The 125,378-nt window shown below is 41.2% G+C and overlaps 2 protein-coding genes across 4 annotated transcripts; one reads left to right on the top strand and one right to left on the bottom strand.

Annotated features, from left to right (window-relative positions):
* Nucleotides 1–6,530: 6,530 nt before the first annotated feature.
* Nucleotides 6,531–22,865, bottom strand: ACTR6 (actin related protein 6). Of its 2 annotated transcripts, none has more exons than XM_080935193.1 (11): nucleotides 22,728–22,865; nucleotides 20,853–20,970; nucleotides 20,234–20,302; nucleotides 18,484–18,607; nucleotides 17,189–17,324; nucleotides 17,024–17,080; nucleotides 16,258–16,356; nucleotides 16,103–16,193; nucleotides 10,878–11,049; nucleotides 8,670–8,808; nucleotides 6,531–7,101 (listed from the first exon to the last, which is right to left on the bottom strand). In XM_080935193.1, exons 1-11 carry the CDS (start codon nucleotides 22,793–22,795, stop codon nucleotides 6,972–6,974), a joined length of 1,203 nt encoding a protein of 400 aa, XP_080791319.1. In that variant the 5' UTR covers nucleotides 22,796–22,865; the 3' UTR covers nucleotides 6,531–6,971. The 2 variants fall into 2 exon arrangements, with proteins under 2 accessions (XP_080791319.1, XP_080791320.1); XM_080935194.1 differs by having other exon boundaries at nucleotides 16,103–16,181.
* Nucleotides 22,866–34,686: 11,821 nt separating this feature from the next.
* On the top strand, nucleotides 34,687–106,043 carry BLTP3B (bridge-like lipid transfer protein family member 3B). 2 transcript variants are annotated; one of them, XM_080935912.1, is made up of 22 exons: nucleotides 34,687–34,820; nucleotides 58,036–58,198; nucleotides 59,302–59,340; nucleotides 62,160–62,251; nucleotides 65,300–65,489; nucleotides 66,548–66,688; nucleotides 67,972–68,142; nucleotides 70,809–70,989; nucleotides 73,348–73,431; nucleotides 75,192–75,374; nucleotides 75,988–76,109; nucleotides 76,709–76,850; nucleotides 80,326–80,519; nucleotides 82,593–84,079; nucleotides 84,662–84,834; nucleotides 86,663–86,805; nucleotides 87,591–87,741; nucleotides 89,210–89,463; nucleotides 89,769–89,877; nucleotides 92,837–93,030; nucleotides 94,254–94,418; nucleotides 106,003–106,043. In XM_080935912.1, the coding sequence occupies exons 1-21, from the start codon at nucleotides 34,777–34,779 to the stop codon at nucleotides 94,371–94,373; spliced, it is 4,377 nt and encodes a 1,458-aa protein (XP_080792038.1). In that variant the 5' UTR covers nucleotides 34,687–34,776; the 3' UTR covers nucleotides 94,374–94,418; nucleotides 106,003–106,043. The 2 variants fall into 2 exon arrangements, with proteins under 2 accessions (XP_080792038.1, XP_080792037.1); XM_080935911.1 differs by lacking the exon at nucleotides 106,003–106,043 and having other exon boundaries at nucleotides 94,254–96,121.
* The last annotated feature ends 19,335 nt before the right edge of the window (nucleotides 106,044–125,378 follow it).

Raw genomic sequence — 125,378 nt, 5'->3', positions numbered from 1 at the left:
TTCATCTATTAGCTGCTTTCAGCAAATGATTACAACACGCACACCACTATTCTGGGTCAACACATGGAAAAATAAATACATAGTATAAATTAAATTAAAATTAAAGCTAAGTGTTTAGGTTGTAAAAGCTGGCTTAGGCTCCAAAGGTTGGTTGCATTGTTTTCTGAAACGCCAGTTAAAGTAAACACACAGTGGAAAACAAAGCAAGTACATAGTTTCAAATGGTCTCAAACTTATCCTTAACTTAGTTGCAAGGTCTGGCAAAGTTCAGTTTGGGGGTGGGGGAGTTGCATTGCTCTAATCCTAACACTTGGGAGGCAAAGGCAGGGAGATCTCTGAGTTTGAGGCAAGCCTGGTCCACAGAACAAGTTCCAAAGCTGCCAAAGGTACAGAGAAATCCTATCTTGAAAAACCAAAAAGAAAAAAAAAGTTCAAGTTCAGTTTCTGAAGGCAAGAGTTTTTCTCAGGAAAAAAAAAATCAGTATATTTTGTGAAAGACTATGTATATATCTATATGTATACATCTTTCCAGTGAAAGATTCATACTATCACAAAGATTATCAAAGTAGATTGAGACTGGGTGAGAGAAATGACATGGTGCTCTTTTCAGAGATACAGCAAACGTCTGCACTGACACACATGCATTTAGTTTTCAAGCTTTGCTTTTACTTTGTAGATAGACTATTAATCAAGTATTCAGATGTTCTATTACAATAGAACATTAAGCTATAGGATTTCTGTGTTTCTTCCAACTTGAAAAAGAAGCAGAAAACACAGTAGAGTAAGACTTTTCTATTCAAAGATTAGTTTTCTCTGGGAGAGCTGCCCACTCCCAAACCTGGTCAGCCTGGAAAAGATGGTCCTGCCCCTCCCTGGCTACAGCACTCCAGCAGACGGTGCTAGAGCGTTTGCCCCAATGGCATGAGCACTGGAAAGCTGGTAGACTGAGCAACTCAGCTACCACCCAGGCCCAGATTCAGCTGGCCACCCCAACATCTACACCATCTGTCTTAGTCAGGGTTTCTATTTCTGCACAAACATCATGACCAAGAAGCAAGTTGGGGAGGAAAGGGTTTATTCAGCTTAATCTTCCACATTGCTGTTTATCACCAAAGGAAGTCAGGACTGGAACCCAAGCAGGGCAGGAAGCAGGAGCTGATGCAGAGGCCATGGAGGGATGTCATTTACTGGCCTGCTTCCCCTGGCTTGCTCAGCCTGCTTTCTTATAGAACCCAGGTCTACCAACCCAGGGATGGCACCACCCACAATGGGCTGGGCCCTCCCCCCTTGATCACTAGTTGAGAAAATGCCTCAGTGGTGGGGTACAGGACTGCTTCAGTGTGTCCACAGCCTTTAGCTATGATTTTTCTCATGCTGGGTGAGGGGTGGTGGTGACTTTTGCCAGCTGCAAATAGTTTAAGTCTGAGGATTTTGGGGAGGGTATAAATGCAAAAGCCTGTATCAGGTCCTGCTGCCCCCTGCTGCTGCTTCATTTGCTATTGCTGGCCTGCTGAATACCCTGACCCTGAAAATTAGACTCGCCTCAAAAACAAAACAAAACAAACAAAGAAACAAACAAAAAAAAAACCCCAAAAAACCCAAAAAACAAAACCCTAATCAACAGGAAGTAGTCTATAGAGGTTTACAACCCCTATCTCCTCCAACCTTCTTTCTCTCCTACCTAGTGTTGAGGAATTGGAAGGGATCAGGGTGGAGTACAGGTTGGAAGCAAGGTAGATATAAAGACCAATAAAATATATGCCAACACTGATGCGTATAAATCCCAGCACTCAGGAAGTCAGGGATTGCCATGAGTTTGGCGCACCCTCCACTACAGGGTTAGCTCTCATCACTTCAGGCTAGAGTGAGACCTAGCTCAGAAAAAGAAAAAAAGGTAGTGAGTGTTCACGTATGTGTGTTTGTGTGTATGTGTGTGTGTATACCTGCATATAGATTCGTATTTACGTTTAAGATTGGAGCAGATGATAACAAGGGTACAATCCTGGATTGACTCTGAGGTGTGTTCTGTGTGTTGATGCTCCGAACACGGTTTTCCTGATAGTGGTGCTGTCTGGAGAAGCTGTGGAACCTGAGGAAGTGGGGCTCGCTGGGCGAAGTGGGCCGTGCTTTGTATAAAAGAAATATTATTTACCGGGGCTGGAGAGATGGCTCAGCGGTTAAGAGCACTGACTGCTTTTCCAGAGGTCCTGAGTTCAATTCCCAGCAACCACATGGTGGCTCACAACTATCTGGAATGGGATCTGATGCCCTCTTCTGGTGTGTCTGAGGACAGCAACAGTGTACTCATACATAAAATAAATAAAGTATCTTTAAAAAAAGAAATATTATTTAAACTGAATGATGTTCTGTGAAATATTCAGTAATGTATATATATATATATATATATATATATGAAATACACACACACACACACACACACACACACACACACACACACATATATACATATACAAACTTTTTTATAGAGAAAACGTACTTTTCCTAAATGGTTCTTTTGTGTTCTTGGCCATGATTTCAAAGCAGAAATGCCTGTACCAGCAACTCCCTGCCACCTAGTGACAGTATATAGTACCATTATTAGGCTTAAAGGGAATTTAAAGCCTAAGGATGATGTCATTCTTTTTAGTCTGAAAACTTTGGAGCAGGATGCTTATATGCAAAGTTTTGGTGGGAGGGGTGTTAAATAAATAAATAAACGCTTATTTTCTAGTAAAAATGCTCAGTAAATTTCCACAAGAATTTATTCTGATTTGTAATGCTTGTGCAATATTTAACCTATGATTTACAGATTGAGGTATGACAAAGATTCTTTGCTTGATTAGATTTTAAGACTTCCGACCTCTTTCCCAGGCCCATCTGTGTCCTTCCTTACCAATTCCCATTTTAACAGATAATTCTACTAAGTAGGTTTAGCAAGAAGTTCCTCACTCTGTTTGGTTAAGATTCTCATCTACCATCATACCTCAGGTGTTATCTGATCACCCTGGCCTATCTGCCGAAATTTAGACAATTTATAATCCTCTTTACTCCTGAACAAGTCTATCCACTGACCCAGACTTACTCTGTTTTACGCTGCTACAATAGAATGCCTGAATAAGTGCAAACAATAGAAGTGCGTTACTTGGAGTTCTGAGGCTGTGAGATTTGAGGTTCAAAGACCTGTATCTAGGAAGGGTCTCTGTATTAGTTAGGGTTTTACTGCTATGAACAGACACCATGACCAAGTTAAGTCTTATAAAGGGCAGCATGTATTCGGGGCTGGCTTACAGGTTCAAAGGATCATTAAGGTAGCATCTAGGCAGGCATGGTGCAAACAGAGCTGAGAGTTCTACATCTTCATCTGAAGGCTGCTAGTGGAAGACTGACTTCCAGGCAGCTAGAATGAGGATCTTAAGCCCACATCCACAGTGACACACCTACTCCAACAAGGCCACACGTCTGATTTATTTATTTATTTTAAGTACACAGTAGCTGTCGTCAGACACACTAGAAGAGGCATCAGATCTCATTATAGATAGTTGTGGCCACCATGTGATTGGTAGGATTTGAACTCAGGACTTCTGGAAGAGCAGCCAGTGCTCTTAACCGCTGAGCCATCTCTCCAGCCCACCTCTTAATAGGGCCACTCCCTAGGCCAAGCAAGTACAAACCATCACAGTCTCCTTGCTGCATCATAAGTGGTACACAAGAGGGAGGAGCCAAATTCTTTTATATCTGAGATACACTCTTAATGATAACCAACCTCCTCAGCAAAAACATTAATTTTATGAGGGCAGACCCCACCCTCATCCCCCATAAAATAAGCTTCAAGAACACACTCAGTCCCTGCCTTTCTTCTCTACAGTAAACTCCCTCGTGTCTGTACCATACTCAGGGTTAAGCTCAGCATCTTTCCCCCATTGCAAACGTCATAGCAGTCATGCCTACACCTACCATCATGGTCCTGGCAAGAAATCACCTTTAACGATTTGCCAGGTAAAACCGTGTAAAGAAATTATTTTCTAATTCAAAGAAATGAATCTAGAGGTGAAACTTTATTCCTTTCATATACTTTAAATCGCACAAAAGACACCACCATTCTTGGATTTTTTTTTTTCCCTAACCGATGGGGGTGCTAACCCAGCTTTGTTGACTTAACCTTGTTTGGTTTCACACCCCAGGGCTGTTGGCATTTCTTCTAGGCTCTGCCCCACAGTTACCTGGCAACAGCCAGGTGTGCCTGACTCACTATAAAAGGGGCTACTTGCCCCCTCCTCCCTTCCCAAGGCGATTTCCCTTGCCTCCTTCCTTGGGACCAGTGAACATGCCCGCTCAAAAGCAGCTTCCCAGTAAATGTGCATTTAATGTAATCTACTCTGCCTTGAATTAGCTCATTTCACTGGCAGAGAAATAACTTATCAAACCTGATGACCAATCATGCTACCAAGTTAATCAATTGTGGGTATGATTAGCATTTCTCTACAGTAGGAATGATGCTGGGGATATAAAATGGATGAGTCATGGTCCTATTCGTAGAACAGTAAATCCAGCAGAAGAACCATAAACGTGAAGCTGTGGTTGCAACTCTGACAACAACTGATTATTTCTTAAGATATCTGAAAGACTTCAGAGGGGTAACAATATTTGATCCTGGGTTTAACGTCTAAACTGGAAACTGAAAAGCATTTATGAGAGTTCTTCTAGAAGTAGAACTTTTAGAAGTAGTAACTATGCTGAGAGACATGTTTTAAGAGAGGAAGAATTTATTTAAAAGTATGCAGCCCACTGTGATGGGTTTCAAGGTAGTAGAGAGATGCAGCTAGGACTCTTCGCATCTCTGTAGGTCAGAAGTGGAAAGAACCTATAACCTTCAGCTCTCTCTGTAGACAGTATACCAAGAGCCTGTCTAAAAGGACAAAGCAGAGGCACACACTGTCTTCCATGAGGTAGGCTATTTTAATAAGCTCCTCTTTGTAGGCAAGTATGGTAAGAATCTATGTGCACCCGAGTTATCTAGAATGCTAGTTATCTAGGGAAGCTCTTCTAGACATAAGGAATCTTTATTGTGATGAAGCTGGAAAATCTGAAACCAAACGTTGTCTCTCGAGTTGTGAAGCGCATAGGTTAGAAAAGCTGTGTGCACTGACTTGAGTCTCTGTATGCATTTTCTCTTGCACTAATGATTTGAAAAATCGGGGTTTTGTTTTCAGAAAGAACATAGCACTTGCAAAGCAGTAATAGACATAATTCTTTTTGGTTGTTTGCTTGAGACTGGGTTTCTTTGTGCAGCCTTGCCTGTCCTGGAACAAGCTCAGTAGACCAGGTTGGCGTTGAACTCACAGAGATTCATCTGCCTCTGCCTCCAGGGTGCTGGAGTTAAAGGTGTATGCCTTTAGGGATGTTAAACACTAACCCTCCATCAGACATAGGTTTATTTTCCCCTTTCTTTTAGGTTGCCTCTTCACCAAATGATGGTGGCCTATGCTATACAAAAGTTTAACTTCACATGGTCCCATTTGTCAGTGGTTGGTCCTAAAGTCTGTGCTGCTGGGTCACTGTTCACAAAGTTCTTTCCCGTGCCTCTACGTTGAAACCATTTCTTACTTTCTCCTATAACAGATTCCAGGATCAGGTATTACATGGAGGTCCTTGATCCATTGGGAGTCACAGGGTAAGAGACAAGATGTAGTTTTACCCTTCCTACAGCTGTCTAGCCTTGTGGTAGGCCACGCTTCTTCTGGTTCTGACAGTTCCGACCTCTACAGATACAGAACTCCCATGTGATCGTCTGTCACTCATGCAGTCCCAGCACTCTCTCTGACCCATTTGAATGTTGTGTGACACTATTCAGGGGAAGACATAATTAAATATCTATTCATCCCACATAGGGAATGGACAACAGATCAAAGTAATAGTATAGCCCAAGTACAACTTGGTGAACCAAAAAGTTTATTAGGGTTACTTACAGGAATATGGGTGAGGGATTACACAGAGCAGCACAGTTGTCTCAAAGGCAGCTGTGTCACTGAAAGCCCAGCATGGGTAACAACTCAGAAAAAGCTGAAACTCTGAAGTGCTCTGTATGACTTGCAGGTCTGAAAGTATGTGCTCAGAAGGCCTCACTGTTAACAGATGGCAGAAAGGAAGAGGCCTTGTACCTCTTCTGCTAAGCTTTAGGGACTTTTTGAGACTTCTGAGATGTTTGGTTTTTGACTCTTAATGAGCTTCTCTTTAGTTCTTCTTGAGTTGCCCACAAGATGCCATGTTTTAACTCAAGGAAATTACTAACTCATTCCTTAAACTGGAAAGCTATTGCTTTGGAAATGCAAAGTTCAGACACAGGACTTTGAGCATGCTTGGGAAGAGTACAGTCACTAAGCATCTGATCTTAATATGCTGACTATAGGTTGAATAAGAACTTCTAAAACAAAGTAGTACATTTCTACAAAACAGTGGTGACCACAAACTCTAAAGACATCTGTACTCTTTCAAACTTACACTAAGTAAACAATAAACATTACACAGACATATTGATCTTTCAAATTTTATTATGTACAAATAAGAATAACAAACTTTAAATAAAATAGTTCTAAGACAGCAGAATCTTAACAGTCTGTAAATACTTTAGCTAAGCACAGTCAAAACTCACAAAGTATCTTCTAAGGAAAACTGATGGGTGAGATATTTCAATTTGGGTCTTCAAGTATGAAGAATTTCACTTTCTCATGAAAAATAATCTATTCTCAGGAACAGTTTAAGTATTGTTTAGTAGTCTAACTACTTAATGAAACATAGCTGAATTACAGTTTGCTGTAATAACCCATTTAAGAAGCCTGTGCACATCAGCCATGACTCAAAATATTTACATAAGTTCGAGACGTTATCTTATGATAAAAAGTAACATAGTTGTTAACTCCCTTTACAAGGAACTTTGAAATATACTTTCTAAGACTTTCATTCAGAAATGCTTCTTAAATATCAAATTTCTCTTCACAGACACTATGCCCATTTTCTTCATAATCTTCTCTTGTAACCACCATATCTTCAAAGTCATCGTTTTCAGATATCAACTTCCCACCTTCCCAGGAGTAAGTGATAGGGCTGAAACAGAGACCACACAAATGAGCCCAGCCACCATGTGACTACAGAGCAAATGCCGATTACGAACTAAAGAGCTGAACTTCAGCTCAACCAAACGGAATCTCATTCATGGTGTAGAGATAAGCTCTTCCTCTCCAGTACAAACAGTGGATTGGTTCTTCCCCTGTGTGCCCTGTCAACGGGCCCTCTACTTTCAGTGAAAACCCCAGAACATAAACAGAAGCTGTCGATGAGTAAAGGCAGAACGTGTTCCAACTCTAGACCTAAACCAACTCAGTGTTTCTCACTGAAGCCATGGACCAGCTGGCTAAGTCCCTAACTAGAGACGGGAACGGGAGGTTCTGTGTTACCTAGCAGCTGTCTCAGCGCCACTTTCTGCCTGTCCTGTGGCTGCTATAAAACAATGCTGATAATCCTAAGTAGGCCAGACAGTAGGTAAAACCAACCAAGCGAAGTTGGGGTTGCTGCCCATGGCCACGCCTGTTTTGTGCTGACTCAGCTCTACCACTTCCCCCAGCTGAGAGCAGGACAGACAGACGAAGGGAACTGTCCTTGCGCACTGCATTTGCGACCTTTTACTAACAGGCGTATTTAGATCTTTATGTTTGTACCTGTATGCCATTTTTTTCTGGAAGGCAAAATGTACATTATGATGGCTCGAATTAGAGAACAACAGCTAATTTTGTTAGTCCCTCAACCTCAGGCATGCGTGCATAAGATAAAAACCCAACGTCAGGAAGTGTATGAATATTGTTGCTGACAAAAATTATTCCAGCATTTAACAATTCCTTAAGCCTTTCAAGGATTTACATAAAAGTTTAAAGATTAATTTAAACAATTTTAAGATTTACTAGCTACAAATGGAAGTTTTATAGGTGGTTCATATCTGTGATCCCAGCACTCGGAACATGGGCACAATGAATGCCAGTTTGGGTCTGTTGGGACTACGTAACAAGCAACACCCAAAAAAAGGGCGTAGGAGACACTAAAATGGTTTTCTCTCAGTCTTTCTCAGTCTCACATAAAACAGGCTATCTTCTGAGTGCTCTGCAGCCGAGCTTGGCATTGAACTCCTGCTTTTCCCATCTCTAAATTCCCAAAGCCGAGATCACAGGCAAGCATCACCATACCTGACTTCACAACAATTTTAATTAAAAAAAAAAAAAAAAAAAACAAGCTTTTTTATTAAAAATTTATAATTCGGTTAACAATAAAGGGGCCCCAAAAGCATTTAATGAACTTAAACAAATTCTAAAAGTTACAAACTGACAGTGTTTCTCTTAATAATCGACTCTTGCGAGACTTATCTCCAGGTGGTACATGAAAAATAAATCTGGGAACAGCTTGGCTTCTTTGTGAGGACTGAGTGTCACATGGAAAGAGCCCCTGTCACTGAGCCCCAGCCTGTGTCAGTGCTGTGCCTGGTGTGTTTCACTTTTGGAAGAGAACACGGATCCCGCTGGGGAATAAATCTGCCGGTGTCTATTCGAGCCCAGCTTTAAAGTCCCAGCTTCCACAAGCCCCCTTCCTGCAAGCTGACTTTTGCTTCCTTATAAACCAACACTTACTTTTCAGGCAACACGACAGACACGTCATAGTCTGTTGGCGTCAAACACCGAACTTCTGAGTAAACCCGCTCTCTGAACCCAGGGAACAGGGAATTTCCTCCCGTCAAAACGATGTTCTTAAAAAAATGTGGCTGCATTTCTTTAAAAGAAAAAAAAAGGAAGGGAGGAAAAAAGAAGAAAAAGAGTGTTATAAAATCTACTTGTCTCTGGAAAGACTCAGCTGAGCATGCGGGCATAGCTGAGAAACCAAACAACCTGGGGGTCCACTGTTAAGATTTTAATTTTTTTCTTGTGCTCACTATTAAGACTTTGTTGCTGCTGGTTAGGATAACACCCCACTATATAGGACAGGACAGGATTGTATTGAACTGTAATCCTCCTGCTCTATTTCCTACAGCACCAGGATTACAGACCTGCCCCACCACATGAGGCTACCTTTTAAGATTTACCACAAGGCAATAGTTTACATGGGTGGAAACACTAAAAACAGTGGTGAAATGTGACCTCACAGGTCTTTAAAACGAAACATTAAGGTGGGTAGACTACCGACTGCCAATTATATTTGCATGGAAGCCATATATAAATAACTTTCTGCAGCAGACACTGAATCATACTTATCATTCTTCTTTCCTAAAACGAAGGGTATCTTTTTTAGTGATGAAATTATAAACTTTGTAATGAAAAGGCCTTCCTTGGTGTTTTTAACTCGATAGTCCATATTTCTATGTTCTCACACTAAAACAGATATATCCATAAGGTGCACCACTGTTGAAAACCCACTAAGGAATCATGGGCACTGGCCAGCCCACGCCAGTGCTTACTCATCAAGAGCAGGTTGCCTACATTAGCCCTGTAACAATATATGTCATGACGGCAACTACATTAAACCATGAACCAGGAAAGCAGACATGTGATGGCACAGCATGACTTTCCTTTCCTTTGTGCTTAGACAGGGGAAAGTACACTGTGCAATACATTTCTGCTGGTGCCACGACTGTTCCTCATAGAGAAGGAAGAGTGGGATGTAGATGGCTCTGTGGCCAAGAGAATTTACAGCTCTTCCAAACATCCTGAGTTCAGTTCCCACCTCCAGCAGTTTGAAACTGCCTGGAGCCCCTGCTCCAGGGCATCTTCTGGCTTCTGAGGACACCTGCATGCATGTGGCACACATAAACTCAGACAGACACACAAATATGCCTTTAAAGTAGGAAGGCAGCATATGAAGGTACTCTAAAACTCGAGGACCCTTAACTTACACTTAAAAAAAAATCCAGACGTTACCATGAAACAGTGTACTATAGTCATCTTGGTTTTGTTTTATTATTACTGTGTGCATGCCTACACACACACACACACACACACACACACACACACACACACACACACACACGATCACACCATAGGGGACGGACTCTCATGCCAGAGACCAAGTGTAGAGGTCAGAGGACATTCTGTGACAGTGTTCTCAGGTTGTCAGGCTCATACACAAAAGCCTGGGCCACCCTCCTGTCTGTCTTATTAAAAGTAATCCAGATTGCTGGGTGCTGATGCATGCCTTGGAGGCAGAGGCAGGTGGACCTGTGAATTTGAGGCCACCTTATTCTACAGTCAGGACACCAGTGCTACACAGAGAAAAAGAAACCCTGTCTCAAAAAACCAACCAACCAACCAAACAAACAAACAAACAAGAGAGAGAGGAAGAAAAAAGTAATCCTGTCATTCTAAATATCACACAATGAATAAGTCTGTCTTACAAATTCCTGAAAAAGCAACCTATTAATAACCTTTCAATTTCAATTCTATGTAAATTTAGGTTAAAACTTTCAGTCACTCCTTCTAGTTCACACCCAGAGTTCTAACATTCACGAGCCTGAAGCAGGGAGATCCTCAGTTCTGGCGGGTCTGAGCTGCGTAGTAAGATTGTGCCTCAAAAAATAAACAAATATGCAAATAAAGATTTTTCTAAAATGAATAGAGCAATTTAATACTTAAGGAAAGATATATTCATGCTTAAACAGACCATAATGACTTTTTAAAAAATACAATTTATGATCCAGAACGATCGACTAAGAATTATTTAAATGCATTATAGGATCTCAAAATTTCTACCAATAACACAGATGTTATTTTTTTTAATTACTTATGAAATGTGATTGTGACTTTTCAAAACCATCTCTCTTTAACATTTTCCTCTCATCATTGACATACCTTCAGGTAGGTTTTGAATTGAATACACAATGGCTTCTGGGATCCCCATCTCCTGAATGCCAATGTCAGAGGGGTTAAAGAGTATTTCTGGGACAGCGAACCTCTCGTTAGCAAGGCGAAGAATCTGTTCCCCAGATTTATACTTTCCACTCAGCACCATCTCTTCTCTGGGCTTAAAGCAAAGATAAAGAGTTTGAGCTACATTACTATGTTCATATGACAAGTAATAATTGGAAATATGTAATACTAGTGGAGTCACCACGTTCTTATTAGAAGTCTTATAATTCTGAAAAGTTAAAAAGTGTTTTCTCTTCTGTTGCCATAGTATATGAATAAAAATTCGCTTGAGGCAGAAGCAGGAGGATCTCTGTGAATCTGAGGCAGCCTGGGCTACAAAATAAGTTCCAGGACAGGTGTTAGGTGGGAGCGAGAGCTGTCTCAAATTAAAAAAGAAAAAACAAACAAACAAACAAACCAATGTCCTATGGGAATCTCATCTGCAGACAGTCTACCAGCTCTACTCCGAGTGTTTTAAAGGAAGGAAAGGAGAACAGGAAGAGGAGACGTCAGAGTTGACCTGTAACTGTACAGTGATCCCATGGCTAAATAACGGTGATGCAGTAATAGTGCCCATTCTTCTGTGTCCCCGCCCCTATCTTGGTCAGTCCCTACTTCAGAGGTGGACATGCGGCTGTCACACCTCAGTTGATTGTCCTACACCCATGAATATGTGGGTAGCACTAAGTAGACTCAGTTAAAAAAATACAGCACGGGCTGGAGAGATGGCTCAGCAGTTATGAACACCGACTGCCAAAAAGAAGGAAGACCAAAATGTGGAAGCCTCAGTCCTTCTTAGAAAAAAAAAAAAAAAAGTGTATAGCACCCTCTCAGAATATGATACATCTAGACCTTAAATCATTAATAATACAAGAACTAAGAATGCAGCCTTGTGGCAACCCTTGGTATTTAAAGTTCATTATGTTTAATCTTTATACAGCAAGAAAACTTTGATTATTTCCATGTTACTTTTTGTTCTATATGTACTTTATGCTTCTGGTAACTAGTAAGATTTCAGTGCATGCTATCAAACCTTTAAAAAAAATCAAGTACTGACAAAAATACATTCATATAGTTTTATGCAAAAATGTTTTTAAAATCTGTACATTTATCTCTGTCTTTAAAATAAAGTTGTTAAAAAATTTTTAAAAGAACACTGACTGCTTAAAATAAACAAATCTTTTTTTTTTAATATGGAAGTTTTATTAATGCAAATTTAACTTCATTTTCTCTAAGCTTCCCACAAAATTCTCATCAGCAGAAAGAAAATTTTCATCCCTTGGTAGGACCTGTTTGGATAATGTACCTACAACTAAATGTCTTGCTTCAACTTTAGGATATGTAAATCCTTCATTCCCACCATGGGAGCACCACTGAAGTCACTAAAAACGAAAATAAGATGTGCAGTCACTTGCTTAAAAAAACCTGCTAGTCTTTTTAACAAAGTATAATTTCAGACAAATCTATATGTGAAGTTTCACAATATTATACAAACTGTATATTTTTTTCTTACCACCTTATTTAAAAAAGAGAGATACATGTACAGGTTTTTTCAAGCATTTTGGCAAGTTCTACATCTTGGTCCAAAGGCAGCTAGAAGGGCACCGTCTTCCACAGGCAGCCAGGAGATAAGTCTGGATCACACTGGCCAGTCTTGAGCATATATATATGAGACCTCAAAGCACTGTCCCACAGTGACACACTTCCTCTAGCAAGGCCACAACCCGAACAGTGTCACTTCCCATGAGCCAAGTGTATTTAAACTACCACAGCCTGGTATAGTCTATACACCTGTAATCCCAACACGGGGGAGGTGAGGCAGGAGGATTGTGCAAGTCTGAGGCTAGCCTAGGCTACCATATGAGGAAAAAAAAAAAAAGAAAACACACACACACTAAATTTAGTTTAAGGATAACTCATTTTTTTTCAATACTGAAAAACTACCTGAGGCCAATACGGACTGAAGAACATTAAAGGTTTATTGCTGTTTTAAAGCCCTGATTGACAGATGATAATCAGGCTGACTAACCAAATATCTAACCAGGGAAAAGAGCCAGCACTCGGTGTCCTTGCTGAATGTCAGCACGAATGCCATTAGTCACTAATATGTCATCTGGAAGTACAAGAGTTTCTGTTTTCAAGAGAACAATTCCAAAACCTTTTTTTAGACATAGGCAAGTGACGGGATTGAGAAGGATGTGAGAAGCTGGCCAGTGAAGTCTGTGACTTACTGAACTGAATGGCCTCATACATGTATTTCCAGTACCATTAAAGAAACTGTCAGTTTGTGTTATAATGGTTCTGCAGAAAGTGCTTATCACTAAAGATGAAGGAATAGTCTCAATTCAGGCCTGACAATTTATACTTTAGCAGGCATCCTCTTTCTGAGAAGTAAAATTAGAATTTCTGCTTGTCCAATGATACTATAGATCTTGTTTCTCTATTTGTTGTTATTGTTCCTTCTATCAGCAGGAGAAAAAGCAAAGCTTCCTATTTCCCAAGCATTAATCACTAATGTATCCCAGTTCAAATCAACATATCTTAAGTGTGGTGGCTTAAATAGGACGGGCCCTCAGGCTCATAGATTGAATGCTTTGTCACCAGTGAGGCACTGGAGGAAGTATGTCACTTGGGGTGGACTTTGGTGACTCAGATGCTCAAGCCAGGCCCAGTGTCTCTCTCTTCCTGCTGCCTTCTGATCCAGATGTAGAACTCTCAGCTCCTTCTCCAGCACCATGTCTGCTGTGTGACACCATGCTTTCTGCTATGACAGTACAGACTGTAAGCCAGCACCAACTAAAAGTTTTCCTTTTTGGGCTGGAGAGATGGCTCAGTGGTTAAGAGCACTGACTGCTTTTCCAAAGGTCCTGAGTTCAAATCCCAGCAACCACATGGTGGCTCACAACCATCTGTAATAAGATCAGATGCCCTCTTCTGGTGTGTCTGAAGACAGCTACAGTGTACTTATATATAATAAATAAATAAATACATACATACATAAAAAAGTTTTCCTTTATAAGAGTTGCAGTGGTCTCTTCACAGCAATAGAAAACCTAACTAAGATATGAAGTATAAAGGTTCACAAACATTTTTGTCACTTTATGCAAAAGTGTTTTTCTAATGATATAAATATGTCTTTGTTTTGCTATCAGAAAGCAACAAAATAAAGTATTACAAAAACTCAAAAAAAAATTAAAATTAAGCTTACTACGTATACAATATAACTTTCATATAAATGACTAAACATGATTGTATGTAAGGCAAAAATTTCAACATTTATCAGTGTTAAGGGTAAAATATTGTTCTCACTTGACAGCGTATGCATTACATGAAAGCCACTAACATTTAGTGTGAGGCACCTAAGAAGCGCAAGTGACTGCAGCAGATGGAGCCCTGAGTGAATGCTAAGGACACACGCTGCCATGGAAAGGACAGGTGCCACAACACATAGGGAACTGGCAAAGGGTCAGGCTTACAACCGCAAAGCTTCTCTCTGACCCCAGTGTGAGTGTTGCCTAATGATTGGTCAGTGTGCACAAAAACGGGCAACAATGGCTTCCGCCTCTCAGGTGTTTCCAGCCTGAGACTGCTCTATGATCCTCCTGCTGAAACTCCCGAACTCTTCCCCGCTGTGCTGAGCTTCCAGATTGCTTCACTCCCTAGCCAGGCCCACTCAGGTCAAGGCACCAAGCCATCAGGTCAAAGCCAAGAGGTCTGTACGGAAAGAAGTCCAAACTCCAACTCAACTCTGTTCACTAGGTCACAGATCAAAGAAAACCTCCCGCCAACCTTAATGCCACTTGCTTCTTGTGCTGTGTCTGATCATCTGTCAGTGTGTCACCTCCTTCCTCCAGGCCCCCAGCACCGAGAACAAATACTGGTCGGCTGGGAGGACAACCTCACCAATGCTGGCTATCGAGCAGGTGCTGATCCGAGAAAACCAGGAAGGGACGGACAGACACTTAAAAGAGCGTGTCTGATAATCTAATGGCATGCCACTCACACAGAAGGGGAAATGTTCTGAAAGAGAGAAGGATTAGCCGTCCATTATGCAGGAAGGAAAATTAAGTTCTGACTCGGGAACTAAAAACCCCTGAAAGAAGAACAGAAACCACACAGGTTTTAATGGCTTCTTGACTTGGGAGAGACTAGAAATCACTGTGACGGATGCGGGCACATCTCTGCAGACCTGACACCTTTACCACTGTGTCAGGTTCTCCACTGCACCTCTCATCACTCGGCCGTGACGACAACTGGATACAGAACGTGCAGATGCTCAAGTGTCTAACGACACAGCTCTGCAGTCCAAATGTTTGGGCAATTTTCCTTCCTGAGTTTGATCTGTATTTCACCTCTACCATATGGAATAAACAAAAGATCTCAGGAATGCTAAGTACAAATACATAAAATACAATGCCCATTAAACAGCTTGATGCAAACTGACAATAAATTATCATGTCATTTAAAATCAAATGTTCATCACTCACATGATCTTTTGAAACTATATAAACTAAGCTATTGTTGCTGTATTCTACATAAAGCAATCTATATGCTCTGCATACCTTTCTATAAATTGTTTCTTACTAAACAGTACATTTTGGGATGGAGCCAGGCTAATTATGTAGCTCTGTGTTGTTTTCATTCCTGTTCATTATATGAATACATTATTAGATACTTAGGCTGCTGCCAATTTCCCCACAGTTCTAAATGAATACTATGTTTCCTTACATTTCTTCCTTCCTTTCTTCAATGTATATGAGTACACTGTAGCTGTCTTCAGACACACTAGAAGAGGGCATCACACCCAATTTACAGTTGGCTGAGAGCCACCATGTGGTTGCTGGGATCCGAACTCAGGACCTCTGGAAGAGCAGTCAGTGCTCTTAACCACTGAGCCATCTCTCCAGCCTAAGCATTTTGTTTTAATCCCTTTACAGGGGCTGGAGCACTGGGCTTAGAAATTAAGAGCACTGGCTGATCATCTAGAGGACCCAGGTTCGAGTCCCAGCACTTACACAGTAGCTCACAACTGTTGGTAACTCCAGTTCCAGGGAGTTAGACACCCTCTTCTGGCCTTAGTGGGCACTGCACATGCGTAGTGCACAGACATACATGCAAGCAAAATAACCGTACACATCAAACAGAAATATAAAAGAAATGTAAGTTACCTTACAAAAGCCCTTTTTAATTGTACTGAAGTCAGGCAGAACATAGTCAATCATCACGGTATTGTCTTCTCCTTTTAGCCTTAAAAACAAACTTTATAAATGTTAACATCACTTGTAAATCAATTTCCCAGATAACAGATTACCATTGTACATACTTGGCAATGTCCATGTCTCTGTAAAAATCCTGAGACACATAGCATACGTCTTCTTTTACTTGATTAATCACATGAGTTTCATCCATAACATGCAGCTGCCTAACAGAACAGAAATATATGATGTGAGGCTGGCAAGATGTTTCAACACTTTATGACACTTGTCCCCAAGCCTGACATTCTGAGCTCAGTCCCTAGAACCTACAAGTTGAAAGGAGAAAAATCAAGTTGTGACACAGTTGTCCTGACCTTCACGGAGGGGCACACATGCACAGATACCAAATACACACACAGACACAGACAGACAGACAGACACACACACACACACACACACACACACACACACTCACTAAATGAAGTTTATAAATGGATAAAATTTGAAATGAGCAGCAACTGAACATAACTTTAAAGTATCATTTAAATTAACTTTATTTAATAATATTAATAATGATATTTAAATTATATTTATTTTAATTTTATGTATATGTATTATTGCCTGCATACATGTCTGTTCAGTTATGTTCAATCTCCACAGAGAACAGAGAAGGGGGCTGCAACTACAGTCATGAACAGTTGTTAGCCTATATGTAGATGCTTGGAATCAAACCAGGGTCCTCTGGAAGAGCAGCCAGAGCTCTTAACCACTGAGCCATCTCTCCAGCCCCATTTTTCTTTTTCTTTTTCTTTTTTTTTTTTTTTTTTAATTTAGCCAACCTCCAGCTGAGTGTGGTGATACCTCATCCTCCCCAAGTTCAAAGCCCAGCATTACCTGTAGGATATGATTTCCTTCAGATGGTTCGTTAAGAGCTTTCCGCCCACATTTATCCTAAAAGCAGAGAAATCAACTTTGGTTCCGTCATCACATGTTACATATAAGAAATAACATGAGAGTGACAGAAGAAGAGAGAGAAAACAACAATTAAGCAGAGCTCACCGAATAATCGCTTCTTTTTTCTTTTTGCTTCTACAGTACGGAACAATGTGTGTGAAGGAGTAGCCACTGTCGACAATGATGCAGCAGAGTTCAGAGGGGTTATCCCGGAAATACCTGTGTGCGCTGAGAGCGCCAGCTGTGGACAGGAGCATATCAGAGTGAGCTAGTGCTTTCAACTAGTAAGAAAAGGAGCCAGCTAGGCAACACCACCACACACCACCATCACCACCACCACCAACACCACCACACACCACCAACACCACCACCACACACCACCAACACCACCACCACAACAACAAGCCGCCTTTAAGCTAAGTGTGGTAGCACACGCCTTTAATCCCAGCACTCAGGAAAACAGATGGGTGGATCTCTGTGAGTTCCAGGTAGGTAGGAAGAGCTATATAGAGAGCCCCTGTCTCAAACAAAACACCCAACAACAAAGTCACACAAATCACAACAAAAAAAAAGCCTTTAATTAAAAAAAATTAACTCTAAATTGTATGTAGAATTGTCTGGTGTTTTAAGACTCTCTTTTTAATTATGTGTCTGTGCACGTGAGTGCAGGCACCTGCAGAGGCCAGAGCACTGTGGTGGTGCCTCACATAGGTGCTGGGAAGCAGCTGGGTCTTCTGGAAGAGAGAAGGTGGTAGGGGCTGGAGAAGTGGCTCAGCGGTTAGGAGCACTGACTGCTCTTCCAGAGGTCCTGAGTTCAATTCCCAGCAACCACATGGTGGCTCACAACCATCTGTAGTAGGATCAGATACCCTCTTCTGGTGTGTCTGAAGACACTGTACTCACATACATTAAATAAATAAATCTTAAAAAGAAGGTGGTCCAAACCACTGAGCATCTCTTCAGATCTCAAAGCTTCCATTTGTAAAAGGCACGCTTATGTGGTAGGTAGAAAAAGATAATACAATCTTTTTCTTGTCACTGCTGGCGTTATTCTGGAAACGGACTGGAAACAGAAGCTAACTCTACAGTCTGGGTAGACCTGGAACTCACGACTCAGACTCCTTTTACTGTATGGCAAGCAATCACCAAGTTTCTTAATTGGCCTTGTACTCAATCTGCAGTCCAGGCAAACTGAATTCTCAATCCTCCTGCCTCAGCCTCCCAAGCTGCCAGAATTACATTCCTGTGCCACTAGGCCAAACTTCTATGCTTAAAATAACAACTCTGTGTTTCACTTCCTTCAGACCTAACAGCTGCCACCTAGTTCTCAGGACCTTGAGTTTCTTTACTCCACGTATAACCTTACTCATAATTTAATTTCAATAAAGCTTTTAACTTACCATTTACTCTTAATACTGCTTGGAACTGATATTCCTCAAATAGGATTTCATTCATTGATTCTTGGATTGAAGTGAAGTTGAAATATGGTTCTGTTATAATAATGTTAGTATCTAAAAAATCAACCTATGGGAGAAAAAAAGATCCCAAAAGTTTTATAATCTATAGTAATTATCACCAAAAATTGTGTGTGTGTGTGTGTGTGTGTGTATGTGTGTGTGTGTGTGATAAACAAAATTATCTAATCCTCACAATAATAACACTGACTGTAACCCTCAGCTAATAAATATATAAACGGAGTGAGAGAAAAACTGAATATGCTACCCAGGTTCATAGTCACTTAGGGCCATACCTAGGATTTGAACGTAGAAAATCTGGTTACAATCTTACCTCAATAAAATGGACATTAACAAGGGACTGCCCAACTGCCAAACTGTTAAGGACAAAACAAGGCTGAAGCAACCCGAGTAGTGGAGCCACTATTGCTGTTAGAAGGCAAGACGTCTCCAGAGATCTTTCTGGAGAGCTGTTACCTGCAGAAAACTCAGCAGTACACCTGGAGCCTTGTCTGGTCTCTCTCATGCTTTGCCCTTCCTGCACTGGCAGTTCAAAGTTGAGGCTCTGGACCTGAGGACACCACTCGCCCAGCCCCGCCAGTGAGGGCTGTTCTTACGAGTGAGTTCTGATAATGTCTATAGGCTTTGCCCAGAGTGCCTGAGTGAAGGTGCCAAATTTAACCATCCTCTCAGCTAGTTACAGCATAGTAATATAGAATGTAACATTTGGGGCCAGCGAGATGGTCCAGAGGTCAAAAGCACTGGGTGCTCTTCCAGAGAACCCAGGTTCAAATCCCAGCAAGGGGATCTCTCACCCTCTTTAGCCTCTATGGTACTACACGCCTGTGGTATATAGTCGTGGGTAGGGGAAATACCCATACACACAAAAATAAATCAGTCCAAGGAAAATAATCACAGCATTCTCAGGGATTGCAGAGCGGGATCAAATGGTTAAGAGCGCTTGCTGCTCTTCCAGAGGACTGGAATTCAATTCTCAGCATCCACACCAAACAGCTCACAACCATCTTCTGTAGCTCTAGCTCCTAAGGATCCAACACTTTCCATGGCTTCTGTAGGCACCTAGACACACGTGGCATACACTCACCCAGACACACAAACACACATAAATAATTTTTTTTAAATCTTAAAAACAGTAAGTAAATAAAACTAACCAAAATTCTTGTACCAGCCATATATTCAGATGTGTAAGCAAACATATCTTTTGGGGGAAATGTCTGGTAATAGTGGAAGTATTGGGGCTGAGTGGCGGAGAGGCACCCAGCACACTGTCATGAGTTTCATTCCCTAGCATATCCAGAGGAACAGTAGAAGCAGGAAGTAAAAATGTAATACTGAGCTTCACAAAGATTATCTGCATTGGACTTAGTTTTCAACCTGGAGATTTTATTTACTTCCATTTTCTAAATATTCAGAAGGTCATACTCAGTGTGGTGGTGTGTACCGTTAAGACCAGCACTCAGAAGGCAGAGTTCCAGGGTGCTCAGTTCTACATCCCAAGTTCCAGCCTAACCTGGACTTCTCAGTAAGACTTTCTCTTCAAAAGTAAATACATAAAATCTAGGGAAATCTATATCCAAGTGCCTGATGTGCATATAAAAGTTTATAAATGTAAGTCCCATTGTTCATTTGAATTAAGACACAGAAATAGATTTTAATACATACTCTAACTTGTTACCTGATACATTTCTTTTCCAAAAAGATAATCCCAAACTTGTCGTTGAACATCCCAATTCACCAAGTAGCCCTAAAATAAAATAAGCAAAACAAAATAAAAACTTAATTACCAAGAATCTTTTAGTAATTTTTAAACATGAGATTAAAGGAAAGATGGTCCAGGGAGTAAAGAAGCTCTCCTCACAAGCCTGATAACCTGAGTCACATCCCCAGAACTGACAAAGAGAAAAGTCAGCTCTACAAGGCTGTCCCCTGGAGGCCACAAGCAAGCCCTGGGGTGGCATGCTCGTATCACACACAATGGCTCATCAGCTAGAGGTGCCAGCCACAAAAATTTGGCCATACAATTTGATCCCTAGAAACTGTTGCAGCTCAGACTGTTAACCCTAGCATCCCTACTGGCGACATGGGAGGGAGAGACAGGAGAGTCCTCTTGAAGTTGGAGAGGCAGCTGGCCTTCAGTACATATCCTGGTGGTAGAAAACAAGACCCTGCTTCAACAAGGCAGAAAGAGAACTCTGGAAAGTTGGAAAGTTGTATGATAACCCTATCCTCGCCCCACACACAAACACACAATTACAGGTTTATAATTAATTAGAAATGAAACATAGTTAGATTACCTTTTGAAAAGGAAGGATGTAAAAGAGTCCCGAAGGGTCTTTTATTTCATCAATCTGGTTAGCAGTAAATGTTTTAAGTCGGGCAGTTTTTGATCTGAACTGACAATTGGGAATAACCCTAGATGCAAAGAAATAACAAGTTACCTTCCAAATATTTAGTTCCTAAAAAGTACTTTAGCGATAAAAGTGCCCTGTATTCACAAACTAGCATTTCTCATTATCTCTGAGTAACTACAACAGCACCTGTGGGCTGCTACATTCAAGGTGCTAGTCAGTGTTCAACAGGTTCTGCCCTGAATCTCTGTCTTTCTCAGAGGAAGCTAAAGAACCCTTAGGGTGGGAGTATTTCTGCTGTTACATAGGCAAGAGGTTTATTTCCATTTTGCCTTTTTATTTTACTTATTTGGCGTAAGCAAACAAAAGCTTTTTTTTTTATTGAGAATTAAAGAATCTGCTCCCTGCAACAGGGAGGGAGTTAAAACGTATAGACTAGAAAACCACTATAAATACTTTACTAGTTACGTTATAACCAAAAGTTAGTGCAGAGGCTGCATTGTAAAAAAAAAAAAGCAATGAAGATTCAAACACAAATGTTCCCTTAGCAAGATTGAAGATTATGGTTTCTGTCAGTCCACATTTCTAGATATTTTTCCCCTCAAACTTTAAGACGGACATCTTTAATGACAAGTTAAAAATTTTGACAACCTATGCCACAGAAGACAAAGTTAAGAACTACTTACACTACCTTGGAAGATGGATGCCGACCTTCGAGAGCTCCCAATTTAAATAGGAAGACAGACCACGCCATACCCGTCATAGACACACACTCAAATACACATACACACACGATACTGAGGTAGTAACAATTGCACCCACTTTCACTTACTATACACTAGCGACGTTTAAATATCCTTGGAAGGTATGATTTTAACATTAGCCTGGGCTGGGCTCAGTGTTATATTGCCTGTAATCCCAGTTATTTGGGCACCTGAGGAAGGACCAGCACTTGAATAAGGAGCTGGCAACTGGGCTGTGTGATACTGAGATAGTGCCTCTTAGAAGAAACTGGTGTGCTCAGTGGTAAAGCACACGCTTAAGGACCTAGGCTTGATCCTAACCCCACAGTTAAAAGAAGCTGCCCTGCCGTGGCTCACACGGATGCACTCTAATAAACTTGGCCAGTTTGCTATCGTATCCAAGTACATGAACATACCGTGCTGCTGAAATAATGGTGACATGTTCTCAGGAAGAAGGTAACAATTTAGAGTCATGTTCTTCTCCATTTCCTTTTTATTGTATTTTTATTATTAAAACAATTTTTAATTTTAAATATATGTTGATAATTCTTCCCTTTCCCCAAGTCCTTACAGATCTTCTGGCCCTCCCTCCCCACCCAACTTTAAGTTCTTTATCAAAAAAAAAAAAAAAAAAAAAAAAAAAAACCAACAAGATAACTCCTCCCCCGCACCCCCAAACTATGACCAAATAGTGGTCAGCTTTTCATTCATTCACTATTCATTCATTCATTTTTAAAAGGAATATAACAAATTAAAATATAATAAGCTATACCAAAAACTATCACATTGAAGCCGGACAAGACAAAAAAAAAGGAGAAGAGCCCAAGAGAAGCCTCTTTTCTGTTACCAAACGAAACATATATTCCACTTCCGGAGACCCGCGGCCAAAACCAAAAATCAAAATCAACTTCAGGTCGAAGCATCAAACCAACTAACCAAGCAACCAAGCTCCAAACTGAGCATCCCTCGACTAAGGCTGGAGCCACGATGGCGTCGATGGATCACTCAAGTAGGAAAGCACAGCCTGTTGAACCACAAGGCGTACGTGCCCTTCCCTTCGGGGACGATGACCACTTACGAGACACTGTCATGGCTGTAACCGATTTTGGCGTTGTAAGCTCCGTTATCCAGAACCAAGGTCGTCATTTCGGCACCCACCGCGCCGCAGCCGAGCGGCTTTTCCACTGTTTGGGTCTCCTCTGCTCACACTTTTTCCGGTACTCTATGGTTTTTATGGGGGCGTGGCCCTCTCGTAAGCTTCCGGTTACCCTGACAACGGAGTACGCCGGAAGTCAAGCAGCAGAGCCGCCTTTCCTGTCCTTGCATTCAGTTTTTAAACTCATCTTCTTTTCGACACTCCATCGTAGAAACTGCTAAGTACTTTCTCCCTCTTATTTTTCTTTACCGCGCACATTGGCGACTGAAAGCTTATTGGGAGCCCTTTGGTGGGCTGCGTGTGCGTGCATCCGATTAGAGTTGTTAAGACACTCCTAACCTTGAAGAATTGAGTACAAAACCATACGCATCATGGAACTGGATACGAGGTCTCTTCAGCCTCATTTCTTGGCACTCGTCATTAGGTTGTAGAATTTGGTCACAATAAATTACGTATGTGCTGTGTTGATATCTGCGTTGTGCTTTAACCTATTCGCACCCCCAAACGTATCCCGTCTACTTGTTCTCCAGTACTTATGTATCCTATCTACAAAGGATTTAGTGACATCTGACATGTTCCTTGTCCTGATTCCTGGAATTAGATATTCTTCCTGGGCGTTTCTCTACAATGGAGAGCTTGTGTTTCACAAGGAAAAACATTTTGGAGCCGAGCGTAGTGGCAACACGCCTTTAATCCCAGTACCCAGGAGACAGAGGCAGGTGGATCTCTGGGAGTTCAAAACCAGCCTGGTTTACGTAGGACAGCCAGAGATGCATGCCACAACACAGAGATCCTGTCTCATTTTTGTATTGGAATCTAGATTCTGCTACAAAGTAGTCTTGGGTAACGAATCTGATAAAAATGAATGCACAGCTACGCTCAGTGGTGGAGCGTTTTCTTAACATATTCAAGGGGTCTGGGTTCTGATCTCTAGCACTGTAAATAAAAGGAAAACCTTTCTAAATGTCTAATGTTAATTCTGACCAGCATCATTGTTCTATTTTATCCGACTCAATTACTAAAATGATAGGAACTCAGGCTGAGACAGGATAATCACCTGTTCATATCATGGATACATATCAAGACCAGGGATGGTACTACTTGTAGAATTCCAATCTCAAAACCAGCAAAATAAAAACTTGCTCCAAAGAAAAAAGTGGGAAGCCCTTTTCCTGCAGTCGCGTGACACCGTTCTTTTAAATCTTCTGTCACTCAGCAATCATCATTTCTATTTGCCTCTCATGCTCAAACTATGTCCTTTCAATCCCGTTTCTCCCTCTGTGCGTCAGCCCTTTATTATTCAAACACTGTTTTGGCTTTCCTCACCTTTTACTCGCTTTTTGATCAAGATTATTCTTGTTCTTGACTTTAGTTATTATTTAATAAGATACTTTCTAAATCAGAAATTCCTAACTTGTTTCTTACCCCCAAATCCTGAGAAAACCTCACAAAAAATGTAACACTGCATATTACCTTCCCGTAATTATTTGTTCCACCTGCTATACTACCACAGCGATTGCCATTCCTCCAAGCTCCACCCCGTGCTCCAAGCTCCACCCAGTCCTCCAAGCTCCACCCCGTGCTCAAAGCTCCACCCAGTCCTCCAAGCTCCACCCCGTGCTCCAAGCTCCACCCAGTTCCCCAAGCTCCACCCCGTGCTCCAAGCTCCACCCAGTCCTCCAAGCTCCACCCCGTGCTCCAAGCTCCACCCAGTCCTCCAAGCTCCACCCTGTGCTCCAAGCTCCACCCCTTGCCCCAAGCTAGAAATTTTCTATGGACACTTTAATCTCCGATATCTGATTAATCTTACTTCTTCATCTCTTGTCTGTAACAATACCATCACCTTCTCAGTGCCCTTCCTGCCTCTCTCTGTTCTCTATTCTCTTCTGAAACGAAAGCATAATTATTAGTAAATATTTCTTAAACATTTATTTATTTTATTTATGAGTACACTGTAGCTGTCTTCAGACACACCAGAAGAGGGCATCAGATCTCATTACAGATGGTTGTGAGCCACCATGTAGTTGCTGGGATTTGAACTCAGGACCTTTGGAAGAGCAGTCAGTGCTCTTAACTACTGAGCCATCTCTCCAGCACTTTTGTTTTGTTTTATAATATTTTTTATTTATAAATCAGAAATATGGTTAGCCTCCTGTGATGGTTTATATTGACTACCAACTTGACAAGATATAGAATCATGCAGGAGACAGTCCATGCATGTATGTGAGGGATTATTCTAGTATGGCTAATTGTGTTATGAAGACCCAGACTAACTTCAAGACTGAAATGATTGATCGCTTTCTGATTCTTGACTGTGGAGTCCATGTGGACACTTGCCTCTATCACCTGTCACGGTGACTTCCCCGTCATGACTACACCCTCCAACTGTGAGCCAAATATGAACACTTCTTCTCCTTAAGAGAATGTTGTCAGGCATTACATATAGCAATGCTAAAGGTAAGTAATACAGGATATGGGTAACAAGAAGTGGGACTGTTCCTGTGATAATCCTAACCATGTATTTCTAGGGCTTTGGAACTGCTTTGCAAGAGGAGTGAAAGGCAGCAAGAAAAGCAAGAGAAGGTGTTTCTGGAGTTGTGGGTTTTAAGGGAAAAAGTGGGGAGGGGGAGAGTCTGTGTGTGTTGGTAAATCTTGATTGGACATATTAGTCAAATAATGAATTTTGATTGTTGGAACTTGGGGTTTTTATCTCAGGAGTGAGTCAGTGGCCAAATAATGGAATAGACCTTGGGGGATGATAGCCTTAGGAATGTAGCAGGGTTGGGCAAGGGAGAGGAAAGGGGTAGAAGAGCAGTACCTGTCTGCAGGGTTTGCCATGCTCCGGCCCGATAGAGCCCCTTCTCTGGGGACTGTTAAAAAAATAATGGAGTGGATACACTGTGCATGGTGAGATGGCCATGAGCCTTGGGGACAAGGGGTCGAAGGTTAAGATTTAAAGGTGGCGGCCATGTTACGGAAGGTAGTTTATATTAATTGCTAACACAATTGGATCTAGACTCCCCTTTGAGACAAATCTCTTGGCACGCGTGGAAAGGATTTTCTGCAGTAGATTGACAGAGGTCTGAAGACCCACGCTAACTGCCAGACTGAATAAGAAACAAGAAGAGAAAGCAAGCTGATTATTAGCATTCATTACTCTCTCCTTCCTGCCTAGAGATACTATGTGACCCCTGCCTGAAGATGCTGAGACTTACTCAACCTGCCAGACTGTCTTCTTTTTCCTTCCAAACAGGGTCTCTCGTGATAGCTTTGGCTGTCTTGGAGCTCACTGTGCAGACCAAGGTGGCCTAGAACTCAGAGATTGGCCTCTGCCTCCTGAGTACTGCCTTCAATGGCCTGAGCTATACCAGTGTGTGGCTTGATGAACTGTAATTTCAAGCTGGGATCGGAAATAAAGTCTTTCTCAAGTTGCTTTTATTTTGTTTTATTGTTGGGTTGGGGAGGAAGCTGAGAAAACACACTTCAGAGACAGAACCTTAAAAATAAAAGCTGTACATTCTGAGGGCACAAGGGGGTGGTCAGTTCGACATCTAAACGGAGTCTCCAAAGCGAGATTGTATAACATTATTTTTAAGATTTATTTTATTTATTAATTATATGTATATAAGTGCTCTATCTGCATGTACATCTGCACGTCAGAAGAGGGCATCAGATCCCATTTACAGATGGCTGTGAGCCACCTTGTGGTTGCTGGGATTTGAACTCAGGACCTCTGGAAGAGCAGTCAGTGCTCTTAATCGCTGAGCCATCTCTCTAGCCCTGCATAGCATTTTAAAAGGGCAGAAACACAAGAGGGGTTGCGGGGGACCTGCAGTGCTATCCAACTGTATTTTGACATTACAGGTTAGGCAAGGGAGTACCCTTGCTTGGACACTGGGCTGCATCCAGGGCACCAGGCCTCAGGGTCCTTAGTTGAACTTTTGCAGTCAGGTCTCCACCTGGACTCTGGCCCAGAATTTTAGAATGATAAAGAGACAGAGGAATGGACGAGCAGTACTTAGTCCATTAGGGCTTACCAGGCAATGGGTTATATATTTTTATACTATATGCACCTTGCTTTAGGTAACAGCCATTTCCATATTCTTTACCAGCTAACAGACACGTTAAGAAAAGTTTTGGAGAAGTTGGGTACGTGTTCATTCCTAGGCCTGGGAACAGGAACTTGTTTGACCCCACCAGCAAGATGAAGAAGTTGTCCTCGAGATCGCTGGACTAACGCCTTGGTCTCCTAATAAAATGTCCTTGAAATGTTTGGACTCAGACTACTGTTTACTTCCCTCAGCTATAGGGAAGTCCTCAATCCCTAGGAACTGGGACCTTGAATTTAGTTTCCCCCTATGATTAAATTTGAGTCTCAAAAAGAAATGGCATCCTTTAGGACAAGTTTCTTTTGCTTGTTGCCAACATTTATCACAGCAACGAGAAAACTGATAAATCTCCTCAGATCACTTATCATAGAAATAGCCGTAGCTTGTTAGTATCTGTGAAATAATATTTTTATATTAGCATAATCTTAAAAACATCATTAGCCGGTGTGGTAATACATGCACTTGATCCCAGGCAGGTGAATCTCTGTAAGTTAGAGGCCAGCCTGGTTCACACTGTGAATTCTAAGACAGTCGGGGCTGTAGAGAGAGCCTGTCTCAAAATACTTTTACTCCATGTATGCAGTGCCCGTGCACCTGTGCCTGTCAAGTGCCCTGATCTGCTGAGCCAGCTCCTCAACTGTAATTTACCCCCAGCCCATGTACCAGAAGCATAGTAGTAAATGCCTAACAACTAGCTCAGTGAAGAGCGAAATGAGCCCTGCTTTGTAGAGTTTAATAATTCTTAGTGTGTGAATGGAATGCCATTATCATAGCAGATTTCTAACCATACTGGAGTTACCAAACACAAGTTGTTTTGGGGGAAAAAAGAGACAGTTGATCTTTAGGAGCAAGACTTCAACATAAATTGCTCAATAAAAGCCTCTGACTCTGGCTGGAGAGATGGCTCAGTGGTTAAGAGCGCTAAATGCTCTTCCAGAGGTCCTGAGTTCAAATCCCAACAACCACATGGTGGCTCACAACCATATGGATCGAGATCTGATGCTCTCTTCTGGTGTGTCTGAAAGCAGCTACAGTGTATTTATAATTAATTAAAAATAACAAATTATAATAAATTAACAAAAAACCAACCCCCCAAAAAACTTTGACTCTCTTCAACCTCACACCTTGCATACCTGCTTCCTATGCTTTCAAGTGTGTAAGTCCAACTTTTCAAATACAAATATATTTAAACGATGCATAAATTTAAGAGCATCTAAGCGTGTCATATCAGTCTAGAAGGAATACACAACAGACTCAAGTTCTCGTATTAATATTATTTAACAAACCTTTGATTTCCATGCTGGATATGTTTTTGTCCACTTTGCCCAAAAGTAGAGTCATCTGGGAAGAAGGCATCTCAACTGAGGAATCCTTCCATCTGATTGGTTGGTGATGCTCACATGTCTGTGGGGCATTTACAGTTGCTGATTATGTACAGCAGCCCAGGCCGGCCCACTGTGGGTTGTGCTGTGCTGGGGTGGTGGGTCTGGGTTGTGTAAGAAAAGTTGTTGAGAAGTTGGAGGAAGCAAGCAGGTAGGTAGTGTTTCTCTTCTATGGTGGTCTCTGCTTCAGATCTGGCCTCCAGGCTCCTGTGTGAAACGCCCTGTCTCGACTTCCCTCAGTGATGGACTGCTTTCCCTCCATCCAGTTGTAGTGGTTAATATTTTATCGTAATAGCAGAGGCAAGTTAGGACCATGGTCATTATGAATGTTATGTCAACCTTTTAAACATAACACACACCCCAGCCCTGCCCACTGCAATTTTTCTGGTCCTGTGGCTAAAACCCAGAGCCCTATGGCATTCTAGGCAAGTACTCTGATGAAGAACTTAAAATGTACAGCTTGCAAATTCAATGTCCATTACCTAGCAGGCAAATTAATTCGAAAGCACTACTACATTTATAGTACTTTGAGGTACTGTGCACTCTCTCTGTCAAGGAACAGCAAGTGTGAAACTATTATCACTAATTTTCCACGAGGAAAAACTGTAACTATAATTAGTGAGGAAGCCTCTTTAACAGTTGCTATTTAGAAAAGGAACTTTTAGGATGTTGTTCTATCAGCAACATAAAATCACCAACCATTTAGGGCTGGGAGCTTTTTTCTCTGCCCACTGAATTACCAAGAGCTTCCATTCTGTTGTGTCCGGCACTCCTCGGAATGCTTTAGCTTCATTAGCTTGAGTGGTCCTTACATCATTGGGAAGGCTTATGCCACTGCTGGGCTCATAAAGGTTCAGTTTCTTTCCCTTCCTTGTATAAAATTCTGCCAAGCTGTCTTTCTAACCTAAGTCTTCGATTTCCAAAGTCAGTTTTTTTTTTTTTTTTTTTAAATTAAATCAAATTGAAGTGGCTTGTCTGGTTTTTAGAATAATACCGCTGAATGGAAAAACAAAAAACCATGATAGTTCCTAGGTATGGTTGAGGAGAAAGTTTTATTGTAGATAGGAGGAAGAAAACAGCCAGAGGCATCTGAAGGGTCCAGAGTGAACCTGGCAAATAGAGCCAGTAGACTGACCCAGGCCTTGAGAGGAGAGGCTGGCAAGGAGAAGGAAACAGGAGAGTCAAGCAGACGAGAGAACCAGCCAAAAGAACCAAGAGACCTTGTAGCTAAAATGGCGGAGGTTTTATAGTGATTAGGCTAGGGGAAAGGAAGGGAAGCCCAGTCCCTGGGCTGGAGAGAAGGGGATGGTGTGAGCTGGTTTTCGGCACCAATGTTAGAAAAAGGATGAAGAGAGTGGGGGCTGGGGGTTGGGGTGGGGATATGTATGGCCAATGGAGGTACAGAGAGACCTGGGGGCAAGGAAGATGCCTCTGGGGGCCCATGATGGGAATCCTTTCCCCCTGAGGGATCAGTCACAGATGATACAGAATAGAGTTTATTCAGGTCATGGAGGAATTAAGAGGGTGGTAGAGGCAAAGAGAGAGAAGAGAGGAATAGAGAAGTAGAGAAGTAGAGGCCGGCCATGAGCACATGGAGAGAGACGGGGGAGAAGGGAAGGGAAAGAGGGGGGGCAAGGTGGAAGAGGAAGAGAGCAAGAGGGCAAGAGCAAGAGTGCAAGAGGGAGTAGAGGGGGGAAATGTAGCTCTTTTATAGTGTCAGGTAACTGGGGCGGAGCATACCTGGCAATTGCCTGGAAACTGTGGGATGGGGTTTACCTAGCTGTTGCCAGGTAACTGAGGGGTGGAGTTTAACCTGGCTGTTGCCAGGTAACTGAGGGGTGGGGTTTAACCGGGCTGTTGCCAGGTAACTGAGGGGTGGGGTTTAACCTGGCTGTTGCCAGGAAACTGAGGGGTGGGGTTTACAGAATCTCAACAGTGAGAAGTGCTGGGAGGGCCCCTGATACAGAGTGACACTGTAAATACTCCTCTGAATCTTTCTCTTTACTGTGTTCTTGAAATGCTTTACTTCCTTCTAAAAAAAAGAAAACGATAACGAACAGTAACACCACCATCTACAAAGTTTCCTACACACTTGGCTGTTTGCTGAAGATGTGCAGAATCTCATTTAGCTCTCACAAATTACGATTATGTCCTACGGGTAAGCCTTTCAAAAAGAAAGAGAGAGAGAAAAAAAAAGAAAGAAAAGAAACAAGAAAAAGGAAAAAGAAAAAGAAAAAGAAAAAAGGAAAAAGAAATCTTGCTCAAGCTTACGCGACAAAAAGTTTCTAAGACAACATTTGAGCTCCAGTCAAGAGACAGGGCACAGGTCCTTGGTCATGTGACCCTACTTTTATGTTAGGTTGTTTACTCTTAGAGGGCAGGAATGATTTTTTTTTTTTTTACTTTGTTGTTGTTTGTTCAGGAAAACCTAGACTTTTTTCTTTTTTAAAATATCCAAAACGTGTTTATTGGGGTGTTTCCCACTTATCTTAGGGTGCTTTCTATCCTTCTTCCTCTGGAAGGAACAACCTTCAGTCGGTCTTGCTCCTCTTCCTGGAGGCTAGCAGAGCAGCCAAAACTGAAAAGGACTATTTCTTAATCATCGGGGCTAAGGGTTGTGGTGACTTTACAGCAAGCTGAGTTAAGAGCTGGGGTGTGTTTCCCCCTCTCCTTTGTGGAGAGGGATGGAGGCGTTCCTTTGAAGAGGTGTACTCTTGTAGGGAGGTTGTCACTACCAGAACGCTACAGATATTTTTAAAGACCTTGTTTTGTAGTATATGATTAAATGTTAACAGGAATAGTCAACCCACACCTTTTTTTTTTTCCCTCGGGGGCGGGCCTACCGTTCTCTCTCCCTCCCTTCCTCCCCCACCCACCACTCAGGTTCTCCCTCTTCTTGTCTGCCCCTTCCTCTTATTCTTCACCCCCCACCCCCACCATTGACCTCAAACTCCAGGCCTCAGATGATCGATCCTTCTGCTTCCACTTGATGAGCTATGACTCCAGGCATGTGGAGCCGTCTTAATTACATACGAGTTCATCAAGACAGGTCTGTCCTCCAAACCCATGTACCTTCCTCATGCACACGCAGGAGGTAGTGCAATTTCATTTCCTTTTGTAGACATAACTCTGTGGTCACGTTTGTCTTTTAAAAACACCTCCTAGTGGCTGGGTGACAAAGGAATAAAATGTAACAGTTTTTCCTATTTCAACAATTACCTTTTTTTTTTTTTTTAAATCCAGAAAATTTTAAGTGATATTTACATATGCCTTTATTTAGATATAACAACTTAGCCAAGCAGATAAGCTAGCAGAATTGCCCTATATATATATATATATATATATATATATATATATATATATATATATATTTTTTTTTTTTTTAATGTCATAGATGTATTTTGTAATGTCCTGGTTTGTTTTCATTTTTTCCCTAGACTATTTTGAAAACAATCCTTTTTGATACATACTCATATCTGGATTAGCCCAAAGGTGCAGGAATTACCCAAATCTGCTTATAACATTCTTTTCTTTTTTCTTTGTTCTGTTTTGTTTTTTTCTGGATGTCCTGGAACTCACTCTGTAGACCGGGCTGGCTTTGAACTCAGAGCTCTGCCTGTCTTCCAGGTGCTGAGATGTAAGTTGTACACTACCATCACCCGACTTGCCTATAACTTTAAAAAATGCTGATTAAAGAATGAAGTTATGGGCTGGAGAGATGGGCTCAGCGGTTAAGAACACTGACTGCTCTTCCAGAGGTCCTGAGTTCTAATACCAGAAACCACATGGTGGCTCACAACCATCTGTAATGTCATCTGATGCCCTCTTCTGGTATGTCTGAAGATAGCTATGGTGTACTCATATATAATAAATAAATAAGTAAATCTAAAAACAAAGTAGAAAAGTTGAAATAAAAAGAATAAAGTTATTCTCTCCCCCCCCCTCTCTCTCTCCCTCCCTCCCTCCCTCCCTCCCTCTTTTTCTTTGAGACAGGGTTTCTCTGTGTAGCCCTGGATACCCTGGAATTAGCTCTGGAGACCAGGCTGAATGCTGGAATTTGAACCCACTTCCTCTAGAAGAACAGCCAGTGTGCTCTTAATCACTGAGCCATCTCTCCAGCCCCTAAAGTAAAATGAAGAAGGCAGAGAACTGCTATAATCACAGTTATTATGAGTCTGTAGGAAGTCTAGTGCAGAGGAAAGGTGCCTGTGGGTGTTGGCAGCACTAGACAATCCAGTCTGTACTGTGCTCAGAGATGGACAGGGCCTCCAGAACTTCCTTCTGTTGCTCTGTATTTGTCTGTCCTTATCCTTCATAATCAGGACAAAGCAGGAGGTTTGGCTCACCCTTCTTCCCCCTTCCCCAAAGCTTTTGTTTTGCCAATCAGATGTTACTTTTAACATTTATTCCTCTGCAAATACAGCTGGTTTCCACCTAAGGTTATTTTTAAGATAAGAAACACTAGGTGGTCTGAGGAAAGGGGTTGAGCCTGGGGATAAGGAATGTTATCTTACTGAAGCACAGGAACTGAAAGAAGCAGGGTTCTGTCAATGAGTCACCTGGCCAGGGAACAGGACATGGCCAGCTGAAGGTGGCCTTCTCTAGTCTAGTAAGACTCTGAAGTACAACACGTGACTGTCATGCTAGCTCCCAAGAAGGAGTCAGTTCCGAGACAGGTATTTTTATGACTTGTTATGGTCTTATGTCCAAGTAATAAAATTTTTGCTTTGTAGTTCTTTTTTTAAAACTTGATTTTTTTTTTTTAAAGAGAGGGTGTTGCTGTGTAGATCATGATGTCTTCAAACTTATAACAATCCTCCTGCCTTTCTTCCCAAAATACTGAGATTACAGACCCATGTGCCACTACACCCAGCTTGATTACTTTCAAATAGCTCAGATTGCTTTCATCCCTGCACCGTGTTTGTGTTAGCAAATTCTTGTTTGGTAACCTGGCATGCTTCATGCATTGTTAACTTTAATACTGGTTCTTCCCTCCTCAAATAGCTGAACTGTGTATCTCCCAACTGTCTGTGAAACATTTTTGTGATTTCTATCTTGTCTAAAGCCTGCTTCTATAACAGGTGGCCAGCCAATATGGCTCAGACACACCAATGGTACCTAGTAGGGTCCCTGCCGTACCATCTCTAAGGGCAGACACTGTATTTCAAAGATGATTAAAAGTGAGGTTAACTGGCTGGGAGAGCTGGCTTAGCCAGCAATACACTTGCCAGGCAAACTTGAGGACTTGAATTTGAGTCTCCAGAATTCACATAAAGCCAGATGTCTGTAATCCCAGCACTCTAGGCAATATAGGAGAGGCAACAAGAGACCAACAAGAGGATCCTAGGAGCCAGTTAATCGGGAGTAGGCAAGAAGCTGTTAAGGAAGAGCTAGAAGGTGAGGCTCTACACCCAGGGTTGTTCTCTGACCTCCATTTGTGTGACCAAAGTCACATTCATCTTCACACAAATACACAAAGTAAAGCTAAAGGTGAAAAAACTACCTTTCCAGGTTAACATAGCTAGAAAAAAATATTAGAACCAGGACTTCAATTTGGGCATTCCATATAAAAATTTCTACTGTGTGTGTGTGTGTGGGGGGGGGGAGTGGTGGCACAGGGCCACACAAGTGGAGGCCAGAGGATAACTTTTGAGATCACTTCTTTCCTTTGTGGTGGTTTGGGCATCAAGTTCTGGTCATCAAGCTTGTCTGACAAGTACTTTTTCTGACTGAGCCGTCTCATTGGCCCTAGACTTTCTAATTTCTAGGTCTTTATATATATGCGGTTAAATAGGGCATGCTGTCAACGTTATTTCCTTTAGGGTTAGAATAAGAAATGGAAACATTAAATTACAGTCACTAGGCTAAGGGAAGGATTTTGCCAAAAGAAAAAAAAAACTGAGATGAAAAAGTTGAGTTGGCCCAAAGAGTAACGAAAACAGAACTATTTATTTGTAGAGCAGAAGGGTGAGTTCGGAGGAAATGAAGAAGCAAGACTAGGATGAGAAAGTCAGTGTTAGAGGCACAGAGAAGATTAAGGAGAGATGGGAAAAGGATGGAAGCCCAGGTAGCATCTGGGAACAGAAGTCAATGGGTCCGCTGAAACAGGGCAAGCCAAGGACGCAGTGGGAGTTCGAAGTGGGCAGGGCTGAAGATTCCCGGAACTCCCACTGGTCCCGCCCACCTCGAGTTCGCTCCGCCCCCGACATCTCTCCCCGCCCCCGGTCTCTTAGGTGATGCTGCAGCCAAGATGGCGCTGGCGGCGGCCGCGGCGGCCTGAGCGTCATGCTCCGAGCTCTCGGCGGCGGCTGCGGCGGCTGTGGCGGCTGTGGCCTCGGCCAGGGCCTCGAGTCTCTCCCGAGAGTGAGCACTCCGGCGCCTCTCCTCCGGCCCGGTGAGGCGAGACCGAGAGGAGACGGCCGCGAAGAGAGGAGGCTGTGAGGAGCGGCGAGAGAGAGGCGCTCGAACCCGGCGGGCACCATGGCTGGGATCATCAAGAAACAGATCCTGAAGCACCTCTCCAGGTCAGCGAGCGCGCGGGGCCGGTCCTCTCCGCTGGCCCGCTGGTTCTGGGGGTACAGGTCGCAGGTCCGGGCTCTGCCGGTGCTGCTGGCGCCCCCGACCGGCCTCAGGAGTCAAGCGGAGGGCGGCGGGCCGGGGTCTCCGCCGGGGGCCGCTCCTGCGCCGAGGCTGATGCTGTCCCCGGCGTCACCCAGGTGCTGGGTGGATGGGGTGGCCTGGGACCGGATCGGGCTCGGAAGCTCCGGGGGCTCGGAGCAGAGCGGTTCCGTTAACCGAGGAGGGCTGGGGTGTGCGTGTGTGTGCCAGTGAAACGTTAACCTTGTGATTGTTCTCGGTGCCCCCTACCTGGCGTTCCAGCTCGGGTGCACGGGAGGGTGTGCTTGTTTGCACAGTTCGGATTTGTTTTAGGGAAATAAAATAAGCAGGGGTTCACAGCTTCGGCAAGTTCCTGATGGAAGTCGTTTTCAGTCCCGCGTCGAGCTTGCTGGAGTTTTCCGATTTTGCTTCTGAGAGACCCTTGAGTTGAGGGAGTAAACGTCTCTGGTGCTTAAACCCCAGACGTGTCATTCTTTCCATTTCATAACACAGTTTTAGTCAGAAACATGACTCAGTAAACTGGCAGTTTGTTACTGCTCTTGGCTTCTCCATATTTGTCTCAAGACAGGCTAAATGTAGGCTCCTGTTCCAAGTTGGTGACAAGGAATTAAAAGCTCTTGGTTGGGATCTCTTTCTCTCCTCTGTTATTTGTAAGTTAATGAATGCTTTTAACTGATTAAAGGAAGGTACTCAAGTTTAATGATAGACTCGCATAGTAAACACAAGTCTTCATTCTCCGGATATGTGTATATGTATATACATATATATTTATTTTACAGTTGAGAACATATTGAACAAAAACTGATTCAGCAGATATTTTCCTGACATAGTGAATAAAATTTAACACATACTGTATGTATACATGAAGTATTGAACTATAGCAAAGTTTGTGACCATGTGTTTGGTTCTTAATAGCACTAATTAGAAAGTGTGTGAGTGTGTGTGTGTGTGTGTGTGTGTGTGTGTGTGTGTGTGTATGTATGTATGTATGTATTTGGAACAGGTTATGTAGCTCAGGCTGTCCTGTAACTCATGACAAACCCCAGGCTACCCTCAAGTTGAGTGTCATCCTGCCTCAACTTCCTGAGAACTGAGATTACAGGTCTGTGCTCCCCTGCATTGTTGGAATTTTTTTTTTTATAAGATAGATATTGCAGTACTGAGTCATCTTATTTTGAATATTGTCTCTTACTTTGGGTAAGTCTGACTCATGAGATACACTTCACCCTTGCCTGTTTCTAGATCCATACGAAAATTCAGGTCCATAGACAATGATTTTATTGCCTATTTCTCTTTCAAGGATAATGGTACTGTACCACTAGTATGCCTAAAAGAAAATTTAATTCAGTCGATAAGTGCCTTAGGGCATTATCCTCTAATTCTCTTGTATAAGTTCGTTTGGGAAGAACTCTTAAGAGCAGGAGTGTAATGGATTACTCTGTCACATAGATAACATCCGCATGCTTAGAGTTAAGTCCTCAGGATTACATCATAATCTTCCTGATTCCTTACACCTAGGTGGTACATAGGGAGGAGCATTTCTCTTTTTTAAATCAGGAAGTTTCTAAAACATTTAAGATGGAGAAACCATTTGTAGTTTACTTGTTTAAGATGATTATAGTTTTACATTTGCTTACTGTGTGTATTCAGGTGTGCACATATGTCTCTGATCCAGCCTATTCAGGACAACTGCTTCTCACCACCCTGTGTGTTCTGGAGGTGGACAAGTGTCGAAAAGGAATTGCTTTATAAGAGATTGACACATACTTTATGCTTTAAGTAAATACTGATAGTATGAATATTATAAGTCATATTTCTGTTTCTTACCTAATGTTTGTTTTCTAAGTGTCTCTTGCATTAATGAAAAGTTTGTAGACTTGAGTGGTCTGAACCAACTATGGGGTGTGTGAAGAGAAACAGGAAGAGGTTAGAAATGTTATATTTTAAGAGAAATGAAACAGGAAAAACCTTTGAAAGAGAAATTACCGAGATTTTTAGATCAGAACAGGGTATGTGTTGAAGGTGGTTACAAGGGAATCTTCTTTTTTCCCCCAGAAGGGAATAGGAAGCTCTTTAAAACATTCACATATATAAGAAAGAAAGATCGAGCAGGAACTATCCATCATTTCACCATTACATCTTTTTATCTGTTGCTCTGTGTCTCTCTGTGCACGTGTGTAGGTATATGTGCAGGGAAATGTAGTTGAAGCTGTTGGGTGGGTCACAGATTCAGAGGAAGATCTGACCACATATCCTGAGACAGGCGGAAGTCAGGCAAGGACAAAAGATACACATTTAATTGAGTTGGGACTTGAACAGTGAGAAGATCCAAGTACAAGTGCTTGCTTCCTGTCGCTTAGCCTCAGGACATAGTATATCATACACAGGTTTTTCTGCAGATTAGGAGTTCTCTTGGTAGACTATTTCATGGGGTGGAGTCTTTGTCCCTGTTTGAAGCAATGGTTGTCAACCACTGGAACTTTGTTCCTCTGGGGACATTTGGCAATGATTTTGATAGTTTTGACTTACTTGGAACGTTATCACTTGGTAGGTAGAGGCCAGGGAGGCTGTCAGACACTATCATGCACAGCCAGCATAGACCTCTAAAATGAAAACTCATCTGGCCCGAATGTCAGCCGCTGAGAGGCTGAGAAACTGGTTTAAAATATGTAGATGTTTATCAGATGATTGAGCTCGGTAACCTTGGTAGCTATGGTTATTTTGTCTGCAGGCAACAGAAATGTGTCAATTTAAGTATAAAGAGAAATGAAGCTGTTGGATGGGTCACAGATTCAGAGGAAGATCTGACCACACACCTTGAGACAGGCGGAAGACAGGCAGACTCCTTGAATATCCCTGGGCCTTCATCTTAGAGCAAGGCCTGTCAGCTTCACATTGTAGACTAGTGCTGTAGGGGACTACTTCAGCCGTAATATTTAATATTTCTAGGAATTTCCAAAAGTTCCCCAGGGGAGTAAAACTGGGTCTGGTTGAAAATTGCAACTTTGGCGTTAGGACTCTTATTCTCTGACCTTTCTTGCCAAGTTCTAAATTCTTGGGAGAGAAAGGTATTATAGCTCAGATCTAGCTATTCATAGAGCAGTTTGTCGTGGTCAAGAGAGCAGCAGTGTCTTAGTTACCTTTCTACTGCTGTGCAGAGACATGACAACTGAAGCAGTTTATAGCGGAAATCATTTAGCTGCGGGCTTACATTCCACAGGAGGAGTCTGTGGCTGTCACGTCCGAGAGAATGACATCAGGCAGTCAAATGTAACACCAGAGCTTATGTCCTTATCCATAAGCGCAAGGCAAAGAAAGAAAGCCAACTGGGAATTACATGGACTTTTGAAACCCCAAAGCCTGCTCCCCACCGCACCCACAGTGACTCACTTCCTAATCCTTCCCAAATAGTTCTACCCAGTAAAGATCAAGCATTCAAATATAGGAGTCTGTAGGGGAGGGTTCACATTCAAACCATCACAGACGGCAGAGATCTGGTTATAGAGAGAATTATTTTGAATTGAGATTGCTGCTCATTTTGGTGTCAATAATAAGCTCAGCTAAATTAGATTTTCATGGGCCTCATTTGCTGTGTTAAGGAAACTGAACTTCATACCTGGGTTGTGGCTGACTGCTAATAAGTAATTACAGCTAATAGAAGGATATTAGAATAGAAGTCTTGTTTGTGGAGTCTGGGTCGAGGACTCTAAAGGAGAAATGTAACAGCTGCAAATGACTTGGAGTAGCATGTACTTGAACGTTGCTGCATCCTTCAGAACCTATTATCTGTTTGTTGCTCTGTGTTTGGAGAACCAGATTTAAAAGGTTCTGGGTCCAGGCCAGCTCTAAGGATATAGTTGGAGAGACAACTGAATGTATCAGTATGGGATGTTTTGTAAACTAAGGGAAAAGGACAGTTTAAAAGGGTGAGTGCAGGCTGAGGAGCTGGTTTGTGGGTAAAGTGTCTGCTGCACACCCATGAGGACTTGCGTTCAGATCTCTATCACTCACAAATAAACCCCATGCAGCAACATATGTCTTTAATCCCAGGGCTGGGAAGGCGGAGACAGGAGGCTTCCTGGAGCTTGTTGGCCTGCTAGTCTGAGTTGGCGAGACAGTCTATCCCAAAAGGTAAAACATAATTGAAGAAGACATCAGGTGTTAATATCTGGTCTCGACATCTGTATGCACATATGTGTATCTGTATACAAATGCACACAAAGTCACTTCCTAAGTAACTAGATCTCTATTCAAAGACTAAATTTTCACAGGATTTTTTTTTTTTAAGGCAAGGTATTGTTATTTAGCTCACCTTTGCTTGGAACTCTTAAGTATTTATTGTGTGTAGGGTACATGCATGGTATAGTGTACATGTGGAAAGGGAGAGGACAGTTTGTGGGAGTTGGATCTCTTTCTGCCATGTAGGTCCTGAGAACAGAACTCAGGTCATCAGGTTTGGTGGCAAGCATCCTTACTCACTGAGCCATCTCATCAGCCCATGTTTGGACTCTTTACCTTTCTGCCTCCAGCTTCCAAGTGCTATGAATTCAGGCTTGAGCCTGGACCCATGGCCTACAGGTTTGTAAAAAAGCTTGACAGTTTATAGGGATATGTGTATTTCAGATCCTGAGCGTGCACTCACGCACGCGCGTGCACGCGCTCTTTCTCTCTCTCTCTCTCACACACACCACAGGTTGAGCATTACAGATGGAAGGATGATTTTAATTGATTCTGTTCTGTTCTAGGAAGCATAAATGGAGGTTTTAGCTTATTTCTAAACTACATTGCTGTATGAAATTTGTGAGTTGGTTTATTTAGATTAGGCAACTAAGAGAAAACTTGGTTACTTTTTAGATTACAAATAAATTTACTTTTATAAGATTTGAGATTATTTAAAAGTAATTTTATTTTTATAGTATTCATTTTATTAATAATTGAGTTAATACATGCAAGTTGACATTAGCTATACTAGTTTTTTAACAAATAAATTACTGGATGCCTGCTTTTTGTTACTGAGAACATAGCAGTGAGAAAAATTGATAGGAAACTGCAAACTCTGCACTCATGGTTTACATTTTAATCAAAGGACAGGGTAATCAATGAATAGTAACCAGTGACACATGTAACAGGGTGTTAAATGCAGTTTAAAAAGTAACAGCAAGGGGAGAGGAAGCTGGGGATGGGTTTGTAGTTAGTCCCGATTGTGGCGGTCAGTAATGCTCAGCTGAGATGTATTTCACAAGACCCCTGGAAGGGGTGGAGGAGCCCATGCAAACAGCCCTGACAGTGGTAGCTTGCTTGTTGTTATGAAATGTGTTGAGGCCTTCATGAGGTGAAATACAGTGGAGAAGGAAAGAAAACACAGGCCATGGCTGGGGAGGCTCCTCAGTAGTGAGGAGCTTGTTTGGCATGGTTGAAGTCCTGGGTTTGATCCCCACTCGACAACAAAGTCCAGATCATGTTGAAGTACAAAAACAGACCTTTGGGGGACAAAAGATGTGGGTTCTCCAACTTCAGATCTAGAATGCTTGGCTAATGTGCACAGTGCCCTGAGTGCTGTCTAGGGCACCACATTTGAAATGGGGAGGCATGGCAGGACATGCCTACAATCCTAGTATGTGTCATATGGAGAAGGGAACTCAGGAAGTTCAAGATCATTCTTGGCTAAATAGTGAGTTAGAGGCCAGCACAGGCTTGGTAGAAGACAGGGCCTCTCGTATTCTTTATCTCTACCACCAGGAATTTCTGTCCTTCCTGTGGGTCCTGGGGACAAACCCAGGACGTCTGGAAGAGAACAAATACTCTTAACCACTGAGCCATCTCTTCAGCCCCTAGTTTCAGGTTTTTTTCTATATTTACTGAGACAGAGTTTCCTTATATTCAGTATCAGTGTGGAAGAAAACTGGTAATGACTGGCTTTTACTCTGAAGTGAGGTTTGAAATCACTAGTTTTTTTTTTTTTTTTTTTTTTTTTTTTTTTTTTTTAAAGCAAAGATCACTCTAGCTGCCGTGTAAGCAACCGGAAAGAGAGTAAGTGAAAGGCCAATGGAGACAGTTAACTCTGCAGGTGAAAACATGTTAGCAAGGTAGATAGATGCCTTAGAGTTTCTGACAGTCAGCTACATGGACTTGGAAGGTAGAGCTCCCTTGACTGACAGGTAAGGTACGGATTAAGAGTTCTCTTAAGATCGGTAATGGAAGCACCGACAAGATGGACTTGCCATTAACTGAACTGGAGGTGACTTGTTGGGCAGCAGGCTATCAGAGATTGGAAGTTTGCTGAATATGTTAGTTTGTATCTGTTATTATGAAATAGAGATGCTCTCCCTTTTTAATTTAAATTTAATGACTATGCGAACATTTAGTCTGGCAATAGCAGTGGGAGTGGTTTGTTGTTGAGGCCATCCAATTGACTCATGATCCAGCCCTCCCCCAATACTTTTTTTCCCCTGGTTTTTGTTTTGTTTTTGCTTAATTTTTTATTTTATTTATTTACATTTCAAATATTATCCTCCTTCCCCATCTTCCCTCCATGAACCCCCTCCACCCTTCCCCATCCTCCTTGCCTCTAAGAGGGTGCTCAACCACCCAACCACCTACCCACTCCCACCTCACCCCTCTAGTGTCCCCCTTCTCTTGGGCATCTACAGGACCAAGCACTTCCTCACTGATGCCAGATAAAGCAGTCCTCTGTTACTTACGTAGCAGGAGCTGTGGACCCACCCATGTGTATTCTTTGGTTGGTGGTTTAGTCCCTGGGAGCTCTGAGGGGGTCAGGCTAGTTGATACTGTTGTTCTTCCTATGGGGTTGCAATCTCCTTCAGCTCCTTCAGTCCTTCCCCTAACTTCTCCATTGGGGTCCCCAGGCTCAGTCCAATGGTTGGCTGCATGCATCTGCATCTGGGTAGATCAGGCTCTGGCAGAGCCTCTCAGAGGACAGCCATACCAGACTCCTGTCTGTGAACATATCTTGCCATCAGCTATAGTGTTGGGGTTTGGTGTCTGCTGATGAAATGGACTGAAAGGTAGGGTGGTCTCTAAATGGCCTTTCCTTCAGTCTGCTCCATTTTTGTCCCTGCATTTCCTTTAAACAGGGACAATTCTGGGTTAAAATTTCTGAGATGAGTGGATGGTCCCATCTCTCCACTAGGGGCCATGTCTATCTACTGGAGGTGGTTTCTTCAGGTTCTATCTCCCTGCTATTGTGTGTTTCAGCTAATGTCATCCCCACTGGGTCCTGGGAACCTCCCGAATCCCTGGTGTCTTGGACTTTCAAGTGGTTCCCTAAGTTCCTCACCCCCCACTGCTACTTATTTCTCTTCGTTCTCAAGACTCTCTGGACTTCTCTCCTGTCTCTTCTCATACTTGGTCCTTCGCCTCCCAAACCCCCTTTTCTCCCTCTTCCCTCTCCCACCCAGGTCCCTCTCTCCATCTGCCTCCCATGATTATTTTGTTCCCCCTTCAAAGTGGGCTTGAAGCATCCACACTTTGGCCTTCCTTCTTATTAAACTTCATATATGGTCTGTGAGTTTTATTGTGGGTATTCTGAACTTTTGGGTCTGGGTTGCCTCACTCAGGATGATATATTCTAGTTCAATACATTTGCCTACAAGGTTTGTGAAGTCATCATTTTTAGTAGCTGAGTAGTATTTCATTGTGTAAATGTACTACATTTTCTGTATCCGTTTGTCCATTAAGGGACATCTGGGTTGTTTCCAGCTTCTGGCTATTGTAAATAAGGCTGTTTACATCCCTTTTGGACAGATCTTACAAGGACATTTCCTGTGAGCAGTTTTAATGAAGCTAGTCTTTACTAATCTTCATTTTGTATGTATGTCTGCACATATGTGTATTAAAACTTGTTTTGTTGTTGTCCTTAGTTCTGTGGTTGCATTCTCTTAATGGACAGAACGACCTGTTGGTCAAGGCCAGTCACTGATTGGGTTGTTCTTCATTGCTTCTTTAGCTGTTGTGGTAGAAACTGAGTGTACAAGTTGTTCAGAAGCACATGTATGAGCCTAGAGAAATAAGTTTATATGAGTGGGGGGTTGTCTCAGGAGTTAAGAGTACCTGTGGTTCATGCAGAACTCTTTCAGTTCTCAGCACCCATCTAGTGGCTCACAGCAATCTTCAGTTCCAGTTTGAGGGGATCTGGTACCCTCTTCTGGCCTCTGTAGGCACCAGATAAGCATGTAGTGCTTGTGTGTGTGTGTGTGTGTGTGTGTGTGTGTGTGTGTGTGTCTGTGCACACATGTGCATAGGATGTAAATTGCTTGTTCTCAATACCTTTTTGGTAGATTTAAAAATTTGCCTGACATTCAGAGAATTTAGATTAAAAAATTTTGGCATTACATTAGTTATATATATTAATTTTCTTGAGATTTTATTTTTACTTTATGTTTATGAAATGTTTTGCCTGAATTATGTCTGTGCACCACTTACTTGAGGTGTTCCTGCAGGCTGGAAGGTGTCAGATTCCCTGGAACTGGAGTTTCGGACTTGTGAGACACTACATAGGTGCTGGGATCAAACCTGGATCCTCTGAAAAGCAGTCAGTGTTATTAACAGCTGCTTGTTTCTCCAGACCCTTTAAGACACTTGGATATAAAGATTAGTTCATTACTGGAACATTCTCTGGCTTATGAGTTATTTTTCTTCTTTGCCTCTTTCTCCTTCCCTCTCTCATTTTCTTCTTTCTTTTACACTTAAGAGGCGGGGCCTAGTATTATACTTTAGGCTGGGCTGGAACACGCTTTGTATCCCAGATTAGTCTTAAGCTCAAAGCAATTCCTCTGCCTGTGCCTCCTCAGTACTGGCAGTTCAGATGTGAATCACCACACTAGGCTGGACTATTTTCCTAGGGAATGTTCTGTGTACTTTAGTATTCAGACATGGGAAGTACAGTTCTCACCAATAGGGCAGTACAACTGGTGTGGGAATTTATATTTGTAGGTTGCTAGTTTTGGAGAGTGTCTGAATTTATGTAGTTAATGTTAAGTTATTCAGTGCAGCCTTTACAGAATGTTTATTTCACATAGCTATCTCATTTTTGTTAGTACCTTTGTATGCATTTAATAGTGGATATACCACAGGAGAGTAATGGCAGCGGTGGAAAGGGTGAGGAACTCCTGATTGGTTAGTGTGTTTGCAGATGTACACAGTGTCTGCCTGCAGGTGATCTGGTGTGAGATACAACTGTTTTTGTAAGCACATCACAGCTGAATATTTCACTCCTCTTCCTTCTTCCCCTTAAACTTCCCCCATTCTGTGTCCCCTGTGTCCCCATTCCCTACAGCGTTCCCTGCTGGCTGTTGTGGAGATTGGTGTGCTGTGAATTGCACAATCACCTAAGTGAGTACCAGAAGAGTCCTTGGCAGCTGACTGCTTGCTTTCACCAGGAATAGGGACCTTTTGTCCCTCAGGTAATACTTCTGTTCCCCAGTCTTCTTTTCCTTTCTGTAAGCACGGATTCTGCCCCACATAAAGATGACCTCATTTAAAAAGTAGATAGCTACAAGTTCATGTAAATCCTTTTAGAATGACTTTTTTGTTTTTTAAAGGACAGGGTTTGGCAACTCAGAAAGTTGTCCCCATCCTTTTCTGATGTTGCAAAGAGGAGTTTGATAATTTACAGCCAGGTATTGGGCATTAGTAACTAGCATTTGATGTTTTTAATGTGTATGACTTCAAAATCTAATGCAATTTCTAAGGTCTAAAGACTTTTTTTGATCATAAAAAAGTTTTGGTAACTTCTCATTCTTCATTGAAACCCCTAAGAGATTATTTTATGTTCAATATCAATCTTGAACTGTATCATTTAAATAAAGTAATAATAGTGGGAATGCTCTGTTTGCAGTTGGGCAGCCCTTTTACAGTTCTCTTACCTCTCTCTCTCTCTCTCTCTCTCTCTCTCTCTCTCTCTCTCTCTCTCACGCACACACACACACACACACACACACACACCACGTATGTCAGGTCCAAACAAAACACAAAAATAATTTTAATGACTTAGAACTCATTACGTAGCTCGGACTAGTGGAACAGTTAGTAAGCTTCGGCCGTTATGTTGTCATGTTGGTCTTGTTTGCTGTTCTTGCTCCTCTTGATTCTCTGTAGGCACTTAGACATCTGGATCTTACTGCAAAACTGCCAGACTTGTAGAAACTAGGCTTTACTCTAGTGGCAATTGAGGTTTTTTTCGTTGTTTATAAAGGCGTTCAAGGATGACTGTGATTTTGTTGTTGGTTCCGAACAGTCACATGGGGCACTGGAAATTGAACCAGCATCTTCCGAAAGAGTAACGAGTGCTGTACCTGCTGTCTCTCCAGCACTCAGAGCACCAGCACTTCGTGCCACCACTTTATTTCCAGGGTTCATTCTTTCCCATTTACCTCCCTATGTTTTGCTGTTTTCCCCCCATTTCTAGGGTTAGACCTAGGACCTAGTATATGCTAAGCAAGTGCTTTACCAGTAAGCTGTATCCTTAGCCCTTTGAGGTTTATTTCTGTTTTTGAGACAAGTTCTCACTAAGTTAACAGGCAGACCTTTGAACTCACTTTGCATCCCAAGAGGCCTTGGGCTTCTTTAGCCTCCTGGGTAGCTGGATTACAGGCTTGTGCCTCCAGACCCAGGGTAGCTCCTCATTTGAATCAGTCATGCTTCCTTTTTAGTAGATGACTTTTACGTTTATAAAGACTTATTTATAATATTTTATGTGAGTGTTTTTCCTGTGTGTATGCATGTTTACTCTGTGCCTAGTAACTGTAGACCCAGAGGAGCACCAGCAGATTCCTGCCACAGAGTTCAGACAGTTTGAGTTGCCATGTAGGTACAGGGAACTGAATCTGGGTCTTCTGCAAAAGCAGCAAGTGCTCCATCCCACCAGCCTGATTGCTGAGGAGCTTGTTCTGAAGTTAGGACATGGCAGACTGCTTGGCTCCCACTACCCAGATCTAGCAGTTCTTGTGTCAGTTTTCTGCAACTAGCTGTTCTCATTTCCTTCTGGTCTTACAGTTCTGTATTTCATCCTTAGCTCTTACCAGAGAGGTGTTTTGAAGCTAATCTTAAGTTTTTGCTAAATCTTTTAATGGTTCATGTTGAAGTTTTCAAGAAAAAGTTGTTTATAACAGATTTTTTTCCCTCAGAATTTTGTTTTTGAGATGGGGTCTCTACATAGACCTGAGTATCCTGGAACGCCTTGTGCAGATACCAAGCTGGGCTCAGACTCACAGAAGTCCTGGCTCTGATTCCTGAGTGCTGGGATTAAAGGCGTGCACTATCACTCCTGGCCCCAAAGAATTCCTAAGATTGAACTTCAGCGCACAGGTTGATGAAAGTCAACTTCTTGGGTTGGCAGTGGGGCCAAGAGTTAAGAAGCATGCACGTCCTTATTTGGTTCTCTTCCCACCTAGACTGAACCAGTCAGTCTACTGAGAAAATGAGAACGCTGACTCATGGGAGAAATTATAACCTTGTAAAATAAGTCTTTACTGTTTGTCTTTGTTTTTCAATGTAAACCTTCTTTTTTCTGATGAAAATGCCTTATACTACCATATACTGTTCTGTATTATAATACGTTTGCATATGGCCACTGTATGTGACCCTTTATAAACTTGACCACATTACTTACTGCCTCTGTGTGAATGTCCTCTGTCTCATCTTCCACATAGAAACCTTCTGTTAAATAAGCATGTCTCAGGAATACTTTTCCAAAGATGTCCCCCCCCCCCCCCCCCCCGTTTTTTCAAGACAGGGATTCTCTGTGCAGCCCTGGCTGTCCTGGAACTCATTCTGTAGAACAGGTTGTCCTTGAACTCAAAGATTCACCTTCCTCTGATTCCCAAGTGCTGGGATTGAGGGTGTGTGCTACCACTGGCCAGCTAAAGTTGTGTTCTTTATTACCAACAATGGGGCACTCATCCCCATCCTCCTTTTCTCCTATTTTCATTTGTATGGTGGTGTCTCTGGCATCTTGTCAGTAGCATAGTAGCATTGTTACACACTGGTGACATGACTCTTCTTTAATAAGCAGTGACTGTGTCTCACTGTTCAAGTTCTGCAGAGCCTGCTGAACTTTTCTTGTGAAGAGTAAGTATGGGTTTTTGCCACACCTGATATTTCAACAGTCCTGATTTTAATAACTGGTCTATTTTTAGTGTTAGAACCATTCTCATGTTATTTTGTTTTTTGTTTTTTGTTTTTTTTGAAAATAATTGTGCAAGCTGGACAAGATGTATCTGTGCACAGAAGACAGCACATGGTCTAGGGGGTCCCACTTTCTTCTGTGCTTTAAGTGCTTAAGTTGAAAAACTGACCATTCACAATTGTTTTATTTTTCTAGCATTTATAGAAATAACCATGCCAAGCAATCAGTGTAAACTGGGCTTGAAAAGCAGAATGGACAGAGATTTTCCTCAGTGGTGCAGCCACTGGCAAGATGCCCACACTAATGTAGATAGCCTGTCACCTGCGGTCCTGTAAGCAACCGTTATTAAACCCACTGGGTTGCCAAAGCCAAAAACCAAACATGAAATGAATGTAGAAGAGAAACTGTCTGGGAAAAGGCAGGAAATAGTGGGAGCGGGAGGGAGATGAGGGAGATGTGGGGTGACTAGGATAGAATAAATCAGACACATGTATGAGAATGTCATACTGAAACACGTTATGCATAGCATATGCTGGCCCATGGCACTTATACCACTAAAAAGATCCTTTTCCACAGGGAATTGCTTTTGTTCATTTGTTGGAAACCAATTCACTACAAATTTGGATCTATGTTTTGAAAGCTCTATTGTGTTTTATTGATCCATTATTTATTTACACTGGTTCAGGCTGATTTGGTTTCTATGTCTTTTAAAATAAATACTGAATTTGTATAATGCCATTAACTTTGTTTATCTTTTTAAAAGCTATTTTAGGTCTTCTGCATTTCTATATGAATTTTTAAATTATCATGTTATTTCTACATTCTATTTTATTTTTAGTTATCTTAAATCTATATCTATTTGGGGAAAATTGGTTTCTTAGCAATATTGAGTCATGAAGCTACATATATTTATTAAAAATTTTAATTTATACATGTTATACACTCTCTTAAATGTATAGCTCAAAATTTCATATTTTCTGTGGCCATAGGTTGACACCTATAATCCCATCTACCTTGCCTGGCAACTTGAGAGGGCCAACTTCTGAATCTATCCTCTGACTTTTGGACACAAGTACATTCTCACACAGCTACACTCATGCACACATATGTGTGTGCACACACACAAAATGAGTGCACTCACTAAGGAGAGTAAAAATGAACCCTTTAAAGGGAAGGAAACAGTTCCCTTTCAGAGGAGAGTGTTGTCACAGAAGAAAGTAGATTATGCTGAAAGGCTTAGCTTTGGGTCAAGAAGAAGAACATGATTTCTAGGCCTATCAGGGTTATGTAGTGAGACCCTGTCTTAAGACAGAACAAAAAGACCATTGGTTTGAAGGCAGTTTATCTTTTTAGAAATAGTGTTGGGAATACAGCGGGGCACAAACTTGTATAATGGTAATGACTTCAATATGTCTGCATATGCAATGGTTTTCTTTCTCACTGCTGGGGAGTCAGACTCAGGATTTAATGCTTGTCCCACAGGCACTCTGCCACTGAAGTGCACGCTCAGCGCCCATTGGTCCCGTGAGATCTGATGACTGCGCTTTCCCACTCACTGTTCACTGTGTCCGGCTTGGGTGGGTTAAGAAGAATATTGACAAGAGTCCTTTTGGAGGCTTCTGTTCTAAACTGTTGCTTTGTTTCTTTCTCAGTCACAACTGTTAATCAGTAATTCATTGTAGACTAAGGATGTAATGTTGCCTCCCTGAGGCAGTGCATTAGTGTTTCAGGAGGAAAGAACAGAATTGGGCACACTGGTGCCATGTCAACTTCTGCATGAACTAAGCGTAATTAGAGATGAATTTCATAGTGTCTTATGTATTCCTTTCCATGTTTGTGGTGCTTCCTGGAAAAGTGTGGTGGACAGTCTCTCAAGAAGTATCTGTTTAGGCTGGAGATGGCTCAGCGGTTAAGAGCACTGACTGCTCTTCCAGAGGTCCTGAGTTCAATTCCCAGCAACCACATGGTGGCTCACAACCATCTGTAATGAGATCTGATGCCCTCTTCTGGTGTGTCTGAGGACAGCTACAGTGTACTTATATATAATAAATAAATAAATCTTTTAAAAGTATTTGCTTATAAATATCAAATTTTAAAAATTTAACAAAAATAAAATAACAAATTTGAAGTGACTATTTAATTTAAGTTTTTAGAGAAAGAGTCTTACTCAATATGTAGTCCTTGCTGACTGACTTACTTTGTAGATCAGGCTGGCTGTGACTCAGATCTGCCTGTCTCTGCCTACACATTCTGGGATTAAAGGCGTGCACCACTACACCTGTCCAGTTTTGTTTTCTGTGTGGATAAACTTAGTTTTCAATGCACTGGTGATTTGCCTTTTCTGTATTTAAAACCCTTAACAATTTGCTAAAATATGGACCCTACTTAACTGCAGTTTGGATAACTACTAGAAAAAAAATTAAACTGTTTAACATGCATTGTTAAATTCTCTGTAAAATCTAGATGTTCCTGCTATATCATGAAATACAATCACACAGAAATGCTTGTTTCTAATTATTAGATATTCAATAATATATTTGCTGTTTGACAACATATTTTCAAGGTCTAGGATGAGCTCTTTGGAAGAATAGTTGAAGGGCGTGAACAGGTGAGCACAGCAGTCAGAGCTTTGTTTTTGTGATGAGACTGCAAAACCCATTTCATGAAAATGGATATAAATGTGGTTAAGATTTATTGTATGTAATATCAGATATAAAAATGTGTCTTCTAAGTTAAGGTGTATTTCATGACGTTTATGAAGCCTAAACTTCATTTGTAAAGAAAATTAGAGCAAATTGCAATGTAATTTGTGCAGTGTTCATGTTCTTCAAACCTTATGGCAGTATTAATAGTGCTGGCGTTCTAACATGTCACATGTTCTAGCTTGGACAATCAGAATTACTCTACCACGATTCTGTTACCTCCCTTTGCATGTAAGGAAACTGAGGCATGCATTTTACCTGTCATGTGTTTATGATGTGCTCCCTTAAGCAAATGGTTAGTCTTCTATTATGGGAAACTTTCCTTTGTTTTCCCTTAACCATTACTTAATGCATTCTTATAAATATAATTTAGACCATACTAATTATGTATTGATTGTAAAATGTGTAACTTAAGTAAGACACATTTGCTTGTAAATTTTAGTGCTGAAGTTTGGATATTTTTGTTATACTAAGAAGCTAGTAAATTCGTTTTCATATATTATGTATGATTAAAGGAGATGCTTATTAAAAATAGAAGCTATTTTTTGGTTTAATTTTTAAAGTCCTCTTGGGAAAGTAGGAACTTCTGCTGTTCCTCTGTTCAGAGTGTTAGCATTCATGGTTTAGTAGACAGTAGAGAGGTGAACATGAGAAGTTCCGGGTGATTTACCTACTAACCTTCTTCAAGTCACTGAAGATCAGGTTAGTTTGTTGCCCATTCTACAGATGAGCAAGTTGAGCATCAGAGAGATGTGTGTGGCTGAACTGGGGTTTAGACCTGGCTTGTTTTCAGGCCAGGCTCCTTGCAGAATCTCATCCTTTATTATAAACTGAAAACAGTGTGCTGTGAATTACACTTTGATCCTTTCTATCCTTCCCTTTACGCTGGGCTTTTCTTTGTGTACTCTGTAGTTTCATTTGCACAGAGGTTATAAACACTTCTTTCAGAAAGTGAAGAACTAAGTCTTAAGCCTCCGTCTCTCCACAAGTCCAAGTTGCTTCCATGTGTGTGTTATGAGTTTTTCTGGTTAGTCTGGTTCTGTGCCCTCCTCTTCTTTCCTCTTCCCTCCTCCTCTTCTCTCCTCATCCTTCCTCCCCCTCCCTCTTCCTCAACTCCCCCTCCCCCAGTCTTTTTCTCACTTTGGTTTCAGTGTGGTTACAATATTTTAAAATAAATCAATTCATTTCAGTTTACTTCAACTTAGGTTTTTCCCTCTTCTCATTTTATTTTAAAAAAAAAAAAAGGTGAAGCAGGGTATCACTGAGGCTCAGGGTGGCCTCAACCTCATGGTCCAGCCTGAGAGTGCTGGGACTTTAGGTGTGAGCTACCACACTCAGCTTTATGTGTTCCCATTTTCTCTCTATATTAGAGTTTACATAGTATTTATCTTCTGATAGTGCAGCACTTTACACATGGTGTGGAGAGTGAAGGGCGTGTGAGTGGCAGGAGGCTCATATGAGAAGTGTCTGGTCTGTGCAGGCTCTTGCTCTCTATTCCTTCCTTTCCCCGTTCTTCTTGCCTTTTACCTGTTTCCCCCTTTAAGTGGCAAGAAAATATAATATTGGGGATGGACTTTTTTTTTTTTAATATACAGCAATTTTAGGAGTCTGGGGGATGGTTTAGACAGTAAGTGCTTGGTGTATTGCATAAGCCTGCTGAGGGAGTGTCCACCTGCCATCGGACCAGGAGTCCAAGGTCAGATTGGCTACATAGTAAGCTTGAGGACTGCCAACTGCATGAGACTTGGTATCAAGCAAAAACCAAAAGCAAGAGGAAAAAAGAAACACTGCATCCCTGAGCACCTTGTAAACAATTAAAAGGGAATCAGGAAGAGCTTTGAGTTCATTACATTTTCTTCTAGTTCCTCAAAAAAGATATGGTCCATGTGCCCTGAAAAAAGACATTTGGCCAGAAATCATTCTATTTCTAAGTGGTACAGGGCCATCTTGAAGGAATTACTCCTTGAAGCATACTTTTGATGTACATTCTTCACTGGATCTTAGGGTAGAAGTTTAGTGAGTTTAGCGGCTTCTAATACAAGGCAGCCTTGAAGGGTTGAAATGGTTTTCTTTTTTCTGTTTTTCCAACACGTTATTCCTTTCAAGCAATAGTTCCTTTACAGTTCCACTGACCATCCATGCAATAGAAATAGACATGACTCATTACAATGGCTAGTCACGCTAACCCAGAGAGAAAAAGGGATATTTTATTTTGTTGGGGAAAGGGTTTGAAAACTGGAATTTTTTTTTCTTATTTTCTTGTGTTTAAAACTATATCAAATCATTCTGTAACCATGCTATTTACTGTCTGCACTTTATTGCTGTACGTAAAATAAATTATAGTTTATAAAAAATAAAGAAAAGATACTGACTCCCTCAGTTAAAAAAATGCTCCTCCCCCGAAATGATTTTCTGTGGTACACATTAAACTGGTCATGCTGATGCAAACATTTTTGAAAAAGATTTATTTATTTATTATATATAAGTGCACTATAGGTATCTTCAGACACACTAGAAGAGGGTATCAGATCTCATTACAGATGGTTGTGAGCCACCATGTGGTTGCTGGGAATTGAACTCAGGACCTCTGGAAGAGCAGTCAGTGATCTTAGCCACTGAGCCATCTCTCCAGCCCTGATGCCAACATTTAATCCCAGTACAGGAGGCAGAGGCTGATGGATCTCTGTGAGTCTGAGACCAGTCTCATTGACATAGTGAGTTCTAGGCCAGCCAGAGTCATATGGAGAGACTGTCTTGATTAAAAAAAAAAAAAAAACGAAGGTGTGGGTAGGGTTACTATTCTCAGAGGGGACCCTGGTTCAGTTCCGACACTCACATCAGAGGCTTACAATCAGCTATAACTCTTCCAGGCATCTGCATATACATGGTACATATGCAAGTGTGTACTTTCTTTCGTGTGCGTGCACACACGCACACATGCATGCATGCACCTAAGAAAAAAGTAAAAAAAAAAAAATTGGAGAGGCTGGTAAGACAGCACAATAGTCAAGAGCACTAGCTGCTTTTCTAGAGGACCTGGGTTTGATCCCCAACACTCACATGGTGGGAGTCAACTGCTTATAATTTGAGTTCTAGAGGATCTTGAACACCAGGCAAACACATGGTAACCACACATGCAGAGCACGGGGCTGAGCAAGTAGCTCAGTTGGGTCTGTTTACCCAGAGCTTGCCTAGCCTGTGTGAAGTCATGGATCGTGTGCCACATAACTGGACATACTGATGCTTGCCTGTAACCTAGCACTCAGGAGGTGGAAGCTGAAAAATCAGAAAGGAAGGTCATGCTTAGCTACATAGCAGGTTTGAGACCAGCCTGGACTAGATGAGACAGTCTCCAAAAATTAAATTTGGAAGTTTTGTAGATTTGAGCATATGTTTTAGCCTAGTATAGCGCACTATAAAATAAGTGATAAGGAGCTATTTCTTGGAAGTATTTGCTCTTATTCTGTAAGGGAGACATTTTTGTATTCCAAAGTGCTAAAAAACAAAAGCAAAAACAAAAAACCCACAAACCCACCTCTTCAAGTAGGGAAGTGCTTTTTTCCTCGTGTTTAGGATGCTGAGCATCCTGTGGACTTTCTCGTCCACTGACATTTCCTCACCCAACCTTGTAAACACAACCAGGAGAACTAGTAACAGGTTCGGTGTATCTGGTTTTATGTTGAGGTCTTTGGAGTTGTTTTATGGAGGGTGAAGTATGGGTCTATTTGCATTCTTTTACATGCAGATATGTAGTTTGACCAGCACCATTTGTTTGAAGATGCTGTCTTTTTTCCAGTGTGTATTTCTGGCTTCTTTATCATCATTGTTAAAGCTTGGGAAACCAGGGCGCCTGTGTTCGTTCAGTTCCTGGCTAGTCTTTTGTATAACTGTGAACATGTTATTTAATATTTAAAATTTTGTAAAAGTTATTTTATGTGTGTGGAGTTTTTGCCTACATGTATGCCTGTGTACCTTGTGCACGCCTGGTGCCCAGGGGGGCCAGAAGAGGCTGTTAGATCTCCTGGAACTGGAGGTCCAGGTGGCCGTGAATTACAATGTGGATGCTGGGAAGAAGAGCAGCATCCAGCCATTCTCTAGCCCATTATTTAGAATCCTTGGGGTTCTTGTTTGTTTGTGTTGCTTATTTTTTGTTCTTTTGAGACAGAGTTTCTCTGTGTAACAGCACGAGCTGTCCTGGAACCAGCTTTATAGACAAGGCTGACCTCAAACTCTGAGAGATTCACCTGCTTCTGCCTCCTGAGTGCTGGGATTAAAAGCATGCACCACCATGTCTGACTGAAATATTTAACATCTCAGTGACTCAGTTTCTTCACTTAACTTTTTAAATTACATTTGTGTATTGTGTACATGCATGTCTGTGTGCTATAGAGTAAGTGTGGAGGTAAGGGGATCTTCCACCATGTGGGTACCAGAAACTGAACTCAGGTTCTTACAAACCTTCTGAGCTATTTAACCAGCCCAGTTGCCCTACTTTTAGGATGAAGGGTATAACTATACATGCTTCAGAAAGTTGTGAGCTGAGATGTAGTCTATAAAGCACTTTAAAATAGTACTCGACAAACGTGTAGCTGACAGACAGAGCCATTGTTACAGTGCAAAGAATCTGGGAACACACAGAAAAGAACGGCTGTCTACTTGGGGACATCAGGGAGTATTTCCAGCCGTCAGCCTGGGAGTTACACGGAGGAAATTGTAGTGGGCAGGTGGGGCAGGAACGGGACCAGTGTGACCATATGATACAGACAGATCAAACAGGAAGCATTAGGTAAGGAGTCTGTCTTACTGTCAGTAGAAAGTAATTCCCCTGATTTGGTGAGGGTTGGGTGGTGGGGTGGGAATAGGGATGGGGAGACAGGCACTCTTACCACAGAGGATCTGTTCCTAAACTCTACCTAAGGTGACTGCAAGTTAGCAGCAAAGGTCAGAACTTTCTAGATACTGCTACAGGACATGCAGAACCTGATGTAAGAACTGACCTTTGGAATGTCCTTGCAAATCTTGAAAACACTTTACTTTTATCTTGTTGCTTTTAGTCTAGAAGGGACCTGAGACTGAATAGGTATATTTAGGGTTAACCAACCTTGAATTACCAGTTTCTATGCAGATACTTCTTAAATGATTAACTTGTTTGTGTGCAGATAAGAGCAGGAATCTCAACTGTAATTTGAAAGAGACCAGGGTTTTTTCTGTTTTTAGTTATTCATTGTGACATTTGCGGGAGGGAGGGGGGGGGGCGTACTGATTCTATTAGACTTTTTTTTTTTTTTTTTTTTTTTTGGTTTTTTGAGACAGGGTTTCTCTGTGTACCCCTGGATATCTTGGAATTCTGTAGACTAGGCTGTCCTCAAACTCAGAGATCCAGCTGCCTCTGCCTCCTGAGTGCTGGGATTCAAGGCCTGTGCCACCACTGCCTCGCTTAGGTCTCACCTCTTTAATGTCTCTCTATATCACACCATCTTGGGGACCAAGCCTTTATGTACAGGGTTCTTTGGGCAGAACATCCATCTTCCAGACACTAGTACTAGACCATAAAATCAAGTAGGAGTTTGCTTGGTGGAAGAAGAGCTAGGCATTCAGACCTTTGAGCTGGCGGAGATGGGAAGAAGGCGGTGTTCTCAGCAGCAGCTGTGTCGATCAGTCTGACAAAGCTGTTCCAGGGTGAGATGTGCTCATGTGTATAGCAAGCAGGGCTTCTTCCCATGTAACTGTTCACCAGTTTGTGATGTGTTCTTGAGATTGTGTTCAATTTTGAACATGAGCTATAGCATTTTGGTGACAGCAATTGGTGATTTTGGTTTCCATGAATTTTGACATTCCTCGTCTGACACAGAAAACACAGCTGTCGGGACCATGACACAAGAACATAAATTTATCGAACCTCAAATACCATGTTCCAATGTGGTAACAGCTTCACGAAGCCTTTATAGTAAAACAGGAAAGAAAATCATAATCGAGACACAGCAGATACGTGGGTGGGAACACTGGGGAGGGGGAGGGGTTCTAGTGAAGTGGAGGAAGTCTCTTCTCAGACCCAGATGTTGTCTGCTGATATGCTTAGTCTCTGGATGCTGAGATTGAGCGGTCCCCGCGCACTCCAGGGATTTACTTAATAGTTAGAAGTCTCAAGTGAAACAGGTGGGCAGTGAGCGAGTACTTAGGGGACTTAGAGGGCCCGAGATAGTTTGGCTCTCAACTGTAATAATCAAGTTCTCCACAATCACAGAGCTTTAAAAGCATTTCTTTATTATAATTATTGTGTACACCATATGAATGGGTGAGAGGCACGCTCATGCATGCCACTGTGTGTATGTGAACGTCAGAGGACAGTGCTGTGAGACAGTTCTCTCCACCACCTTTGGAGGATCCAGTCACTGAGCTCAGGACGCCAGGCTGTGGTAAGTGCCTTACCTGCTGAGCCATCTTGCAGCCCTCCTCCATTTTTTCTTTTCTGTGACAGGGTTTCTCTGTGTGGCTTTGGCTATCCAGAACTCATGCTATAGATCAGATTAGCCTCTAACCTGGATCTTCCTGACTCTGCCTCCTGAGTGCTTCGGCATCAGCTCAGTAATTAATTTTGAAGAGCATCTGGGCAAATTTAGAAATTTTTATTTGGGAGAAGGGATTGTTTTCCGGTTTTGGAAATGTCTCTGAAAGTATTGAAAAATAGGTTTGTAGTTTACTACTGTCATTATTGTTTGCAATATCAAGCACAGAAGATTCAGTCTCTTGTTCTGTTTGGCACACAGGGTAAAATATTTTTTAAAGGATTTTATTTTAGGGTCTTTAGCTGTTAAGAGCACTGCTGCTCTTTCTGAGGACACTGGTTCTGTTTCTAGCACCCGCATCAGACAGCTCCCAACTGTCTGTAACTCCAGCTAGAGGGATCGGATTCCACTCCCTCTTCTGGGCTCTGTAAGTACACACACACACACACACACACACACACGAACACACACACACAATTAATTTATAATTTATATTTCATTTATGCTTTATGTTTATACATGTATAAATGTGAAGTGTGTTGCGTGTGTGCATGCGTGCGTACGTGAGAAGGTGCTGGCTTTCTTGGATGCAGAGCTGCAGCTGTGGTGAGCTGCGTTGTAGGTGCCGGGGTCTGAATTTCAGTCTTAATGGCAGAGCAGCGCGTGTTCTCAGTCACTGAGCCATCTCTCCCTCCACGCCACTCTCATGTGCACGGTTATAAGGAATTCACTGTTATAGCAACTTGTTTTAAATGTAAAAATACCCATACAATGTCTGGTTGAATTATCTGAAGCAATATGTTAAAAAGCAGAGATGAATAAAGTTGTTCAATTAAGCAAAAAGCAGAGATGAACTTAAAAATGAAAATTGGAAAGGTCTTCCACACATACCCCCTAAGAGATGCTTCATTACAAAAACTGTTGATAGCAAGCCATGGGAACAAATCAAACACATGGTATGCAAGCTTGACCACTGAGCTGCGGTGTATCCTGTCCTTAATGCTTCCAAAGCTTAGAACAAATGCTTTTTAGAACGAGATCATAGTCTTAATTATAGTTCAGTGTTTGTTCTTTTATAATTTCTCTTTCAGTAAGTCCATTTATTTCTCCAACTTTTTATAGGTAAACCTGTGGGAAGGACAAGAGGTGCTTTTAGAGTGACGTCAGAGTTAAATAGTTGAGTTTTAAAGTTACCCAGAGAATATCAAAATCAACTTCTACATGGGACTGTGTAATTTCCTTCCTCAGAAAGTTTGAAAACACTGTATGTCAGAATTTATTTCTGAAGTGGTTTGGGTTGGTTTCTAATGTTGGGAGTAGCCTGCTCTAAGAGAAGCAGTGTGACCTGTGGCCATTGTTGTTTTCGTGACGACTGCCGTCTTGGTTAGTAGCACAGTGCTGTCCTTTCTGATAAGGGACTACAGTGAACAGAATGTGGTCGGGAGTGGGTCTGCATTGTGCCTGGAAAACAGAGGTCTAAACACATTTTTCATCCAGTTAGAAAGGTGGTAAGGACCAGACTGCAGCTGTTTACAGGAATAGGATATTGAAGTCAGTGCTCCCAAATTGTAGACTTAATATTAGAGAGCTGTGGCTATGAGAGATCAGTACAACAATGACAGACACTGGGCACGGGTTAAAATAAATCCCATCACTGTGGTCTTCTGGATTTTAGTTTGCTCTTGTGTTTTTAATATTCTGTATTTGCTGGGTTGTCTGTAGGGTACATTAGCTGACACTAAAATAGTGTAACTTTGGTCTCTTTCAGATTCACTAAAAACTTATCTCCTGACAAAATAAACCTAAGCACCCTTAAAGGAGAAGGTGAACTGAAGAACCTGGAGCTGGATGAGGAAGTGCTCCAGAACATGCTGGATTTGCCCACCTGGCTGGCCATCAACAAAGTGTTTTGTAATAAAGCATCCATCAGGGTAAGGCTTGGGTGTCTGAGGAGACTCCTGCTCTTAGTTTTTGTTTCATTGCTATCTTTTAAAATAAATACTCAGCTTCAGATCATGTTATAAAGAAACATTGTATTCCTATTATTTGCTGAGAAAATAGCTACAAGAATGTTTTTCATTCCTTATATGTATAATTGAAGTAACATTAATAACCTACATTTATATTTTGTTTAAAACAGTTTTATTGATAATTTAATACAATTAATTAGTTATAAATGGATATATTGGCATATATCTAATGATAGTTCCCCCCTTAGGTTTTATTGTCAAATGAAATGTTTTAAATTGTAATACTTTATTTTAAAGACATACAAGAGCCATTTATAATATAGACTTGCCATTTTAGAGTTTTAACCCATTCATTTATTCCTTTGTTATTTTGAAAAAGTTAGGGATTTCTATTTACTTTATTATTATTAACATTGCTATTATTCTACTGGGTTTTGTTTCTAATCTTACGTCAGTTCTTACATCTCATAACTTCTTGCTGCTAAAGACCAGGCTTAAATTGAGAGGTTGCTTGGGAGAGGCAGTGCATGTTAATATATTTTATAAAAATCAAGTTCAGGTTTCCGTTGGAAAAGGGTACTAGATCCTTTGCTGTTTGTTGTTAATTTGTGTCTCTGAGCCCAGTATCAGCAAATACTTGACTGGGCATATCGTCTCTGTGATGTAGCTGACATTTTCCATCAATGGTTTTATTTTGAATTTACTTTTAAGGAGCTGAAAATATTATGGTTGGAATTCTAAAGTTAAGCAAACTAATAAACACAGAGTGATTATGCTTTGCCAATAGTTCTTAGATTATAAAAATAAAATGTATTTTAAGGACTGGTAAAAACATATCGCTAACAACTTGAAATTCACCCGTCAACTTTTTTCTTATCTAACATAGATACCTTGATTTCAATAGTATTAATAATTTCTGCAATTTATCATTTCATAATCTGAGAACAATATGTAATGTATAAAGTATAAAGTAAGTTGCAATCTTTAAATGCAGAGATGTCTGTTTATTACTATTTCATATTAAGCTTTAATAATTTATTTTAAAGAAATAAATTTATTTGTAGATTCCATGGACAAAACTGAAAACACACCCCATCTGTTTGGTGAGTACTGACACTGTTTCAAAAATAACCATTTAAGTATGTAAATTAACTGTCTGTAAACATTTCCTTTCTTGGACTTTCCATTTGGCAACTTTAACTTTATTTTTATTGGACTTAGTTTTTTCAGCCATTATGTGAGAAACTTGAACTTTAAATTAAGAGAATTTATCTTTTAATTTAAATTTAATTAAGACTTTCTGTGTTTTTGCTTTTATTGGTTTAATAAGTTTAATAGTATGTTCTGTAATGAACGTGACTGTTTAAAATGGATCAGTTAACCCTTTGTTTTTTATTTAAGTTTTATAGTGTGTGTGTGTGTGTGTGTGTGTGTGTGTGTATGTGCACTATGTCAGGCATGTGGAAGTTAAAGGCACCTTGTAGGAGTGGGTTCTCTCCTCCTACCATTTTACCTTGTGTTCAAGCTAGGAGACCTAGGTTTAGGTTGCCTGCCTTTTGCAGTAGGTGCCTTTACCTGAACTATTGTACCAGCCCTGGATTCTTCTGTTTTTTTTTTTTTTTTTTTAAAAACAGACTTAGTTCATTTATTTTGTCTTTTATAAAAGCCCTTATGTGGTAGCCACAGCTAGAGCCTGGGTCCTCCGAACAGAGACTCTGGTGTGGGTTTTTACAAGATGATCAGTGAATTCCCCGATAAGGAGATTTGGTGAACACAGTTTCTTTCCAGAGGTCAAGGGTCAGGTAGCTGTAAGTCTTTGAGATGGCATCAAAGGTGGCCTTGGCAGAGTTGCCCAGGGTGGCAGTGCAGCCTCTGGCTGAAGTGTAGCAGTCATCTATACCGGCCACCATTAGAAGCTTCTTGGGCACAGGAGCAGAGACAATGCCAGTGCCTCTGGGGGCAGGGATGAGAAGCACCAGCACAGAGCCACAGTGGCCTGTCACTTTGCATCGGACAGTGTGGGGCTTGACAATCTTGTTCCTCCAGTAGCCTCTCCTCACAGGGATGATGGAAAGCTTGGCCAGGATGATGGCCCCTCGAATGACAGTGGCAACCTCCTTGGAGCACTTAACATAAAGACCAACGTGACCATTGTAGTCCCCAATAGCAATGAAAGCCTTGAACCTGGTCCGCTGGCCAGCCCGGGTCTGCTTTTGCATTGGCAGGGTTTTCAGAACCTCATTCTTTAGAGATGCACCCAGGAAGAAGTCGATAATCTCAGACTCCTTAGTGGGCAGGGAGAACAGGTAGATCTCCTCCAAGGACTTGATCTTCATGTCCTTAACCAGGCGGCCCAGCTTGGTGACGGGGATCCACTTCTTGTCTTCAGCTTTACCTCCATGAGCCCCATGGCCTCAACGACAGCCTTGGCCCTTAAGACTGCTCCTGAATCCTCTGTGGAAGCCCCCCCCTCCATCCTTCAGACCCTCCCGCTGCACTGGAAGAAGGAGGGGAAAGAAGGAAGAGGAAGAAGGAGGAGGAAGAAGAAGAAGGAGGAGGAGAAGGTGAAGGAGGAGAAGAAGGAGGAGGAGGAGGAGAAGAAGGAGGAGGAGGAGAAGGAGGAGGAGGAGGGGGAGGGGGAGGAGAAGAAGAAGAAGGAGGAGGAGGAGAAGAAGGAGGAGGAGGAGAAGGAGGAGGAGGAGGTGGAGGAGGAGGGGGAGGGGGAGGAGAAGAAGAAGAAGGAGGAGGAGGGGGAGGGGGAGGAGGAGAAGAAGGGGGAGGGGGAGGGGGAGGAGGAGAAGAAGGAGGGGGAGGGGGAAGAGGAGGAGGAAGAAGAAGAGGAAGAAGAGGAAGAAGGAAGAAGAAGAAGGAAGAAGAAGAAGGAAGAAGGAAGAAGAAGAAAGAAGAAGAAGAAGAAGAAGGAAGAAGAAGAAGAAGAAGAAGAAGAAGGAAGAAGAAGGAAGAAGGAAGAAGAAGAAGGAAGAAGGAAGAAGAAGAAGGAAGAAGAAGCCAGTCCTGGATTCTTTAATGATTTGTTTTTCATCCATTCCATAATTTTGGGGGTGTTATTCTAAATTGATTCTATGTCCTTGAGCACATTGAGCTAATTTCTACCCTTAGCCTCATTCCATAAATATTCTTTATGAAATCACCTGTTTTCTTTTTGGTTTCTCTGTGATCTTGGCTTCCTCATCTCTCTCCCGGAACAGTGTCACCATCTTCTCAGTGCCCTTCCTGCCTCCACTCTCTTTCCTTTGAAAGCATAATTATTAGTAAATCGTTTTATAAACCAGAAATCTGGTTAGCCTCCATTGATGTGTTTCATTGATTATCAACCTGACTAAAATTACCTGTTTTTCGATCTTAGGAAATTTATATTTTAACAGAGGTTGACTGAACACACAATAAAATGAAATGATTTAGATAATAATAAATGCTGTACTTAAAGTGAAGACATCCTGAATTTGTAGATATACTCACTGGTAAAGACTTCAGCTCTATCATCAAGAAAAAAGCAATCTGGAGAACTTTCCTACTCTGGAGTGTTTCCTTCCCTCACTCCATAATGTGCTTACCATTACGTTTCCTATCTTAGGTCTCAAGATAAGACTTTTAGATGTAGCTCAGTTCCATTAATTAATATATGCCTTATCAAAAATGTGATAAATCCAGGATTAGAGATAATGCTTTATTAAATCCAGTGACCTAATCCGTTAATGGCTGCTTCTGTATTTTCTCCCCCACTCATGAAATGTGTATGTAATTTTCCCACCAGTAGATCAGTGCCCCAGTGTAGGACTGAATGCTTTGTTTTCCCTTTCAGGGGTTTTATAATTGTTGGCTTCTGTTCTAAATAAATGAAAGACAAAGTGCACCTCATACTTTGACAGTTCATGCACATCTCTGTTTAATTTCTTATTAGTCTCTAGATAAAGTAATAATGGAGATGAGAACATGTGAAGAGCCACGAGCCCCTAATGGTCCATCACCGATTGCAACTGCTTCAGGACAGAGGTAAGCGTGGCCTCTGCCCTGTTACACTGCTTTGTTCTATGGTTGGCTCTATCTGCAGCAACAGGATAGGAAGATAGAAAATCCTTTAATGTCAGAAACCCTCTGCTTTGGCCACTTCACTAGACAGTCTCCACATTCAGCTAGTAGCAGCTTAATTTTACGTTTCAGTTCTTTCGATTACCGAGTTATTGAATAGTAATGGGTAACCACGAGCAGTGCAGAAGAGCTTAGGTGTTCTATAAATCAGATCCTCTCTTAATTTTTCATTATAATAGCTGTCTGTGCTTTCATGTTCCATGTATTCAATTAGCTGTGACTAGAGAGAGCCTAAAAATACTAGATGGAAAGTTCTGGAAATCATGCCATTATGAGTGTCATGAAAGACTGAAATTGAACTGAACTGGACATGCAAATCGTTCTTTTGTCCAGAGTAGTCATGCTGCATGGGCTGCTGCTGGATAGGCAGTCAGCTGCCGCCGGGGTTCTCTGATCATTTGTTTAAGTGACTTTTATATAGCAGTGCTCATAAGAAACACTATATTATATATGCTGAGCTTTATTTAATTTATCATGTAGGCCTATATTTTCTTATATTATCATAAGAAAGGTATGTTTAGCCTAAGATTTTGATCTGGAGATGTAACTGAATTGATAGATTATTTAACTTAGCATATTCAAAGCCATGGATTTAGGCCCACCAATCACAAACAAATATGGTGAGATCTGACTGGAATTCCAGCCTTCAGAAAGGAGAGGCAGAAGGATAAGAGTTCAAGATCATTCTTGGCTACCTATCTGAGATCCTGTTTCAAAACCAAAACTGTCTTAAGAACATGCATATCTCATAACTCTTTTACACTGTATAGTGATACTTGCTCTATATTATTACTTTCTGCTAGCTTCTTGTGTCTAACTTATCAATTAAACTTCATTATAGGTATATGTGTACAGAAAAAATAGTGTTATACAGTCTGATAGAATCTGTAATTTTTCAGGCAACCACTGGAGTCTTAGAACATTAATATTCTTTGCATCAATGAACTGTCATTCTTAAAAGTTAACTGATATCCTGGTAAATTATAGAAGTATAAAATGTCAGTTTCAAAAAAATCACACTCCACAAGTTAATTTGGATAGATAAAATCAGATGCTTGTAAGATTGTATCATGTGGACTGTTTTATAAAGCAGTCTGGTGACAGAAGCCATGGAGGAAAGGTGATGGCTGCAGTGGGTGCATGCTGGAGAGGCACAGCCCCAGAGACTGCATCTCAGGACTGCTTCTCACTGCTGATGTGCCTTTCCTGCCTCTGTTGTGATGCCTGGGCATCGGCTCACCCTATTGGCCAGATTTTCTGCAGATCAACATGAAGATGAGCTTTCATGGATTAATGCTATTTAGATGAGTTAATTACTTTATTACATTCCTGATTTGATTCAAATAATTTTAAGAAGAAAGTTTAAGGAGATGGTTTTAGTTGTTTTTCCAGAAAGATCTAAGAGCATTAGAATCAAGAGTAGAGAGGCTCTTGGTCCTGTGAATGCTCAATGCCCCAGTGTAGGGGAATGCCAGGGCAGGGGATGGGGTAATGTTGTGGGGGGCCGAGCACCTTCATAGAGGCAGGGGGAGGAGGATGGGATGGGGGATTCAGGAGGGGAAATGAGGAAAGTGAATAACATTTAAAATGTAAATAAAGAAAATATCCAATAAAAAAAAGAATAGAATGTGCCCCCTCTTCATGGAATAGTAAGTAGAGGCTGCATAATAAGGAATGCAGTGAGCCTTCATAAATTATACTAAGAAGAGAAATAGGCTTGGGACACATCTGTGTTCAAGGAAAATCATTCATTCTCCATCATGTCCAAGGATGAGGCCACAGGTGTGCACTATAAAGCAAGGCGTGTGAAGCTGTTGCTTTGAATTTAAGAGCTTATAGACTCAAACACTGCTTTCAACTTACTGTCAACATCCTCTGTAACTACCTTTTTGTGTAACATTTTATCTATGAGTTAATTTTATAAAGAGTTTTTGTCTAGAAGGTATTAATTGCCAGAGAGAAGAAATAAAGTGTGGCTTTTGGAGCTCTGCCCCATCCACCAAAGGACTTCTTCCTTTTCTCTCTGGCTCTCAAAGCTAATGATGTCTGAGCTCTCACCTGGCCAGTTGGCCAGTGAAAAGAGCTCAGGTAATTAAGCCTTTTTTTCTTCATCACCTGCTGTTCTTAGCTGGACTTAAATTGCCAGAAGCCAGTGAGTGGCTTACCCTTCAGCTGCTTTCCCCCAGGGGAGGGCAGGAGGAGGGGAGGACGAGTTTGATCCCTGAGAGCCCCCAGCATTATTGAAAAGTTGAAATAGATTTTTAAGAATTACTTATTTAAGAGGCTGGAGAGATGGCTTAGGAGTTAGGAGCACTTGGTGCTCTTGCGGAGGATCCAGGTTTGGTTGCCAGCACCCACATGGCTGTTCACAACCTTCTCAAACTGGTGTCGTAGCAGTATCTGGTCTCTGTGTACTTACATTCACAAAGGCAAAATACTCATATGTGTAAGATAAAACCATTACTGGTAATATGGCTCAGTGGGTGAGGGCTACAGGGGTGCCCTGTGGAAGGAGAGGACTCAGACTAGTTCATATGTTCCCATTGTTTGTATAATCTTACTTACTGTGTTGATGCTGGAAAGAGCTGTGTTTATTGGCTGTAGAGCTTAGCTTTGGACCACACATAACAGTGACAGGAAAATGACTTCCATGTTAATTCTATAATTATTCCTGTATCTAGAAACTTATTTTATAGAGTGGACTAAAATTTCACCTTTGATAGAGTGGTTCATTTTTATACTGGCTTGTCTGAAAGAATTGGAGAAAAGATAGAAACATTTGTCAGATTATTGAAGGGGAAATGAACAGTAGGACTAATTGTTTTCCAGTTTTCACTTTGGGAAATGTTAGCTATTAGAGCATATGTGGACTTGCATGAGATTATGAGCCAGTACTTTCCATGACTTTATTCTTCTTTAGTACATTATACTTTGATCTGCTTTGTTTTGCAGTGAGTACGGCTTTGCTGAAAAGGTTGTTGAGGGGATCACTGTTTCTGTCAATTCGATTGTCATCAGAATCGGAGCGAAAGCTTTCAATGCCTCCTTTGAACTTTCTCAGCTCCGGATCTATAGTGTCAACGCACAGTGGGAACACGGAGACTTGAGATTTACTCGGATTCAAGATCCACAGAGAGGAGAGGTAAAGGGCTTTTGTTCTTACTAAAACCTATTTTAGTCAGTGTAAATAAACAGACATTTAACATTACATCTGGGACCTGTGACGATGGCTCCATGGGCGAGGGCACTTGCTGCCAATACATCGCTGGAATCCATGTCCACGCATGCGCCATGTCCACGCATGCGCACACTCAGTTTAAAAAGATAAGCGTCACAGCTGGAACATGCGGTGCTAGTGCAGCAGGCTGCACTTGGTTCCTAGGACCCACACTTGGAGACTCCAGTGCCGGGGTGATCTGACTCCCTTTTCCGGCTTCTCCAGGCGCATGCACTCACGGTATACTTATAGATGCTCAATCGTATACATCTGTGGTTGCCAGGAGTCACATTCTAGTTGATTTTTTTTTCCTTGGGACTTAGAAGTATCCTTTTATATTAACCTAAATTATTTAATTAGAAAAGTTGGTATTTTAATGTTTTATATAAATTTTTGACCTTATGAAAGTAATAAGTCCTACTTCGTGTGTGTGTGTGTGTGTGTGTGTGTGTGTATGTGTTTCTGTGTGACTGTGTACTTATTAGTATCTGCATGTATGTGTCTGCATATGCATGTATGTACACGTATGTGCCTGTGTATGTGTCTGTATACATATGTGCTTATGTATTGTTGCACATGTGTGCATTTGTGCTCACCATGGCATGCATGTGGAGGTCAGAGCACAACCTTGTGGGGTCAGTTCTCCTTCCATATTTACATGGGTCCCAGGGGTCAGGCTGAGGTCAGCCAATCACAGTGAGCGCCCACTGTTAGCTCCTTTGCATTTTATTCTGACACTGTTTTAGTGGTGATTCTAATGCTTCTTGCTATTGATGTTTTGTAAATGACATTACCAAGAGTCTTACAGATGAGTACAGTTCTAAACAAATGTTACTGAGTTTGATGAAGCATATAAAAGTAGCATGAATAGTTTTTAGAATGTTACAAAAGTTAGTTGGCAATGTGCATGTTTTATTTGCTTTCATAAATGTATACTTTCCTCATTTTGCATGAGAAACAACTAATCTCTGTTTTCTTTTTAGGTTTTGACATTTAAAGAAATAAATTGGCAGATGATTCGAATTGAGGCAGATGCCACCCAAAGTTCACATCTTGAAATTATGTGTGCTCCTGTTCGATTAATAACTAATCAGTCAAAAATCCGAGTCACACTTAAAAGAAGAGTGAGTAAGACCATCTCTTGGCTCCAGTGATAGCTGATAGTGGGCGGAGTCAGGGGTGCTCTGACATGTGCCGTGATAGACTGGGTGGAGTCAGGGGTGCTCTGACATGTGCCGTGTTCAGTCGGAGTTGGCTGGTGAAGGGAGGCTTGTCGAATGCTAGCACAGTTACAGCACTCTTTGTCTGGTAGGTGAGTGAATAGATTTGTTCAGATTCATGTTTGCTGGATATTTCATGTCACAGGCTGGGAGTGTGACTAGTGGTAGAATACTTACTTAGTATCAATCAGGTCCTGAGTTCAGTCCTCAGATGCAGCTAGGAAAAAAAATAAAGAAGTTGAGGAAGAGGAAAAAGAAATTTCTCTTTGTGAATTTTGCTCAGCAAACGTCTTTATTATCGGTAGCCAAACTTTACTGTCAGTAAGTTTTTAAGATTTTTCCGGAGAGGCAGATGTGGTGGCACACACCATTAACCCATCACTTGGAAGGCAGAGTTCCAACACCAATTACATAGAAAGGCCCTGTCTCAAACCAACTAAGATGTTGCTGGCAACATAGATAAATGAGGAAACCAGCAGTAAGAAGATTAGAACTGGAGAGTCTACTGGGGCTGGAGCTGAGACTAAAGGAGAGGACTGGAAACAGGCCTGTTTAGAGGCGCTGCAGTGTGTTCTGTGCTCCTTGTCACAGCACAGTAGCTTAAGTGACTGTGGTAAGCTCCATTGAAGGGGGTTTTCTGTGAACTGAGCAGAGATAGACTCCCTGAAATGTGAAGTGTGGGTGAGATGGCCGTTAGGTATTTGATGAATTGTTAATTCCTCTTTCTCAGGTAGGATGAGTTCAGTTAATAGAAGCAATTATGATTTGTGACACTGCACGTAGAAGTCCCATATGTTATATAATCTAAGTCAGGAACTTGTCAGTCTTTCTTGTAGCACGATTTCTAGCTTTGAGAAATATTCTATTATGTAGGAACTTAATAAGTATTTGCTATGTTTATCATTTATCTTGTGGGAAGTGATACCCATGCCATACTGTGGAGGTCAGAGGATGATTTGGGGGTGTTGGGTCTCTCCTTCCACTCTGGGTCCTGAGGATTGGTCTCAGGTCATTAGGTTTGGTGGCAAGTAAATTTGCCTGCTGAGCCACCTTGATGGCTTGAATACCTATTAAATGAAGGCAGTATCCACATTCACATTTAATCCAACTAAAAAACTTTATGCTTTAAAAAAAGTGCGTTATAAGTTCTATTCTTGGATTAATTTTCTAAATCATTTTTCTTACAGCTAAAAGACTGCAATGTCATTGCAACAAAGTTAGTTCTAATACTGGATGATTTGTTATGGGTCCTAACGGATTCCCAGTTGAAGGCGATGGTGCAGTATGCAAAGTCTCTTAGTGAAGCAATAGAAAAATCAACCGAACAGAGGAAGAGCATGGCTCCTGAACCTACTCAGGTATGCTACAGACTCACAGAATGCAAGATGGTGTAACTACTTTAACCAGGCAGATTGGTGAGCTGGTATTTCCTTTTTATGATACTGTGACATTGAAATGAACTATGTCCTTTATCTAAAGCCGATACAGGATATTGTTATATGTGACGTTACTGTGTGTCTACGCTCTTGTTTTGCTTGGAGCTCTTTGTGTAGGGGATAGATAGCATTATCGACAGTGTGGAGTGTGTGATGGCAGCATGCATAGAGGAGGCAGGATTATGCTGAGTCACTGCTTCATCACGCTGCACCTCTTTGCTGGAGACAGTCTCTCTCCCCGAGTTTGCTGCTGGAATTTCAACCATTCCCGGCCATCCTGGCCCCACGTCTCACAGTACTGGGGTGATAGTTGACAGAGGTCCACTGTTTACCTGAGTGCTAGGGACTTGAACTCACGTCCTTGTGCTTGTACAGTAACTGCTTTTATGAACTGAGCCATCTTTCAGCCCAATAGTGCTTTTTAGGAAGTTCAAAAAACTTGAAGAGAAATGGAAATTAACCCTGGGTGTTAAGAGAAGGCACTAACGGCTGACAGAACATGGAGCTGTCTGGAGACACTGACTGTGAATGCAAAACATCCGATAGGGTTTTCCGATGGCTAGTTGGGGGTGGGAATAAGAAACATTAATTTATCTGAAGAAAACACATTTTTCAGTTTTTCCAGTATTAAATTCTGATTGCTGATACATGCGCATCTTTGTAGAAGGAACGTGGAGAGTTTCAGGGTGTAGTGTCTTTGATTATTTTACAGAAAGTAGAAAAATATTCATAACCTGTCAAGTTTTTATGAGATATTAAGTCACACTTCTGTGGGTTTTTTTTTTTTTTTTTTTTTTTTTTTTTAATGTGGTGATCTACCTCAGTGGTGATGGAGCTTGGTTCTTGAAATGGCATCATTGTGCTCTTTCATTGCTGTTCAGAGTGGCATTGTCATCTGCCTTCAGGGACCTCAGAGTGGTAGAGTATAAAGTAAACCTTGCAGTGGCTCATAAGTCTCAGAGGGAAGGGGCAAATGAGGTCAAAGGTGGAGACATGATCGGAGCGCAGAGTTGTGCCTGAGCTGCAGAGCTGGAGATGTTTTATAAGGAATGTGGTGTGACTGACTGTCTTTAAAATCGAGGAACTAAGCTAGGGAGATGGCTCGGTGGGAAGAGTGCTTGCTTAGCCCTTGTTAGGGTCTGGATTTGGATCCCCTTACATTTGGTAAGGCCAGATGTAAAGCAGTCATCCCTAGTCCTAGTGTTCCTGGGGAAGATGAGGAACAGGGCTTCTGGGCCAGCATCCAGAGGCCCACACAGCACACACCCCACACTCTGTTTCCCAGACTTGCATCTTAAGGAAGTTGAGTTCCACAGCTTAAGGTCTCAGAATATGCATGCTTTAGATGTTACATGATCACAATGGCCCTACTTAAGAAATGAAAGGCACCCTCTTTCAAATCTTCTGTCTGTGATGGACTTGTCCAGAAAGAACAACTGCTTCTGGGAATAAGAGGAAATTTGAGCTACTTGCTAACAAAAATGAATGATTCTCTTGACTAAGTGACAAATGACTTCCATTCCTTTGTTTGCATCCATTTGGGGGAGAAGCATGTACCTCTGGAAGAACTAAAAGGACTGGAAGCAATGACACATGGAGGGTACATTATGAATCCTAGCATGTAACTTGGAGTTTATTAACAATTCTCCCCATTGTTGTGAACAAGGCTTTGCAGAGCCTGTAAGCCAGGAAACGAGTGAATTCCAGCAAACTGATGGTGACTCTTGTCTCCTACCAGTTCTGTAATACTTGTCTAAATGGCACTTTCTCAGTTCTCTGGGGGAGCCGGACTTATTTATTTTTGCTTTTTATTGTTTTGGTTTTTCGAGATAAGAACTCTCTTACTATGTAGCCTTGGCTAGCTTGGAGACCAGGTTGGCCTTGAACTTACAGAGCTCCACTTGCCTCTGCCTTCCGAGTTCAAGGCCAACCATGTGCCACCATGACTTGTCCTGGCAGCCTAATTTTCAGTTGAGGAACAGTTTACAGGACCGCAGCAGGGCAGTTTTCCTGGACACATAGGGTGGGTGGATAAGGGACTTTGTATACATCTTGGTGGCATCTGTGTGCTAATAGGAATTTTTTATGTGGAAGTTCAGTCTGACTATGACTGCATTGTAGAAGTTGAGCTAAAGAAAAGAGCAAGAGGACAGGGCCAGTCTAAAGGAAGTGTGTATATGGAGTTTTGAAAATTGCTTGAAATAAATATCAAGCCAGATGGGAAAGTAAGAGCTATGTCTTCCAAAAGTTACAGATAAGGAACGGAGGACTTTAGAGTGGCAGTATCTTGTTTTATTAGCCTTTAAATGAAATACAGAGGAGGAAGCAGCTTTGACTGAAGAGGTAAGGTAAAGAGAAGTAGTATGTACAGATGTGAACTGCAGTTTATTGGGCTTATAGTCAAATTGTGTTAATGTACATTTTATTTTTATATAATTCAGAAGGTATTTTAAGGCCTGAGCTACTGATAGAAAATGCGTGGTGTCATGTTCATTTTCTATGAGTTTATTGCTGGAAACATTCAGGTTTGCTTGCATGTGGCACTCTAAGGAGCGAGTGGTCAGTGATGGCTGGTTTGGACTCTTTAGAGCTCTACCGTCACTTCATCTGCACAGCATGTCAAGAGCCCGCAGGCTGCCAATGCTCCTGACCTAAGCGATGCGATTGTGAAACTGTTCAATGACTTTGATGTGAAGGAAACCTCCCATCATCTAGTGATTTCCCATCTAGATCTACACATCTGTGATGATATTCATGCAAAAGAAAAAGGTAATCTTGCACCAATTATTTTGGCCTTTGTACAAATCATCTAACTATTGTTTATTATATGGAGTATATATTGTAGAATATGAAACATTATTTGAAATATTTTATTGGTATGAATTTTATTTGGCTTAAAATTTTTTTAAAGATTTAATTATTTATTGAATGTATGTGAGTACACTGTAGCTGTCTTCAGACACACCAGAAGAGGGCATTATATAAGATCCCATTATAGATGGTTATGAGCCACCATGTGGTTGCTGGGAGTTGAACTCAAGACTTTTGGAAGAGCAGTCAGTGCTCTTAACTGCTGAGCCATCTTTCCAGCCCTAACACTTAATGTTAATTAATTGTTGGCTATCAATGCTAACAATAAAATTAGGTTTAAAAAACTATGATTGGCCAATGCGGTGGCACTCACCTTTATTCCCAGCACTGCAGAGGCAGAGACAAGCAGATGTCTGAGTTCCAGGCCAGCCTGCTAGACCTACATAATGAAGCCTGTCTGAGAACAAGAGACTTAATACGTGACATCCTTGAATGACTTAGAATAGTCTTCTGAAATTATCTATAAATGTTATCCTATAGTTCTTGAGTATTTACATGCTTTAAGCGTTGTGATTAACTCAACTATGATGAACCTGAGTTTTGCTGTGATTTTGCCTGCAAGTGTGTCTGTGCACTGGTGTGTGCTTGGTCCCTCTGGGAGCCAGAAGAGAATGTCAGACCCCATGGACCTAGAGTTATGGTTGTGAGCTGCTCTGTGGATACTGGGAACTGATCCTACCTGGAAGAGCAGTGAGTGTTCTTATCCTATGAGCCATCTCTCCAGCCCTGAATCCATGGTTTTTATACACATGAAGACAACTGTGTCTTTGTCTTTAACATTGTGTCCCCTGCCTTGTCTTCCCAGCATCTTATAAAAGGAAACAGATTCCGGTTAGTCCGTGTTCCTTGTTTTTATCCCTACTAAGTAGACTTGGGTAACAGGGCAGGCAGAAAGTTGTTCTTGGTCATTTAGAACATCCAGCCTCTACACTATTGAATACTTGATGTTTCTAATCGTCTCTCACAGTATCGATGGGCCACTGGTGCTGGGAGAGCTCAGTAGGCTGCCTTAACTCAGGGACAGAATTTAGAATCAATCTGGAGATCTCTTTAAAATTGACATATTTGACCTGGCTTCTTCAGGCCTATATCAGTACACCCTTTGGATTTTACGGGTTTTAAAGCTAAGAAAGTATTAAGGCCTGTGTACTTTTATCAGACAAAGCAGGAGGAATGGGCTGACAGGTAAAAGGGTAGAGGGCCTGGCCTAGTGGCATAGTCTTACAGTCACAGCTGCTGGAAGCTTGAGGCAGGAGGATCACAAATTCAAGTCCTTCATGGGCTACAGAATGAACTCAAAGTGAGTGCAGGGCAAGTTAGTTAGACCCTCATTTCCATGATCACTTCTTCTTAAGTCTCTGGATATGTGTCTCAGTGATCGAGCACTTGCATGGCACGTGAGACACCTTCAGTTCAGTTGGTCCCTGGTACTGCCGAAACATAGCAGGGGTGGAGAGCAAAGAGATTTGGAGTTTGTAAAGGAATTTGTGGTCATTTTCCTTGCCCACTTCCTGTCATTTGGTTTATAGTTGTCATTTTGTGCTGTCATGATTGAAAAGGACAAACTAAAAAACTTTAAAGCATAGTAGCAACATGCAGTGTTAAAGCTAAGCAGTTTTTGTTCAGTACTTTCTAGGTTCCGCCATTTCTGCTATTAATTACTCCCTCCAAAGTCCACTGGATGATGCCACCAACACTGTATAGGTTCTCAATTACTTCTGCTCTTGTGAAATTCTAAATACTCTGAAACACTCTTCAGTTTGCAGAGAACTCATCTGTGGTAAAAACCTATCCAGCACATATCTATTACTACGTTTGCTTTGCGTCTGGCAGGCTCTCCTGCAGAATCTGTTTTTATTACTGAGCACTACCTCAGAAACTACTCACAATATACTATGGACATAGCATACCACTTCCAGATGACCAAAATGGAAAACATTTGTGTTTGGAAACAACTGTAAACATGGAGGTCAGAGGACAGCATCTGGGAGTCTTTCCAGCTGTCAGGCTGCAGACAAGTGTCCCTGCAGCGCGTCACCTCACTGACCGCTTCACAGGCCCAGATGAGGACTGCGGAGCTTTGCTTCCTTATACTTGTGGATGGGAACTGGGTTAACAGATGGCATTGGCTGTGTGTACATGCTATTGCTGCGTGGACTCTGACTTTCCTGAAGCTTTTTAAATGATACATTGAGTGTTTCTACTACTTGCTTAAGTGTTTTTCCCTCCCTCCCTCAATTCTTTTTCTCTTTCCAGAGTCAAATAGACATATTAGTGGAGGTGCTATGCAACTCTCCTTCACACAGCTGACCGTAGACTATTATCCTTATCATAAAGCAGGTGTGTATAGTAATTTATTTGAAATATGCAAATCTTGCTTTTAAAATGATATTGCCAATTATTTTTTCCAAATTTAATTGTATATTTTAATTTATTAAGAAGAAAAGAGATCAAAATATTGCTATTGTTTTTCTTTTGGCAGCATTTTACCAAGGGTATAGAATTTCCATGGAAATATATTGAGGTGTAGATTATTAGAAACTGCAATCCTTAGAAACCGACCATTTTGAGCTAAGGTATCACTTAGTAGTTGAGAACTTGAATAGCATGTTTGTGGCTATGGGTTTGGTGCACAGCAACATGCATGCACACACATATACAAACAAGTTGGGAGAATAATTAAAATTATACAAATAAACAATAAATATGTTTTTTATTGTTGTTGTTTTTGTTTTTCGTTTTGTTTTGTTTTGAGACAAGGTTTCTCTATAGACCAGGCTGTCCTTGAATTCAGAGATTTCTGGGATTAAAGGCGTGTGCTGGAACACCTACCATAAATACATCTTTTAAAGCTTATAAAAATTTAGAATGTAGCAACATGCATTTGTATTATTTTTTTATTTGTGACAAATCACATTAGTCAGTAGTTTGAATTTTTAAATATTGAAACTTTTTCCCACTTTTTTATATTTTCTAAATTCATCAGTGAAATCTTAATAGATTCTTTAATCATCAAGTATTTATATGTTCTTTTCTCTCCAAATATCAAAAACTTTTAATAAGATGATTTATTTCCAAATTAAGTAATTTGACCATCTCACTAATCTTTTGAACTTAAGTAGTATATTACTTTTTGTTTTGTAATTTACACAAATAAAGACGTATTAGAGGATTTAAAAAGCAGTCACAGTGCTGTGCTCAGACTTTCCGTCAGTGTCTGTCATTTCTGTGTCAGCAGGGACAGGCTTAGAAGCTCTGCTGTTTGTCTTGGGTTCTTGTGAAAGAAGGGCTGTCTCTCTGGTCCTGTTTACAGAACCTGGCAGCTGGCTGCTGTGCTGTCCCAGGCCTGTGAGCCTTGTACTTGCCTGTAGTCCCAGCACTGTGACAAGGCAGGAGGAGCCTCAGTCACACTAGGAAGTGTTATCTCAAAGGAAAAGCCTTCTAACTATGGAGATTATTTTTATTTTAGAAGGCAACACTAGTCATGGAGCAGATTTTATCTTCTTAACTTTTGTATACCTAAAACTTTTCTAAGTTGTTACAAAGAAACCTAATCTTGATTTTGTTTCATCGTCTCAAAATGTGTAACTATTTATGATTGGTAATTGTATTATGAAGTTTTGTTGTTTCCTTAAATGTTTTGATAACCATTAACTTATCAATTAAATGTATGAGATTATGGCTAGTCACTTTATACGTCTTTGAAAGGTTTTCTCCTTTGGTATTTTCTGAAGATTGTTTTTAGTAGATGATTGATAGTTGAGCATCTAATGAAAATTGCTGCATCTTTTAGCTTTGAATTGAGCATCACCTCACCAAGTGTGGGCTCTAGACTGTTCCTTTTTGATACTCTTTTCCTGTCTTGCTCTTGTTTTTGTTAGAGAAGTAAACATATGTATGTATTATAAATATATATGTATCTTGTATATATTTACACCATATATATATGACTTTAGCTGGGTACGGTGAGCCCTCCTGTAATCAAGACCCTGTCTCAAAAGAAAACCAACCTTGTTGAGAAAAATGACTGTTTTGAAAAGCATTGCTGTAACAGAATCCAAATCATGCATATGGTAAAGCTCCTCATTTCCGCTTTGCAGGAGATAGTTGCAGTCACTGGATGTATTTTAGTGATGCAACTAAAACAAAAAATGGATGGGCTAACGAGTTGTTACATGAATTCGAATGCAACGTTGAAATGCTTAAGCAGGCTATGAAGGACCATAATTTAGGTTCGCCTCCTAAATCCCCAACACACGCCTCTCCCCAGCACATACAAACAGGTATTTCACCTAATGACATTCCCCTGATATTCAAATGGGGGGATGAGGATATATTTTTATAAATATTATTTCTAAGTATTATTTAAAAAATTTAAGTTGTATAGGCCATAACACTTTTGAATGGTTTTGTTTTTATAAATGTGCATGTGTGTATGTTTACGTATGGGTCTATGCACATGAGTGCAATGCCTGTGCACTCAGAGAGGGAGAGGGATCCCCTGGAATTGAAGTTACAGTTGTGAGCTGCTTTACATGGGTGCTGGCAACCACACTTGGGTGCTCTGCAAGAGAACTATGAGCTTTTAACTGCTGAGTCCGCTCTCTCTTCTTACTATTAATATAACCAATAATAGTAATAGCCACTTGTAATATTTATATTCTTAACTGGCTTGTTAATTTTTTTACTTTAACATTCTGAGAGTGGCTTAAAATATAATTAAAAATATGATTCTTGTTTTAAAAATAATCATTATAAAAACCTGCATTCTTATATCCAAATGTATAACTTGTGTGAGAATTTAGCGTTTATCTGTTTCTAGTAGCTTTCTTTACAGTAGATTACCTATGAAAAGTAATTTCATAATAAACTAAAATGTGTTTTTGTTTCTCACAGAGAAAGACTCAACTCTGAAAGGGACTCCGAAAACAACACCTTCAGTATTATCTCAACCATCGAAAGCTAAGCTAATGTCTAGTTCTGTTGTTGTTAGACTTGCAGATTTCAATATATATCAGGTATGTATTAAATCTTTTCATTGTATAAGCAACCCAGTTAATTAATACCATCATTTAACTTTAAAGGTTTAGACTAATTTTATGAAATCTAACTATGTGGATAGAAAATATGAGTTTGTTAATTTTTGTTATCTTGAACGACACAAGCTGCAGTCAAGGGAGTGGTGCTGAGGCTGTCATTGTGGAGGCTTCTTTAACCAGTTACAAGTCTTGGGGTTACCTAAATCACACTCAGTGCTGCCTTTAAAAGCCTCGGGTCTCACTAAAATCTGAATGGCTCATGAATATTTCATTTTTGTGCATCTATTTATATATTTAGCGTGTCACTGACACCCACACCCTGCACACACACAGCATATATGTAGAGGTCATAGGACAGCTTGGAGGAGGCAATTCTCTTCATTCACCGTATGGCTCTCAGGGCTGAGCTCAGGCCATCGGGCTTGGCAGCAAGTCCATTTATTCACAGAGCCTTCTGCTGGCCCGGGCGTATGGACTGCTGGAGCTTGAAAGAGATGGTTTGTAGGTTGCAGAAGTTCTTTGGAAAGTGTTTTGTCTGTTTGTTTGTCTTTGGCATTTAAGCAAACTTGTTTTCTCAGGTCTCTACAGCAGAGCAGTGTCGTTCTTCCCCTAAAAGTATGGTTTCCTGCAACAAGAAATCTCTGTATCTTCCACAAGAAATGTCAGCCATCCACATAGAATTCACAGAGTATTACTATCCGGATGGGAAGGACTTTCCAAGTAAGAGAGCTTGCTTTGTTATTGTTTGTTCATACTGCATCTTTTATGAATATTTTAGGTATTTTTAATTATGCAGGAAATTTACTCTTGTCACTGTGTTTAGGACACCCTTTCCATATGTGTGCCTTTGTACCTCAGACTCTACACGTTGTTGCTTTATGTCTTTTTTTCTTCCACTGTGGAATACTGATGGCAGGTATCTTGTGGCATTTGTGATTGATTTTATATTTGCAGTGTGTGCTTTTATCCTGTCTTTGTGTGTGTGTGTGTTTGTGTGTGTGTGTGTGTGTGTGTGTGTGTGTGTGTGTGTGTTAGTTAGGTAAGTCCAATATAGCAGGGTTTCATAAGTAACGGACGAGCGCACCTGAAACACAGACCTGGACTGTCCATTGCTGCTCCCCAGGGCATCTGTGGCCCCATTTGCTTGCTGTTGTCTGAGCTTGTTGGAATCCCTCAGTGGTGTTAGATCTAAAATATTTCATTCTCCAAGTTGTTTTTTTCTTTGGAGTTAAGACTAGTTCTAGGTTTCATGACACCTTAAAAGAAATAAAACAAAACAAATTGAGACCTTGTTTTTCTGTGTACCTCTGGCTGGCTGGGTTGCTCTGTGGACCAGGCTGGCCTCCTGCCTCTCCCTCCTAGTGTGGGATTAAAGTGTGCACCGTTGTGTGTCAGCCACACTGGACACAGGTCCACTCATATAGACTCACTCTGCCTTATTTCTTCAAGAGCTGTCTCCACATCGTCACATTCTGCTTAATTTAAAGTTTCAGCAGAAGCACTTTGGAGGCATGGGGTAGAGTGCACAGTTTAGCTCATTGAAATAAGAGTAGCATTCTTGATCTTGTTTTTAACACATGTGCCTCTTTGTCATATTGATTTGGATCTTGCCCCTTTCCTTTAGTATTATAAGCCCAGGAGAGCTTCCTTCTAGCTAATTTGAACTGTTTAAGGGCTAAGGTATAACTTCGTGGCATGTGTGATGCCTGCTTTCAGTTCTCAGTACCACCAAACCCAAGGCGAGAGTAACTCCCACCAGAAGAGTAAATAAGCAGATAAGTATCTCTGAGCTACATGGCCCTCTAGAGTCTCTGTTAGAAATACCACATGGAGCCCTGTGCTGCTCCGTGTGGGCTTACATCTAGTCTTCTTTGGCTGCCATTATGGTCCCTATTTAGAAATTCCCTCATTTCTGAGTGTGAAGCGGTCTCCTGTGCACTCTACTTCCTTTTGTCCCCAAAGGCAAGCACTTGGCATCATAGCTGGCCTCTGGGAGACTTGAATGACAACCCTTTTCATTTCATAGCTATCTCCTGTGCAGAAACTTAAATGGAAATGGACATACCTTATTTCTTCTGTGTTCTGTGTCCTTAGCATAATACGTATGGGGTAGACTTTCAGGGAATCTTCTTTGCTTTTGTGGATTGAGTGAAGATATGAATTTGAGCACACGTAGTCAAACACAGATCATCCTGTAGAATATTCTGGTTTTCTACATGTTGGGATTTCTTTTTCCTAATTTGATCTGAAATTCTATGTATGCATTTTTTATAAGATTGTTAGGACTGACTTTAATCTCAAAATCACATATCCATACTCCTTATACACCTATTTTCTTGCTTCGCTTACTTTTTTAAAAAAATTTTGTATTCTTTCGATATAGCATCTCTATGTATTTGTGGTGTTCTGGTGCTTTCTCTATAGACTAGGCTGGTCTTTGAACTCACAAAGATCCTCCTGCTTCTTCCCTGAACTTCTGGGGATTAAAAGCATGTACCATAACAATGGTCCATTCACATAAAACTTTTTACTTTTAATACAGACTCCAAAATGGTCTTCAGCCCATTTTTAATGCTATTAGTGTGAGCATTCACAACACTTGAAGACCTAACGTAGCCCATGACAACTGTGCCTGGCACTTTAGAAAGTCCCACTGTAGTGCTCCAGGATGCAGAAACACACGGTTTCTGTCTCTCCTGGAGATTGTACTTTTCAGAAACATTCAGAGGTTTTGCCTCTTGACATTCTTTGCCATGTTTTCATTCTGTGAACCTGAATTGAGTTTCACATACTTCAGGTTAGTGTTGAGATTACAGCACCTTAACACCAGAGGGAAGCACTGTACAGTGTCCCTCTTACCTCCCGAAAACCTGTCTGTCTGTGGTTACTGTGTCCTTATAAACGTCCTAGGCATGTTTACTTAATAATCAAGACACTTAAAATGAATTGTATGCCTGTCCTGGTGGCTGTGAAAGCTTGGGGGTTTCTTTGGGATGCCTTAGTTCCTGCATATAAGCCTAATGCTATATCAGTTTGCCATTTTGTTAACGGTGACGTGCTCTGACCATCCACCATTCCACTAGAATGGCTTGTTCCATTCTTATTGAATTTTGATTGGACTGAAGAAGGAGTCTACTCACTAGGCCCACATTTTACTTTCAGGCCATATGTTCTGTTCTTATGGTTTATTCTTGGACCAGTAATGGTGCCTGTCTATCTGTGTCATGTCTTCATTGTTCTCAAGGCCCAGGGAACCATCTTACTGTCTACCCCTTCTGTCTTTCAAGTTCTTCCAACCACAGGGCTTTTAGCTCCTGACATGGGTGACTTAGGGGCAGAGGTTTCAGCCCATCCTCAGCCTATTGCATTGACCTTAGGCTTCGGGAGTGCAGAACCATCATGGTGGAGAAAAACTCATCTATAGAAAAAAAAAGGACTTAAAAAAAAAAAACAATCCTATATGTATTCAATTAAAAATAAGAGTTGGTTTTGTAGGATGCAGGACCAATATTGAAAGAATATCCATAGTTATCCGAAACTGTTGGAAGCTTCACTTGGCATATCAAGTATTACTGGAAAATTGGGGTCTTTCCTCAGGATTCTTAGTCTTGTAGAATAAAAGACCTCCTCAAGCTGTTCTGAAGCCTGAGTTTTTATGATTAACATACTTGTGGGTTCAGATGTGATCCAAGCTGTAATTATCAGCATTAGGTTAGTGGGAGAAACGGAGCGTATAGTAAGGCATTATCCGAGACTTTTCAGTTTCTGCTGTACCGGAAGCTCTGCTCTAGGTCTTCCATAAAGAGGAGAGTGGACTGAGCATGCTCCTTTCTCTTGGGGCTTTCTGCCCAGTATTCTGCCCAGCACACCGCTTTAGAGGATGCAGTGTGATGCTGAGAGATGGGCTTTAAAGCCTGTCCACACAGGCATGATTTTGACACAGTGTTTTAAGAAGGTCCTGGCTTATTACTTTGCTTCACTATGAATCTATAACTATTTCCTGTTTATGCATTTAATTTACATTAAACTATTTTTTTCAGGTAGTGAGGCATAGAAAGATGTTTAATATCTATATATAGTTTCATGTGTGATATTGATTAAGAAAGAATATAACTTGTTAAGACTATCTTTTCTATGGAAACGTTATTGTCTGTTCATTAATGGAGCTTAATACATTTTTTTTTTTCCTCCACAGTTCCATCTCCCAACCTATATAGCCAGCTGAATGCTTTACAGTTTACTGTAGATGAAAGAAGCATTCTATGGTTAAACCAGTTTCTACTGGATTTAAAACAGAGTCTTAATCAGTTCATGGCTGTGTACAAGTTGAATGACAGTTCAAAGTCTGATGAGCATGTTGACATTCGAGTTGATGGCTTAATGCTAAAGGTATTGTTTAAATATGTGGTTGTGGGAACAAAGCCTCTTTTTTCCTTTGTGTGTGTGTTCGTGTGTGTGCGCATGAGAGAGAGAATGAGAGAATAAGAGAGAGAAAATAAGAGAGAAAGAGAGAGAGAATAAGAGAGAGAGAAAGAGAGAGAGAGAGAGAGAGAGAATAAGAGAAAGAGAATAAGAGAGAGAGAGAACAAACCAGGCTGACCTGGAGCTTGCAGAGTTCCATCCTCCTGCCTCTGCCTCCTGAGTGCTGGGTTTAAAGGCATGTGCCACCACACCCAGCTGAGAGCAAAGCCATTTTAATAGAAATAAAACTGATTATTATAAACCCAGGATATAACATGCTGTTCAGATGTGAATAAGCTTAATTATAACCTTAATTGGTGAAATTTAAGATTGAATCTTGATTTTCAGCTATAGGCTATCTAAGAAATTGCTTCCCCCACCTTTATGTATTTGTGATTTTACTTTTTCTAATTTCAGTACATTTGAAAATAAGAGAGCAGTAAAATGTCAGTCTTCAGAGAGATGGTGCAGCGGGTAAATGGTGCTTGTGGCCAACCCTGAGAACCTGAGTTCAGTCCTCAGGTTCCACGTTATGGAAGGAAAACTGACTCCTACAAGTTGTCCTGTGACTTCCACATGTTTCCCGTGATAGCAAACAAACAAATACCTGTCACAAAAATGGTTTAGTGACAGGTATTTAAATCTTTAGTCCTTTTTGCTCCTGCGATAGGGTTTATATAATATTTTCTTCTAGAAAAGATTAAGTATACAACAAAATTTAAAAATTGTATGAGTTGCATTTGTTCATATTATTTCATTATTAGTATTCAAAGTTAACAAAAACGTTGGTTTGTATTGTAAGTAAGTAGTTGCTAATCTGATTTGTGTACAATCTTAGGTTTTTAAAGAGAAAATATTAAAGGACAGCACAGTTTAGTAAATAAAATAAGATGTGGACATAGCTAACTGAAAATCTATTGCAGGGTCCACTGTTGATAGATGATGTACTATAGCCTCTTTTAAAAACATTGTGCAGGTAATATTCCACATTTCCTAGCATAGGTAAAGATCTTCTCAACTTAGCCTAAAGGGACATGTTCTACAACAGTGTTTGAGACAGAACTCAACAACGATCACTGTATTTTCTGGGTATGGGCAGTACCCAGACACTACTTCCGACTCTGTAGGAACACTCACAGACTAGATTTCAGTTCACCCTTGAGAATTAATGTCAGTAAGTGGCCTATCAGATTAGTCTTCCTGTCTGTTCTCCAGAGTGCTCCGATTGCAGATTGCAGCTGTGTGCTCACACACACCCAGAGCACCGCACTGAGTCAGGTGACATCTGTCTGCACTTGCTGTCATTCTTTCAACATCTCCTAGAACAATTAAACTTAAAAATAGCTTAAAAATAGCTAATACCGCCTTTTCACACACCGTGCTTTTCTTTTGTGTACTTAACATTTAGTAAATTTTGAAAAACACATCTATTTATGTATCTATTTATTCATTTATGTACTGTGGTGCCAGATGTCAAGTCCAGGGCCTTGTATATTATAGCTTGCATTTTTATCAGTGAGCCACATTCTCCATATCTGTATTTCTTTTAAAGAATTATTTGTTTATTGTATGTATATGAGTACACTGTAGCTCTCTTCAGACCCACCAGAAGAAGTCATCTGGTCCCATTACAGATGGTTGTGAGCCACCATGTGGTTGCTGGGAATTGAACTCAGGACCTCTGGAAGAGCAGCCAGTGCTCTTAACCACTGAGCCATCCCTCCAGCCCCCATACCTGTATTTTTATTTTTTGGTTATTACATTATTAAATACATAATCATGAACATTGTTAATACATGTGATATCTCACACAGTATGTGTCCTCTTCTTCAGTGGTTAATTTGTTAGTCATCTTTTACTGAATTTATTAGAAGACTTGACAGAAAGGAAAGTTGTAATTTATATCTGTAGAGGAAAGAATTAATAAAAATGATACCAAGTCTTTTGTATTTTTCAAGATGTAGGGATTTGTAAATTGCACTAAATTGTTTTCCCTTCTAGTTTGTCATTCCGTCTGAAGTGAAGCCAGGCTGCCATCAAGATCAGCCTCACGCAGTGTCTATTCAGAGTTCCGAAATGATAGCCACCAACACGAGGCACTGTCCGAACTGCCGGCACTCCGATCTAGAAGCTTTGTTTCAAGACTTTAAAGATTGTGACTTTTTTAGCAAAACTTATACTAGATTCCCCAAATCCTGCGATAGTTTTAACCTTCTACATCCTATCTTCCAGAGACATGCCCATGAACAAGATACCAAAATGCATGAGGTTTATAAAGGGAATATTATCCCCAAATTGAATAAAAACACTCTTAAAATGTCTGCTGCCACTGATGTTTGGGCGGTGTACTTTTCCCAGTTTTGGGTAGACTACGAAGGTATGAAAAGCGGGAAGGGGAGGCCGATAAGCTTTGTAGATGCTTTCCCTCTGTCTATCTGGATTTGCCAGCCAACAAGGTACGCAGAGTTACAGAAAGAGTTCCAGACCTGTGATCAAGTGACCCTTAATACCTCACAAAGTGAATCCAGTGATCTTGCTGGAAGGATGAAGAGGAAGAAACTCTTAAAGGAATATTACAGTACAGAATCCGAGCCTTTGACAAATGGTAGTCAGAGGCCTTCATCAGATGCATTTTTTAGGTTTTCTTCTTCATCTTCAGATGCGGATGTTCATGTCCTGGTCCGTGTTCATAAACACGTCAGTATGCAGATCAACCACTACCAATATCTGCTGTTGCTTTTCATACATGAGTCCCTCGTTATGCTTTCGGACACCTTAAGGAAGGATGTAGAAGCCGTGACTGGCAGCCCTGCTACCCAGACTTCCATTTGTGTTGGAGTTTTACTTCGGAGCGCGGAGCTGGCCCTGCTGCTTCATCCGGTGAATCACACAAGCACTCCGCGCTCTCCTGCTTCTGAAGGTGGGAGCCCGCTGCTTCCTGACTACTTGGCAGCAGAAAATGGGGGCCTTTTGTCGTCAAAGAGAAAACAAGGTGGTAGTGGTATACATCGAATTAGAAATGCTACTCTCAACCTAATGTCAGACAACAGGTCAATGAGTGTTGACCTTAGCCACGCCCCTTTAAAGGATCCTTTGCTTTTTAAATCAGCCAGTGACACAAACCTGCAAAAGGGCACTTCTTTTCTAGACTATTTATCAGATAAACATTTAGGGAAAATAAATGAAGACGAAAGTAGTGGACTTGTTTACAAGAGTGGCTCAGGGGAAATGACCTCAGAAGTGAGTCACACAAAGGATGTGGCGTGCATAGACTCAGATAGCGTATCAACCTACAGAGATGATTCAACTCGGCTTTCCCTGGCTAACGATGGCAACCAGAGCACACCTGGTAAGGGAAGTGACACCATACACTCCATCTTCAAAGCTGAAGATCACCTTCCTGAAGCAGCCGCACTCTTTGAGAACCTGGAGAATAGTAAAGAAGAAGCCCCCACAGCCAGAGCACTTCAGTCTCAGCTCTCCTTAAGGTAAAGGTTGGAGTAGAAGTGGTTTTAGTTTGTTACTCTTTTAAGTAACTAACTCACTGCCCCCTGCTTGGTTCTCTTCTGATTTCACTCTCCTATTATTTATTTACTCATTCTCCATCGATCCAGAAAGGATCTAAGGCACATCCTTGGCTCTAGAGAGTGGAGAACCTGCCATTTCTGGAGAGTGTAGCTGGGGCATCTGGCTTCTCTCAACCCTGGTCTTTGTTAGTTTTGTCTGGGAGCAGAAAACCTCAAGACAAAATGTGGCATTGTTGGGATTAAAAGAGTGTGTTTTCAGAATCTGAGACAGCCCTTGAGTGTCTATGTTTTGGTATACTTTGTAGCACTTACTAGCTTGGGGATGCTAGTAATATACTATCTCTACTAGGCCAGCCAGGCTTCCTTGCTGGGCCTGTGTCTTGCTGTGGTCTGGCTGGGCTAGGACTCCACTGCTCCTTTTGCCTGTGCCTCCTCAGTTCTGAGATTCCAGGGGTACTCCCTCTTCCCACTGCTACTAAGAGAGGAAGGTGAAGTCCTTTTCTCTACCTGGGGTAATTTTCCATTAATTTTGTTTGCTAACAGTGTTAAACCTAAGGAACGTTGCCCACCTACCCCAGCTCCACTCTCTGTTTCCTACAAGAACATGAAAAGGAGCGCCTCACAGATCTCCCTGGATACCCTTTCCCTGGACAGCATGGTATTGGAAGAGCAGCTGGAGAGCGATGGGAGTGATAGCCACGTGATACTGGAGAAAGGTAAGTCAGTGTGCGGTAGGAGTTCTCGCTTGATGTGAGCATGCTTACAAGAAGTACTACGCAAGTACTTAACATTCTACCCCATGATTATTAATGACATCGAATGGACAGAGAAAATGACTCAGTTCTGTATGTCCAGCCCTGTCCTCCTAGCTGTGACTTCCTAGTGGCTGTTCTTTTACTAACTGTGTCTCCTCACATCTACTTCTGTTCATTTGCTTTGTCTTTCACCCCTAGAAAGAGACTGCTTCCCCAAGTACAGATTTGATCATGTTATTTTCCAGTTTAATCTCAGGAACTTCTCATTGCTTTAAGGTTGTGAAATTTAGAATTCTTAAATTGTTTTGAAAATTTTTTTTGTAATTTGACCTCAGTTTCATTTTTCTACATGTTGTTTTTTCTTCCTTTAGTTCTTTTTCAAGAAATTATATTCATTTTTGTATTGGAGTGTATAAGGCAGGATAGCACACATGTTCCATGGCACGAGTAGAGGTCAGAGGGCAACTACAGAACTTGTTTCTCCCCCTCCACCATGTGGATTCCAGGAGTCAAACTCAAGTTGTCTGGCATGGTGGCCTTTACCTGCTGAGCCACCTTGCTATTCCCGGGTCTCACTTTACTGTGATGAATGTTTTTCCACTTCATCTGTACCTGGAGAGCTGTTTTACTTCTGTACATCCCTGGACTGTGAGAAAAACTCTGAAATGTTCTATTAACGTCATATACCACGGTTACCACCACGTACACTTTATCTGGCACCACATCTGGTGGACAGCTTACTGAACATTCCACACTGCCAATGGGGTAGAAGCCAGTTGGTTACACATAGTAAACACAGAGCTGAGTGGGGCGTATAGTTTTTGTGTCTTGGACTTCATCAGGTTTTTAGTTCTTTTATGGCATTTTACAGTATTAATCTGTGTTAGACACAAAAATTAATGATCTTAGTCCTTTTTTTATGGATAGCTTGTGGGAGCTAGAAAATAATGGAGAACAGTCACACAGTATTCAGTTCGTGTAAGAGGTGATTGGGGGCTGCTGTAGGATGGGGGGAAAGAGAGAAGAAACTCAGACTGGATCTGTGCCGTGTGTGGAGGGAGGAGATGTGAGGCTGACAGGACTTCCTCATTACAGCAGTGTTACCCCAGCAGGAGGGGGTTCACTGTCAATTCACACTGATTTTCACTGTCATTGTTACTTTACTACATGTAGGGCCTTACTATCTGACTTAGGATTTCTATTGCTGTAACTAAACATCATGACCGAAAAGTAGGTTGGTGACCAAAGGGTTGATATGTGACTCGCACTTCCAGATCATAGACAAACCTGGAGGAACACAGACTGGAACTCAACCTAGAAGCAGGAGCTGATGCAGAGCCCATGGAGGATGCTGCTTACTGGCTTGATCCTCATGGCTTGCTCAGACTGCTTTCTTATAGAATCCAAGAGTACCAGCCCAGGGATGGCACCGCCCACAATGCCCTGGGACCCCATCAATTACTAATTAAGAACATGCTCTGCAGGCTGGTCCCCAGCCAGATCTTATGGAGGTGTTTTCTCAGTCACGGCTTTTCTTCTCTCAGATGACTGTAGTTTGTGTCAAGTTGACATAAATCTAGTCAGCACAGTATCTCTGGCATTTTACTATAGAAAATCATTTCTCATTTGCTAAGGAGCCATAATTTGACCGTTTGCTTAGTGGTATTTAAACAGGCTTTGCTTGGAAGAATTAAAGGGTCTTTTCCATTTTTTTTTTGATAAATTTAAACATCACTGAAACATGTATAAACAGGTTTTACTTTATTAATTTACCTTTGTTTTATTTCAGCAATTAAAAGGAACTCAAATACGAGTTGCCAGAGCCCAGCAGAGAGTGTGAATACCAGTGCAAATGTGCAGAATTGTGGGGAAGCCTCTCCAGATGCTGTCAGCACCAACTCAGAGGGCACGCAGGAGAACCGCGATGATCTGGTAACAGCCACAGTTCTGTCCTTCATTCTGGGTGCATGCATGTCTAAGGAACCTCATTCATAAGATGGCTGCTCAGATGCTGGGTGATGTACTCTGCTGCTCCTGCTCCTGTTCTTTCTGCTTAGTCAGTGGCTGTTCCTGTGCTTTACTTTCTCTGTTCTGTTTGTATTGAAGAGGGAGGGGAGTGTTCTGTTTATTTTTTCTGTCTTTTCTCCCATTTATATTTTGACTGATATTTTAGTCCCTTTTGTGTAAACTTTTTAAAACTTTGACAGCACAGATGGCAGTTTATATAGCAAGGGTCCTTCTACCTTGCTGACACAAGTGAAATAAAAAAAAATAGATATACCCTACTTTTAGTGACCTTCCATTCATATGGACATGTCATATTAAAGTAGTTTTAGTCTTGAATTTTGTGGATTTGGGAATTTTTCATACGTGACATCTTGGACCTGATTCTAAACCCAAAGTTCATTATGTTTCATAGATTCCTTATACAGGAGGGCTTCCAAGTCATATTGTACAGGTTCAGAGAGTCTTGTGAAGCAGCTTAATGCTGTGAAGGTTCTCACTTGTGGTATTGCCCTGTCACTTGGAAAGTCTTTCATTTTTAATTTTGAACTAAAGACACTCAAGCTGTAAAACGCAATAGCCAGCTCTGTGGGCCCCAAGGGTAACTCGGTTGATAGAACTGTATTTGTAGAGGTTAATATTTGCTTGCTATTTCTCTCCCTATTTTTTGGAATTGCATGGGGTACTAACTGTATTTATACAACCATTGGCAGATGTCAGTCGTGGTGTTTAAAATCACTGGCGTTAATGGGGAAATTGACATTCGAGGGGAAGATACAGAAGTCTGTCTTCAGGTGAACCAGGTGACACCAAGTCAGTTAGGCAACGTCAGCCTGCGGCATTACCTTGGTAACCGTCCAATTGGTAAGGTTTTTCTTAAACCACATTTCACACAGAATACTTAAATATGTTAAAACGTATTTTGTGTTCTGTACATGGCTTACTAATAGTCTTGTCATTCCAACGCAGCTTGAGAGAGACCATATTGAATAAAATGTCAGTGGTTTTTTTTTTATGTGTATAGTATTCTATATGATATATAATGTATAGAAATTAATAGTTTTGTGTAGTATCATAAAGCATGCTGTCACTTCTTGTCCTGGGAGATGAAGGAAACATAACTAAGTAGCTCACAGGGGCTCACACAGATTGGTGTGGCCATCCTAGCCTGCGTGGGTCTGTGCTAGGCCCGCTGCATACGTGCTGTGGTTGTTTAGCTTAGGCTTTTTGTGGGAACCCTAACAATGGGAGTTGGGATGTCTTTGACTCTTGCCTGCTCAGGACCCCTTTCTTCCTACTGGGATGCCTCCCCCAGCCTTGATATGAGGGTTTACACCATCTTACTGTATATTGTTATGCCATGTTTGGTTGATATCCCTGGGAGGCCTGCTCTTTTCTGAAGGAGAATGGAGGAGCAGTGGATCTGGGGGAGAGGGGAACTGGGAGGAGCAGAGGGATGGGAGGCTGCAGTCAAGATGTATTTATGAGAGAAGAATAAGTGAACATTTAAGTAAAGACGCTACACTTCTTCTAGCCTTTGTAACCAAAATACTTAGTCTTGACTGGTTGGAAACAGAAGCCTCTGAAGTTCACCTTCCCTCTCATCCTTCCTATGTGGGTCCCTTGCTGTGCTGTGCACTGCTTTTCTTCTGTCTATTGTGATGTTAGCTGCATAAAATAAGCAAAGTGTTCCACTAGTTTCTAGTCCTAGATAATCAATGTCAGGTTTTCCTTTACTGGACCTTGTTACATTGGATATAAGACTTCTTTCAAAGTTTTATATGTCTTTTTGATATGTTGGTTTTTATCTACATAAAACAACTCAAATTCTTGGAACAAGGTCAACCCATAAATCTAATTATATATGAATTCATATTCTTTGCTATAACTTCAGTTTTAAGTGTTCTTTGGGAATATTTCAGTGGCATGTTTTCTATATACTTTCACATTATTTAAGACACTTAATTTAATGAGGAAGGTGTAGTTACCTGTCTCAGAGCCACAGCCGGGTACACATGTGGGTGTTGAATCTGAAGTGTATATCTTATAAGAGTTCATCATGAATTTTTTTCTATTATGAAGAAGTAGAAAATATAGAAAAGTTGCCAGTAGTGTGTTTAGAAATTGTGGGGGGAAAGTGAAATAACGGTGTTTATGATATATTTTATTTATAATCTGGAATCATCTAAATTAGGAATAAATATTAAAGCAGTTTGATAGATTGCTTTAACATGCAGTGTCTGATATTTTTTACTATAATCTTAATGGTATATAATGTGCTTTCTTGGTAGTGTTAGTTACAAAGTTATAATTTTTTATGTTTGTTTCTCAGGTTCTGACCAGAAAGCTATAAATCATCCCAAATCCTCTCCTGAGATTTCTCTGAGGTTTGAAAGTGGGCCAGGTGCTGTCGTACACTCTTTGCTAGCAGAAAAAAATGGATTTCTCCAGTGCCACATAGAAAACTTTACTACTGAGTTTCTCACCTCTTCCCTTTTGAATATTCAGCACTTTCTGGACGATGAAACTGTTGCGACTGTAATGCCAATGAAGATACAAGTTTCTAACACACAGATAAATTTGAAAGTATGTTAACAGTTAGCTTTCATTTCATAAATGTTCACAGTGCCTTTTCTGGACTTTGGTTTGTGTCTAAAATCATGCTGTCTCTAAACTGTGTCCTCTGTCGGAATTTATGTAATTGAGTGACTAATATTTACAATGAATGCTACAGAGATCCTTTTTAGAAAGAGAAAAGAGTGCATTTTTTTTTGAATCAGGAACTAAAGGTATCTATATAAATCTATAACATTATGTTAGTTCAAGTTGACTGTTTGAACACTTTCATTTATTTTTATAAGAACATGCCGATATTTTCTCCTTACCTGTAGGATGACAGTCCCCGGGGTAGCACAGTGTCCCTCCAGCCAAGTCCTGTGACTGTGCGTATTGATCATCTCGTGGTGGAGAGGAACGATGATGGTTCTTTCCACATCAGAGGTACCCTGAAAACCAGTGAGCACCCGGCATGCCGGCACGGCACACTCATGCGCTGTTGGTTCTTGTCACTCATTGTTACTGTATGCGGATTTTCAGTAGTGACGACTGAAGAATGCTTTTGCCACGTCAGTCTACAGTATCTGTTTATCAACCCTGTAGTAACCTATCAGTAGTTAGCGTCATACCTGTGCTGCAGATGTGACTGGAATGAAAATAAGAAAGGAGTTGGTGATTTTGTGTGACTTATCTTTCTCTCTCTCTCTCTCTCTCTCTCTCTCTCTCTCTGTTTGTGTGTGTGTGTGTGTCTGTCTGTCTGTCTCTCTCTGTGTGTACACGTGTACATTCATGCCTCAGTGAGCACTTGAAAGTCAGAGGGAAACCTTGGGTATTGGTTCATTCTCACCTTCCATCTTGTTTGAGGCAGAGTCTCTGTGTTCCTTATCACATTGTACTTCAGGCTGCCTGGCCTGCAAGGCAGGAATTCTCTGTTCCCTGCCTTCTACCTCCACATGGGAACACTTGGAGTATACAACTGTTCAGCTGTTAAGAAAGATAAAATTATGAAACATGCAGGGAAATGGATGACGATAGAAACAAACACCCTGTGTGAAATGACCGAGGCCCAGGAGACACACCCTGCATGCATCTTCTGTATGTGGTTGCTGGCTTTTATGTCTGAGACTCACACAGAGGATAGGTAGCTAGTTTTTCCCCTGGCTATAAAGGGATAAAGGAGACCTGAAATGGGAGGGCTAATGGGGATGGGAGAGCAGGCTAGAGCTGGAGATAATAAACACCAAAGGCCTTTTGAAAGCCAGAACTTCTACTAAAGTATTTACACATAGAAAAAGAATTTACATATAGTCACCAGAATGAGGAAGACAGTACCCCAAGTCGATATAATGTGTTACCAAGTAAAACCCCTAGAATGGATTACATCTTGAGTTCTTGGCCAATGGGGTTCCATAGTCCACCTAAACAATATTGTGTAATGCCAGTACAGTGTAACCAACATGGTTGCTTTCCACATTTGTAAGGTTGGATCTGTTGCTGAAGGCACTGCGTATTTGTGGCATGGACAGTGGAGAAGTTGAACTGGCACTCAGCTGAAAGCTTCACCCCTTCTAGCTGGCATCCATAGTGCTGGACAGTGCTGGACACATAACCCAAGTGCTGTCCGCACATCTGTCTGACCCAGCCACAAACCCTGTGAGCTACAATAATGACGCTTTTGCAAGATATACCCATTGTTGCAGTAGCAGGGTTACTGTTATGGCAGTGACCAGCCAGTTTCTAATGGGATTTGAGGCCCGTTGCATGAGATGGAGCCTTCACCTGACACTGTTAATGAGGCGAGAACCCAAGACTAGAGAGAACAGAGGCCCTAGGGGTCAACCCACTCCAGTTCTAGGGGGCTTAAGGTTCTCTTCTGGCTTCCACAGGCACTGGGCACACACAGATGCACATGCAGGTAAAAATGTTCATATGTAAGAATAAAGCAAGTTTTAAAAACTTAAAGGTCAGCCATATTTGACGAAGTCTAGTTTTCCTGTTTTCTTTTGTAGCCTAGGCTAGCCTGGGACTTGGAGTCTTTCATCTGCCTTTGTAGGATCGGGTTTCAGACATGCTCAGTTGTACCTGGCTCAGCAGATGTTACAAGTTTTAACATTTAAGTGTTCTTTTTTTCTAAAAATATGTTTGGTGGTTCTGGAGGATGAACACAGGCCTTGTGCCAATTTTGAAGACATTTTCTATATTTTAAGGCTTTTTATAGAGTGGTTCATAAATACATAGTTTATTTTTCATGCTGTTTTTTTTTTTTAATTCTATGACTTTGCTGAACAGTTACAAGTTCCAATTGTTTGTTTATTATTTAGATTTATTTATTTTATGTAAAGCAGTGTTTTGTTTGCATGGGCATTTATCTGCATTCCAGAAGAGGGCATCAGATCCCATAGACAGTCGTGACCACCATGTGGATTCTGGAAATTGAACTCGGGACCTCTGGAAGAGTAACAGTGCTCTTAAATGCTAGGCCTCCTTTCCAACCCCCCAATTGTTTTTTTTTTCCAATTTCTTCTATATTTTGTGTACAAAATCATATCACCTGTAAGTGCCTTGCACTTCCTTTCAATTGAGGCCTCTTATTTTCTTTCCCTGCTCAGTTGCGATGGCTAAGATCTTCTAGGGCAGTACTGAGGTTGTGAGAACAGATGTTCTTGTCCTGTTCCTGATTTTGGTAAAGAGGAAAAACACCATTAAGTGTACAAGTGTGGGGTGTCTGCCCATGCCCTTTGTCACACTGACAGAGTTCCCTTTCTGTTCCTAATTAGTCTATACTTTTATTATGGTAAGATGTAGGATTTTTCAAGCGCCCTTTTTTTTTTTTTTTACTAGTTTGGTTTTTCAAAGCAGTCTTTCTACATAGCCCTGGCATTCTTGAACTCACATGTAGACCAGGCCGTCCTAGATCTCTCAGATATCTACCTTCTTCTGCCTCTCAAGTGCTACATTAAGGACATGCGCCACCAAGCCTAGTCTCCAAGTGCCTTTTCTCCAGGCTTTGAAATAATCCCAAAGTTCTTATTACTCTAGATTTATACAATTATTTGACTTTTTTAAATGTAAGACATCCTGCATTCAGTACTACTTGCTGAGGGTCAGTTTATACTGTTACATGTTGGTGTATTCACTTTACTAACACTGTACAGGATGGCTGTGTTTCTGTTCACAAGCATCTTAATCTTATTTTTTAATTTCTTGGCATGTTGTTCTTGTTTTGGGATCTTTGAGAGAATAATCTTTCAGTTTTACTGTGTTTGTTTCCCCTATTTCTCCATCACAGCTATTACCCTCACACAACTACGTTCTCATTTTAAAATTAGTTCTTTGTGATAGAACCCTAAAGATTTGTCAGATGACTTGGAGTTGTTATCTGAGCATTTTATTTGTTTTTCAGATTCTCACTTGTTTAACACTGGGACTGATTTCAAAGACAATGCCAGAAGCGATTCAGTGGTGCGGACCAGGGGGACGTGTGACGTGAGGAAGCAAAGCAGTGTCACCCAAGCCACCCAGACGAGCCCAGAGCTTCCTTCACCTTCACCGTCAGCTACCTTTCCTGCGTGCTCTGTCGACATTACAAGGGAACAGGTAATGGAAAACTTAGGTTTAATTTTAGCCCTCCACAATTACCAAAACACTAACAGTTACAACACCTCTACTGTATTTCAGTAAAGCATGTTGATGACTTGCTGCTGTGTGTAAGTAGTAGATGCTCGAGTTATTAATGTAGAGCAAGATAAGAAGAAAAGTGCCTTCTGATTTCTTGAAGAACTTTCATTGTTTTTGTCCTTCTAGAACCTTGCTTATTCTTAAAAAATGTTTTTTTCAAGTGTGTGTACTACATTCAAACATTGTATAATATGTTTTCATATCATTACATTTGCTTCAAGCTTATTTTCATGGATGAATGATGTGGTGTGGATGTATCATCATTGCTGAATATTCTGTTTGACATTTTTTAACATTCAAGGTGCTTCTGATTATTTGAAATTATACATAAAAATGTTCTGCAGAGGTTTTATTCTCTGTGGTTGGATGGTAGAAGGAATGTATTGATCAAGGATTTGTTCAATGATCAAGGATTGTTCAAGGATTTGCTGGATGACAACTCTAACTGTATAGCAACTGAGCACTGTAATTGGTCTGTGTAAATATAGACCGTACTTAGTGTTTATTGTATCCTCATATGCAGTGGCTTTAAGAGGGCAAAATACCTGAGTTAAGTCAGAAAGATTTGACCATCTGAAAGAAAATGTCTTATTGGAGTAGCTTGAGTGTGACGGTGAGGAGAGAGTTGTTCTGGGCCAGGCTGTTCTCTTGTCTATGTGCTAGTTGAATCATAGGACTAGTAAAGGTCACCTAAGAGAGTGACTTAGGAAAAAGAGAAAGTGGGCAACTGTGAAATCTAATAGAAGGTGAAAATCGAAGGGATCCCAGTAAGGGGTGAAAGCGGAGCAGGTGGGAAGGTGGCAAGTTGAAAGAACTGGTATAAGGCGGAAAGATGGAGGCTTAAGACAGAAAAGGGAGGTCAGTGTTTCTGCAGACACAGAGGCCCAAAGATAGTATGGAGACACAGTATTACTGTTAAATTTGGAACTGAGAAGTTAATTAGTATTTTGAAGTACTGGGTCAAAGTTTAGGAAGACTGTTAATTGCGTAGTAAGTGCTTTCCAATAGCTCCTAGAAGTACTTTTCAGCTCAGGTGCACCCTCAGCAGCACTCAGTGGTTTACCATCCCAAGTGATGCCACATAAAATAGTTACATTTTCAGGAAGTGATTAAAATCTCTTGTTTTCCAAATGTCATTTCAGCTCATGGAGGAAAACGAGTGTCTTAGGCAGAAGCTGGCTCAAGCTAAAATAGAGCTTGCAGAAGCTTACTCGGCCAGAGATGAACTTCTCCATCAGATGAAGAGGATGGCCCTTGAGTAGCTGCGGTGGCCAGGAGAACGTGGGCCGTCGCTCTGGAGGAGAGAGGTTGTGTTTAAAATACGGATGTAACCATGGTGGGAAGTTTCCTTACATGAAATAAAGCGAGTAGTGAAGCGGTGGCTGTCCCAACCCTGTCCAGGAGACCTGGGGTGCAAGCGGTACAGTCGGTCGGGTGGCCCGGTGACAGTTACATACCTGATGACAAATGTCACTTTCTAACGTCACTGTCTTCATCATAAGCATTTTAAAAAGAAAATGAAGACCTGTTGTGCTCATGCAGATTGCTGAATTTATTCCTCTTTGTTAATAATTTACTATTATTTACAAAAAAAAAAAAAAAAAAAACCCCTCCAGATGCTTTTAGGGCTAATGTAAAAGAAAAATAGGCTTACATTTTAAATGTTATTAAAATTATGTACTTAATCTATAATTATTTAATTGTTGTAAAAAGTCCAATCAGATTAATAAATTATATAATTACCGAGTTTACAAATGGAAAACTCTTGACCCTACCGAGCTTATGAAGTACCTTGGAAATGTGAAGGGAAGGCACCTTAAGTGATGGGGAGGCTTCAGTAAGGCACACATGTAAAATCAAAGCACAAATATAAGGCCATATGGGCAAGTGACTTAGAAGCATTACTTGTACATTCCATTAAATGTGTATCATTAGAAGTAAAAAGGCAGTTTATCTTGTTATATTTGGCAGTATTTATAACTATAAAAATTTTAATTAATACTATTTTAATAATTCTTTATCTTTCCTCTTTAAGGAGAATGTTTTCAGAGAATTTGTTTTTCACACACATAAAACAATTTCATACCATTCCTATAGCATCATATTACACACGTTTGCTCATATGAATATATAGAGCCAGTTTTGGTTAGATTTCTGTGATGCGTGTCTGTGTGTGTATATATGTGTGCGCACACACATACACACAGAGTCTTCTATTAGAGTCATTGGTAAATTTTGAAATCTATTTTCTATGGGGTAAGGTTGAAAACACCATGAGAGAATCTTAATTATGAAATAAAGTGCAGAAGTATTTTAAGAAACGGGTTTTTGAAGACCATATATTTCTGATAGAATTAAAGTAAGTGGTGTCTATTTTAAATTTCACATTCCTCAATAGAAATATATCCAGATAGGTCATGAGACAGCTGGACTGTTCTTTCTTTAAGGTACTTGGAAACCCTGGCCCTTGCTGTGACACTCACGGTGCTTTGCATGTTGGCCAGAATTACAGCCATCTCTGCGTCTGAGGACTTGGCAGAAATTATATACTTCATTACATGACGTCTTGGAGTGATTTAAAGTTTATTGTAAACAGTATTTACCTGCCTTCTCCCCATACCATTCTTTTCTAGTTGACATCATTTGAAAAAAAACAGGCACTGTTTGGGAGCCAACATACAGCCAAGAACAAATTAAATCGTTACTATATTACCTCAGAACATTTACAACACATTGTGAAAACTGTTTCTCTAAGCTGTATATAGTCTTAGATGAAGTGTGGAGGTCTAATTAGAGCTTCAGAATGTATACCTTGCTAGCCTTTGATGTCTGGTATGGATACAGCAAGAGCAGTCTCATGGAGGATGGATGGATGGGACATGACTTCTGAGCTGACGCTGTTTCTCAGGACTGACCTGTTCTACATAAACATACACATTTTCTATGGAATAATGTTATACTGTTTAATGTTACTAGACACTGAATGTTTTCCTTTAAAATGTATTTGGCCTTCCCATGAAATCATATAAACAACAGAGCTGATAATATGCTGAGCATTCCATATACTTTGTCCGATTGTTTTTTTTTTTCCATAAAAGTATTGTTTTGATAGTGGTTTATGATTTAGAAAGCATCTTTCAAAATATTTAGTGTATTCACCTACAAACACAGAAGCTGGGTGTAGTTGGGATGCTGGGAATTTGAGAGGAAAGAGACTTTTGATGCTCAAAATAATTGTGGCTCTCACCATAGTTAATCATGTGGGTTTGATTTAAAGTGTGTTCTTTATTCAGCGCCGTCATCCATTTGCAGATGTTGTGTTTTATTCAGCGCCGCCATCCATTTGCAGATGTTGTGAAGTCAGTGGTAAAGGGACAAGCCACTGTCCCACCTGCTTTTCTTTAAAGAGAACTATATATTTTTAAAGATTTTATTCTTATTTCTGATTGTGTGTATGTGATTGTGGGTTTGTGCATGTGAGTGTAGTACCTGTGGAAGCCAGAGAGGGTTTCAGGGACCCTGGGCCTGGGACTGGAGTTAGCAGGAAATTGTGAGCTTCTTGACGAGGGTGCTGGGAACTGAATTCCAGTCCTCTGGAAGAGCAGTACACACTCTTCCCCACTGAGTCAGCTCTCGTGTGTGTGTGTGTGTGTGTGTGTGTGTGTGTGTTGTAGGTGTCACTGTGTATTATACAAACTAATTAAAAGATACTTGGACAATTTTTGTTTCATTAAATTAACTTCATACTATTTAATAGAATAATTAAAAAAAGAAAGAAACCTACAGTAAACATAGAATTTTTACAGTACTATTAATTGGAAATAAAATTGTCATATCTTGAATTTTATTTTGGTTGAATATCAAATAAGTATATGTGAATGTTCAGAAGTGCTAAGTGGCTATTATGTTTTGCTTTTTGTTATTGTTTGGGGAACTTTGTAAAAATTTTAATTGATAAGTTAAAAATCATGTATATCAAGTTATACACATACATATACATTATGGAATAGTAAAACCAAGGTATTCAACATACACATTTTTTCATGTACATTGTTTTTGTGGTAAGAGTACATAAAATATATTCTCTTACTAGCTTGCAAGTATATAGCATATTATGAGTTTTAGTTATCATGATATAGATTTCTTGAATTTATTTCTCATATTGGAAATTTTATACCTGTCAACAGACATTTCCCACTTCCTCAGACACCTTAGCATCTAGTGTCTGGTCTCTGTGACTCTTCTGCACTGAGTGTAGCTCATGCAGTCTGTTCTGTGTCTGTCTGTGTCTCTGTGTGTGTGTGTCTATGTCTGTCTGTGCCTATGTCTGTGTCTGTGTCTGTCTGTGTCTGTCTGTCTGTCTGTCTGTGTCTGTGTCTATCTGTGTCTGTCTGTGTCTGTGTCTGTCTGTGTCTCTGTGTGTGTGTGTCTATGTCTGTCTGTGCCTATGTCTGTGTCTGTCTGTGCCTGTGTCTGTCTGTCTGTGTCTGTGTCTGTCTTGTCTGTGTCTGTGTCTATCTGTGTCTGTCTGTGTCTGTGTCTGTCTGTGCCTGTGTTTGTCTGTGCCTGTGTTAGTCTGTGTCTGCTTTATTTCACTTTGTGTTGCATTCTCTAGACTCAGCCAGCTTGTCATAAATGACAGTACTTTGTTCTGAGTATTGAGTATTTTTCTGTTGTATATAAATCACATTCTCTATGTATTAGTGGTTACTTAAGAGATCCTACATCTGGGCTATTGTAACTATATTGCCTTGGTGGGCATGGCATTGCATCTCTCTCTTGAGTATGCTGATTTTTTTATTCTTTGTATATCTGTCCAGGTGTGAGATCGCTGGATCATATGGTAGTTGTGTTTAGTTTTTACAATAGCCATACTAGTTTATATTTTTACCAACAGTACACACAGGTTTACTTTTCTCTATATCCTCACCAAAGCTTGTTATTGTTTGACTTATGCCTTAGTTAGTGTTTTACTGCTGTGAACAGACACCATGATCAAGGAAAGTCTTAAAAGAACATTTAATTGGGGCTGGCTTTCAGGTTCAGAGTTTCAGTCCATTATCAAGGTGGGAGCATGGCAGCATCCAGACAGCACAGGAGGAGCTGAGAGTTCTGTATCTTCATCTGAAGGCCACTAGGAAAAGACTGACTTTCAGGCAGCAAGGATGAAGGTCCTAAAGCCATGCCCACTGTGATACACCCACTTAACGAAGCCATGCCCACTCAACAAGGCCACACTTGAATAGTGCCACTCCCTGGATAGGCCTACTCAAGCCACCACAGCTTCTTTATTAGAACCTTTGGGCCCTCCCACGACTAGGGATTCTGAGCGTTTCTTGTGTCATCTTTGCCTTTTGCTCTTGTCATAGAACTTTTCCTCTGGGTTTTCCACCCCTCCAGTACATTGATGCTGATTTTTAAAAAGATTTATTTATTTATGTGCTCTGTCTTCATGCACAATTGTGCACCAAAGAGTGTATTGGATCCCATTATAGATGGTTGTGAGCTACCATTTGGTTACAGAGAATTGAACCCATGACCTCTGGCAGAGTAGCCAGTGCTCTTAACCACTCAGCCATTTCTCCAGACCCCAGTAACTGAAATTTTGTTTATTGTATCTAGTTTGAGTTGATGTTTGCGTATCGTGTGGTGTAATGGTCTGACTTTACTCTTCTGCATCTGGTTTTTCCCAGCACAGTTTATTAAAGAGGCTGTCTTTTCTGCATTATACTCTTGGTATTCTGGTCAAAGAGTTTTTGGTTATAAATCATAGGTTTACCTATGGGCTTCCTACTATTCATTCATATTTTAATTTGTATCTTTTTTCTTTTGCCATTACCTTATTGTGTGTGTGTGTGTGTGTGTGTGTGTGTGTGTGTGTGTGTGTGTGTGTGCTTTCCTTTTTAAGTTAATGTATGTCAAAACATTTTTGTGTATTATATTTATTCTTTTTTCATGTCTTAGAAATTTTAAATATTACCATTTGATATTACTTATAGGAGAGTAGTATTGTTAGTATGAAAGTTATACTTTGTCTAACAATACTTAGTCTGATCAAGGTATTAACTTTTTTAATATAATATTTTTTATTATTTGAGAGTTTCATAAATGCCCACAATGGATTTTAATGATACTCACCGCCCACTCCACCTAATCCCCCCACATCTGTTCCCTCTTTATTCCTGAGATGCAACACCATGGCCAAGGCACCATCTAGAAAGAAGGTTTTACTTGGGCTTAGGATTCCAGAAAGTTCAAGTTCATGATAGCAGAGCAGAGGCGGGCTGCAGGCATGGTGGGTCACACAGCTAAGAGTTCACAATCGGAACTGAGCAGGCATCAGAGAGCAAGCTACAAACTGCTTAGTTCTGAAAGCTTCAAAGCTTGCTCATAGTGACAGATTCTCTCCAGCAAGGCCACACTTCCTAAACCTAGCCAAACAGCACCACCAGCTGGAGACCAAATACCCAGACACATGAGTGTGTGGGCATTCTCATGCACACATTGACACCCAAGGCATCTGTGTCAGTCAGTGTATGTTCAGTCCTGGTCCCCATCCATGTCCACGCTTTTTCTGTCCTGGTCCTAACTGTGTCCACATGTGTTCAGTCCTGGTCCAGAAGCGCTCGCCTAGATTGTACCAGGGCACACATGTTCTTGTTTCCTCACCAAGTCTGTAGGTTTCACTTCATAAACAACTTTGCTTCATTTCTCACCTGAGCGGCCATCACCAACTTTATTCATATTGCTACATAGTCTAACTGGCCTGGGTCTAGTGATTCTGATTCTCATTGGACTTCTGATAATGTTTTTATTATTAATTCTTTGATAATTTAATATAATATACTTTGATAATACACATCCCAGTTCTTTCCCCATTGCTCTACCCACCCAACTTTATGATCTCTACCCATCAGGTCCAGTTTGTGGTGACTGCTCCTGGATGTGGTCAGTATATCAGGGTCACATCATTCAACAAAACTGACTTTCCTAAAGGCAGTCAAGTGCCCGTAGCTTGTCAGCTTGTGATGGGACTATGGTGCCACTTCCTTCTCCCACGCTTGAGTTCTGTCTGGCTAGAGCATGGATAGATCTTGAGGTTGCTCTCACAGTGACTGTGAGCTCATATGTGTATCAAAATGGGAGGGATAATTAACAGTAAACAAAACTCTTTAAAAGGCCATATGGAAGCCTAGTATAGGAGCTTTTAGAAACATATACATATTCACATTTAAACAAGAGTTTAAAAGACCTTGAGACACCATGCTGCCTTGCAAGCAACTTTAATCAAAGCTGTTCCGGTCCCTAGAATAAAAACCCTTTAGTAGCTCTTTATTACTGTTACACCAGGAAGTCTGCCTCATGTGTAAGTGCAAGTACTGTTGTTCAACGAGCTAACCACACAAAGGGCTAAAACTGGTACACATATTTCTTTTATTTTTAAAGATCTATTTATTAATTATATATAAATACACTGTAGCTGTCTTCAGACACCAGAAGAGGGCATTGGATCCCATTACAGATGGTTGTGAGCCACCATGTGGTTGCTGGGAATTGAACTCAGGACCTTTGGAAGGGCAGTCAGTGCTCTTAACCACTGAGCCATCTCTTCAGCCCTGATATACACACTTCTTAAAACACACCTAAAGTAGAGATTAGCACCTGTTACCAGTGAGCCTCTTTTTTTTTTTTTTTTCTCTTCTTTTAAAGCATGTTTTACTTTGTCCTCTACCCTCATTACTCTGTTCTAAGCATTTGGAATAAAAACTTTGTGGGCACATGTTTCAGGGGTTTGAAATATGTTTTTCCTCATTGTCTGGGTAATTCCTGTTTCCTAAAGTTCCTCAGACTTTAGCCTGCCCATCCTTTTTCTTAAGGGAAACATTCCCTAATTCCTTAAGACCTGCTGTTATACCTTCTCACTTGATCACAAGTCTCCACTGTTGTATGCCTTTGCGATTTTAGGTATGTCTGTCTGATTAGATGTCTACTAGATGGGAAGTTACATGAGGACAGGGGAATTTTGTCATTGTCGTTATTAAACTTTGCAATTTTTTGGCCTTATACAGTGCTGGACATAGGTGCTCAGTAAAGTTTTTGAATCTTTGAATTACAAATAAGACAGGATACTGAGGAGGTTTTTCAGCATTCCTTTTTCCTTAGTTGAATGTAAGGGAGATGGAACACAGACAGAAAGGTGGTTAGTTGTCGGACATGGGTGTGGGGGCTTTGTGTCCACAGTGGAGAAGTGCGAAGGGACAGCATGTGAATGGACCACACTGCCCTCAGTTTGTGAGATATCTGAGTTCCTGGCCGTCTTGTCACCAAGTGGAAAACCAGCATAGCACATCCCTGTGGTAGCTGCTCAGAGGGTTGTTTGGCATCTGTGGTGACATATGGCGTTATGGCTGCTGAGAGCTGCCACTCTCGTTTGCCAAACAGTGCACATAGTCCAGGAGAGCAGCATCCGAAAGTGACTGGCACTCCGAATTTCATTTGTGCCTAATTCTTAAAGCCCAAATAATGTTTCCTTTTAGCTTATTCCTAGAGGTGCTATGCTGTGTGTGTATGTGCTTGCGTGCATTCGTGAGTGTGTGTGTGTGTGTGTGTGTGTGTGTTTGTATGTACACACACTTGTGTTTATGTGTGTATGGAAGCTGGAGATTGATGTTGGCTGCCCCCTCAGATTACTCCCCACCTTAGTTTTTGAGACAGAATCTCTCAGTGAATTGATTTGGCTAGGCTGGCTGGCCAGTGAGCTCCAGGGACCCACCTGTTTCCTAGCACTATGATTACATACATGTGACCACACACATGTGTCATCATTCCTGGCCTTTAAAATATGCTTTTATTTATCTATTCTTCTTTTATACAATACATCCCAATCACAGCTTCCACTCCTCCCAGTTCTCCCTTCCCCCTTTCTCACCCCCACCCCCCAGGAAAGAGCAAGCCTCCCAGGGACATCATCTAAACACAACATGACATACCATAATACCAGGCACAAACCCTTACTTACATCAAGGCTGGGCAAGGCAACCCAGTAGGAGGAAAAGGGCCCCAAAAGCAGGCATCCAACTCCCACAGTCAGGAATCCCTTAAACACCAAGCCAATAGCTATAACATACATGCAGGCTCCCCAGTTGCTAATTTAGTCTGTGAGCCATGCCTGGCTTTTTTCACCTGGGTCTTAGAGATTCAAACGCGGCTTCCCATGCCTTTGTGGCAAGCACTTTGTCAACTGAGCCATCTCCCTAGCCCAACAAGTAAGTTTAGCAAATTTGTATTACTTGTAATATGTATGTATGTGTTTGTGTATGGGTATATGCATGTTTCTGTAGGCATCCGGTCCTCCTGAAGCTGGAGGGAGAGCTGGTTGTGAGCCATCCAGTGTGAGTGCTGGGGATCAAGCTCTGGTTCCCTAGAAGACCAGTACGTGCTCTCAACTACTGAGCCTGCCCAAAACTAGAGAGTTTAAACTTAGGGATTGATGCCTTTCCTCTCCTTTTCCCCACCTTCTCTCCCTGTCTAATCATGTATTGCCTCAAAATAAATCTACAGTCTTATGTGAAATGCATTTTAGTCCTAGGAAAAGTCATTAGAGCTTTTTTTTTTTTTTCAATTCTGAAATATTTTCATTTTATTTATTTTATGTATGTCAGTCTCTATCGCTGTCCTCAGACACACCAGAAGAGGGCATCAGATCCCATTACAGATGGTTTTGATCCACCATGTGGTTGCTGGGAATTGAACTCAGGACCTCTGGGAAAATAGTGTTCTTAACCACAGAGCCATCTCTCCAGCCCCCGCTAAAATCTTTTATTTAAAAAATTAATTACTCGGTATGTGTGTAGTCACATGACCAGGAATTTTTCATGAGACTAATTACAATTTGCTGAAATAAATGGAATACAAATATGCCTGAACCATCCTTGACTCAGATGTATTACCCAGGTTCAGAGTACTGGTCGTACTTTGATTACATGGCCACACACAGAACCAGGAGAAACTAAGACTCCGAGACCAATGAGATGTCTCTACAGGTAAAACCATTGCTGTCAAGCCTGATGCCTTGAGTTAGTTATTAAGAACCCATGTGGTCGAAGAAGGTGTGTGGCAAGGCTTTTCATGGGTAGACCCAGCTACACATGTCTATTCACCCTACATAGGGAGCCCACAGCAGATCATACAGATACCACCAGAGTCCTGATACAGGCTTCTCAACAGGTTGTAGACTGTCTTTTCCAGATAACACAGTTGGTCTCCTGTCTTCCAGGAATCACAGCTGTTTTCTGCTTCTTCTGAGAAGGTGGTCTGGTGTTAGAGTCTTCTTTGAAGCTTGGTTTTTTCCACGAGTGACCAAGTAGCCTTACTGTTGTGAGGGAGAGGCCTAGTGAATCTTCTCAGCTTCAGGGACTTCCTGAAACTATTTTGACCTGTTTACTGTCTTAAAGACCTTCCCTGCTGGATAGAGTGTTTCAATCTAGGAACAAAGTAGCTATATAACAGGGGAACAAGTCCCAGGAGTTGTCACAATTCTGCTCTCTAGAAGCTTGCACAGCATGGCTGCTTTCCCCTTACCCACTCCAAATATAGTTAAAACAGAACAAAAACCTTAGACTATCAGCCAGGAAGTCAGGAGAGGAAACACAGTCTGCTAAGCTTCCAAACTGATTAAACTAGTCTTATCGATGTGGATGAGGACTACAGTGGGATGTGACAGTCTCTTATGACTCCTCCCTTCCCGTATGGATTCAATGTAGAGGAGGGGCAAATTCAATATGTTCTGATCAAGTAAATCTGTGTGATCCAGGCTTGGAGGCCAAAGACCTCTTAGAAGATGACACTGGAGCAGAAGTCTGAAAAGTGCCACCTGCAGGCCAGAAGGTGTGAGGAAGAACAAAGATGGAGACACAGGCTATGTGGCTGACTAGGAGCTGCAGCTGCTAGGCCAAATAATTCTTTTAGAGTCTTTAAGGAGTATATTTTCTTGTGTTTCAAATATCCTCCATGTATAATTTGTGTGATTTATAACCATTCTAGGTCATTTCTACTGAGTCAGGTTTCCTAAATATACATATGTATGTTGTATATATGTACATTTGTAGCTGTATTTTTTAATTTACTATATCTTTAATTTATTTCATTTGGGGGTTGCTCAGTAATTATGGTAATTAGGACGGAAGTCAGCACATTTTTTTCTTGCAAAGGGTAAGGGTATGTATTTTGTGGTCTCTGTGCAGGTAGGTACCCATCTCTGCTATCAGTCTAAGTCAGCTATCAGCAACACGTAAAAGAATGGTTATACTGTGTTCCATGAAACTATCTATAGGTAGGCAGAAGGAATCATCTACCACCTGGACAAGGTTTTCCAGTCTCAGGGTGACTTAGACCCAGAACTAGGGAAGTCAGTTTTCCCATCACCCCACTGGTCCTTTATATGTAGGTCGTGGCCGGGACAGGACGAGGCAATGTTGTATAAGTGGTTCTGTTAGCCTAGTTACCTAGCCCAGTGGTTCTCACCCTTCCTGTTGCTGTGAGCCTCATGTTGTGTTGGCCCCCAACCATAAGATTATCTTTATTTTTACTTCATAACTAAATTTGCTACTGTTATGAGTCATAATGTAAATATCTGATTTGTGGCCCCTGTGAAAGAGTCTTGACTCTTAAAGGGGTCTTGACCCATAGGTTGAGGCCACTGACCTACCTAGTCAGAGCTGAGTTTCTCCATGCCTAAGATCTACCCAGATCCACCTTGGATGAGCATACACCCTTTTCCCTTGATGATCATGTTACAATTGTCCCTTTGGAAACACAGCTCTGACCTCAGAGGAAATGAGAGTTTGTTCTGGAGCCAAATATGAGCAACTATGGCCTGGGAACACAAATTCAGGTTGCCCCAAATACTGTGTTCCAACAAGGGAACTGAAGTTTTTATAGTAAGAGAACAAAAAGTCCTAACTCAGGGCCCTTTCCAAATACATTGGTGGAGACATCATATAAGCAGGTGGAGAGAGAGAGCTCTGGGTCTTGGACGCTATCTGATGACATTACTAGGTAGCCTTTGGTCGATGGAAACCACTGGTTAATACATTTGAAAAGGGCTTATGTAATGGCCACAGTTATGTTAGTTAGGTCAAACAGAGATGGGCAGCACATGCCGATTAAAGGGACTAAAATAACTCAAGGGCTGCAGAAATGGTGCAGAGATTAAAAGTGTGTGCTGCTCTTGTAAAGGATGCCCGCTTGTTTTTCAGCATCCACATGGTGGCTCACAACTGCCTGTAACTTCAGCTCCAGGGGATCTGATACTCTTTTCTGTCCTCCGTGGGCACACTCGAGTGTGTGCGCATACACACACACACACACACACACACACACACACATTATGATTGAGTTTTAAAAAGATAGTGTAGGATAATTTGACTCTGAACTTGCAATGTTCAACCATCCACAGTCATGTATGTTATTGGTTTATCAGTCTTGTAAAACATGTAAGAACAGGTAAGGCTTTTGTGGGGCAACTTTACATTATATAACTGAGTGATTCCATGTTCTTGATGGTGTTTTGCCCCTTTCAGCCCAGCGTATAAACCCGATACAAGTTGCATCTACTATATCTCCATACTTTCTAAAGTTGAAAGGCATTCCTTACACCTGCTGTAGGAATCTTGTTAAACACACTGCATTTCTTTCTTTATTCATTTCTATTGTTGCTATAATAAACTGCCAGAAATGTGTTTCACAATACAGTCTTCTGGTACAGTGTGGCTCAGTGGGATCCATCTCCCAGGTATGAAGGCAGAAATCACGGCTGCTTTGCTTTTTGGGTTCCCAAGGCTTTCGAGCTCATTCAGACTGCTGACTAAAATCAGTTCTTTTTTCCTTCAGGACAGAGCTGTCTCCTTCCTGCCTTCAGAAAGCATCCCCAGCTTGTAGAGAGGACAGGCATGCCTTAGCTCTCAGCTGCCTCTATTCAAGGCAGTAGCAGGACACATTCTTTTACCTTGGATTCTTCTGGCCTTCTCTGCTCCCTGGAGGATGCCTCAAGTGCTTGGTTTCTCCGCTTGTATTGGAAATAGCACTTTAATATATTTTTGAGCATATTAAGGATTTTAAATTTTCTTATTCCCTAATTACACTAGTTAGGATTTTCATCTATTTAACCATGGAATAATTTTTCTTATGAACATTTCTCAATATGATTGACATCTTTGTAACTATTGTATGATATTTTGTGGAGTAGAATAAAATTTATCAGTCACTCTGTAATTGTGTAGATGTTACCTGGCCGATGTTGGGCACAACTCTGTAATTGAGCGGAGATATTTGCACCAAAATCCTACTTGTTAGGATCTATTCTCAACTGTGTCATAACCGCATCCAGCCATTTTATACTAAGATAGGGCTTTCTCTCCAGAAGGTTCATGAAGTTTGTCTTCAGAAGTGAGAAGAGCAGCTGAAAGTCTCATTAAAAGCAATGAGTCTGTAAAATAGTAGCCAACTCTTCAACTTGCCCTTTACATTTGTTTCCCATAATTGCTAGAGCATCAGATTGAGATGGAGTTTGTGAATTGCTTGTTTTGGGATATATGTATTTGCCTCTCAGTTGTATTAACTTTATTTATGCAGTATACACACCGTCACTTTTACTGGGCACACTATCTAGCACATTTGCTGCTTTTGAATTTCACTGATGGAAAAGTAAAAGGGAAATCTACTAAACAATGAGACTGAAGAGCCAAGCAGTGGTGGCGTACACCTTTAGTTCCAGCGCCTGGGGGGCAGAGGCAGGATGATCTTCAGGGTGAACTTCCGGACAACCAGGGCTACACAGAGAAACCCTGTCTTGAAAAAACCAAAACCAAGATGCTGCTGCTACTGATGATGATGATGATGAGGATGAGGATGATGATGCTGCTGCTGCTGAGGATGATGATGATGATGGAGGAGGAGGACACAATGATGACACTAAAGGGTGTTCGTTTTTTATAGCCCACTAAGCTCAGTCAGTGCTTCCCATACGTGCATGGCTCTGGGACCTGGGAAACCTTCCAGTGGCACATCTAAAGAGTGGTCTCCCCTCCCCCAGCAACTAGTAACTACTACTAGCTCCTCAGTCAAGGGTGGATCTTGGAGACCATCTCTCCCATCCATGAGAGGTGTGTCCCCAAGAGTGCTATGATTATGCATGTCCAGAAGGCAGTGTTTTTGCTACAGCACTCCTCCAGATCTCCAGGTTCTATGTTCTCTCTTCTACAGGATTCCCTGGCCCGGGGCGGGCAGATGGTGTTGGTATAGGTGCCCTGAGTGGTTTGTTTAGGACTAGGGTCTTACCATTTTCTTATAGAAAGGAACAAGATAATGGCAATAGTGTGTGCTCTTTGGGAGAACTCTGGGATTCCCCTGACAGGTAACTATGCCTTCAGTTGTGATTGTCATATAATAGGCCATATCTTCTAAAAGTTATATATATGACCTGCACAGGGTAATTCCAATTTAAATGTTCTCTCTCTTTTTTTAAAGTTGAATTTTGAAATTATTGTAGCAACCAACTAGTGGGTTCCCATAAAGCTTTTCCATACATCCCTGATTTTGGTTAGCGTATCCAATTCCCAGCTCTTTCTCACATACTCTTGCTCTGATTCCCGTTTAATCCTCTGACTTTGTTCATCTCCCCTGTAGCCTATGGCCTGTCCAGTTAGTTTTCAAATTTGATTGTGCAATAGTTGGTTTCCATATATACCTTCCTTTGAGTAAGCCCTTCTTCCACCCTTCTCACACGCCCATTCCTCCTCAAGCTTTTCCACCCCAACAGTCCACATTTCTAGTTCCCTTTCCTTGTAATCTACTATATTCTATCCCTTAACATGCCACCCAAAAGCTCCTTTCCAGTGTTCTCGTTTCTACTTGAGTCCAAGTTAGATACAAACCAAGCTCTGAAGCTAGGATCTGCATCGGAGGGAAAACATACATCTGTCTTTCTAGACCCAAGTTTTATCAGGATAATTGCTTTTCCAGTTCCATCTGTTCACCTGCGAATCTCATGACTTCATTTTTCTTTACAGCTGAGTAAATGACACTATGTACTCATGTCACATTTTTTCTTACCTTCCCCTTTTTGGTTTCTTCAACACAGAATTCTCTGTTTGGCCTGAGCTGTCCTGGAACTCACTCTGTAGACTAAGCTGGCCTTGAACTCGGAGATTTCTTATGCCTCTGCCTCCTGAGCACTGGGATCAAAGGTGCATGCCTCTCTGCTCAGATACCACTGATCTCTTGATGGACATCAACGTGGATTCCATAGCCTCCCTATTTGAATGGAACAACAGTGGACAGATGTCCAAATATCTTTGTAGTTGAATCCTTGGGGGTGGTATAGCTGTGTCATGTGATTGTACTATTTTTTAGGTTTCCAAAGTGATTGCATTTGTTTTTCACTCCCACCATCAGTGTGTGTGTGTGTGTGTGTGTGTGTGTGTGTGTGTGTGTGTGTGTGTTTTACCACTCATCCATGTGTTTCTGAGGATGCTCAGTCTTACCCATGTGATATAAATCTTAAAGTAGTTTTAGTTGTTGCCTATGAGTGCTGAGCACACTTTATTATTATTATTATTATTATTATTATTATTATTATTATTCACCTTACATCCAGATCACAGCTCTCTCTCTTCCTGTTCTCCCCCACAAACAGCCCCACCTCCTTTCCCCTTCCTTTCTCCTTTGAGAACAGGGAGCCTCCCCTGGGTATGCCCCTCAGGGCACATCAGTGGGACTCTCTCATGGCTAGACAAGGCAGCCCAGTTAGGGGAGTGGAATCCACAGGCAGGCAACAGACTTAGGATCAGCCCCCACTCCAGTTGTTGGGGGACCCACTTGAAGATGAAGCACACATCTGCTATCTATGGGGAGGGGAGGTAGGTTCAGCCCAGGTATGCTGAGCACTTTTTTAAAAAAATGTATTTGTTTTATGTAAGTCAACTGTATGTATACTGTTGTCTTAAGGCACACCAGAAGAGGGCATCAAATCCCCATTACAGATGGTTGTGACCACTATGTAGTTGGTTAGGAATTGAACTCAGGACCTCTGGAAGAGCAGTCAGTGCTCTTAGCCATTGAGCCATCTCTCCAGCCCTGCTGAGCACTTTTAAAAGTTTCCTAGACATCTTCAAAGTTTCTTCTTTTGAGAACTTTCTGTTCAGTTTCATAGCTCAATTTTTAATCGGGTTGTTTATTTTCTTTATGTTTTGTTTCTTAGTTCTTTATGTAAGTTCAAGAATGTGAGGTGTCTGGTGGAGGTTCTCTCCTATTCTGTGGACTGTGTGTTTATTCTCACCACACTTTCCTTTCTGGAGAGAGATGTCTTAGCTTTATGACATCACATTTGTTGATTGATGGTCTTCTTTCCCAAGCTATGGGAGTCTTATCTGGAATGTTGCTCTCTGTGCCCGAAAGCTGATGCACACTTCCTGCTTTTCCCTCCAGAAGTCCTGGGTCTTATATTAAGGTCTTTGATCCATTTGGAGTTGAGTTCTATTCATGGTGATATTAAGGATCTAGTTTCATTCTTCAGCACACTGAAATTCAATTTCCCCAGCACCATTTGTTGAAGATGCCTTCTTTTCTATGGTACATGTTTAGACGACTTTATAGAAAAGCAGGGGACTGTTGTTACATGGACCAGGAAGCAGAACTGTTTTGCTATTAACCTCACCACCTCCTCTTATCATATCTTTAAAGTATGGCTGCCTTTTCATATTCTTAAGAAAATTCTATAGTAAGTTCCAAAATTATTGTGCTAATGGTCTCCAATAGTCTCTTCCCTTCTTCCATAACAGAATCACCAGTTTTTAAAACTTTAATTTGTATGTATTCACTTTACATCCTGCTCACTGTCCCGTCCCCACTGTCACCCCCCACAACCCTTCCCCTACTCTTTCCTCTCATCCTGACACTTCAAGTCTCTTCAAGGATCGGTGCTTGCTCTCCCACTGAAGCCAGACAAGGCAGCACTAGTAGAGCATTTCTAAATATAGGCAACAGCTTTTGGGACAGCCCTGTTCCAATGATTTGGGGACCACATGAAGCTCAGGCCGCACATCTGCTACACATGTGCAGGGAGGCCTGGTCCAGCCTGAGTGTGTTCTTTAGTTGGTGGTTTAGACTCTGAGAGCCCCAAGGGTCCAGGTTAATTGACTCTGTTGGGCTTCCTGTGGAGTTTCCATCTCCTTAGGGGCCTGTAGTCTTTCCTCCTATCCTTCCAAGCTCCATCCATGGGTTGGCTGTAGATTTCTGTATCTGAGTCAGCTGCAAGGTGGAGGCTCTCAGAAGACAACATGCTCCTGTCTGCAGGCATTACTGAGTATCATTAATAGTGTTAGTGATTGGTGCTTCCCATGGGATGGGTCTGAAGCTGGGCCGGTTATTGGTTGGCCACTCACTCAGTCTGCTCCATCCCCCTCGCCTGCATTTCTTGTAGACAATACAGTTTGGGTTGAAAGTTTTGTGGGTGGGTTGGTGTTTCTGTCGTGCCACTGGGATTCCTGCTTGCTTACAAGAGGTGGCTTCTTCAGATTCTATATCCCCAATGTTGTGAGTCACAGCTAAGGTCACCCCCATTGATTTTGGGTTGCTTCTTTTACTCCAGGTCTCTGTCTCCTCCTGGAGATGCTCCCCACCTACTCACTTTCATCAGTTGCAGATTTCCATTCATATTCATGGCCATGTGGCCATCTCTCCTGTCCCTCACCACACCTGATCCCGAACCCCCCCCATTACCCTCCCATCCTCCCTCCCTCCCAATCTCCTCCCCCTATCTGCCTCTTATGACTATTACCCCTACTAAGTGAGATTCAAGTTTCCTCCCTTGGGCCTTCCTTGTTGTTTAGCTTCATTGAGTCTGTGGAGCACCTGTGTTTTATGGCTAATGTCCACCTTTGAGTACATACCATGCATGTTCTTTTGGGACTGGAATCCCCAGTTCTTAGGTGGTTTTCTGGAGCATGTGCACACATGAAAATGTAGCTGCTTATATATGCATAAAATATAGGTGAGTATAATTCCAGGCCTCGTGGTGCAGCTGTAGAGGCCACATTTACAAAGGAGAAGAGTTGTATGTTGCTGTGGGGACTTTTCCTTAAAGGGAAGGCCTGTGCTTTCCTGTTGCTACGAGCTGGAACGTGTGTTTCCTCCTAAGTCACAGCCAAGAATGAGGGATAGCCATGACAGCCAACTGACCTGCAGGAGTCGAGGGGGAGGAAGTGAACGCTGCCGAGAGGCCCCAACCACATGTTCCTTTTCACAGGGTGAGCAAGGTGGGTGACAGGAGAAGAGCAGTCACAAAGGAGCAGTAGTGGGGTGCGGGAGGGTGTCCCGTTTACAGTGAGTCCCTTGAGGATAAAAGAGAAACTGGGAGAGCGTGATCAGAGAACTCTTTGAAGGTGTTTTACATTTAAAAGTTGCAGTCCTAACTGAAACATTTGAAAAGGGCACCATTAATAATTAAGCCATAAGTTAATTAATTAAGTATAAACTAGAGGAAATGTCACCCTATGGAAGAAAGGGGTATGCATATGATTGGAAGGGAAGTAAGCTAAATGAAATAACATATTAATTATTATATATTTAATTATATATTATAATCCCATATATTTTATTACATGCAATAAATATATAATTATATAAAGCATATATAATATAAAGATTACATATAATAAATATGTAAAATAATAAAATAGATAATAATTTATTATTAGTAGTAGTAATAGTAATAGGTTTTTTATGCCAAATATTGGCTAATGAGAATGACTCACCAGGAGACATTTTGTGTTAGAGGATCAAAGGGGAACTCTGGTGATATTTCTTTACATTGTCACGAGAGGGTCACACAATATCTGGTTTTCGGGGTGGTCAGTGTTTGCTAGGAGCACAAGCAGATGGAATATGAGGATAAATGGAGGTAGGCAGGCTGATGTGGTTCTGAGAGCTTGTCTAAATATTTTATTGGTGTTTTGTATTCTTCATACAGGTTGCTACAGGGATTAGGGAGTAGGTATTGAAGAGTTTGAGAAGGAGGAGAAACAAGAGGGGGGAAAACATGAGAATTTTGATTTTATGCAAGGGAATGGTTTTACTTGATCTTTTGATAATTTCCACCATGTTTTGATCATGTAGAGATTAACTTCATATATTAATCTTCAGGGGTGGCCATGACAAAGCCCCACAAACTTAGTAGCTTATAGCAATAAAAATTTATTATTTCACAATTTTTTAGAAGCTAGAAGTCAAATAGGAGTGTGTACTGGCCAGTGTGGTTTTGTTTTGTATTGTGTTTTGTACACTTGACACAAATCGTGTCATCTAGAACAAGGGGCCCTCAGTTGAGAAAATGTCTTTATCGCATTGGCCTGTGTGTAGGTCATTGGAGGCATTTTCTTGATTAATGATTGATGTAGGGTGGCCCAGCCCACTCTGAGTAGTGCCATCCTGGGCAGGTGGTTCTGGGTTGTGTAGTAAAGGTTGCTAACTGAGCAAGCCATGGTGAACAAGCCAATCAGCAGCATTCTTTTATGGTCTCTCTTTCAGTTCCTACCTCCAGACTACTCTGCCTTGGGCTCCTGCCCAGACTTCACTTCATGATGAACTACAGCTGTAAACTAAATAAAATTACCTTGCTTTATCACAGCAAGAGAACATTGACACAGAGTGGTCAGCAGGCTCATGCTCTCTGAACATAGTTTCTTCCTTGCCTCTTCTAGCTTCTGGTAATCCCTGACTTCCCTTGATTGGTGGAGCTTAATTCTAGTACTGGAAAGCCAATTACCTAGGGCTGGAAAATTCATAGATCTTGGAAGAGAACCTACAACCACCATTTTGGCAAACCAGCATAATCCATAACTACATTTCCAATGTTTGTCCTTATACCCACAGATAAATGTAGTCCTTACCCACCCCACCCCCATTCCTCTACCCATTACTCCCCTCAAAATCAGAGAACCTTTGCTTTGCAACAGACTCAGAGAACATTACAGAAAACCAGCAAAATGCAGTTGTGGGGCCCAGTCCCAGTGTATACATCACAGCATAACTTTTATATGTAAGGCTCATGGATTATTGAGGAAGAGTGAGCAGAAAGATTGTTAGAGCCAGAGGAAAAGGGATTCGCTTTGAGGCTGTGTTTCCTCGAAATGTCAGAAGCTACACCCATAGAGGCTTACCGACTCAACTGCCTAATCACAAGCTGGAGAAGGACAATAGATACACAAAAACGTAGAGAGGAAGGATCACAAAGCCTCTATCCTTCATGAAGAACTACAGACAGCTAAGGAATGCTGAGAGTGGGAGAAACAGTGTGTGTGTGTGTGTGTGTGTGTGTGTGTGTGTGTGTGTGTTCGTGTGTGTGTATAGCTGTATGGATATACATATATACACACATATGTCTATAACAACAACTAATGAAAAACAGGCCATGGATTTGAAGGAGAGCAAGGACGGTTATATAGGAGGATTAGGGAAGGGGAGAAATGGGTAAATGTATAATAATTTGAAATAATAAGAGCAATAAAAATAAGTTAATTTAAGGGACATGGTTTGCCTTACTACTTACATGTCCCCCAAATATGTCCAGGCCAGATCAGCCTTATCATTCTTTGTACTGGGTACATTGAAAATATATTTGAACAAAAACTGTCTAGGTTTGATTGTTGTTAGGAGGGAAGAAACTTACCTTATTGTCCAGAGGGGTATGTGAGTTGCTTGACATAAATGGGGAGCCAGGGGACTCTGAGGTTGCTAGGTGTATTGTTCGGAGAAGGATGTGTGCACAGGAGGAGAAGGCAAAGAGACTTGGCTGCCAAATGTGCTCTTATAACAGTGAGTGTGTTCATAACCCAAACCAAGCACAGTCCGAGGTTAGAGAACTATTCCCTATGCGTGCCTGTCTCACTATCACTGCTGCGTGGCCAGACCTCTGGATCTCACCCTCATCCACAGGAAATCCTGACTGCCCTAATGAGCCATTTACCAGCACTCCTCCATTTTCACATTCCTTTCTTGTCAAAGCAATGTAATTCTTCTCCTTCAATATCCTTCCTGCCAACCTGAAAGGACTCAAAATCTACATGAGGGAAACTTCTGAGCACATCTGTGAAGAGGGAATAATTCATGGTGGAACAACTCAGGGCCTGGGAAGGTGGGGGAGCCAGGTGGCTGTCCGTCTGGTTCCTCCCTGACTATAGCTTGCAGCTAACATCCTTTGCTGCTGCCAGCCTCTAGCTTCTTGGCCTTCCAACAGGAACCAGAGATTTGTGGCTCTCCACAATACCCTAGGCCTCCAGCAATGGCCAGGGATTGCTGAGGCATCCAACTTTGTAGAAGACAGCTATTATCAGACTGAGCTCCCCAGCTACTATTGTGTAAGCTAATGTAACAAATCCCTGTTTATTACACACACACACACACACACACACGCACACACACACTACTCTGTTGGTACAAGGAAAATTCTCAGAAATGGTATAGGAATGACATATTTTCTTCCTTTCATAAATGAGGTGATACTGGATTGACTACTCAGGTAATTCTCAGTTGGAAAATTCTGGTTTTGCTTACACAATTTATGCATCTTTACCTTACTAAGTATAAGTAAACCTTACTAAGCCATTTCTATTTTCAAAGTGACTGGCTTAAGTTTTCCCAAATAGGAGCTGAATAAGGATGACATCCGTGAACATGCCAAACTGGATGGAGAAAAGCCCATGAGGTCTGAACCTTACGCAAAGAACTGTATGTAACAGAGGAAAATGGGGGAGAGGCGCTGTTTCCCAGGGAAGAGCACACCAATAATATTATGTATTACAATGCTACACAATTAACTTCTTTTCTCTCATGCATTGGCTATGCACCCCCACCTAGCTATCATGAACCCTAGTGTCCACACTTCATCTTACCTTTTATGTGCTTGACCCAGGTATGAAACATTTTCTTTAATTATCCCACTTGTTGGGGTTCAGGAGTCTCTCCACAAACCACACAAACAACGATCTCAGTCAGTCAGGGATAGTTTATTAAATGCACACCTTAATACTGAGCAATCAGGACCACAACTCAGAATTCAGAGACTGAGCGATGGCCACAAACATTTTTTTTTCTGTCAGCTGATGAAGGAAAGAAATACAGAAACCATAATGAACTCATATGCAGATGCAGGAAGTGTGGCCCAGTGGTCAGCTCCGACTCCAGCCATTTTAGACGTACCAGTTCATACTGACTTGACTATGTAAAGCTTTGTGGAATTTCTTAAGATTAGTGAACCTCATACAGAACATGCGGAACATAACATGAGATCAGCATGACCCTGCTCTGAGTCGTCATATCTCTGTGTCAATGACTGGCAGGCATGTTACAGCAACAGCATGCACTAGCTGGCAAGCATGGGACAAAATGACTACAGATATGCTGGGTGGGGAGGGGGCAGGTCTCAACACACTAATTGTTGTCTATTTTAATTTTTTGCTTATTAATCTTGGTTGAAATGTATGAATGTGAAGTGCTGTTTAATAAGGTACCAGAGATGCCTAGTTTGACCTTGATACTCCTCAATCAGCTATTTAGTACTGTGTGTGTGTGTGTCTGTGTGTCTGTGTGTGTCTGTGTGTGTGTACAGATTTTCCATATGCTTTCCTTTGCCCCATTCAAACCAACACTTGGTTAATATTTTACTATGGAAAAAAAATAATCAGAAGATAAAAATTTTCGTCCTCCGACCTTGCCAACCTGAAGATAGTTGACTCACTGTCCTCTTACTTGTATGAACAATAACATCCTGCTATTCAGGTCTTCAAGGTTCAAGGTAGGGTCATAGGATTCTCCAGTGATTACCCTCACCTTTTTCTATCTGATCTCTGCCAGCTAGGGTCTGAATGCAAGAGTCTATCCATTTTAAGTATGGCCTTAGCTACTTTCTTGATGCTATGATGAAGTAGTCTGACAAAGGCAACCTAAGTGAGAAGGAGATCATTACAGCTCCCAGTTCAAGGTATATCATGGAGGGCTAGCCAAGGCACGGGGAACCTGAAGCAGCCTGTCATATCAGATCCACAAGCAGGGAAGAGAAGGGCGAACAATGCGGCATCTCAGCTTTTTCTTTATGGATCCGGTCCAGGATTAGCCGGAGACAGGTTTCCACACAAGGCCCATCTCAGCAGTCAAGGTAATCTCCCAGAGGTATGCCCAGAGACCCAGCTTACAGGTGATGCCAAACTCTGCTGAGTTGACAGTTAACAATAACTGTTACAAAGCAAGAGTATATTGACTATCCTCAAATCTATATTTCTATCCCTGGCTGCTTCTGTGACCTATAAACTTACATATTTAACCTAGATTTGGGTTACCCAGTTGATACTTTATATCATTAGCATTGCCACAAGGAAAAGAGGGTCATTTTGAATGACTTGAGGTGAATCTACGCCATTACGACTAACAATTTTTTCAAATGAAGAACTAAACATAGCAAAAATCAATATGCAAATCTTTCTGAATTTTTGGTTTTATACCTTTGTTTACATTTTGTTATATGACTTTCCCAGAGATAGGTCTGAGAGTCTTTCTTTCTTACTTACTTACTTACTTTCTTTCTTTCTTTCTTTCTTTCTTTCTTTCTTTCTTTCTTTCTTTCTTTCTTTCTTTCTTAATAAAGCCATACTTACTGGCTCCTTTCAATAATTCAGGACTTATGTTTGCTATCTTCAGATATTAATTTCAATCATTTAGTGTAGTGAAAAAAAGCTTTTATCTTCTACCAAAAATATATTGATGAACTGTATGCATTCTCTGTGTCATGACTGCAGCTTTCCATAACATGGATTCTTAGCATTCATGTTCATATATTCTGAAAATAGAAATCTCTGATCATCTCCAGGACTGTGGCAACTTTTGGATCTTTCTCTTTCTCAAAACCTGAAATCTTTTAAAATTCTTTTTGAGAGAGAGAGAGAGTCTCATATCCCGTGCTGTTCAAACTCACCATGTAGCTGACACTGACCATGAGCTTTTGATCCATCTGTCTCTGCCTTCCCATTGTTAGGATTACCTTGCTGGGGATGGAGCCCCAAGGTTTCCGGAATGCTAGGTAAACACTGAGCTATTCCGAGGGCCATCCAGTGAGTTTTACTCACCCTTTTATACCCATTAATGTAATTGCTGGTGCCTAAAGACTTGGCTCAGATTTTAAAGTATGCTCTTGCTATGCTACAATTGTCTCCTAATATGGTTTATTTATCTTCTCTAAATGTCTTGTTTTTCTAGATGAATATAAGCTTTGTAGTCATTGTTAACAGTAGTTTATTCTCTTAAGCAGCATTCTCTTCTATTTTGTTTTCTAGGTCCCAGTAAAAGTTACCAAAAATTGACTTGTTATTTTTGTTTTAGAATGTGTGGGTAAGACTATGATTTTGGAGAGATTAATTTTCTTTGACCACTACCATATTTCAATTCTGATGTATTATTATATGCTTCAGTGGAAAATATCAAATATACTCATTTTTTTCTTTAAATTTTCTCCTGTTTGGGGGGATTACACATGAAGAATTCATGAGGACAAGCATATAGATCAGCGGAACAGAACTGAGAATCCAGAAGTGACCCATACATACTTGTGTTCAGTTAATTCAAAGGGTAAAGAAAAGTGTTTTCAGAAAGTGATTTTGAAATCGCTAGGTATTCATTTAGACGAAAAATGAGTGGGCTGACATGATTCTCAGCAGTTAGGGGTACTGGCTGATGCTCTTCCAGAGGACTTGGGTTCGATTACCAGTACCCACATGGCAGCTCACAGCCATTTAGAATTCTAGTCCCAGGGAATATGACACCCACTGGCCTCTGCAGGTATTTCACCCATGTGGAGTCCAGGCATAGGTGTAGGCAAAGCAGCCACAGATGTTAGATACATGTAAATACATTAAGAAAGAGAAGTGAACTGTGATGTTCTCATTTGTATCAAATCAAAAATTAATTCAAAACATCAAGACACAAGAAAAACTTTGCAACCTTGGGTTAAGACACACAAGACAAAATATGTCCCAAAGAATGTTAAACCAACTTCAAAAAACATTTTGCTTGTAAAATCATTAGAAAAACGAAAAGACAAGCTACAAGCAAGAGAGAAAATATTTGCTAAGCACTTTTCCTGACTAAACATTTGGCTTCACATCTAACTGAGAGCATATACAACTTAATGCCAAGATAAAAATAAGTCAAATCAAACAACAGTAAGCCCAGTCAGGACATTCGCACAGATGGCTAATAGAAAGGAACATAAATTCTTTGGCTATTACAGACTTTAGGTTAAACCCACATACTTCCACATTCCCATTTGAATGTCCTTGAGCGACTGAACTCCCAAGTGTTGCTGAAGATGTGGCATGTGCGGTTGGGATGTCGTATAGTGTTAGTACCAGCGTGAAGGTAGTTTGGGTGAGTCTTCAAAACGGAAACTCAACTTACCACATGACCCACCAAGTCTACTCCTGGATGCTAACCCCAGAGAAGTAAAAATATATCGCCACAAAATACTTTTTTTTTTTGCATAAATGTCCTCAAACCACCATTATTATTAATAACCAATCAATAGAAGTAACTGAAATGGCTATTGTCCTAGTTACTTTAATTGTTGTGCAATGCAACTTATGGAATAAATAGTTTACTGGGAGCTTTTAGTTTCAGAGGGTGAGGCATGACCATCATGACAGGAGGCATAGCAACAGGCAGGCAGGTGTGTCATTGGAGCAATAGCTGAGAGCTTGCATCTTGATCCACAAGAATCAGGCACACAGATGCACACACCCACAGACACACACAGACAGAAAGACAGAGAGAAAGAAACAGAGAGAAAGAGGCAGACACATACACAGAGAATTGGAAATGACATGAGCTTTTGAAACCTCAAAGCCTACCTCTAGTGACAAACTTCCTCCAACCAGGCCGTACTCCTATTTAATTTTTATTAATCATTTTATTCATTTACATTTCAAATGATATTCCCCTTCCTGGTTATCCCTCTACAACCTTCCATCCCATCTTTCCTTTTCCCTTTGCTTCTATGAGGGTGCTCATCCACCCACTCACCCACCCCCACTTCACCCCTCTAGCATCCTCCTTCACTAGAGCATCGAGCCTCTCGATTCTTACCAAACAGTTCAACAAACTGGGGACCACGTATTCAAACACGATTCTATGGGAGCCGTTCCCATTCAAACCACCACAGCTATTTGTTGGTGACTGGAGAAAATTTGGCAAAAATGCTCAGCAGACTACAATCCAGCAAATCACACAGAAGGCAGTAATATTCAGAATACCATGATGACTCACAAAAGCATAGTAGAAATATTTTACGTGAATGAATAAACTACTGTTGACAAGTGCAGCTTTATTCTTTGTTATTGCATACCCATTAAATATAGTTATAGGTATATATATTCCCGCAGAAACCTGCCCGGTCTGTACAATGTTACTTTTATGGATGTTTTCAGGCATGTTCACACTTTAGAAAAGGAAGGAAGGAGCTAGATAGATGGTTTAGCAGTTAAGAGCACTTGTAGTTTTGGTTTCCTGAATCTACATCATGGGTCACAACCACCCCCAACTTCCATTCCAGGGGATCCTCTGGTCTTCACGGTCACTAAGCATGCACACGGTACACAGACATACATGAAAACAGAACAGAAAATAAGACTAAATAAATCTAAAAATTTAAAAATAAGAGAGGCCCGCCTGCTGCAATCCGGAGGTGGAAGGCACCTGTGAGAACCCCTGCGATGAGCAAGTGAGTATGTGGTGGAGAGATGGGGGACAAGGAGAAGTGGACTGGTTTGTGCACCATGAAGGGAGGTGTGACTGGGGACACAAGGTTGGTGAGGGAACAGCCTGATGTGAGTAGCCTACGCTGCCACCTGAGGCCATGGTGACATACTGACCCAGGCTGTGCTGAAGCAGCAGACGTCTGTGTTGCTGTTCATGGTCCCTGTTGCCATTAAAGGCCATGTGCACACGTCTGGTCTGGGATGGTACTTGGGGCCTTGTTGATGGGCAGAGCTGGCCCCAGCCCTCCCTGGTTTCAGCACATGGGAAGTGTGGCCCAAACCTCACCTGAGCAGTACAGTAGAGCTGATTCTGGTGTTGTGGGCACAGGTGAGACAGCCCCGAGGAGTACAGGAGAGCTGGCACAGAGGGTGTAAGAGCATGTGAGCTGGCCCAACCCCTTGCTGGTGTAGCACTTTGGAAAGACATCACCTCACTATACCTGGGAAGTAAAATAGAGCTGGCTCTGGTGGTTTCGGGCACAAGAGAGCTGGTGGGCTCACCAACTCAGGCCCAGATCCAGAGTTTTGAGTTGGCCCACCCCAATATCTACCCCATCTATGAATTGCAAGTGTGTGTGGTAGCTGGTCCTACAGAATCGAAGCTGCAGAATGACACGGGGCAGCAACAGGGTAACAGAGAGGAGTCTAGGTGATAATCCAGTATTGACTGTAGCAGAAGCCAGAGACCCTAAACCAGACCAGTAACTCATTGCAGTGAACATTTGCAAGAAAAGCTGTTTGGGCAAAAGTGTATACTGTGTGACACAGTATAACACACTGCAGCTTTCATGGTAATGTGTGTTTTGTTTTAATTACAAAATATATTTTAAATTTTTGTATTTTTGTTTTCTTTTCAGGGGGACATTCCAAGGGCAGAGGGTAGATATAAAAGGATGCAGTGCTTCTGCTTCTCCAACCAGGCCAGATTGGCAGGTCAGCACCCTCCCACACCATACAGCCTGCCTATGTCCCAGGAGGTCTGCCCTAACCAGGGACACAGGAGGTATTCCTTAACCATAGACACAGACTTTACCTTTTACACCTTAATCTACAACTGGAGCAGATCCTGCCCCTGGAATCCAAAGCCTGCCTGTTTCCCAGGAAGTTTGCCCTAACCAGAAACACAGGAGGCTTGCTCTAACCAGAGGCACAGGAGCACCCCAACCCCCCAATCAGAAACAACACTGCCTGCCACCCATGAGACTGGCTCTAACATAGATCAAAGAGCTCTACTTGCCTCCAAGGAAGCAAGCTCCAGCTAGAGGTACCCAGGCCAGTTAACACCATAGATAACCAGATGATAAGAGGCAAGCACAAGAACATAACCAATAGAACCCAATGTAATTCAGCACCATCAGAACCCAGTTCTCCTACTACAGCAAGCCATAGATACCCCAACACACCTGAAAAGCAAGATTCTGACCTAAAATCCCATCTCATGAAGATGACATAGGCCTTTAAGGAGAATATAAATAACTCTCTTAATGAAAAACAGGAAAATACAATCAAACAGGTGGAAGTTCTTAAAGAGGAAACAAAGTCCTTAAAGTAATATAGAAAAATATTATCAAACAGGTGTTGGAAGTGAACGAAAATGGTCCAAGACCCCAAAATGGAAATAGAAACAACAAAGAAATCACAAATGGAGGTGAACCTGGAGATGGAAAATCTAGGAAAGAGATCAGAAGCTACAGATCCAAGCATCACCAACAGAATTTAATAGAAGAGAGATTCTCTGGCATAGAAGATACAATAGAAGATATTGACACATTGGTCAAAGAAAACACAAAGTGTAAAAAAGCTTCTAAACCTAAATATCCAGGAAATTGAGAAAACAATGAAAAGATCAAACCTAAAAATGATAGAAATTGAAGAGGGTGAAAATTCTCAGATCAAAGGGCCAGAAAATATTAACAAAACCATAGAAGAAAACTTTCCTAACCTAAAGAAAGAGATACCCATAAATGTACAAGAAGCCTACAGTTTACCAAATAGACTGGACCAGAAAAAAAAAATTCTCTTGCCACATAACAATCAAACTACTAAATGCACAAAACAAAGAAAGGATATTCAAAGCTATAAGGGAATAGGCCAAATAACATATAAAGGCAGACTTACCAGAATTACTCCAGACTTCTCAACAGTGACTCTAAAAGTCAGAAGATCCTGGCCAGATGTCCCCCAGATGCTAAGAGAACCCAAATGCCAGGCCAGGCTAGTATACCTAGAAAGACTCTCAATCAGCATAGATGGAAAACCATGATATTCTATGACAAAACTAAATTTAAACAATATCTTTTTACTAATCCAGCCCTACAGATGATTCTGGAAGGAAAACTCCAACACAAGGAACATTACTACACCCAAGAAAACACAAGAAATTAAACATCTCACAACAACTCAACAGAAGAGAATCACACACACAATACCACCTCCAGCAACAAACATAACAGAAACTAACAATAATTTGTCTTTAATTTCTCTTAATATCACAGGATTTAATTCCCCAATAAAAGACTAACAGACTGGATAGGTAACCAGGACCCAGAATTTTGCTATATACAAGAAACACACCTGAGTGACAAAGACAGATACTACCTTGGAGTAAAGGGCTGGATAAATGTTTTCCGAGCAAATGGTCCCAAGAAACAAGCTGGAGTTGCCATTATAATATCCAATAAAATAAACTTTCTTCCAAAAATTATAAAACAAGATGGGGAAGGACACTTCATATTCATCAAAGGAAAAAAATCCACCAAGAAGTCTTAATTCTGAACATTTATGCTCCAAATGCAAGGGCACCCATATTTTTAAAAGAAGCTCAACTAAAACTCAAAGCATACATTGAACCTCACACAAGAGTACTGGGAGACTTCTACCCCCATACTCACCAATGGAAAACAGATCACAGAAATAGAAACTAAACAGAGACAAATGAATTTAACAGATATCTACAGAACATTTCACCCTAAAACCAGAGAATATACCTTCTTTTCAGCACCTCATGGAATGTTCACCAAAATTTATCATATAATTAGACCTAAATCAAGCCTCAACAGACACAAGAAGATTGAAATAATTTCACACATTATAATGGATCACCAGAGACTAAGGCTTGTCTTCAATAACAACAAAAACAGCAGAAATCCCATATATTCATGGAAACTGAACTACTCTCTGCTCAATGATAACTTGGTCAGGAAAGAAATAAAGAAGGAAATCAAAGACTTTCTAGAATTCAATGAATTGGAGAGATCCTATACTAGCATCTTAACAACACACCTGAAAGCTCTAGAACAGAAAGAAGCAACACACCCAAAAGGAAGAGAAGGCAGGAAACAGTTTAACTCAGGGCTGAAATGAACCAGTTAGAACAAAGAGAACAACATAAAGAATCAGCAAAACCAAGAGCTGGTTCTTTCAGAAAATCAACAAGATAGATAAACCCTTAATAAAACTAACTAAATGGCACAGGTACAGTACCCAAATTAACAAAATCAGAAATGAAAAAGGAGACATAACAAGAAATTGAGGAAAGTCAAAAACATCATCAGAGCCTACTACAAAAACGTATATTTAACAAAACTGAAAAATCTAGATTAAATGGATGATCGTATAGACAGGTACCACATAGCTAAGTTAAATCAAGGTCAGATAAACCATCTAAACCTCCCAATGAAAAAAAGCCCAGGGCCAGATGGTTTTACTATAGAATTCTACTAGACCTTCAAAGAAGAGCTAATAAATACCTATATACCTCAAACTATTTCACAAGATAGAAACAGAAGTAACACTACTTAATTTATTCAAGAACACATCAAAACTATTCTTCATCATGATCAAGTAGGCTTAATCTGAGAAATGCAGGTATGGTTCAATATATAAAATCTATATCAACATAATACACTGTATAAACAAGCTCAAGGGAAAAAGTCATATGATCATCTCATTAGATTCTGAAACAGCCTTTGACAAAATAAATAGAGCTTCATGTTAAAAGTCCTGGAGATATCAGGAATTGATAGCACATACCTAAACACAACAAAAGAAATGTATAGCAAACCAACAGCCAACCTCAAATTAAATGGAAATTACAAGAAATTCCACTAAACTCCCTAACACACTAGTCAGAATGGCTAAGATCAAAAACTCAAGTGACAGCACATGCTGGTGAGGATGTGGAGAAAGATGAATACTCTTCCACTGCTGGTGAGATTGCAAACTGGTACAACCACTCTGGAAATCAATCTGACAGTTCCTCAGAAAATTGAAAATAGTTCTACCTGAAGACCCAGCTATACTATTCTTGGGCATATACCCAAAAGATGTCCCAACCATACCACAAGGACATGTGCTCCACTGTATTCATAGCAGTTTGATTTGTAATAACCAGAAGAAGCTGGAAAGAATCCAGATGTACTGGCTGGTTTTGTGACTCAAGCTGTAGTTATCACAGAGAAAGGAGCCTCAGTTGAGGAAATGCCTCTATGAGATCCAGCTGTAAGGCATTTTCTCAACTAATGATCAATGGGGAGGGCCCAGCCCATTGTGGGTGGAGCCATCCCTGGGCTGGTAGACCTGGGTTCTATAAGAAAGCAGGCTGAGCAAGTCAGGGGAAGAAAGCCAGTATGTGACATTCCTCCATGGCCTCTGCATCAGCTCCTGCTTCCTGACCTGCTTGAGTTCCAGTTCTGACTTCCTCTGGTGATGAACAGGGATATGGAAGTGTACGTTGAATAAACCCTTTCCTCCCCAACTTGCTTATTGGTCATGATGTTTTGTGCAGGAATAGAAACCCTGACTAAGACACCAGATGTCCCTCAGTTACATAATGGATGCAGAAAACGTGGTTTATTTACACAGTGGAATACGATTCAGCTATTCAGAGTGAGGACATCATGAATTTTGAAAGCAGATGATTGGAACTAGAAAATATCCTGAGTGAGGTAACACAGACCCAAAAGGACATGCATGGTATGTACTCACTGATAAGTATATATTAGCCACAAAGTACAGAATACAAAGTACAGAATACAGGCCCCAGTGAGGATGCCTCAATCCCACTTAGAAGAGGGATGAAAATAATCATGGGGTGCAGAGGGAGGGAGGGATATGAGTAGGAGAGGGGAAGGGGAGGGGAAAAGATGAACAGGATTAGGTATGGGAGTTTGGTAATAGGAAAGAAGCCCAGAGAGCTAGGAGAATGAATGGAAATATGTAACCTTGGGTGGGGGAGTAGGGTGACCCTCTAGAAAGTACCAGAGACCTGAGCGGTGAGAGATTCTCAGGATTCAATGGGGGAGACCTTAGCCAAAATGCCCAACTATAAGGACAGGGAACTTGACGAGTAAAAAGACAGGGCCTGAAGTGCAGTGACAAGGTTATGAACCCACAGTGAAAATTTTCAACCCA

The sequence above is a fragment of the Micromys minutus genome (genome assembly GCF_963924665.1).
Source record: "Micromys minutus genome assembly, chromosome: 22".
NCBI classification, from domain to species: Eukaryota; Metazoa; Chordata; class Mammalia; order Rodentia; family Muridae; genus Micromys; species Micromys minutus.
The sequence above is the reverse complement of the archived record's forward strand: the minus strand, read 5'-3'. Positions and strand labels throughout refer to the sequence as shown.

Excerpts from the sequence above, each read along its gene's own strand:
- ACTR6 (XM_080935193.1), bottom strand. The coding sequence starts at position 22,795 with ATGACGACCTTGGTTCTGGATAACGGAGCTTACAACGCCAAAATCGGT. Across the intron at positions 17,325-18,483 it reads AGCAGTATTAAGAGTAAATG|CTGGCGCTCTCAGCGCACAC; the intron begins GTAAGTTAAAAG and ends TCCTGTCCACAG. Across the intron at positions 16,194-16,257 it reads AGAGACATGGACATTGCCAA|TTTGTTTTTAAGGCTAAAAG; the intron begins GTATGTACAATG and ends ACATTTATAAAG.
- BLTP3B (XM_080935912.1), top strand. The coding sequence starts at position 34,777 with ATGGCTGGGATCATCAAGAAACAGATCCTGAAGCACCTCTCCAG. Across the intron at positions 68,143-70,808 it reads TGGCTCCTGAACCTACTCAG|AGCTCTACCGTCACTTCATC; the intron begins GTATGCTACAGA and ends TGGACTCTTTAG. Across the intron at positions 75,375-75,987 it reads TCCCCAGCACATACAAACAG|AGAAAGACTCAACTCTGAAA; the intron begins GTATTTCACCTA and ends TGTTTCTCACAG.